General features: G+C 35.4%; 13 protein-coding genes, 1 long non-coding RNA gene, 1 other non-coding gene and 2 pseudogenes across 36 annotated transcripts in view; 6 read left to right on the top strand and 11 right to left on the bottom strand.

Annotated features, from left to right (window-relative positions):
- LOC130728020 (thioredoxin-like protein YLS8) overlaps window positions 1-1,530 on the bottom strand; it is a 3,570-nt gene extending 2,040 nt beyond the window's left edge. The window contains exons 1-2 of one of the 8 annotated variants that reach the window (XM_057579350.1): window positions 1,376-1,528; window positions 1,124-1,209 (exon numbers count right to left, since the gene is read on the bottom strand). The gene's annotated coding sequence lies outside the window, so the exon portion shown is untranslated. Of the gene's footprint in view, window positions 610-1,123; window positions 1,210-1,375 lie in introns of all 8 variants that reach the window. The other 7 variants (XM_057579347.1, XM_057579349.1, XM_057579351.1 and 4 more) reach the window with 7 other exon arrangements.
- Window positions 1,531-1,994: 464 nt separating this feature from the next.
- Window positions 1,995-5,168, top strand: LOC130732263 (uncharacterized; annotated as a pseudogene).
- Window positions 5,169-7,763: 2,595 nt separating this feature from the next.
- Window positions 7,764-12,252, bottom strand: LOC130728019 (F-box/FBD/LRR-repeat protein At4g00160-like). 2 transcript variants are annotated; one of them, XM_057579343.1, is made up of 5 exons: window positions 12,028-12,252; window positions 11,014-11,845; window positions 10,773-10,898; window positions 10,400-10,692; window positions 7,764-8,137 (listed from the first exon to the last, which is right to left on the bottom strand). In XM_057579343.1, the coding sequence occupies exons 2-4, from the start codon at window positions 11,752-11,754 to the stop codon at window positions 10,405-10,407; spliced, it is 1,155 nt and encodes a 384-aa protein (XP_057435326.1). In that variant the 5' UTR covers window positions 11,755-11,845; window positions 12,028-12,252; the 3' UTR covers window positions 7,764-8,137; window positions 10,400-10,404. The 2 variants fall into 2 exon arrangements, with proteins under 2 accessions (XP_057435326.1, XP_057435325.1); XM_057579342.1 differs by lacking the exon at window positions 7,764-8,137 and having other exon boundaries at window positions 10,259-10,692; window positions 12,028-12,251.
- Window positions 12,253-16,169: 3,917 nt separating this feature from the next.
- On the top strand, window positions 16,170-32,206 carry LOC130728018 (uncharacterized). Of its 2 annotated transcripts, XM_057579340.1 has the most exons (24): window positions 16,170-16,570; window positions 17,272-17,343; window positions 18,276-18,319; window positions 18,636-18,747; window positions 18,834-18,905; window positions 19,326-19,388; window positions 19,645-19,722; window positions 19,821-19,913; window positions 20,123-20,242; window positions 23,802-23,888; window positions 24,066-24,275; window positions 24,378-24,425; window positions 24,869-25,123; window positions 25,544-25,650; window positions 26,278-26,522; window positions 26,980-27,048; window positions 27,169-27,233; window positions 27,349-27,518; window positions 27,629-27,707; window positions 28,753-29,005; window positions 29,589-29,634; window positions 30,469-30,577; window positions 31,496-31,558; window positions 31,934-32,206. In XM_057579340.1, the coding sequence occupies exons 1-24, from the start codon at window positions 16,238-16,240 to the stop codon at window positions 32,012-32,014; spliced, it is 2,874 nt and encodes a 957-aa protein (XP_057435323.1). In that variant the 5' UTR covers window positions 16,170-16,237; the 3' UTR covers window positions 32,015-32,206. The 2 variants fall into 2 exon arrangements, with proteins under 2 accessions (XP_057435323.1, XP_057435324.1); XM_057579341.1 differs by lacking the exon at window positions 18,276-18,319 and having other exon boundaries at window positions 16,521-16,570.
- A 1,487-nt stretch (window positions 32,207-33,693) lies between these two features.
- On the bottom strand, window positions 33,694-34,775 carry LOC130728017 (senescence associated gene 20). The gene has a single exon (XM_057579339.1). The coding sequence runs from the start codon at window positions 34,665-34,667 to the stop codon at window positions 34,194-34,196; it is 474 nt and encodes a 157-aa protein (XP_057435322.1). The 5' UTR covers window positions 34,668-34,775; the 3' UTR covers window positions 33,694-34,193.
- A 17,647-nt stretch (window positions 34,776-52,422) lies between these two features.
- On the top strand, window positions 52,423-52,839 carry LOC130713011 (S-protein homolog 29-like). The gene has a single exon (XM_057562822.1). It carries the CDS (start codon window positions 52,423-52,425, stop codon window positions 52,837-52,839), a length of 417 nt encoding a protein of 138 aa, XP_057418805.1.
- Window positions 52,840-60,632: 7,793 nt separating this feature from the next.
- LOC130728016 (uncharacterized) lies at window positions 60,633-63,505 on the bottom strand. 8 transcript variants are annotated; one of them, XR_009015515.1, is made up of 4 exons: window positions 62,991-63,505; window positions 62,781-62,856; window positions 62,429-62,680; window positions 60,633-62,079 (listed from the first exon to the last, which is right to left on the bottom strand). It is a non-coding gene; the product is annotated as an uncharacterized LOC130728016 (long non-coding RNA). The 8 variants fall into 8 exon arrangements; XR_009015517.1 differs by having other exon boundaries at window positions 60,633-62,517; window positions 62,613-62,680; XR_009015516.1 differs by having other exon boundaries at window positions 60,633-62,517; window positions 62,618-62,680.
- A 1,773-nt stretch (window positions 63,506-65,278) lies between these two features.
- LOC130728015 (protein SCAR2-like) lies at window positions 65,279-73,774 on the top strand. Of its 3 annotated transcripts, none has more exons than XM_057579336.1 (9): window positions 65,279-65,628; window positions 68,292-68,455; window positions 68,565-68,688; window positions 68,776-68,908; window positions 69,010-69,068; window positions 69,179-72,683; window positions 72,769-72,855; window positions 73,001-73,105; window positions 73,222-73,774. In XM_057579336.1, the coding sequence occupies exons 1-9, from the start codon at window positions 65,474-65,476 to the stop codon at window positions 73,273-73,275; spliced, it is 4,386 nt and encodes a 1,461-aa protein (XP_057435319.1). In that variant the 5' UTR covers window positions 65,279-65,473; the 3' UTR covers window positions 73,276-73,774. The 3 variants fall into 3 exon arrangements, with proteins under 3 accessions (XP_057435319.1, XP_057435321.1, XP_057435320.1); XM_057579338.1 differs by lacking the exon at window positions 65,279-65,628 and adding an exon at window positions 67,117-68,072; XM_057579337.1 differs by lacking the exon at window positions 65,279-65,628 and adding an exon at window positions 67,117-68,169.
- A 7,066-nt stretch (window positions 73,775-80,840) lies between these two features.
- LOC130728014 (putative GDP-L-fucose synthase 2) lies at window positions 80,841-82,789 on the bottom strand. 3 transcript variants are annotated; one of them, XM_057579334.1, is made up of 3 exons: window positions 82,543-82,789; window positions 82,322-82,396; window positions 80,841-82,033 (listed from the first exon to the last, which is right to left on the bottom strand). In XM_057579334.1, the coding sequence occupies exons 2-3, from the start codon at window positions 82,341-82,343 to the stop codon at window positions 81,072-81,074; spliced, it is 984 nt and encodes a 327-aa protein (XP_057435317.1). In that variant the 5' UTR covers window positions 82,344-82,396; window positions 82,543-82,789; the 3' UTR covers window positions 80,841-81,071. The 3 variants fall into 3 exon arrangements, with proteins under 3 accessions (XP_057435317.1, XP_057435318.1, XP_057435316.1); XM_057579335.1 differs by having other exon boundaries at window positions 82,479-82,775; XM_057579333.1 differs by having other exon boundaries at window positions 82,521-82,775.
- A 4,115-nt stretch (window positions 82,790-86,904) lies between these two features.
- Window positions 86,905-87,528, bottom strand: LOC130713006 (uncharacterized). The gene has a single exon (XM_057562814.1). The coding sequence runs from the start codon at window positions 87,526-87,528 to the stop codon at window positions 86,905-86,907; it is 624 nt and encodes a 207-aa protein (XP_057418797.1).
- Window positions 87,529-92,871: 5,343 nt separating this feature from the next.
- Window positions 92,872-92,943, bottom strand: TRNAQ-UUG (transfer RNA glutamine (anticodon UUG)). The gene has a single exon. It is a non-coding gene; the product is annotated as a tRNA-Gln (tRNA).
- A 2,539-nt stretch (window positions 92,944-95,482) lies between these two features.
- On the top strand, window positions 95,483-98,943 carry LOC130728013 (probable WRKY transcription factor 33). Its single transcript, XM_057579332.1, has 5 exons — window positions 95,483-95,809; window positions 95,909-96,040; window positions 96,994-97,583; window positions 98,049-98,210; window positions 98,333-98,943. The coding sequence occupies exons 1-5, from the start codon at window positions 95,606-95,608 to the stop codon at window positions 98,697-98,699; spliced, it is 1,455 nt and encodes a 484-aa protein (XP_057435315.1). The 5' UTR covers window positions 95,483-95,605; the 3' UTR covers window positions 98,700-98,943.
- Window positions 98,944-99,352: 409 nt separating this feature from the next.
- Window positions 99,353-101,715, bottom strand: LOC130732261 (CASP-like protein 4B1). Its single transcript, XM_057584350.1, has 3 exons — window positions 101,233-101,715; window positions 100,975-101,110; window positions 99,353-99,722 (listed from the first exon to the last, which is right to left on the bottom strand). Exons 1-3 carry the CDS (start codon window positions 101,502-101,504, stop codon window positions 99,531-99,533), a joined length of 600 nt encoding a protein of 199 aa, XP_057440333.1. The 5' UTR covers window positions 101,505-101,715; the 3' UTR covers window positions 99,353-99,530.
- Window positions 101,716-109,351: 7,636 nt separating this feature from the next.
- Window positions 109,352-110,842, bottom strand: LOC130712973 (soyasapogenol B glucuronide galactosyltransferase-like). The gene has a single exon (XM_057562785.1). It carries the CDS (start codon window positions 110,840-110,842, stop codon window positions 109,352-109,354), a length of 1,491 nt encoding a protein of 496 aa, XP_057418768.1.
- A 1,973-nt stretch (window positions 110,843-112,815) lies between these two features.
- LOC130728012 (soyasapogenol B glucuronide galactosyltransferase-like) lies at window positions 112,816-114,312 on the bottom strand. Its single transcript, XM_057579331.1, has one exon. The coding sequence runs from the start codon at window positions 114,310-114,312 to the stop codon at window positions 112,816-112,818; it is 1,497 nt and encodes a 498-aa protein (XP_057435314.1).
- Window positions 114,313-116,446: 2,134 nt separating this feature from the next.
- On the bottom strand, window positions 116,447-123,335 carry LOC130712964 (soyasapogenol B glucuronide galactosyltransferase-like; annotated as a pseudogene).
- A 4,506-nt stretch (window positions 123,336-127,841) lies between these two features.
- LOC130728011 (cytosolic Fe-S cluster assembly factor NBP35-like) lies at window positions 127,842-132,430 on the top strand. Of its 2 annotated transcripts, none has more exons than XM_057579330.1 (4): window positions 127,842-129,177; window positions 130,230-130,273; window positions 130,377-130,478; window positions 131,360-132,430. In XM_057579330.1, the coding sequence occupies exons 2-4, from the start codon at window positions 130,237-130,239 to the stop codon at window positions 132,286-132,288; spliced, it is 1,068 nt and encodes a 355-aa protein (XP_057435313.1). In that variant the 5' UTR covers window positions 127,842-129,177; window positions 130,230-130,236; the 3' UTR covers window positions 132,289-132,430. The 2 variants fall into 2 exon arrangements, with proteins under 2 accessions (XP_057435313.1, XP_057435312.1); XM_057579329.1 differs by having other exon boundaries at window positions 127,844-129,177; window positions 130,227-130,273.
- The last annotated feature ends 10,799 nt before the right edge of the window (window positions 132,431-143,229 follow it).

The following is a 143,229-nucleotide window of genomic DNA, read 5'->3' as shown; positions in this document are numbered from 1 at the left end:
GCATTAAGGAACTGAACTAGCTTTAATCAACTGTGCATGCTTAACTTTAAGTACTCATTAGGATTGAAATCAATATGGTGAAATTTGCTAGTGATAAGCTGTGGCAGCAGTATAAACACGCTTCATTGAGCGAGATACATCGAAAAGCAAAGCCAACTAACACAAATTAAGAACTGTCACAGATCAACTATATCAAAAGCTTAAGTTGATGAGGTTCAATTTTTTTACTAGAATACTGCGGCAACATAGATCAAACTCCGTAGCACCAGGTCCTACGATACCCATATTAGAATTTAGACCGGACCTAACTCAAGCCCAAGTCTTTTATAAGTTCTACTTTGGCCACAAGAAGTGCAAGACATATTATAGTAGTCTCTGGACAATACGTCCAATGAGCTTGAAGGAGCAGATGAGTCTGTCATTATAGCAGATTCATTATGTTGAAAGTGGCATCCCAGATTTTCAAAACTGACAGAAAAAAGTGCTCTCTAGCTGCTGATCGAGTAAAGAAGAAGTCAGTCATGCTCAAAGTTATCGATAGCATTGAAAGATAAGGAAAGTAGTTGTTTCAAGTTGGTAACATCCTTCAAGCCTTCAAGAGAAAAGAACCTAGAGATTGAACATTTGAAGATGAAGAATCAATAGAATGATAATTATCAAGCTGACCAAGTTGACAAATGACAAGACCAGTATGGAGAATAAATGAAGCTTAGAAACAGACTAGAGATCCTTGCAACTAAAAAATAACTAGAAGAAATTTGATCCAAAAGAAACCGGATTCGCTATCAACATTACCATAAAATAAAGAATCCATGTATAAATTAGTGGTAAAGATAGCACAATTGAGCAAGACTAAACCCCCAAGAGAACAAACCCAGAAAAATATGAACCTAAAGCTAGAAATCAGCAAATGAATTGATACAAGAGATGAAGATTAAATTCCCAGTTCAAAAAGGCATATATATGAGTTTTAATAGTGGCAGTGAGCATGTTGCTCACATATCATTATCAGCGAAACCCTCGTCTTTCGAAAATCAAACAAATTACCAAGTGGAACTGTAAATTGAGATTTGTTGGACAGATTTCAACAAAATAAAACAGAAAAAGTTGCCAAATCTCCAACCTAATGATGAACTGAACTGAATTCCGTTAACAAAAATTCCCAACCGTGATGGATTAAGTTTTCTAGATACCCAAAATTCAAAAGACCTGAAATTCAATAGTAAGGAATTGATTCAATCAGGTTCAGTAGTAAAGTTACGTAAACCTATGGTATTAGAGACCTTAATGTAAGATCTAAATTTTTTCTGCTTGCAAATGGAAGATTCGCTAAGTATTGTTGAAAACCGAAAGAGAAAGGTTCAAGTAGAATTACCTGCGTTGCGATGCGAACTCGGTTAAGATTGAAGAGGGGACTAGGCTCAAAACTCAAAAGAAATGCTTAATAGGTTCTTATTCTAATCATTTAATTTACTTTCTCCATCCAAGACAGATAAAGATTGATATCTTTCACTTATTAGAATGCTTGAATTGATTGTTTAATGTTGTTGAATTTTGTTGAGGGGGTTTAGTGGTTGTTGAAGTTGGTTGAAAGGGAAGAGAGAGAATAAAATTATTGAAGATTTTCAACAAAAATAAAGAGCTTGCGGTGTGCCACGTGGCGCGAGGCCAGTGGCCACCGCAGGCGCGTGTAGAACATGCGCAGACAAGGCGCGTCTGCAGGAAAGAGAAATTTTTTTTTATTCTCCTGCCACGTGGCTTTCTCTAATTGGTTGCTCCAGATTTCGTTTTTTCTTATCCTTTGAACTCAATTATTTCATAAAAAAAAATTTTCTGAAAAAAAAATTATACCAAAATTCATGATTTTTTTTCTCTCTATAAATAGAGACTTGGTTCGTTTGATTTGGACACAGAAAAAAAAAAACCAAGTTTTTTCACTCTCTTATTATCTCTCTCACCATCTTATTTATCTATCTATTAGCATTTGTATTGAAATGGATCCCAACAATCACCATTTCAACACCCAGAATTCTTCAAACAACCCATTTTACAACCAAAATCACAACAACTATGAAGATTCAAATCAAATTTCTTACCAACGTCCTTAAAATCCAAACTATTATCAAGTCCCACATCAAATCTCCAACCAACGTCCTCGAAATCCAAACTATTATCCAGATCCAAATCAATATTCGTACCAACCTCCTCAAAACATACAAAATTTTAACCAGTCATCAATTGTTCCAAACTCTCATCCATCTTATGGATCTGTGAGATATTCATCTCAAACACCCCAATCTAGTGGTTATATGCCAGTGGTTCCTGAAAATTTTCCGAGTGTTGATGTACCGGAATTTCCGGAATTTTCAACACAAGTCAATCTTGGTGGCGGGTCAGCTGATAATGAAGTCAATGAAATCACTCCTAAGAGCAAAAAAGCTCATTCACCCGCATGGAACACTGCACAAAATCTAGTGCTAATTAGTGGGTGGATTAATTGTGGAACAAACAGTGTTGTCGGAAGAAACCAGAAAGGAGAAACATTTTGGAGAGATATTGCTGAGTATTGTAATGAGCATTGCTCATTCGATCCTCCGCGCGATTGGGTTGCCTGCCGAAACCGTTGGAATTATATGAACACAAGACTGGGTAAATGGATTGGCGCTTATGATAGCGCTAAGCGTGAGCACCGAAGCGGTTGGTCGGAGGATGATGTTATCGCAAGAGCGCAGGAATTATACGCAAGTGGGAAGATTGGTCAATTTACTTTGATGGAAGAATGGCGCGTTCTCTGTGATCAACCACGTTTTTGTAGTCAGGTAGGAGGAAATAGTGGCTCGAGAAGTAGTTGATCTAAAAGATCACACGACAGTGATGCAAGTGGCTCAAACTCTATAGGATCAATTCCTCGTCCAATGGGTATGGAGGCAGCTAAAAAAAGAGTAAAAAGAAAATTAGAGAAGATGCCGACGAGGTGGTGGACAAAGAGTGAGATTCTTATATCCAATTCAAGGAGAAAGAGCTTGAACGATTGGACAAGATAGCATCGGTGCAAGCAGAGACTAACGAATTGATTAAAGAGAAGACTAATGCGATGAAAGAGAAGACTAATGCTAAGAAAATTAGTAAGTATCTAAAGCTAACTTCGGAAGAGCATCTCAATGACCGTAAGAAAGAGTTGTTATAGCAGTTGTCCAAAGAGCTATTTGGAAATTAATTTCAATGGAGTCTTTGTCTGTATTCGGTCAAACTTGTCAGTGGTGTGAAGTCTGTAGTGTTTGCTTTAATGTTTGCTTTAATAATTTTCAAGTGGTGACAGCTATGTAATGTTTGCTTTAATGTATGGGTAACTGTGTTTGAATATGTACCACTCAATTCGAATCTTGTCCTTTTCTGATAATTAACTCTGGTTGATAACTTATTTCAAATCCACCAGTGGTGTCAAGTCTGTAGTGTTTGCTTTAATAATTTGCCCGTGGTGTCAAGTCAGTAGTGTTTGACTTTAATAATTCTCGGGTAACTGTGTTTGAATATGTACCACTCAATTCGAATCTTGTCCTTTTCCGATAATTAACTCTGGTTGATAACTTATTTTAAATCCACCAGTGGTGTCTAGTCTGTAGTGTTTGCTTTAATAATTTGCCCGTGGTGTCAAGTCAGTAGTGTTTGGCTTTAATAATTCTCGGGTAACTGTGTTTGAATATGTACCACTCAATTCGAATCTTGTCCTTTTCTGATAATTAACTCTGGTTGATAACTTATTTCAGATCCGGCACTCAACCACCATTCAATGTACCTACTTATATGGACTCATAGATCCATTGATGTACCAATATCCCAAATCTCTTCCAATCTACTTCAAATTTCACAAAAAATGGATCCATCTGATTGTCCTTTTGATCTTGCAGCATACATTCAAAATAGTCAAATTGAAGAAGCTTATGTACTCAACCGATTTAGAGAGCTTCGAAGAAAAATTCGAGAAGATACTGCACCTCGTAGTAGAAAATATCTCGGTAGAGATCATACAGCGGCAAACCAGAGGCTAATTGGCGACTACTTTGCCAATGAGCCTACATATGACGATGCAATGTTTCGTCGTCAGTACCGGATGCAAAAACATCTTTTCCTTCGAATCATTGATGACCTTTTAAGTAGTGATAAATACTTCACCCAACGCGTTGATGCAGCCAATAATTAAGGTATATCACCCTTAACAAAATGTAACACAGCAATGCGAATGTTAGCATATGGTGTGGCAGCAGATGCGGTCGATGAGTACATCAAAATTGGAGGTACTACAACATTGGAGTGTTCACGTAGATTCTGTAAAGGAATCATACGATTGTATGAGCAACAGTACCTGAGAGCACCAATCCAAGAAGACCTGCAAAGAATACTACATGCTAATGACATGCGGGGGTTCCCAGGCATGATCGGGAGTATTGACTGCATGCACTGAGAGTGGAAAAATTGTCCTAAAGCATGAGAAGGTCAATTTACTAGAGGGGATAAGGGAACCACAACAGTTATTCTTGAAGCAGTTGCAACTTATGACCTATGGATCTGGCATGCCTTTTTTGGATGTCCTGGAACGTTGAACGACATAAACGTTCTAGATCGGTCACCAGTGTTTGATGACGTGGAACAGGGAAAGGCTCCAGCTGTGAATTTCTTTGTGAATCAACGTCCCTATAATATGGCATACTATCTAGCCGATGGTATCTATCCTTCTTATCCAACTTTCGTCAAAACGATTAGACTTCCTCAAAGTGAACCCGATAAGTTATTTGCAAAAGTTCAGGAGGGATGTCGGAAGGACATCGAACGTGCATTTGGAGTTCTTCAAGCTCGTTTTAAAATCATCTGTGAACCAGCTCGCTTGTGTCGACCTAGATGACTTGAGTATCATTATGAGGTCATGCATCATATTACATAATATGATTGTCGAGGATGAACGAGATTCATATGCTCAACGTTGGACCGATTTTGAGCAATCTGGGGAAGGTGGATCTAGTACACAGCAACCATACTCGACCGAAGTTTTACCCGCTTTTGCAAATCATGTGCGTGCTAGATCTGAGTTGCGTGATTCAAATGTTCATCATGAACTGCAAGCAGATCTAGTGAAGCACATCTGGGCAAAGTTTGAAATGTCTCAGGATTGAAGCTGATTTGTATCGTACTAATTACGTTATTTGTGTGTTGTGTACTTAGTTTTTCCTTGTCTTGCATTTTAAGATATTGTGTGCTTAGTTTGTTGTCTTGCATTTTATTTTAAGAAAATAAAATAAATTCTTGTATGCTTAGTTTGTTGTCTTGCATTTTAAGTTAAGAAAAAAAAATTATAGTCTATATTTAAAAAAAAATAAATTGTTAAATGTTTATTATTTTAATTTAATTTAAATCGATAATTGTAATTTTATGTAATTATAAAAACAAAAATATAAAATTAAATAAAAATGTGAAATAAAAAAGTGGTGGGGTAGGGTGAGTGGTGAGTGGTGAGTGGTGGGGTAGGGTGTTGAGAGTTAAGTAAAACCATTGGAGTGGGTAATTGTTGAGAGTTTGTTGAATTGGAGAGAGAAGATGATGTGGAGTGTTGGGAAGAGAAAAAGTGGGGTAGGAAAGAGTTAAACAAAACATTTTTTGTTTAACCATTGTATATGGTCTTATCTAAATGACTCATGAAAAAATTTGAGTTAAATAACTAATCATTTAATCACATTGAAGATAAATGAGTTTCAATTTCTTATAAATGAATTAAAGAAATTGCAACTCATTTATCTTCAATGTAATTGGATGACTTTCTCATGTGTCATTTAGACAACCCCTTCAAAATATTTATTGTTTTAGAAAGTTGATGTTTCTCCAAATAATAGCTCAGTGGTAAGAGTTATGAGACATATAGGTTGGGGTGGGGAGGTACCTTAGTTTGAGAAGAAAGTTGATACATTTTTTTTCTTAATTTTTTCCACATATACTCTCATTTAATATATTTTCTCCCACTTATCATATTTCATATTAACCAATCATAACTCTTCTCCATTAACTATATTCTTCTTAGACTAAATATAATTTAACTGCACATAGTACTAGTAAAATTTAATAAAGACACTTTAATAATATTATACTGTTAATAATTGTCATCTTATTCTTTGTACTATTCTTTGTGCGTTACTCTTTGTGGAACGGTAGAAGTAGGGAAGTATATTTTGTTCCATTATATGTAAAACTTTTTAATTTTTTTGAAAGTATATGTAATACTTTTTGTTTTGAAGTCATTATATATGTAAAACTTATTCTAAAAGAAAATTGAGTTAGAACTTAGCCGGAAAGGATAAAGATTTTTCATGCTTATTCTAAATTTAATTTTTTTGAATATTTTTATTTTTATAAATTATAGCTTTCAAAAAAAAATTATAAATTGTAATGTATTACTTTATAAATGTAATTTATAATTTATAAATTATAATATTAGTTTTAATACTCCCTCCGTTTCTATTTATAAGTCACAAATAACTAATTCTCTTAGATTAAGAAAAGTAGTTAGTAACAATAAATTTATAAAGGAAATGATTAGCTTTCCTAGACTACCCTTATTTACTTTCCTATGATTTTCTCTCTCCAAGTTAATATTCAAAAAGTTCATAATCTCTTTCATATTAAATATGATGGTGAATTTGGAAAAAAATTATTTAATGTTTCCTAGGTATTAGAAAGTGACTTATATTTAGGAACAAATTTTTTTCCAAAAATATGACTTATATTAAGGAACGGAGGGAGTAATATATTAACTTATTATTTATTAATTGCTAGTTTTTTTCTATGTTAAAATTATTGTTTTTTGTTACACAAGGAAAAGTGAAAGCATAACAGAAAAACTAGCTGACAACATTCAAGTACAACGACGCCAGGACAAAAGAAGGTGGTCCCTCCAGGCATGCTGTTGAGTATTATTCTTCTCCGCTTAACGAGCTAAATAATTCAAAGTGTTATTTTTCTCACGTGGATGTAGACGAACTTCATACTCAAGAATATGGGTATAAGTTGTCGTATTCGGGTAATCACGTCCCTCCTAGTATGTAATGTCATTCTCATATTGCTGAAACGCATTCACTACAATCAAGCAATCATAGGCACAAAAACAATCTTGAATTGATAAACTTTTCCTTATTACTTATTTCAACCAAGTTAACACTATTTTATTCCTTATGTAATAATCATAATAATAACAATTATTATTATTATTATTCATTAACAATATAATAGTCTACTCACTTAAAAGTACTCATCTATTAATAGTAAATATGACTAATTTTCTCTTTTAACTATTACTTACTTAAAGTTATTTCTCTACTAGCACCTTTTTTATAATTTAAATATAGTCTAATTTTTTTATAATAATAATTTCTCTGTTCCATAAAGATTGTTATTTAAGGTTGTGGCACAAAAAGTAAGATTAACAAATATTGATAATATAATGTTACTAAAGTGTTCTTATTTAATTTTACTGGTACCATGTGCAACTATTAAATTATACTTAGTTTGAGAAGAATGTAGTTAATAGAGATGAGTTGTGGTTGGTTAATATGAAAGGTGATAAATGAAAGAAAGTGTATTTAATGATGATATAGGTGTGAAAAAATTAGCAAAAAATACATTGACTTTCTAAAACAACAAACGTTTTGGGATATTAAAAGAGTGTTAAAAACAACAATCTTTCTAGAACCGAAGGGGTAATTGATAAAGAAAAAACTTAGTACGGGCAACTGAATTTTTACTCATGCCTCAAGAAATACGGACAAAAAAACAAAGCATTCAAAATAGCTTTTACTTATACTACTTCATAAGCCCATAATTCTCATAGCTTTAAAAAAAATAACCACTTCTTGCTTGTAATTCCTCAACACGCCACCTATCCCACTTAGACCCGAACTACCTTTCGAAGAACCATCCACATTGAACTTCAAAACATCCTCTGATGGTAGACTCCATATACACAACCGCTCCTTTTGGAAAAAAATGTTTCACTCGGATCTCCTCAAACTCAAAGTGTTGAGAGAGCTCATAACTAGAATACGGGCAAACTTCCACCAAGCTTGAATCCATAATTAAATCTCAAAATATGTGATACCTGGACAAAAACATAACCAAAGCCTCCACTGGTCACGTCTTTTTGTCACACAATGATGATATTATCAAAGAACATAGCTTTCCATCCAAACTATGACTATCTTCTATCATACAAGTCAGTATCTTAATCACATAATCCACCACCTTAGTTCTACACAAGTCCTTGATGAAAACCCAAAAAGTCAATATACCTAAATGCAAATTTTCATATGCTGACTCTTTCACAAAGATCAGAGGAACCATTTTAGGCACTCCCTCTTCCTACAAACTAATGAGAACAAACCATTTTTACCACTGTCATTTGATTTGATGAATTAAAACATGCATTCTAATTGTTGTCATTTAATATGCCAGCAAACTAGTGGAGTATATAACCTGGTTGCATATCCAGTTCTAAAACTATTGAAATAGCTCTCAAGTTTCTTTTCGTATTGGTTGTAGGACATTATTTATACTAGTTCTTCAATTTAATGTTAAGTAAACATGTTATTTAACTTAATGAACCTGTTCTGATACTGGTTTTACAAACCCATTTTGAGGCTGAACAAGTTCTAAAAAAGCAAATCTAAACAAGTTCAAACCCAATTCACAGCATAGAAACTTGTTCATACTCAGTTCATTGAGCCAAGCCAATTCATGAAACCATAGAATCAGCTGATAGAACCGTTTCAATTCAGTTAGATCAAATTGTATTTCCAGTTTGGTGTGGTTTAGTTCAGTTTTTCTTGTTGAGTCAACTTCATTTTCTATTCGGGAAAATTGTGGAAGTTCACAAAATAGAACCTATGACTTTGTACCTCTAAAAGAGAAACTTCGTCTTAACATAACATCACAACTTTCCAGTTGCTTTCAATCTATATCTTTCCCTCACTATTTCAAATTCTTAATTTTCTTTCACCCTCTATCTTTTTCTGTTCGTTTCTTTAATAAAACATGACTTTGAATTTCTACAAAAAGGTTATAAAGAATAGTAAGATCAAAATTACCATTAGTTTGAATCACAATAAGATCCAAATTATCTAATTAAGGTATGAATCAGGTCCAGTTTTTAACCCAACCTTTTTCTTTTGCATTTTACTTAGTTGTAGCAGGTTGGTTGTTTTTACTTAGCCAACATTGACTTAATATTCTAGCAATACATGACTCTAGAATTAGAGAAAATAGTATTATATCTTCGCAAAAACAGTAATCTTCAACAAAATATAACAAGTAAACACAAGCAATTTTAAAATTTAAGAATAATAGAACCCACAACCAACAACAATACTGCTATTAGTATAAAAAAATATAGAACTATGGAAGGAGAGGAAGGAACTGAAACCCAAATGTAGCAACGATTTTTTTTTAACAGTGTAGTTATATGTCAAACAGTAATAATATAAATAAGAAGAAACAATACAAATTCATTATTCAAATAATAAACTACTGCAAATAACAAAATTTGCATGATCCCAGCCCAAATTATCAGTGTGCCTGTCTTCCCATTAAAATCATGCAATATGCTACTTTGTCTACATAATTGCACATTATCAACAACCAATACTCTTTCCCAGAAGTCTATGAAGCACATGCTGGTATCCAAATATCTTACAACTTACAAGATGCTTCTGCTAGAACTAATTGCAGTGCTGTATAAACTGTTATAATCAGCCTTACACCGAAACTCACGTTTTGTAATGTTAATCCTTTAAGAATTGAAGAGAGTTATTTACTGATCAAACTTGATTAATACACAGATACATGATAATCAGATCATTTGAATGAAACTACAAAAGCCTTTTCATATTAAGTGGGGTCAAGTACATCGATCAATTAACATCATTATATTATGTGCAATGTAACAACCAACTTTTCACAAAGGCCATTTAAATCGAAGTCATTTTAATGGGAAAATGAAAAGAAAAAAAAAACTATATTATCAAAAGACAGAAAAAAACTGTTCAGTAACAACCACTTGTTTAATCTTTAATCCATGCTTCTTTGTCATGGATCTAAGTCAGCTTGTGAGAAACAATAATATATGAAAACCCTTCTATTCCAGTGGTTAAGTAATAAATCAGAATTTTGCATACAACTGCTAGAAACTGGATAAACACGAATCTAATATAGTCAAAAGCAAGGGGAAATAGAACATGTTGGCGTGCTCAATCATATAACAATCATTTATCTTGCCCTTCAACGTCCATAGTTCAAACAACCAAATACAACAGTTGTATGTAGAAATTAATGAATAGACAGTCAGGATATAGGAACTACTACTTACATGGCCTACATGATCAAAGCTGTAATTTGACATCTTGAAGGGCTCCTCAGGGCGGCTGAGTATAACTTTTTTATTTGTCTTTGGCTGATACTCTGTTGGTTACAGATTGTCATGGTTTCTAAAACTCTTGCATTCTTCAAAACATAACTTGCTAACTGAAACTCAACTTTTAAGCCTTTAAAATCTCGGAAAGTACAAGATTTAAGATTTAATGCAAGGCATTCGGGAACAAAGTCTGGGTCCACCCAATTTCCTAGGTCACAATTTTCTAGGTCACGGCTCTCCTCCGGTCTCTACAGGTAGATTAATAGTGGACATTAAATTAAAACATAAAGATACATTAAGAAAATAAAACAGGAAATACTTTACAAACCTCAAGGACAAGACTTTGAAGCTTAGGGCAGTGCTTGAGAATTTTTGCTAGCAAGTATGATTGATCCGGTTCCATGAGAAGATCCAAGTGGGTCAAATTATCAAAGAAAGGAAAGTCATGATCCACCTAAACAATTTAGAGAGACAATAAGAAATCAAGTGAAACTCATGAAGAAACTAATACATATATGAATTCAATTAATCAATCTTTTCCATTCCATGAATGACAATCATAACCATACCAGATCTATTTCTACGCGCAGAGACTTCACATTATAAAATGGTTTGAACGGAAAATCACTCTGAGAGTCAACAATATTTGCTCTGGTCAACTTGGTCAAGCCTACATTTTTAAGCTCTTCAAAGTAAAAAGGGAAATCACCGTCGACACTTACAGAACGCACGTGAAAATCCTCAAGAATTGGACATCCAACTAGAAACTCCTTGAGGAGTGAAGCACTTGCGAATAAAACATCATCAAAATGCAAGATTTTGAGCGATGGAAGTGTAATGGGAAAATCACCTTTCAAAATGAATCCAAGCAATTTGAGAACCACCAACGTTCTGCTGCATCGGAAAACGCTAATGGGCAATTCAGGTTTTCCCATTACAGTGATGACACAGAGAAGAAGTTGCTCAACTCCAAATCTGCATTGTGTGACAAAGTTGACCCATTTGCTAACATTGGCAATGTCTAGACGAGTGGCAACATCATTATCAAGCTCAAGGGTGAACGATTTGATGGGTGAAGCGGCGTCGCGAAGGAGAAGAACAGAGTAGACACGATCGCTGAAGAAGAAACTGTTGTCATCAACGTCTCTTGGAACCATTCTGATGGTTGACAAGTCGAGAACGGGAACTGAGCGCCAGAGATGGGTCCATCTCTTTGAAAGAACTCCGGTGGCGACGGCGTTTTCCGTTGGGAGAAATGACAGAATGTGGTGGAGCATTTCGTCTGGCAAAGCGCTGATCCTATCAACCATTGAAACCCTAATGCAGCTGGCCCAATTCAATGGTTGTAACAAGACAATTCAATTTTCTGACCTCGGAAACCCTAATGCAATGAAACGAAATCTGTGGCAACATTTCAACAGCATAAATCATCCAAAAGAACACAATGAGAAAACACAAATGAAACCAACACAGCAACAGAATCCTAAAGAGTAGAAAAATCAGATAAATCTTGGTAGAAACCCCAACCTATTTTCCAGAATCAGATAAATCACATACAACTGTGAGGGAGAGAAAGCAATTACCTTGTTATGCTACCTTGCCGCTGTCCGCTTGGTGTACTAGAGCGAATGTCGAGCTGCCGCTTTCCTTCCCGCTGGCGAGAGAGAGGGCGGAGCTGCTGTCACTTGCCGTGCCGCCGCCGCTGTTCCTTCTTGCCTTTCTCGCAAAAAGCTGTAGCCGCGCTAAAAGAAAAATTAGAGTGGCGGTTGGAAGTGGGAAAAATTATGAGATCACTGTATTTTTTTTTAATTGAGTTAGAGTTCTGTTAAGAATAGGTTGTATTTACTCACGAGTCATTACTTCAAGTGATACGTGATCGGTTCCCCTTAAAAAATGTATAGAGTTCGAGTTTTGTAGATAAAAAAAATCTCTAATGAAAATTTTGAAATAACATTTATAACCGAACCATCTTTGATCTCAATGTTCCCTGACCCTCATTGTCTTCTACTCCTACGTTAAAGGACTAAACTATAGTGAACAAGTCAACATGAACACCTCTTCATTTAACTAAGGGCTTGTTTGACATGTCGTGTAAGACATGATAGTATAAGCTTATACAATACATTATGAACTTATTGTTTGATGCTACAATTATATTGTATAAGCTTATACATTAATCCCCTCTTATACATTAAAATGATGGATTATTTAATTCATCATATAGATGATGTCATGATGGATAAGGCTTGATAATAGTGTGATATATACGCCACCACCACAACCCTCCACTATCGCTACTAGGGGTGTACAAGGGACGGGTTGGGACGGGTTTTGTTTAACCCTAACCCGGCCCTAAATATTGATCGGGCCAATTCTTAGACCCTAACCCGTCCTTAGATCCGAAGAAACCCGACAATATGCGGTTCCAATTTAGGACGGGTCTATGTAGGACGGGACCGGGTTGACCCGAGGGACAATAAATCTAAGACTATTTAATACTAATTATAAAATTTAAAGACAATAACATACTAAAAGGGTTATAAGTGAGAACTATTTTTTAGAAGAAAGAGCTTGAAATGATCCAATTCTTGCATAATCTATTGCACTTGAGAGGTTTACATTTTATTTGATCTATATGCACGTGTCACTCATTTTGTTTGATCTCTCTTCACTTGTCTCACATGTGCATTACATGATTTTATCTTGTTAAAGCATGAAAGTGTTCATCTTTTAACCAACGTTTATTTAATTAGTAAGATAGATGTTAAACATTTTCATATCATCCACATGGTAAGATAAACTTGAGCACCATCTATCACATTTTGACCATTATAACAAATTAAAATTTTATAAAATATATATGTGGGACGGGCCAGGTGGCCCGAATGTCAACCCGAACCTGACCCGACCCGAAGCCAGATAACTCAATGATCAACCCTAACCCGACATCTTTTAATGATCGGGCCGGATTGAACCCGGCCCGAAAGGCTTGGGTCGGAACGGGTTGGCGGGTAGGGCCGAGTCTTGTACACCCCTAATCGCTACGACACCACCCTTCACCATTGCTATGCTACCCACCACTCTCCATGACTGCCCTCCACCACCACCACCATCGCCACCGTCGCCGTCGCTACTACCACCATTGTCGCTGTTGTCATCGCTATCACCACTGCCACCACCACCACTGTCACCTTCCACCACCACCACCCCCCCCACCACCATCTCAACTGTCATTGTCATCGCCACCATGACCCACCACCACCACCACCACGACAACCACTTTCCTCCACCGCCGCCACGACCACCAATGCCACCGCCATCCATCATCACCATCATTTCCAACATCACCACCGCCGCTGCCACCACCTAAATCACCACTGCCACTACCGCTGTTAGGGATGGCAATGGGTCGGGTAGGGTGCGGGTTTTGCCAAACCCAAACCCAAACCCGAAATCAAAAACCCACACCCGCACCCGCACCCGAACCCGAAATGGGTGGTGAACTTAAACCCACACCCGAACCCATTGGGTTTCGGGTTCACCCGACCCGTACCCACACCCGCACACAACCTCAAACAAACAGTTGAACTCGGAAACCCGACCTGAAAAAGACTGTGAAGAGAGCTATATTATGTAATGTAACATTGTAATTGCCATGTTACTGTTAAATTAATATGCAAGATGCTGCACATATTGTATTGCACAAGCAGAATACTTAGGTTTCACTTATACAGATCCGGGTTCGGGTAGGGTTCGGGTGCGGGTTTGGCCAAACCCAAACCCGAACCCGAAAGTGATCGGGTAAAACCCGAACCCGAACCCGAACCCATTTAACTCGGGTTTTCACCCAAGAAATCGGGTCGGGTCGGGTCGGGTGCCCATGGGTTCGGGCTTCTCTGCCATCCCTAACCGCTGTCACAACCCTCGACCATCGCCACCATCACCTCCCTCCACCGCCGCCACTGCCACTACCATCATCATTATCACTTCCAACACCACTGCTGTCGCTGCCACCCTAACCAACACTCAACATAATTGCTGCCACCACCACAACCACCACCCTCCATCACCACCATGACCATTATCACAGCCACATCAGCCGCCACCGTCATCTTTAGCACCCATTAACATCATCTTTATTTCTATAATATATATTATTTTTAAATATTTTGAAAACTTTAACCCAATCATCAGCCTACGTAGTGGGGTTCATTAATTTTATTAGGGCTCGTTTGATATGTATAATATAAGGTAATGCCTGATAGTATGAGGTTTGATTGTATGAGGCCTGGTAAAATTTTAATGCTATATGACGTTTAGTCATACACTATACACTGCATAACTTATCATTTTGTTTAAAACCAAACTATCATCTACAAATGTGAAATAGCCGGGGCAAGTGAGGCTAACCATGGATAGAAGATGTAATGATAGCCAAACCAAACAAACTGCAAATAATAGCCAGTTTAATGTGTATCACACAAATTTAGTTAAATATTCGAACAATTCAAGACATAAATATTTATCAAGTGTTTCCAAACCTAACCAACTTCCTCATGCAGGGTTCTAATTTATCTTTTGTTCTTTGTGCCGTCTGAAAACTATATACTATACCTTAAACACCTCGAAACAAAAAAACTCTTGTCAGCAATGTCGTCCCACTTGAAATGACTCTTCTCCTTGGCTTCTAGTTCGCATCAGTGAGGCTTTCTTAATATTTTCGAGATTAAATTTTAATTTTTTAAATTAACGAATTTTAATTTTAGTTAATCATTAGAGTAAAGTTACAAAAGTTACAAAAATACACGTATGCTTAAAAATATACTCGATTTTAATTCTCACCTAAAATGGAGCTCTGCTAACTTTTTTTTGTCATGACCAAGGTATCTTCACAACTGACAGCAATGAGACTAATCCCTCGCCTCATGATCAGTGCACTAAGCGGTAGGGGACTGACCAATGAGTTTTTTCTATTCGCAAGAGTTGATATTCGAACCCCCAACAACTTTGCGTAAAGATGAAGTGCTGAACTACTAGACCAACCCACTTGGTTAGCTCTGCTAACTTTACTGTCTGTTTTTTTTTCCACATCAGAAAGATAAATTATACCCATTAGAAATTGATCCCTGAACCTTTCCCTATCCAACTCATATGTTCCCAACTCTTACCACTTGAGCTATCATTCAGAAACAATTTTACTATGTGTTTGATAAAGTCTAATGTGACATACTACATGTACATGTATGTTCTAGTTAATATTTAATTCACACATGTATTATTAATAATTAAATTAAACTAATTCATTAACTTTTTTATTAATAAAAAATGCCTTTTTTCTACACTACTAATTACTTCCCTCTTTTCTCTTTTTTTCACTCTTGTGTTTCGGTGTTCAGTTTTATTAGATGTATTTTCCTTGAGTAATTGGTAAAACTAGTGTAAGATGAAAATAAAAGATGATAAACCTGAAACATTTTTTTGGTTAAGAGGAAAAGAATAAACATGAAATATAATTATATTATTAGTTGAGTAATCATTAAATGAGAGCAACTTTCAAAAAAATGATTAAATGTGAGCATGGTTTAATAAAATAAAAATATTCTTCAATTTCTAAAACAACAAAAAAGGAAAATAATAAATTAAAACTACAAAATATTATGAACGTAACGGAGCAGGGTGAGGTCCACCGTTAACAGCACATATATAAAACCATCTCAGTGCTCTCTCACTCTAACTGCACTTGTCAGTCAACCTTTGTTCTTCTCAACGACAACACCTTTCTTCCCTTTCATCATGGCCACGTCATCAATTGCCGGCATTTCCTCCATCTCCGTCCTTCTCCGCCGCAGCGACGCCGTGCACGGTGGCGCTACTGCTGCTACTCGCGCTCTGTCATCAGCCCCCATCTTCCTCAGACGCTTCGGACTGAAGCACGAGCTGCGCACGTGCCGTGCCACTCCTTCCATTGCACGTGCTTCCGCACGTGAGGTGGTGGTCGTTGACGGTGGCGTTGAGAAAACGAAGGAAGAAGGGAGGGTGCTGAAGGTTGGTCTCATCTGCGGTGGTCCTTCTGCTGAACGAGGGATTTCTCTCAATTCTGCTAGATCAGTTCTTGATCACTTGCAGGTATATATTTTCTGTTTTTTATTTTATTTTTAAATATTAGATTGTAGGAACTCTTACAAGTTTGTACCAAAAGAAAGCTTAATTACACTTTTGATCCTCATTGTTTCATAAATGTGTGATTTTGGTCCCTGTAGTTTGTAAGTCCCTTTACTTTCAAAATTGAACAATATTAGTCTAAATGTTGATTAGTCATCCAAAACTAACAAGAAGGTTGATGTTGATCATAATATTTTATGTGAATGACAAGCTTAGACGATATATATTACACATCAAAAAATGTGATATATGTCCATTTATTTTGTAAGTTATTGAATGACAAATAAACACTTGGACAATTTTAAATGTATGTGGACTTAAATTGAGCAATTGAAACTATAGGGACCAAAATCACGTATTTCCATAACTATAGGGACCAAAAATGTATTTCAGTCAAAATGAAAATAGGAAACTCTTAGGATTTAATTTTGTTCTTTCTTTAATTACTAGTTTCTTGTCAATTCAGAAGGAAATTATTAGTTAGGTTACCCCTTTTTGTTTTGTCTCTTGTACTTGCAAAACAAGGAAGTAAAGAAAGTAGTTTTTAGTTTTTATGAAGTAACACAAAGAGGCTATTGTTATTTTAGAACTAACTCTGGGGTGTTTTCTGTTTCATTTGGTCATTTCTTATTTATTGATCTCAATTTTTTTGTATTATATGACAGGGAGATGATATACATGTGAGCTGCTATTATATTGATATCAATCTCAACGCATTTGCAATTTCTTCTGCTCAGGTTAGTATGATATATGTTTCCAAAATTGTGCTGCATGGGCTCTTTTTTTAGGTTGATTTAACTATAGTTTTTCACTAAGGGCTTGTTTGGTTTCTATTTTCAGTTTTTATTCCAAAAATGCCACCTTATGATTACTTTATATTCTGTTTCCAAACAGGAAAATATGAAAACAACTATTCTTTCATTGTTTTCCATACAAAACTTTGAAACATGAAACGAATTGAAAATAAGAACAGTTTTTGTAATTTAAAGCGAAAACTGGAAATGAAAGAAATAAAAATATTTTCTAACAGTAAACAGACCCTAAGAAGATGGACATATATAGCAATGAGAAGTTCTGATCTGAATGATGCTCAATCTGTGTATATATGATTCCAGATGTTGGAAAACTTGAATCAATACAAGGCTAGACAAGTCTCACTTAGACTGACAATATATAGGTTCAACTTTCAAGTTTCAACACTATACATGGCAAAATATTAGTTGAATTAGATTCAATATCGGCATACTTGTACTTCTTTGTTCTTCAGAAATATCACTAGAAATACGCATTCCCAACTTAATAAAATTTTCTTATATATAATTCCTGGTCAATCCCAGTGATGTTACAAAATTTGAATATCACTTTTGGCTTGGTTATGTCTTGTATTCTTATAAATGGTGAGTTTTTTTCCTTTCTCTAGTTCTACCAATCAAGTTTTGGGTGCATGAATTACTTTTTTGCTCAAGGTGTTGTTTCAACGATCTATTACTGAATTGATCACATTTATCTGTTAAAACTCTAAGGCCATGGCTTCTACAGTTCTACTGTTATGTTTTCAATTTCCTGGTCAAAAGTGAAATGGGAAAAGCGAAAAGCAAATTAAAATGGAAAAAGAAAAGTTGTTTCTCCTATCCAAGTCGTTTTTCTTATTTAAATATCTTGTTGACAGGTATATTCCAACACCCCTGCTGATTTTGATTTTAAACTAGAAAGGTCAGTAAACCCTTCCAAATTAGGTAAAACTACTAAAGGAAGTCTTGGTAAAAATATCTCCAATTCAACAATAACTAGCCACACAACTGGTTAGTGACTTTCTAGAAGTGGTTAATAATGATCATTCAATGATTCAATCAATCATTTGTGTTGTGTTTCACTGTTCCTCAAATGAAAATACTTTTACTAGTACTTCCTTTTATGTAATTTAATAATTTTCTCTTCAGAGCATGAAATAGATACTCATAAGATATACTATGGTATAATTTGCATCTTAAATTGAAAGAGTAAAACTGGTCATTTGTTAAATTTTCAGCCTTGCCCAAAGTTTCTCGACTTTGGATGACATGGCAGAGCATCTAGCTACATCTGTGGACATAGTCTTTCCAGTTATACATGGTCAATTTGGTGAAGATGGCCGGATTCAGGTGCTGTATATATATAAGGTTCTGTTGGAGGTTATCATGAGAATTTGTGATCATGAATGACATTTCTAATGTTTATATATCTCTAGGAATTGCTAGAAAAGTATAATGTTCCATATGTTGGCACAGGATCGAAAGAGTGCTGCCAAGCATTTGACAAGGTACAGGGAATACATTTTTTCTCTCTCTTGTTTGTTCTTGTTCATGTATTTTGGTCTCTTTATCATAACTGGAATGCACCTACATATTTGAGCTCCAAAAATGGTTTACATTTTCATTCCCATCATAGTTAGATTAGGTTATAGAATTTAATAATCATCATTTAATAAGAATTACACGATTTGAAATTTCCTGAAATATGCTTAAAAGCCTCATTGAGCATTGAGATGATACAAAATTTAGTTTTGGATGCTGACTGTGGTATGTGAGAAAGTTATGGGGAAAAACTATATGGAAACTCTTAAAACTGAGACATCCTCAATTTACTTTACACTGCCTTTATCTTCTCTATTATACTTTTGTGACCTACTAGTTTGACTATACCTCTGGTACTAAGTTTTTTCCCTTAAAATTATTGCCAGTATAAAGCATCATTGGAGCTCAGGAAGCATGGCTTCGTAACAGTGCCCAGTTTCTTGGTTCAGGTGAAAATTGTGTTTTGACAAGGTTAATGGTCACCTTGTAATTATGACCAATTCTTTGTTACATAAGTGCGTATCTTCTAATGTTTTTAAACGTACAATTGGGTGCTGCAATCTTAATGTTACAAAGTTTTTTTTTTGTATTAGATTTATCCACATTTAATTGTTTGTGGAAGTGTTTTCTGTCTTTAAACATCAATTCATCTCTTTTTTCTTATTTATGTACTATAAGACTTCATAACATTATGATGTCAAATAGGGGCATAAAACAGACGAATCAGAACTATCAGAGTGGTTTAGGAAACACCAGCTGGACCCTGACTTGGGGAAAGTAGTGGTATGGCACGTGATGTGGTTCAGTCATTTGAGATTCCTTGTTCCTAATAGTGAAGCATGTTATTATGCTTATTGATGTTTTTAAATTTGATGTCTCAGGTAAAACCAACAAGAGGAGGGTCAAGCATTGGTGTTGGAGTTGCATACGGTGTGAACGATTCTCTTGTAAAAGCCAATGAAATTATGACTGAGGTATTTTCATTAAATTTTCCCCTTGAATAGGAGTGGACACTTTGTAATACTGTAAACAAATATACAGACAAATCAAGTAGAATGGTTGTAAAGAAAAATACAGAGGGAATACATATTGACTAGAAGTATGTTAACTGTTAAGTAGAAAATATTACCTCTCTTAATATATGTTAACTTTTGGTAATGGTCATTGATTTTGAATGTGATAGGGGATTGACAATAAAGTGTTAATAGAAATATTTCTTGAAGGCGGGAGTGAGTTTACAGCCATTGTCCTTGATGTAGGATCTGGTTCAGATTGTTGTCCTGTTGTCCTACTACCTACTGAGGTATGTTCTCTATTTTTTCCCATGAGTTTTCTTGTTCATTCACTGCAAATCTGCACTTCTAAATTTTTTATACAAACTGCAGAAAGTATCAGTTCCTGTTTGGTTCAATGTAATGAGGGTTTGAAAAACTTTGGAATGTGAATGGGCATTTATTAGGGGATGCAGATTTCACCATTCCCTCTAAAGTTGAATGGAATGGTTCCCACTAGATAGATTGGAATTACCTTTTGACACTGTTTTCTCTAAAATTGACATAATATCCTCTCCCACCACCCTGTGCACACTTCCACCACAACCACCATATTTAATTTTGTCATAAAACAATTTATTTTTCCTATTCCGATCTAATTTGGTATACCAATAACGAAATATAGGTTTGGGATGGAGTACTTATTCTATTCTTTACTGAGTGAAACATCCTAATAATAATGATTGTCAATGTGATGGAAACCTGATTTTTATTGATAGAAAACCTAATTCCCAATTGGAAACTAGGGGAAAGATACAAGAGAAAGGGATACCAAACACCCTCTCTAACCCTAGAAAGAGAACCACTTCTCTCTCTAAACCCAATTCCTAACTGAATACAAAGATACCCCTAACTCTCTAATGTCTGTTATTTATAGGCTAAATGCCTCAACAACATTCTAACTAACTCACTAAGTATAACTAACTAACTAACTAACCCCAAACCTTGAGTTCCTATCAATACTCCCCCCCCCTGAAAATTCACCTTGTCCTCAAGGTGAGGAACAAAAAGCAAACTAAAACAGTGAACAAGTAGGCCTACTATACAAAAGTGACAAATTCCTGAACTGCTATTCCAAACTCCCAAGAGTGGTAATCACATCTTCCACCCAGGGCCCATAGCCGAAAGCAAAAAGTCCAAAACATGTATGACTTGGGGGAAATCTTCACTGTCCTGCTGAAACTAATGTGGCATAAGTACCATTGCTGGAAAAACAAGTAGCAGAAATTCCCGTTGATGCAAAGAGGTTGAAATAGCACTGTTGCAGCATTTTTAAAAGCAAATCCCAACATGAAAGAAGTGGCAGGTATCTTCCCAAAACTAGCCAACAAATGCTGATTGGATGTCTTCTCAAATGACATTAATTCAGAAGGTTGCAACTGTATGGGTTGAATACAAATAGCACAATCCTCCCCTTCCCTTGCAATTGTGGCTGTAACAAAATACAAGCTACAACAATGAACAATCTCAAATACAGCTATGCCAAAGATCCAAAAGTGACAATTCATGTTTCCTCCTGGATCCCAGTGCATGAAGCAGATAATCACAACCATGGATGAATTGGTGACCACCACCAATTGGAATAGCAAGCCATAGAAATCATCAAAAGAAAACCCCTCCAAACTAATATTTTCCAAATCAATTTGATACCCAATGGAGTCCAAACACAATTCAGTTTTTCTACTTTGATTTCCAAAATCCATGTCAAGCTGGTCTTGGCCCCATGAGCCCAAGTAGTGATAATTCTCTCCTGCTGTCAAATTTTCAACATTGACCTGGGTTGCTACCAAACCATTTTGACACATCAGAAGGAACTCACATAGCTCACCCATCTCCTTCAAGCTTGCTTTGATACACCAGATACAGAATCCCATTACATTCAGAACAGCACCCTGACACACTGAAAAATCTGGAACTTTGGTAAGACTCCCAGCTATTAGGAACAAACAGTAATTGGGAAAACAATTCCAGGTTTGAATAAACCCTCTTTGTAGCTTTCTCTTGATTTCCCAATTGAAACATGCAAGGCCTATTATTCTCAGAAATTTGTCTTCCACAATGTTCCCCAATCCAGTAAGAAGTTGGATAGCAACCCATTTAACAATACAATCAACAGACCCTCTTTTTATCCTAAGTTGTGCTTGGCCCAATCTACCAAAAACATGTGCATACCTTTTTCCCATTTCATAAACGTTGCTGCTGTTGTAGAAAATCACTCCAGTGGGACACTTGTCTTTGCTTGTGTCATGTGTTGCCAGCACCACTTTTTCTTCCTGCCTCGTGTCTACCTTCAGTGGCCACCGCATAAGGTTTTTGGCACTTGGGAGCCAATGCAATGTCACTATCACACCACCTCCTTCACAGCACGACTGAGCCAGCAGCGCCAAGTCGGAACTGTCACCTCCCAATAAACCCGGCGGACCAAACAAATCCGGTGGTTTCGCCAGTGACCATTTTGCCTCCTCCTGCCTGCAAGGATGTCGATTCAACGATCCTCCTGCATGCAACACTCTCACCCCGACGTGCGGCGGTTTCGGTGGCGGCCGTCGAAGCGATTGCATCTTCTGTGGTTGTCGGGTCTCCGCCACTGGCGACACCTTGGCCTTTCCTCCTTTCAGCGTCGGTGGCCGGAGATGGATGTGTTTCTCCATCATCGGTTGCTGATGGATCTTCCATCCAAACTTCTCCCAACCATCTCTTCCTTCAACCTCTGTATCAAAGGTCAGGTTTTTCTCCGCCATTGATGTCGACCCCAATTCCTTCTCCCTCTCCTCCTCTGTTACCCGATTGTCTTCCGCTACTTCAAGATTGAGTTGCTTCATCTCAGAGGTGAAAACCCCCTCTGTTTCATACGCTTGCTCATCCACCGTAGCGTCTTCTTCCGCCGCCGTTTCTGATTCTCTATCTGTTTCAAGAATGGATTTCTGAGTCGCCTTCACCACTGCTGAAACTGTCTCCGTCGCGGTTTCCAAATTCGCTGGCGATACCGCCGCCGCTACACGCTCTGTCTCTGCCGCTTCATGATCAACGGGTGTCGATTGGTTAGCCATCACTGCAACCTCTGGTTTCTCCAGAATCTCCTTTGCTGCCGCTAACTTTTCCTCCGACCTGACATCAGATTCCATCTGCGATGCCTCTGCTTCTCTTCTTTCTTGTTCCCTCTGTTTTCTCCTCTCTTCAAGTTCTCGCAATTTGTTCTCCAATCTTGAGATTTCTTTCTCAAGATCAGGATTTGCAACAAGTCGCACCCCCATTTTCTTCGCCACCGCCGCTAGTACGAACTCGTTCTTCCCGGTGATAGCCTCCACTGACTCCATCCTCGCTCTCAATTCTTGGTTTTCCTGAACAACTTCTGAACTTGCCATTCTTCTCCTTTCCTCTTGTGCAGCCCAGGATTGTCGTGGTTCAGGCACCAGGATGGTGCTCTGATACCAATGATGGAAACCTGATTTTTATTGATAGAAAACCTAATTCCCAATTGGAAACTAGGGGAAAGATACAAGAGAAAGGGATACCAAACACCCTCTCTAACCCTAGAAAGAGAACCACTTCTCTCTCTAAACCCAATTCCTAACTGAATACAAAGATACCCCTAACTCTCTAATGTCTGTTATTTATAGGCTAAATGCCTCAACAACATTCTAACTAACTCACTAAGTATAACTAACTAACTAACTAACCCCAAACCCTTGAGTTCCTATCACAATGTTGACATGAAATTACTTAAATATTTTGTACATGTCAATTGTAATTGGCATTGCTTACTGAATATTTCTACTTAGCAGTTAATAGTGTACTTTAGATGAACAGGTGGAGCTTCAATTCCTTGGTGCAAATGATGTGAAAGAAAATGATGCAATATTTAATTATCGCAGGAAGTACCTTCCAACCCAACAGGTCAGTAGTAATTTCTGTGTTATACATTCACACAATATGCACTGCACGTGCTTGATGATCTTGATCTTATAAATAGTGCATGAAATGTCTTTTTGTTTTTTCTTATCTCAGTAATGAATATTTTATTTCAGAATATACCGACTTGTGACTTTCTAATTAGATGAAATATATTCACAGGTTGCTTACCACACTCCACCCCGATTTCCTTTAGATGTAATTGACAATATTCGCAAAGGGGCATCTCTGATATTTCAACGGCTTTGCCTGCAAGATTTTGCACGAATTGATGGATGGTTTTTGCCTAATTCAGATTCTAAGTTATCATGTTCAGAAAATGAGTTTGGAAGGACTGAAGCTGGTACCATATTATTCACTGACATTAACCTGGTGAGATGATTTTCTTTCCTGGGTGGAATATGGATAATATCATTTTATCATTAATGTTTGTCATAAAGTAGTGCTAAATATTATATTCATTGCATGATTCAGATCAGTGGTATGGAACAAACCAGTTTTCTATTTCAGCAAGCTTCTAAGGTACTTCTTGATCTGTCTGCATCACACTTCTTGTATTAAATATCGCAGTCTCTTATATTTTCATAAGGTATTTTACTGTCGTACTTACATATGTCTGTAATTGGTCTGTATGCGTATGTTTTCCATTTCTCTTTTCTTTTAAAATGACCTTCTCATCTTAGCATGTGGGTTATTTATTTTAACGGCGATTGTACCGGAGCTGCCTCATTTTTGAAATACATATCTAACAACTAAAGTTCAGCAGTGTACTACTGATTTCTCTGCTTCTAGTGACTAAATATTCTGTTTATTGTCATGCTATCTTATACATTGCTAGCAGGATTTTCTTTGAACATGACATTCACAATATAAGCACTTCTAGAACTTAATATTTTTGTTTCGCTTTTTTATGCATGGATAATTCATATTATTCACTGCCGGAAAACTCTATTTATAATATACAGGTTGGTTTTTCTCATAAAAACATCCTTAGGAGCGTTGTTCGCCATGCTTGCTTGAGATTTCCAAATCTTGCATCAGATAGTGGAATATCAGGTCAGGTTCCAACTAGGTCAAAATCTTTCGAGCTCAACAAGTCATTTCCTTTTCCTGAAGGAGCTAGAAAAGTTTTTGTCATTTTTGGAGGAGACACATCAGAACGTCAAGTATCTCTCATGAGTGGTACAAATGTCTGGCTCAATTTGTTAGCCTTCCATGATGTAAGTTTCCACAATCAAGAAGGCCTTCGAGTTACTGCTCAGTTTATATAATACTTTTGTAGTCGATCTGCTGAAATTAATCATGCTCTCCTAGTTAATTTTTATTTAATTACTTATTTTTATAAGTTTTAAGGAAATCGATGTATAAGCATTTATTTCACATTTTCGTACATATTTTGTTGAGTTTTTGCATGTTTTCATGCCTTCAGAATCATCATATAACATGATGTCCCAAAGATAAGAAACTTATTCGAGCCCTCTTAGTTTTCGAAGGAAGTGGTGCAGTGGTTATTTTAGAGTAGAAGTGTTTTCATAAATGTGATACTTTGGTTTATATTTGAGCTGTTGATAAAATTTCTCATTTCTAAATAACATGGAATCTATATACTATGCCAGAGACTAAAATCATTGTTCTTACAGCTTGAGGTAACTCCATTTTTGCTTGCCTCAACAAGTGAGTATGAGTCTAATGTCGATATGGTAAAGAAGGCTGATGATGTAAGGGATAGAACAATTTGGTCATTACCGTAAGTATTGTTCCTTTTCTTCTCTTCCTCGGAATTTGTCCTTGATTTCTGAACTTACATATGGTAACTTGTTTATTTTTTAGTTGTTTAGAGAAATATCAAAGTCTCAGTGGCTACATTGTCAAGTTTGATCTTCTTTGCCACCCTCATTTTTCATATTTAAATTAAATTTCGACATCAGTAAAAGTGATCTTGTACACTTCAAACCAAAGGAAGTTTTCCTGAGGAGGTGTGTCAGAGATCATAAACCATTCTTGGAGATTCATTTAATAGCTTGCCATATTCTGCTTGCAATTTTCTACCCTGAAGTAGTGATGATAGGTGTTGGATTTTCCTTTTATTTTTTATTGCATGCATGGATCTCTTAAACCATTTTGTGCTCAATAAAGTAACATTTTCATTTTTCAGAATAGGAATAAGAATTTGTACTTGTAACTTGTAATCCAGAGATGCATCCAATCATGTGTACATTCCAGATTAAAATCAACAATGTATCTTATGTAGCGTGACATATGCCCTCAATCTATGATCAGCAATACATGAGTTGATTCTGTGATCATGCACGTGACCTTTTCATAAAGTTGCTACTAGCTAGGATTAATAACAATGCTCATTATTTTTGTATAGATATTCTCTTGTGCTACGACATACTACGGAAGAGGTTCTTGCTGCATGCAAAGAAGCAATTGAACCAGATCGGGCTGCACTAACATCTAACCTACGAAAGAAAGTCGTGAATGAACTCATGGAGGGTTTGAAGGATCACAATTGGTTTACAGGATTTGATATTGCTGATGAACTGCCTATGAAGTTTTCTTTGAGGCAGTGGATCAAGTCAGCCAAGGAAGTCCAGGCAACAGTTTTTATTGCAGGTATTAAAAGCAAAAGTGTTTCCTTGTGATTAAACTTCAATTTCTTTGTTGAAACATGATAAGAGCTTTTCCTATTCACTATTTATATTCATTGGAGATGCATTTCTTGTACTTCATACATTACCTTGACCAATATCTAATCTGAATTCTGATGTAATGTTTCAAGTTGATAATGTGTTTTATTTATTTATTTGTTTATTTATTTTTTAAGTCGGGCCCATAAAGGTTATAGGGGAAAACAGTTTTGGGTATGGCCATGAGGTAAAGTCAATAATAGTCAAATGGATAATCTATTTAAAAGGCTCTCATTGTTTGTTTAAATAGTGATAACTGACCTGAATAGGACACAATGTTTTAACTGTTCTCTAACATCTTAATTGTATAGAGTGAATTTCAAGCAACGCAGGTTATGAAATGCTTATGTATGCCTTTATGATTTTCATTCTTGCCTTTATAGTACATGGAGGCATTGGAGAAGATGGTACAATTCAATCTTTGTTGGATACTGAAGGAGTTCCTTACACAGGTTTGTTTGTAATGTACACTTAATATACTAGACTATTAGGTGTAATGGTATCCACTACTTAGTTTTTATTTAATTTTTAAATTTGTAATATCCTTTTTCTCCTCTTATCTTCTGTTGAAGGTCCTGGTGCAATGGCATCAAAGATTTGTATGGACAAAGTTGCAACATCTGTTGCTTTAAAGCATGTACGTTTCACTAATTCAAATTTGTTTTCCATTAAAGATAAACACTCCTCTTACATTAGTTTCTTAATTTGACATTTTTCTCTGACTGTGCCTTCCAATATTCTGTTACTGAAAGCTTGCAAATTTTGGAGTTCTTACCATAAATAAGGATGTCAGGAGAAAAGATGATCTGTTTGATAAGCCCATAACTGATATATGGCATGACCTCACCCAAAAGCTACAGTGTGAAACATTATGTGTCAAGCCAACAAGAGATGGATGCTCAACTGGGGTTGCAAGGCTATGGTAGATTCATACTTTTTTTTTCATGTTATCAGTGGTTTACAGGTCATCAAATGTTGCATGTGCTTATAAGGGATTAATGGTTAATACTTGCTCATTCTATTTTTTTGCAGCTGTTCCGACGACCTTGCAATATATGTCAAAGCTCTGGAGGATTGTCTACTAAGGATTCCTCCAAATAGCTTTTCAAAGGTATAGGAACAGCAATAACATCATGTAGTCATCAATATCTCATTTTTGAGGAATTAGGGTTATCAGTTTAGACTTTAGAGTGGAGTGAATATTCTATCTCTTATGCCATATATGAGGGAGGTCAGAAGGGATGGGAGAGGATGGAAGAAGAAAAAGGATTTGCTGAATGCTGATGACTAATTAATGGTGTGGCTTTCATATGTATTTTCTGTCATAACTATCTATCTCAAAAGTTTAAGTTGTTATGTTAAGTCACATGATTTATTATATTTCTAACATGTCCCCTCTTGCAAGAGCTCTTTAGTGTTGAGTCGTAGACATTGCGCATACCTACCTACCTGGTGCTAGAATTTAACTTCTTATTAGAAGAATGAGGGGGGTAAGGATCAAACGGTACACCACATGATCATAGAGACTCTGATACCATGTCATAAACTAACTCTTAACACTTTTCCATTTGTTGTACCCATCCAAAGTATATTTTATTGCTAACAACTTAGCAAATAGTGCATTATGATCAACCTATTGGCCCCATATCCCATAGATAAAGGACCAAAAGAGGAGATACTTAGGGTCCTAGGAGAGAAAAATATGAATCATGAGGATGTTGAGTCGGTCAGTTGGAAGAAAGAGAAAAGTCAAGAATCCTAACAGAACAGATGTGGAGTGATAAAAGAGGACCAGTGTACTGGAGAGTAAGGGCAGGCAATAAAACTATTTTAGTGGGGTGGGCCCTTCCTAAGCTGTGGAATCTTTGTAGAGTTTCTTGGTTTGTTTTTTTCACACATTTCTTCTTTGGTTGCTGTTTTCCATTCCGGTGCTTCTACGACATTTTCTGGTAGTAAGGAGTTCTGGCTCTGCTTTCCTTTCTGGTGCTGAACTATTGAATATCATGAATTCTTCTGCATTCTTGTTCTCTATAGCCTGAAAACTCAGATAAACTTACATTCATGTGTTGTAATTGTTATTTAATTGGCACTATGGATGGGCTCTTGAACTTTTGATTTAGTGATATTTGGTCTCTTGCTTTTTGATTGACGTACAGGCGCATAGTATAATTGAGATGCCAAACCCTCCTCCGGAGCTCTTGATCTTTGAACCTTTCGTAGAGACAGATGAAATAGTTGTGACATCCAAATTTAAGGAGACTGGGCATGACCTCATGTGGAAAGGGCACAGTAGATGGGTGGAAATAACAGTTGGTGTCATAGGAAAACGTGGATCAATGCACTCGCTAAGTCCTAGTGTAACCGTCAAAGAAACTGGCGATATTTTGTCATTGGAGGAGAAATTCCAAGGTTGGTCTCCACCGAATTATGTAGATTTAACTGTAACCTGGTTTATAAAAAGATAATTGCAATTAGCATGGCCTTTTCAGGTTTCCTTAGGTTACTTATATTAGTTAAAATCAATCACACTTGTAGTATTTCCATATTGAGTTGAAGCGAGCAAAAGTTGGAAATAAAGGATAATGCTAGCAATTAGCAATTGTGCTTGTGTAGTGTTAGGTTTCTAAGAAGATAATTTAAAGCTCTGGAATCAAATGGTCTTTTGGTTAAGATGTAGTATATAGAATACAAGTTGAATTAGACAACAGATGAGTGTTAGCAATTTATGGAGTTGAAAATTGGGAATCACACCATAGCACATGGTCTGCGCTTTCCTCGATCCATCTTTCAAAATGGAGACATTGATGGGAATGTCTGACTCACACTAATGATTTTCAAGCTGGGCAAATTAGATGGAGAAATGCTCCGTGCAAACTTTATTATAGCAAATGGGACTGGCATCTATATCCTTTACAATGGATCATCTAGTCATAATTGTAGTTGTTTATAATGGCTCATCTATATCCTTTACCTGTTGTATATTGCTTGGCAGGTGGGACTGGCATCAATCTGACTCCACCTCCGTTGTCGATCATGAGGTATGTTATAGAGATTTCGAATTCAGGGGGTGAAATTTTGTGTGGCTCATGATTGCTGTCTGGTACTTTTGAGATTTATCAGTATATTCTAAATGGTATTGGAATTTAATATTTAACAAGTGTGTGGCCTATTTTGATGATAACTATGTCATGAAGAGTTGATTCTATCAACACTTTGCTGATGATTAAGTCCTGTACAACTTCTGAAAGGTTGATACTTTCTAACATGGTATCAATTATAGTACCGCATAGGTTGGTCAAGATTGTAAGCATATATCTGATTTTCAGTCTCATAATCAGGATATCTAATAAATATTTTATCTGTAGGGGAAAATAAGACATGGATTAACTGGTTACGGACTTCTAAATGTTACAAACAAAATAAAACTCTTTAGTTTATATTCTGGATGCTTGAAACACACTTGTGTTTGGTTTTTCAAAATTTTCAAAGAGTCTATCAGTTGTTCTTTTGAATATTGATCACTATAGGTTTTTTGAAATACAATGCTTAGAATTATAAATCCTTCATCAGTTGTTCTTAAGGATGGTCCTATTGGCATTCCTATGCTTGACACTATTTCAAGAATCAGTGTCAGAATTTCATAAGGAGTGCAGATTTCCTAATTTGTATTAAGCTGGAATGCTGGATGTATGTCGTGTTCCATCATGTAATTATTATTTACAGAAAGCTTATACAGTTATACTGTTCGATAACTGTTGTTTCTTTTCTACTCAATGATGTTGTGTACTCGGCCTACTTATTTCTCAGTAAATTATTTGGTAAGTTTCTTTGAGAAATTCTGAATGGTATTTGTGTTTTTCTTCTCTTTATAGTGAGAAAGCTTTGCAGAGATGTAAAAAGCATATTGAACAGATTGCAAACACCCTACAATTAGAAGGATTTTCACGTATTGATGCATTTGTCAATGTTGACAACGGAGAGGTTGGTTGAATTCCTTGTTTGGAAATGTTTTCTCCCTTCCCTTTCACCTAATTGTTTAGAGTTGTATATTTGAAGTTGGTGTATGAATTTTTCTATTGATTCGACCTGAAACTGAAGCTATTCTTATCTGAGTAGCTGGAGAATGGCAACGTAGAAAATTTGTGATGAAAAATACTTCATCCTGCTTTGATACAAGAATAAAATTGGTAAAGGTTGGAAGTTGAGTGCAACCCCATTCTATGAAAGTAAGATTGAACTGATTTTTCCCCCTCCACCAAACAGCAGTGAGTGAAAATGAAAGCATTAACAGAATGTCTGGCTCGATACCACTAAAAGCATTAGCAGAAAAATACTTCATCCTTCTTTCTCACCTGTCTATTTACCATCTACTCGAACAAGCACAGCCTTATTGGAAAACATGCATCATGTGACTCAATGTATTTCAAGGTTCTGAAAATCCTTTGAAAACTGTTGATATAATATCCTCAACTATCACATGCTTCATCTATAGAGATGATTTCAATATTCCATTAACAGAATTCATTTATCAACAGTTTCCTTTCTTTCTGCTGATCTATTTTAAGTGGAAATGGAGTGGAGAGAAGAGAGAGATTGGAAGAAAAGAAAGAGAAAGTAAGAGATGTGATGTGTGATGGGATTGAAAGAGAAGAGCGAGGTAGATAGAAAGTGAAGTGGAAATGGAGTGAAAAATGTTGAGTGTGAATGAATCATAATTCATAGCTGATGTTGAAAACTCATCCTTGTTTAAGTGCATTACAATTCGTTGTGTCTGTTCTTAAGATAATGTCGTCATCAACTCATTGAAATGAAACCCCATCACTTTGTCTTCTCCTACAGTAATTGTGTTTCAATGACTTTATCATCATCTTATTCCTATACAACTTTCAATATTTGTAGGTTTTGATTATAGAGGTAAATACTGTGCCCGGAATGACACCTTCCACTGTTCTGATTCATCAGGTAAATTCTTGCCATGGTATAATTACTTTTCTTTCATAATCACGTTTTGTCTATTTTTTATCCAACTAGGCACTCAAGAAGTACGCGTTTTATTCGCGTAAAGCTTGAATTAGTACACTATTCTACACTGAATACAAAAGCTGTTGGCATATTGCAAAGGCTAATGACATGAATGGAAACCTTACTTTGATTACTATTTAAATTTTAAGTGGATGAGGAAAGACGAGCCTGTCTACCAAACTGAGAAATAAAAGTAAAATAAAAAAGATCCAATTAAGGATCTTTATTCCAGTAATGAGACACAACATCATCAGAACAACCATTTTTGTTCCAGTCTTATGATTCTAACTCTGTAACATTCTATGCATATGTCAGGCACTGGTGGAACAACCACCATTGTATCCTCATCAGTTCTTCCGTACGCTTCTTGATTTGGGATCTGTAAGGTCTATGTAAAAGAATGCTCACACTGCTTTCATCAATCTGTTATTACTGGGAGTTGTTGTGTAGCAGCAGATGACATTCATATTCTAATGTGGAAGTTCCTGCCCTTTATAATTGTAATTTTTTTTTCATTATTTTCTTGTTCCTTCAATTTGTGCCAACTTAAAAACTCATTTATGAAAATAGTCTTACATGTTTTCAACATTTCAAGGGTCGGATAACAACAAATTGTGAGGTCATATCACTAAAACTGTACGTCCACTGCAAGGGTTTCAACAAGTAATAAGAAAGGGTATTGTTCCCATGAGAATAATCCCAAAAGATATCCTTTGCAATAAGTCCCTAAAAATTATTTTAAATCGATTATTTTAATATAAAATATTTTTAAAAAATTAAATATGAAGTTGATAATGATAATGAAGAATGAAGAAGATAAATTATATAAATAAAATTATGTTGCTAAATATATCAATTTTGTATGTAGCTCAACCGATTAAGAGTTTGTTTTGTGACTTACGAAGACCTGAGTTCGAATCTCCCCCACCCTTTTTCTAATTTCTGAATGATGTGTCACGCCACGCGGCCTGTTTCGTCACTAAACTATTAGTGTCAGGTAAGCCCCTTCCGTTAGTTTTTAGAATTTTTTTTTTCATACACAAACAAAATGTTGCAATACAATGTTCCTTAATGATAACATGAAATTTATTCAAACATACAATGTTCCTTAATTATAACAATAAAATGTATTCAAACGAAAAATGGTTCATAATAGAATATTAACTAATAATTCTCATGTAAACCATTAGTGCAAAAAAAAAAAAAAAACTCCACAAACTTCGTATTCTCCTATCTTTGAGAAGGGACCACTTCTCCATTACATGCTAAGTCACGACATGAGGTGCTAATACTCAATTCTTTATTCATAGTTTTAACCATATACGTACAGTTTTTGGTAGGAATATCCAAAAGGATATCCCAAAAGGAATTTGTAGCAAAACTACACAGATCTTTGTTTTTGGTGTGTACACAGTATTCCCATACATATAGAAGGAATTTGAAAAAAACATACACGCACATACGCTAAATGAGCTACACACACCTCAAAAGATACCTAGAAGGAATTTGTAAAACACACATACACACACACATGCAGATATCAATATTTAATTTGCTTTTTAGAGTGGTACGATATCAACTTACTTTCACGTTTAGGATTCAATTTCCTCACATTCTCAGCTTATTCATCAGAAAGGCCTTTCAAATAACCATACCCTTAGAACTCATGGTTTGATATCTTGTTTATATTTAATTTCTAACGTAGAGGAAGGAAGAGAAAAGGCAACAAACTGAAGGAAATTAAGAAATAGCTAGGGATTTACAGTACATGAACAAGAACAAATTTAATTTTAATTTAATATCACAGGTATGCCGTTAAAGCTTTCTATATTCAATTCTAGGTTTTTAATTCCATGGTCCTTTTAATCATTCTTTGGCCTTTCGACAATCACTTTGTTCAACAATTAATAACATGCTCCAAAGGCCAAAATAATATAAAACTTCATTCACATTCAAATTCTACTCACACCTCCAAAAAATAAGAAGAAAAGAGAAAGAAAAATGACACATGATGTGATAGAAAATGAAGTGAAATACAGTATAAAAAGAAAAGGGGGTGATAGAAGAGAAAATGATTGTGCCAAATACATATATGCATTAATTATTGAGTTGAACATGTTTAATAAGTAGGACCACTTAATTTATGGTACATTGTAGTATTACAGTACATGTAAACCGGCAATTGACCTCAACTATGACAGGTTCAAGTTGATCCTCTCAATTCAACTTGTCTCTATTCCAACTGCCGACTGAAAAAACTTGAAACTAGAATCATGAACATGGAATACCATTTGGAGCATTGGTTTTTTCACTGGTACATAAAAATTAATTACTCAAATATGGGATAGAGATCAAGATGTTCTGTATCCAACTAACTTCTCATATTTGAGTAATTGATTTTTATGTACTAGTAGAAAAAACTCATGCTCCAAACTTAATTAACATGGCAGTCCATGTTCATGATTCAAGTTTCAAGTTTTTTTAGACCGTTAAATTTATAAAACCAGTGACTCAAATTTGAGAAGGAAAGATGATGAAGACAAATTGAATAAAAAGGATCCAAATAAGCCAAAAGCTAAATGGCTAAGACAAGTCCAGGCAGTGACCGGCGATATAGGTCACGAGGCTGGCTCTGCCACAATGTGAAGCTATCTTGTTTATCTTCCCAGGTTCTTGGGCTTGGAGGCCTCAAATCCTTCACCACAAGCCATGTATTGAAATACTCTCTGAACTGAGTGATGAGGCCATTTTTCAGTGTCCAAACGTGGACCCAATAGGCCTGCCCCTCCCACCCTTCGGTGATCACGGAGTCACCGATGGTTGTCACGCTGCGAGGCTCGAACTTGAAACCTTTGTTAAGGGCTGTTTCACCTGTGAGAACCCTCATCATGTGTTGGCACTGAGGCGGACCGTGGAACCACCACTCAAGGTCGCTTGCTAGCAATTTGGCCACCGTGTCCATTGTTAATCCTTCTTGTCCCAAAAGGGCCTTGTAGAGCATTTCAACTGTTGCCTTGTTTTGGATTTCAACCTTTGCATTGATTTCCATGTTGCCTGCTGCAAACTTTATGAGTTATTCAGCTAGGCTTGTGGTTGTAGGAAATAAATAGTGACTGGAACTTGCACTGCTTGTCCAATGGAATGGAGGGCTTGGTGCTATCACATTTTATAGGCCTGGATATTGGGATGATTGGTGCAATAATTATTGGTTCAGGAAAGCATAGACGGTTCAGATTGATTGATTTGTGAGGTTGGAAATTATTGGAAGGTGGGGATAGTCTCCTAGAAGTTGTGATAAATACTTGACGTTTGAAACGATGCCCATACCATAGGCTTAATTTGTCGGTCCACTATTTATCATTTTTGATAGAAGTGTGTTTTATTGGTGCACAAAACTTTATTTGTGTATCACTATATATGATTTATAATTATGTGGAACAATATTTCTAACTTGAAATATGGCGAGAAAATAACTGCTTGAAAGTTAGCTGTCAATTAGCTATCAATTTACATTCTCATAGCTCGCTTATAAAATAAAAAACATTCTGATAGCTCGTTCGCAGTGAACCGGCAAGCAATATTTAGTTATTTATAGATAGCGTAGCCACGCTTGAAAGTCCCGTACCAAATTGCACATGTCTGTTATACTTTTCCGTCCCCTATTATAAGTCATTTTTACTTAATTCTCTAAGATTAAGAAAATTAGTTAAAAGTAATAAATTTATACTCCCTCCGTTCCCTATTATAAGTCACATTTTTTGAAAAAAATTTGTTACAAAATATAAGTCACTTTCTAATATCTAGGAAGCATTAAATAATTTTTTCCATGTTCACCCTCATATTTAATATGAAAGAGATGATAAACTTTAGAAGTATTAACTTGGAGAGAGAAAATCATATGAAAGTAAATAAGGGTAATCTAGGAAAGTAAATCATTTTTTTTACAAATTTATTACTAGTAACTACTTTTCTTATTCTAAGAGAATTAGTTATTTGTGACTTATATATAGGAACGGAGGGAGTAATTTTTTAAAAAAACTTTTCAAAATCACCTTCATATGAAATTCTCTCTCTGTATTAACATTCCACTATCTTTAAACTATAAGGGGTCTTGGAAATCAAGCAAAATTTTGGGAAACATGAAAGTTCTTTGAATATGGAGTATTAAATATGAGGGTAAACATGAAAAATATAATTAATGCTTTATATATAATGTAAAGTGACTTATATATGAGACAATAAAAACTAAAAAAATGTGACTTATAATAGGGAACAGATGAGTTTTTTTTTTTTGATAGGCAAGGGAACAGAGGAGTAATAATTACGCAATTTGTTTTTATTTTCAATGAAAAAAATTAGAGTGAGGGATGGTGTTCAAGGTAGAAAAATTTTAAAGACTAAAAAAATAAAATACTCACAGAAAATTATATTTACCTCACTCTAAGAGAAAGTTGACTCGAACCTGCAAGTTCTCATATATAAGAGGTGTTTCAATTTTATCTATTATATATGTTGGCTTATAAAAAAAATCTATTATATATTTTATCTCTCATCATTTATTATTTTCATAAGAGAATCATTTAAAAAACATCATTAATACTTTTTTGAAATTTTAAGTAGATCTCTAAGTAGAGAATTAATAACCAACGAAAAAATAGTACTACCTTTAGTCCTATTTATAAAAATAAAAAATATAGTTCACATAATTTAAGAAATGTAGTTAAATTAGATAAAATGCATATATTAAATTTGTCTTAAATCAATATAAACTTCCAAAATTACCCTTAGTTCTAGTGTTGGAGAGTGGGAAGGAGAAAGAATAGTTAATGAGACACATTTTACTATAGTTAGAATTAATAAGGGCATTATAAAAAAGATTACAATTTTTCTTCTCTTTACTTCTTATAAATAGGACCGGAGGTATTACTATCTAAGAAGATGCTAAAATGGTGAAAACTAGTTAAATAATAATTTAAAATTTTAAAATATATAAATCTTAAGTTATTAATAAATTTAGTGTACTTTTCAATAAATTTTTGGCTTAATTGCACTTTTGGTCCCCCAACTATTGCCTTCCTGCGAAAATCGTCCCCAAACTTCAAAATTAGCAAAAAACGTCCTCCAACCATACATGTCATTGCACTTTTAGTCTGTCGTTTGCCTTCCGTGAGAAAACTAACGTGAGAAGCTGATGTGGCTCTCTCACGCGTGTCTTACATGACTTTCTTCAGAGAGTTTGATGAGTGGACAAGTCACATGTTTCTCACGTGACTCTAAAATGGGGTAATCAGGTCTAATTAGGGTTTGCAATTTCATAACTGTTGGAGCCTTTTAGAGTCACGTGAGAAATATGTAACTTGTCCAGTCATCAAGCTCTCTGAAGAAAGTCACGTGAGACACACGTGAGGGAGTCACATCAACTTCTCACGTTAGTTTTCTCAAGGAAGGCAAACGGCAGACCAAAAGTGCAACGACATGTATAGTTGGAGGACGTTTTTTGCTAATTTAGAAGTTTGGGGACGATTTTCACAGGAAGGCAATAGTTGGGGGACCAAAAGTGCAATTAAGCCTAAATTTTTATAAAATTAGGAGTCGGATCTATATGATTAGTGATCAATCAAAGAGTATACTGAAAAAATGCGTTAGAAAGTTTTTCACTTAAAAGCACTTTTAGTTCATCACGAATTTCTACTGTGCAAATGGAGTCCTTAAAGTTTAAGAATGGCACTTGTAGTCCCCGATGTTACCCCTCCGTCTACATTCTTGGTCATTTCGTCAATTTCTACCGTTTTTGTTTGATGTAACACATTTTAAATGACGCAGACGTTATTAGAAGAGAGACGAAGCCGACTTAAAAACACTTTTTGTCCCCCACGAATTCCTATTATGAAAACAGTCTTTAAACTTGAAAAACACTAGGAAACTTCATCATCTTGATCTCTTTCTTCAAGCTCTCTAATTGATGGGTTCAGGAGATAAATCATCAATCCAAAATCATCATCAAGAAAATAAAATCCATGTATCCTCGTGCCTAAATACCAAAATAAAGTTAGAAAAAAGAAGAGGATGGGAGCAACAACAACACAATAATTCAAAAGAAGAAGAGAGAGGGAAGAGAAGGACAAGGAAAGAGGGATGGTTCGATCTCAATTATGAAAATTGAAACCCTAACCCCGAATCATGAGTCCAAAATTCAAATTGTGATACTCAAGTCTTCAATAATGATTTTGGCTATGTGAAGGAGGGATAGGGTAATGATTTGGGTTGTTTTGATTTTTTGAGTTTGAGTATGAACATTTGTTGCATTTCTAGAATTTTTTATGTAGATGAACGAAGGAAGATGAAGAACTTGATGAAGATGAAGAACAATTCTGGATTTTTTTTTAATTAACTTTTTGACTTAATTGCATTTTTTATCCCAATCCGTTAGTTTTTCGACGGAAAACAGAAGGAGGACCAGGAATGTTGACGGAGAGTAACGTCGAGGTCTAAGAGTTATATTTCTAAAGTTTAAGAACTCTGTTTGCAAAGGTTCCTCTCAATATGATTTTCTCAAAGTTTGAGCATCTCTTCCTTTTTTCTTATGTGGAGAATGAGCCCTTTAAGGGCCCAGGTGTTTGTGTTAGTAGGAAAAGAGGTTGATTAAGAAAGTCATTTAGAGTGGCAGGGAAAATAGGGTTTTAGGTTGTTGTTTCTGATGACTTGGTGGCATTGGATGTGTTAGGCACTGCGTCTACCAGGGTGGACCCTTTGGCCAATATTCATGCTTCCCAATCCCAAGATTATGTTCATGCGTCAGCTTTGTATGATGTGGATGGTTGGTAAAGAGTTTGGGTTTATTTTAGGATGGAACTAACAAGGAGCCATTGAGGGTTTGTGAATCATCTGAAATGTACCAATACTAATAAGTATGGGGTCCTTGCGGTGTCAGTTTTTTGTGGTTTGGGCTTTTTTTTTAATTGTTCGTTTGTCGTTGCTTTTCCTTCGATAGGAATGGGTATATGCGTTTTTGGTTTGCCTCTTTTAATTTATTTTGGTATGGTTTGGGTCGTGCATGTTTTACTGTACAAATTACACATATATATATATATGAGAGGGTTGGCCTCATACCTATTATTTTCATGAAATAAAGTTGTGCTTTAAAAAAGGTAAATAGGATAAAATTTCCATGTAAATAAAGTGATACGGTTGTGTATTGTCAGTGTATAATATTTTTATACATTCTTCAAATAACTAAATGTCATGTATTTAAAAGTATTTTTTTTTTTAATTAAATTTAAATGATTTAGCTACTCATCACTGGATGTTTGTGTAAAAAATGTTTACTTACCATTAAATCATGTTTACTTAAAAATGTCATGTGGTTTTTTGAAAAACTCACATGACTTCATGTTTTAATCTTAACCATTAATGGTTAGATCTAACGGTCGTGATTTATTCTCATTTTCTCGCATAAGATTACCTTTCTCATATGATACATCTCATATGCAAAACTGCAAAGTTTTAATTAAAAAGGAATGTTTTTATTATTGTGTTAAACAATTATATTTTCTATGTAGCTTTTTGTTTGGTACAGTATATTTTCTATGTAGCTAATACTTTCTCTCTTAAGAACTTTTGTATCATTATCATGCGCGATGTTGCTAATTAAGTTTGATAAATTCCACTTTTGGGCCTCTAGCCGTCCTTGTATAAAACAAAAAAAAAATCACTTTTTATCTATTGTCATTATTCTAAATGATATATGAAAAGCAAGAAAAGAAGTAATAAGTTGGCATGCAATAATGAGATGTGAACTTGTAAACATATATGCATTATTGTAGAGCCAAAACCAAATTTGAGGATGGTTCAGTAGAATGACTAATGAACCCTTGGCCTTCTTTGGCCTGTCATGTTGAGGGATTCGTCATTTTCTTTGAATTTTCTTTCACAGTCTGAAAGTGCTATGAACTTGAAATATTGAATTGATGTTTTTGGAATGTAGCCCGAGATCCCCCTTTTTTGTCCAGCATCCACAATCAACTTGCTCCCAAAAGCTTCTAGAGTTGTGTTCCTTAGCGACAAATAAATTGCCTCTTTTTTTCCAAAGTTACTTATTATAATTAGGGACACAAACGGAGATTTTCATTAAATTAATATGGTAACTTGGCTATCATATACTACTATAAACCATTTCTTATTAACCGGTTACTTCTTTGAAGTAAAAAAAAATTATTCACACACACATAAATGATGTTTTTTTCTAATAGTATCTGTAAGAACAATAAATGAGGAAAAATAAAACACATTCTAGAGGGTGAAATAGAAAAATAACTAATATTTTTTTTAAAATAAACAAAATAAATTACACTCCTTATTATGTGCGTTTCTTCTCTCTCCGGATGATTAAATAGGAATCGGGGTAGCACATAGTACTAGAATTGAACCCATGTCATGTGCACAATCGGTATATGAAAGACACAAATTTATAATGAAAAGATAAATTGAACATCTACATCATAAAAATTATCAAGTTTAATTAAATCATAGTAAACACATCCTTATATATTACATTCATTGATGTTGAACATGTATTTCAATTCCTTCATCATCAATGGTAAGAATTTACAACCTCTGTTTGCTTGTAACTATTGAAAGTGCAACATACAGTTAGGTTTCCTATAAATCCGAATCGCCCAAAGTCTAATGATCCGGGTTATCAGCTTCACAGTCTTCCCAAGAATGATGTTTTTATATTTTCATAAAGATAAGCCATAAGGCTAGAGTTTGGAATACAACGATACAAATAATAATAGAAAAAAAAAACACGAAGAGCGGATAGGAACTTGGATGTACAACCTAAGCGATGTATTTATAATCAAAATCGAAGACTTTTTCAAAATTTCAAAATCAAAACCGAAGACTTTTTCTAAAATTTTGAAATATTGTAAGACAAGAAATTAAGTAGTTGTTTACAAAAATTATAAGCAAAAAAATAATATTGACATTAATCTCATACTGTTCAATTTTGAATAACTGATTTATCACGATCGTTCTCAAACAATTTCAATATTGTTCACAAACAAGAAAACTACTAATATTAGTTGTAGTTTGTGACAACGAAACCAAAAACTTGATAATGCTCCTAGTGCAGTGGTAAAAATATCAAGCCCACGACGTCTGCCTAACTACTAGCTCATAGACCTTATTAATTAACTTTTAATTTAAATATGTTTGAGGTCCCTGACTTTGTGAGAAGAATTAAATTGGGTCCCTAAAAAATCTTTAAAATGTTACCGTTGAGATTTTTTTAATCAAACATGTCATCATCTTTGACTAGTGAATTGTTCAGTGGCGAGCATAGTCAGCTGAGGGTGGTCACTTGGACTTTCTTACATAAGTTTTAATCCTTGTAAATATTTTAAATCATATTTCAGCCTTTCCTCTTCCACCTTCATTCACTTTCTTACATAAGGCATGTGTCCTAGGAAAAATAAGAGAAATAACCCGACCCAACAAAACACCCATAGTGAAATGAAACCAAACAACCCTATGAAGAAACCAACCACACCAAAGACACAGCTAGAGAACACAATAATTACCAAATAACACTGTCTCACCACACAAAATAACCACAAGCCAACAACTTAAAAAAGAAGGAAGGATCAGAAAGCAAAAATCCCCTACAGGAAGGAACAAGATCAATGACAAACAAAGAAGAAGACTACAACCCCATCTAAAACAATCATATGTGAAACTCATATACTTCCCTATCAGAAGGTCACTCCTCGTCCTAGTCATGACACCATACGACTCAGAAAACTCCGTCGATAACACCATCAATTGATTCCCTCCATTTGTTTCTAACATACCTGAGTCCTCAACTTATGGAGAATTAGTGACAACACATTCAACATATTCTTCCTAAAACCATTCATAACTCTCATCTCACACTTTTTAGGTGTTCCCCTGGGCCTAAGAAGAATAGTCTGACTCGCACCATGGCCAACACATTCTTCGAGATAATTAATATTGTCATTATTAGTTAAAATTAATAATAAATAATTAATATAAAATTAATCATAGTAAAGTTTATCATAAATAATTAATATTGGAATTAATATGAAGTTTGAGACAATTTTACTTATTTATTAACTAACTTTAATAACTAAAATATTTTTATATATAAAAAAATTGTTCCTAGTTTTATTTTTTTTATTTTTTTTGAAATTTATTTCACAATATGTGATTAATAGTTTATATTTTACTTCTTTTAGGAGAAGTTAAGATATTTTTTAATTAATAAATTAATAGTAATAATTGTGTCAGTAATGCAAAGGTCAAACCACTTTTATATTTTATATTTATTACTTTTTTATACATGGGAATTTGATATATTTTACAAATAATAGTAAATATAATTGGTAATATAAAATATTATAAATATTTTTTAATAAGCATATTATTAATGACTAATTAATGTAATGGTGAACGTAATTTCACCTTTATATACAGAGATTACAACTTCTAGTAAGACCGTGAAAATTGAATAGGTGAGTTTATTAGTATCTCAGAAACATGTTGAAGGTGTTAGTGGTACTTTCTCTACTGGCCATCATTGCAACACACATGTTGTCGGTACCTGTGCAGGGTCAACAAGGTGAAATTGACCGCGCTCCTTGGAAGAAAACTGTGCGTGTTGAAAACGATTTGGTTGGTAGTAATTTTACACAGCTCTTAGTCCATTGTCGTTCAAGGGATGATGATCTTGGGGTACATTATCTTACGGTTGGACAATTCGTAGAGTGGACCTTTAATGATAATTTTTGGGGAAGGACTCTATTTTGGTGCAACCTTGCATGGAATGATGTGCAAAAGAGTATTGAAGTTTATAAGTCCAAAGATGATTATATTTACTGCGGAGCGCAATGTTGGAGAAGTATTAGGCCAGATGGAGCCTATTTTTATGAAGGACTACTTAAAAGCCATTGGAAGAAGAGATATTCATGGTGAAACTCTAAGCCATTATTAGTTTGCTTGTTGAAGGGGAAATAAAAACAAAAACTAATAAGCATTTATATCCTTGTTATACAAATGTAGTACTTTATCTATTTTACAAATAAAATGAAAATTTTCCTTTATTTATTCACATTTATTTCTCCTTCCTTCATGTCCGACGACATCCATCTTTCCTGGCGGCGTGGCTTCGACCTTGGCTATGTTCGAACGCTCTACGCTACTTCGGCGTCTTTCTTTCCTGAGCCTTGGTTCTCTTGATTTGAGGACCTCTACGCTACCTCTTCTAGGTTTACGCGAGTTTTGCTTCTTATACGATGAAGTTCCTCTTTTCTCGGTGGCGAGGCTTCGATCTATCTTTCCACAGCCGAATAATTGTGTTTCTGTCCATCAATATTCTCCCTGTATCCTTCATCATTTTTTGTCGTGTCTCAATGTTAGGTTCCACGACGACAAGTCGTAGTTCTCCTCGTTCAGCCGCATCGGGTGGCCATGGGTATCCTCTAGACGGGATGAGGCGGATGAAAGGGATCTGGTGGATGAATCTGATGGTTAAGTTCAGGGCCTGGGTTTTTGATTCTCCAAGGGTGCGTTGGGTGTTACGAAGATGACTAACAGGTTTCCCTGGGTCTCTACTCTCTTCGCTGATGGTATAACAGAGGCGATAGGCTACCACTAGGTATGAAGGTTGTTTGCTTAATTTGGGAGGCTTTTGAATGTCGTCATCCAACTTAATCGCAAACTTGGGAGGCATTTCTGTTTTTGTTTTCTTCGTTTTATTTCAAGTGATCATGCTTCTACTACAGTCAAGGATCTTGATGGTCTCTTCGTCGATGGTATAGTAGAGGAGGTAGGCTACCACCAGCGTGCAGGTTGTTATGCTTAGTTTGGGAATCTTTTGAAAGTTTTCATCCAACATAATCACAAAATCGGGAGGCTTTTCCATTTTTGTTTTCTTTGTTTTATTTCAGGTGATCATGCTTCTCCTACAATCAAGGATCTTGATGGTGTGAGATTGGGAGGGGCAACTTTATCGGTGTCAAAAGTCAGATTTCATAAGGATGAAGAAAATTTGAAAACGGCCGGAGTGTCCATGGCCAGTACTACAAAATTTGTATAGCGTTGTCATACATGTCACATCAAGCAATTGCTACCAGCTCCAAAATTTCACTCAAAGAGTAAAGATCCACTGCACAAAGCTTCTACCTACTTTGCGAATCACCTTTGTGAAAATATCTCTAACCAAGTACATCATGTGGGAAAGAGCATTAAATGCACAATTGAGAGTCGTGTGGTTCTTAGACGGTCAAATAATGGCAGAGTACAGACGCTTAAACATTACTTAACCTAGAAGTAGCAATATAAAAAGGAGATTTGAAGATCTTAAGAAACTAGTGAACTTAATCAGATTTTGAAAGAACCCATCAAGTGTGAAAAAGCCCCAAAGTAAAAAACAATCTCATCTTCTCCAACAGAGATCTTACGTGTTCAACCATGTTTCTCTTGTTAAGCTCTTAGTATTCTTTTAATGTCAAATATTTGTATCACAAGTTGCTAGATCTTACACTTTCTACACCACTCTTTCTGAAGAGAATCCAAGTAGAAAAAATCTATTTATCTTATTTAGGTTTAGGAAAAGTCCTAAAAATTAAATGACATTTTTAGGAGGATTTATGGAGAATACTTGTTAAGGAGAAGTCCTATAGAATACTTGTGAAGGAAAAGTCTTTGATACTTGGTTAAGTAGTGGAAAATTGGTGAATACCAAGGCCTGGACATATCCCATTGACACAGGGAGAACTAGGATAAATCTCATGAGTTATTTATTTGCTTTAGTTTTTATATGCTTATATCTTATCTGCTGCACAAATACGCTTTTGAAAAAGTTTTTCAAAAACCTATTATTTGTTTATTAAAAAAGATTGTTTTAAAAAGACATAACTCAACCCCTTTTATTGTGTCTTTGCATTATTTCTTACAAAAGTGATTTATTAGTAATCAAAAGAAGAGTACAACCCCTCAAAGAGGAGACAAGACTAAAGAAACCGCAACACTCCGCAAAAGAAAAATAACACCTCGTCGGAAAAAAAAAAGCAAACAAAACCGAGAGACAAAATCAAAGCACCAACAAAGCCCCAAATACCAACACAGACAAGAACTGCTCAAGGCCCTATGTGCCAACAAGCCAACTTTCTCTAAGATCCTCCATCAGACCACAAATGGTCTCTTCATCTCTGCCAGGGTAGACCAGATCCACAAATTTTCCTAAAAATCAAACTTTCTAAGCACGCGCGTGTAAAATAAGGGCTAGAAGAAGAGGAAGAACTAGCTAGCCGGCAACAGGATGCACAAATTTTCCTCACACTTTGATTTCTTTGGTCGACCCCTAGGCCTACGAGGAACCCTCTCGGAGTCACACTTCACCTCTTGTTTTTTTATTTGGCCGAACACAGGGCCTGGGCCTTGGTGGAGAAAGCTCTAGAGCAGGATCCCCAAAACATACATCCTCATTCATCCCAGGTAAAGATCATTGAGATATTTTCAAGAAAAAAGATCATTGAGATAGAGCAAAAACCTGCTCCCTATCTCTTGATCAATCAGGTCCTAAAGCATAGAGCTATAACATTCAGCAAACATCAGACCTCCAAACGCCAAATCCCCTTGAGGTCAAGATGAAACAACAACACCTGCCAAGCATGGTGGAGTGAGAAGGCAGCAACAGCATGGTGTGGAGTGAGATCTTTGGAAATTTTGATGGCAATAGACAGGAGATCGAAGAAGATCGATGCACTTGACATTATTATAAGGCATGTTAATCTGTATTCATTTTGGTCTAAAGGTTAAAATTGTTCCATCTCATGCGCATTCTTAGGAATTTCTCACTTAATTAACATGTACATTTTATGCGTGTGTTATCGTCAACGATAAAGAATATAATTAAAAAAAAAATTATGCGATGCCTATGTTTCAAACATTATACATTTTTGTAATCATTAATTAAAAGCAAACTAAGGGTGCATGAATTCAAACTGCATCTTATAGGACCCATCGATCGATATCGATCTCATGATTGAGGAGAACACTTTGGCTTGGTACTTTCTTCTATATATAAAATGACAAACAATTAAAAAAAAACAATTCTGATTCTAAATAGATACATCCAACCCCACAATATTAATTACAAGTAAGTCAAGTTACAGTTGGAGCCTCAGCCAACTATGCATGGAAGCCACTCGTGTACTACACATATATTGAGCTTGGACATTCCCCTAATCATTGATCAGCATAGACATGACCCACTATACAATACAATAAAGTTCAATTGACAGAACAACGATGCTTGCAAGAGGTAGTGGTTATGAATTGAGAACCAGTACACTTTCGGAGACTACATTAATTTTATTTGGGATCGAACTAGATATATATCCCTTTGCATCTGTCATACATTAATTGCAGGGCCATGGCAACTGGCTCCTAGCTCCATTAATGTTAAGTCACTGTTTGAGATGACATTTGTTAGGAGAAGGATCGCTTTCAATCCACAAATAATTCTTGACGGTACAAAAGAATGATGCATGCCATCCTGCTCAATACATACCAAGTTCTTGTTACATGCCTAATTCAAATACTATAACACTCTGTTTGTTTCTAGGGAATTTGGCAGGAAGGAAGTTGGAGGGAGGGAAGTTGAGTGGAAAACAGTGTTTTCCATCCGTTTGGATCACACATGAAAGGAAGTGGAAGGGAGAAAAGACACGTGGGGCCCACTAAAAAGTTTTCCGCTCAAAGTTGCGATGAAAACTGACACAAGCTCTATTTCCATCTTTTATCCTACCAGTTTTTTTTCCCATGGTTATTAATCCTCATAACGTCAACTTTATTTAACCAATGCATTTCATGAACTCCTTTTGTCACAATTACTCACGTATTGATTTTTGCACTATTAAATAATAATTTATTATTTTAGGTTTTTATTTTTCACAACTGTAATAGTAAATTAAAGATAAAAAACATATTATGCTAATATAATTTCGAAGATAAATATTAATTATAATATTATTGAAATTTAAATTGATAATTTAAAAATATTTAAAACACTTTAAATCTAAATATATAGTTAAAAATGAAAGTATTTTTAAATACTGTAACTTTAAATAATATATATAGTATAAGTTTATAATATTTAAAAAATTTATTAATTTAATATGCATTTAAAAGTCGGATGTGTTTTTTAAAGAAAAATTATATAAAGAAGGGTAATAGAGTAATTATGTAAACCTCACTCTCACTTTTCCTTTCATATTCCATTCTTTTTTCTTTTAATCCAAACAACTCAAAAATCATCTCATTTTCCTCTTATATTTCTTCCACCCATATTTCTTCCTCTTGTTTTCAGCTCTGCATCCAAACATAGCATAAGTGTATATATATATATATATATATATATATATATATATATATATATATGCTTAGAATTACATTAAATTTGACTACTTACTCCTAAATGTAAAACGACTCTAGCTAAAATCATTTTCCTTTTTAATATGTGATCATTTGACCAGTTTAATATAAAACATTTTAAATTATACTAACTCCAACGTTTTGTCAAAAAATAATGAAACTTTTCCCGCTGTAAAAAAATAAAAATAATGAAACTTATCTTCATTCTGGCATACAATATGTACTCAATCTCGCCCCTTTTAAATTTTACGACCAAATATCAGAAATATGTATTAAAATCCTCTGATAATGAATAATATGTACAAAATTAGCAATGGCCAAAATAGATGAGTTTAAATTAGTGATGACTTTTGAGACGGAAATCGTCCCTTTTTCCCTCTTTCAAGACATTCTCAACCATCATCCAAGAAGCATCCCACAGTGTAATGATATCCCTGGCAGTTCCTTCGGCTGGCACAAACTCACAGAAAAAGTTTAAAGAATTGGCAAAATTCACAATATCCTTTTCTCCGGCAGCGCCCAATTTAGATTCATGTAGAAGCACTAGCATCGCGCGGGTTCACTTTTTTATAGCCGGCCTCCTTGACCGCTCTCCGCTTCTCAGCACCTCATAACCCTCTGATGTTCCACGATACCATCCTCCCACCCTGCATCGTGAATCAAGAGAAAGAAGAAGGGCAGATTTGGTTGAGTTCCTCCACCAACCCCACCTCAACTTGGTTGTCTGAACTTTGAACCTTCGAATTGTAGCCCCAAAAATTTACCTAGCGCCCAAGCTTTCCTAGCCCTGGTGGGATAACCTTCAGGTCGCAAGCTAGGGGAAGGGGACACAAAGGTTTCGATGCCAGTAGCAGACCCGTGTGAGGGAACAACGACCTGAATCTACAGTGTTGAGTTACTGGGACACGATGGGAAGAAGAAGTTGATTTTCGCGGCCTCTGTTTGTTTTTTTTTTTTGGTCAAAGGTTTCATATTGCAAAAAAGAGAAAGGCCCAAAGGCCAAAGCCCGCTATTGGGGAGGATACAAGGCAAACTATAACAGCCCAAACAAGCTGGGGAGAAAAAGAAATAATGCCAGTACAAGACATCAGTTCTTTTCAAATACAACACAACCGAAAATGATAGTCACAAGTGGCCAACTTTGCATAAAAAAGACCAAGCTTTTAAGATTCCCACGTGGTGGGGTTCTCCCAGTCAATTGTTCCACCTACCGTGAATAAAGAAAGGTTGAGAATTCCACTAAAATAACATTAGCTCCAAAGCCAATACTATTGCTCATCAGCACATATGTCCAGAAGCTTCAGTCATTTCAAAACTTTGCTTCTCAATCTCATCTCTCTCACAGAACAGCTACACAGGAGGATCCATACTCCTCCTACCACCTAAACAAGAAAACCATGAATGAAAGAGTCTCTGAGTTGTCTTGAACGTTGGAGCTGCTGGGCAAAATTGTTGTTATTGTTGTTATGTCATCAGAATTATTAATTGACCTCTCACCTAAGTCAATAAGGGCCTGGCCCATACGGTTAAGTGGCCCAACTTGACCAACCAAAGGAAAAAAGGCCTCAAATGCTTGATAAAAACCAGCACTCGAGCGGCTTGAGGGAGGAACCACACTAGACAAAATAATAGCCTTAGGCCCAGTTTGGAAGAGCTTATTTGAGCTTATCTGACAGCATAAGCTCTTATGTCAGTGTTTGGGAGAGCTTATGCAAACAGCTTATGGCAGGCCATAAGCTATTTCCAGCTTATTCTCATAAGCTACTCAGAATAGCTTATGAAAAGCAGCTTATGCTTCTATACAGCTTATTTTTAATTTATTTCAATAAATTTTTAAAAATAACTTATGAATAAGCGCTTATGTCATAAACGCTTATGACCATAAGCGCTTAATTAAGCTGTTTTTCCAAACGGGGCCTTAGTCATTGACTTCCATAGATTAATGTTCAGGTCATTCTCACGTGGCTGCCACAACCCTCTAGAAACGTGCACATTACTAACATCAAACCAAACCTTTATCAAAGTCTCTTTGTCCAAAGTCCAAACAAAAACTAACAGAGAAACTGTCCCTTGGTCTATCTTCCAACACCACAACGTCTGACAAGGTTTTGAATAGAGTACTAGAATTGGACACACTGTGCCTTTGACTTGAAAAGAAGGTGGGCTTATCTTGCTCAAAAACCGCAACCGCCGGCGTGCGTGGCTATGGCAGGGCAGAGCCACTGTGAACCCCCAATGTGCGTTCTTCATCGGAGAACAAATTTCCACCACACACATCACGCGACCGCTCTGGTGAAGACTCTTCCTCAGATTCCCATGATTTGGCCACTACGGTTGAGCCAGTGGCGAAAACCGCATCAGGCTCTTCATTCACGTACAGGGTATGTGGGGGAGAAATACCAAGTTCAGGAAGTTGGTCACCAGGAAATAGAAAGTCCTTACATGGTTTGGCTTCCACCTCTAAAGTCACCAATTCACCCTCAATAGTGGTAATCACATATCACCCTTGGGCATCCGACACGGAAGATGCAATCAAAATCCTTGCTAAATCATACTGATTCCTCTCCTTGGTATCCTGGTCCAAACGCACAAACTCTCCAAACAAACCAGCTAGAGACATGAAAAAGCTTTCATCCCAGGCTCCCATGGGAGTATTTCATACAGTTAGCCAAACATGATGTTTACATGGTGAAGATGTGATTTTTACTGGTCGAGTGGATGCAAACATGTAACTTGGTGATGCATGTTCATTGTTGAGAAAACCTGCCAGTTCTGCTTTACTCTGAAATTCCAGCGCCACTTCATATGGTCCCAAGGTGATTTCTTTGATCGTGCTTGGTCCTCTAGCCTTCAAGAAATCACTAATATCCTTAGTGCTAAAATAATCGTTGAGGTATGTAATAGTCGTTCTCTCTACTCGATCACTAATCTCATCAGTGATAGACACATTCAATTCAGGGCACCTTGCAACTTCCACCTTCTTCTTTGTTGACCACACGAGCTTGCTTAATTTATTCACCTGAAAGTTACTTTCATTCCACATGAAACAAACAAAAATCTATATGAAAATTACCAAAATGCACATCAAATTTACCTCAATGTTACTTTTTTATAAGCAAATGTTAATTATTAGCAATGTTAATAAATTAGTCTCTCCACAGGGTTCGAACCCTGGACCCTTCACCCTTCATCTCACCTTTCTTATGTCCCCTATCTCTTACCACTTGAGTTAACCCTCGGGGACAAATTTATCTTAGAAAATTTGCCTAGTTTAAAATTCTCATGTATTTTCAATTTTTTCTCTTTTCTCTTTTTTTCACTCCCTTTTATTTCTTTGATTATTTTTATATGTCTATTAATTAACATAAATAAGGATGAAAAGACATATACATAAAATAATTTCCTTTCAACAAAACAAACACATTTATCATGAAAAAAAACTTACAAACTAATATTTTCTAAAATTAATTTTATCCTTTATTAATTTGTAAATTATCTTTGACTATTGCTAAAATTACCACACACACCCTTATTTATAACAATCACTCTTATGTGCAGTGGTAGTGAAAATGTAACACATTTTAAAGAGTTGTACACATTGAGAGATGATAATGATAGGTAAGGGTGATATTAATATAAATGTCCATTATCTTTTAATACATATAACAACAACAACACATATTTTAAAAATTTACGCAATAAAAAAAATGAATATCCTGTGCATCGCACAGGTAAAAAACACTAGTTGAAAATATAAAAGATAATAAATAACTAATCAACGTTTTTATTAATGTCAAGATTAAAGTAATTTTACTTATAATATATATTACGTAACTTTAATACTGATTATATTTGTAAAAAATAAATAAAAAATTACTTAGTTTTTTTTTGAATTTTTTTCTCGATATAAAATTAAAATTTTTTTTAGAGCAAAAGAAAGTTATTCAAGGACCACACCACTTCTGTTTTTGCGGCTAGCAGCTGCTTGCATGCAAGGGAGGTTGTTGGGGATCCGGTTCCCGCTATATAAGATGTTGGTTCTTTGAGTTGTGATGGGCAAGGCACTTTTCATCCTTCGCATTCTTGTTTTGAGGTTGACACGTGCTCTGGAAGGGGTTCCATTCCTATTAGGGGCAATCAAGATTGTTTGGAAGTTTATTCAGATTTTGGGTGGGAGGAGGATGCCCTTGAGGTGGTTGCTGCTGCATTTGGTGATGATTGTGCTCTTGATTTTTTTTCTCCTAGGCCCCGTCCTCGTGGTCGACCTAAGAAATCTAAAGTGGCGAGGGTGGCGAGTCCTCAGCAGCCTAGGGGTCGGCCTCGTAAATCTGAGAGTGTGACTATCGCAAATGTGCCGGCCCCGCCCAGTCCTCCTTCTCCTTCGGGTCCTTATTTCACGTGAGCAAAGAAGGCTTGGTGTCTTGCTCAGTTTGCAGGCATGTCTTTCTCTGGTAGTGATGATGATGTCATTCGAGGGTTGGTCGAAGATATTAAAGAAATTTTTTTAGGAATTAGGGTGGTTGTGCTCTTATCTTTTGGGTTGTTGTGTTTGTTCCTTGGGTGGCTTGGTGGTTTTTTCCTTCTTTGTAGTTTGTTTTCCTTTTTTGATTATAAAATTAATTGTTAACAGTCAAATAATTCAAATTTTTAGTAATTGAATTTTTTATATGAGAAATTTAGATATTTTATAAGTTTTTAAATATAATTAGTAGTATAATAATTTATTAGTAACATATTAATAGAGTAATTAATGAAATTGATGTATTTTGTAATTAATAGTTAAAATAATTAAATATATAAGTTATTTATAAATAAAAATTATTTATATTTTGGAAACAAAATACTGTAGTTAATATGAAGGTCATGAAAGTTTATATATTGACTAACTTTAATACTTATACTTACTAGATTTTTTATATAAAAATATGAAAAGAAACAATTTTTAGTTTTGTTTTTTTTAACTTATTTATCAAAATGTTACAAATAGTGAATATTTAACAATTTGATAATATTTGAATTTTCTATTTGAGAAATTAAGATATTTGAAATTATTAGTTAATAAAATTAATAATATAAAAACTATTAATGACTAATTAATCATGTCAATAATGCAAAGGTCAAACAAATTTTATACTTTATATTTTATACTTTTATATAAATTAGAAATCCATATATTTTTATAATCAATAGGTTTTCTAATTATTAATATAAAATATTTTTAATAACTACTTAATATTTTCCTTGATGTAAAGGTCAATGAGATTTTACTTATATATAGGTAGACAAATAGCGAATTTCTATTGGGTCGGAAAAATTATAAGAGGTGAGTTTATTAGTATCTCAGAAAAATGTCGAAGGTTACAGTATTTTGTGTGTTGGTGATCATTGCATCATACATGTTGACAATACCTGTGCAGGGTCAACAAGGTGAAGATGGTCACTCGCTTTGGCAGTATAACCTTGTACGTGTTGAAAATGATTTGGATACCACGCTCTATGTTCATTGTAAGTCAAAGGATGATGATCTTGGCGAACATTATCTTAAACCAGGACAATACACACAATGGCAATTCAGAGATAACTTTTGGGGAACTACTTTGTTTTGGTGCAACTTTTCATGGAACAATGTGCAAAAGCGTTTTGATGTTTATGACTTCCATGAGGATGAATGTGATTTGCAATGCTATCGAAAAATTAAATTAGATGGAGCCTATTTTTACGGAGGAGCTGATAAACCAATATGGGAGAAAAGGCAATCATGGTGATGTTTTAAGCCATTATTGGTTTGCTAGCCGAAGAAAAATAAAATAAAACTAATAAGCACTATGAGCCATGTTATATGAATAAATGAAATACTTTATCCATTTTACTAAGAAATTGAAATTCCTATATATTTAATCACATTTGTTTTCTATAATTATTACTTTCACAAACTACTTTCTTCTAACTCTATATAATATGTATCTTACTCTCATGTTGATCATGGTGACCGAAGGATTCATTAACACCTAATTTGAAAAATATCAAAATAGCTTATTAGTAGTTCCTTAGCGTCGCGCGATATGGACTTTGACATTCACGACACGTGAGTGACATTTTCTTTTTTGTGGATTTTACTTTGAAAACTTCCTTAAGATTTACATATAAAAGTACTGGCGAATTTACATGGAAATTAGGAATATTATAAAATTAAAATAAATAGCAGGAAAATGAAATAAAAAAAATACAAGGGTTTGAATTGTGTTTAAAATATTTTGCAAACCATATTAATAAACTTGAACTCTTTTATGAAAAGAATTTTTAAAACAAAAATGTTTGTTTGTAGTAGTAGAAAAATATTTCAATTGTAAATAACTAAGAGATAATATTTAATTAGATTAATAAGATAAATTGTCATTAAAAATTAATTATTATTGTCATTAATGCAAGGTTCAAGTAAATATATCAATAACTAATATATTACTTTTTAATATTATTTTTCTTTACATATACTTTCCCAAAATTGTACACATAAAATAACATTTACACATATGACACTCTTCTTATATTGAGCATGCACAACTTAATTGTTGTTATTCTCTCTTAAACTAATATTTGACCAAACATATATTGTCAATATCTACACACTATTGGAGCTGATAAAAGTACATAAATATAAATTATAAATACACAAATGATACAAAAACAAGTTTCAGTTTCCCCTATCAAAATATACAAATCCTGATAGAGAAACTCAATCCAGACATTAGCATAAGGAGATTAGGAGATCACACAGTACACCTGCACTCAAATTAAGGTGGATAGAAAGAAGGGAAAAACTTTCATATAGTACCATAGGTGTGGTTCTTACTGTTCTCCAACCAAAACTTGCCACCTGTTCTATTTTTTTCATAACAAAAATAAATCTAGCAAACAATGATTAATTTGTAGAGCTTTCTGTAACAAAAAAAAAACATTGTCGAGCTTTCACGATCCAAGAGGATGGCAACCACTACTAGGTAAAAGTTTTTTCGCAGCGACAAATGTTGTTAGGATAATTTGAAAGTTGTTGGCAAAAATACATTTTGCAGCAAAAAAAAGTCGTTGCATGTCGTCACGAAAAGTGCCGATGCGAAAAGTTTTACAACGACATTTGAAGTCGCTGCCATTGGTGACGTTTTCACAACGACTATTTTTGCCGTTATTGTTGATGTTTTCACAACCACAATTGTCGTTGTCATTATTGATGTTTTCACAACAACTATTATCGCTGCCATTATACACTACATGTCTCAGCGACTGCATGCCATCGTTGCAATAAGATGTTTTTCTCAACAAATCACATTGTCACCATAAGTATTTTTCTCAACAATTCCTTTTATAAGACACCCTTTAATTATGGTCCAAAAGTGGCTTCTTTATTTGTTAGGGTGTTAATTTTTATTATTGCATTTGACTTTTATGATGCCCTTTAATTTTGTTCCACTAGTGGTCTCTTTATTTGTTAGGGTGTTATTTTTTTTTTATTATTGCATTTAACACCTTGAAGGCCCTTTTCTTTTGAATCTCCGGACGACGGAAGTACCACTCCACTCTTAAAATTGACATCCAAGGCTGCAATTCCAGCAAAACAAATAACTCAGATCTAAAACCATTTTAAATAGAAGATTAAAAGCCATAAACTCTACACTCACCTTGTTGTCTCCAACACTCTAAAACCACCAAACAGTCCTTCACAGTCATAATATGGCCTAACGTTGATGAAGTTTGCCAAGAAAATGCTTTAATTTCTTCATGAGGAACAATTGGAGAAAATTGACAAAGCATGTACTTTGTTGCTACGGCACATCAAAGAGCTAACAAGTGCATAATTGTATATGTCTTCCCCCTCCACCATGAACCCTTTTGGGTGGCTAAGAAGCTTCGTGTCAGATTGGGGCAGAGTCTCTGAACTAACAAAATTAAACAAGAACCAAAAAGTAATGTGTATTCAAAATTGGAAAAGATATAGAGATAGATAATATAATTCACGAAAATTAGAAAAAGTTTCCTCAAAGACACATACAACATAAAAAATTTGTCTCGTGTTTTTAAAAACCATAAGACAAATCTAAAAGACACTTGAAAAATGGAGGAATACACAAGATATTGATACATAACCTGATGGTGTATCTGGATGAGACAAGGATGGAACAGAGAGGTTGAGTGCGGCAGCGGGCAGCAAGACCAAAATAATTGTGAGTCGCAAAGAAATTGGAAATGATTAAAAGAAGAGCAGCATAGCTTTGCTTATGAGTGATCCAGTATTGGAGCGGTTATTGTTAGTGGGGTTAGCAATTTTCGGAAAAGCTTTAAAAAATAGCGCTAGAATAATGCGCCAAAATTTTAGCTTATTTTTAAATGAAAAAATAACAAGATTTTAAAATATATTTTAAATAACCATGATTGTTGTGCTTCGAGTCCGTTAACAATCAAGAATAACTTCAATTATCTATTAAATTTGAGATAAAGAATTTGAGATAAAGAAGATAAGCAACGGTTCTTTCAAAAAAAAAAGATAAGTAATGGAAATAATTAAGTTGATAGCCTAACTTTTAACAGTGTTTTATACTTTTTTTATTTAAGAGTTTAATAGATATACATTTCCGGTAAAACAATTTTACACTAACATTCAATTACACTATGTCAGTTGAATAAACATTCAAATTCATTTTTAATTTTAATTAAAATGAAATTATATTTTATGATTTAGCAAAAATTTATAAGAAATATGTAAACAAATTTTACATCGCCAGTGTATGATCGGGGGAAATCTGACCAAACCTACCCAGAAAAGGGTAGGAGAAGAAGGGAGCGAAAGACATTAGGAGAGGGTGACTGGAAGAGGTAGGAGCCCGAGCATGTGATGAAGAGGCAGTAGTCTCGAACGATGAAGGTGAGCCCAGAAGGGGGTTGTGTAAGTCACTTCGATGCTTAAGTTAGTTTTGGTGAGTTATGGTTATGGAGGAAAAGCATAAGTGTAGATGGGTTAGGAAAAATATCAAGTTATTACCTTGGCCCCCTGAAGAAAGGGGCCTTTTATATAAAGCACAAGAGCTAGGACAGCCCTCAGGAGAGGTCATAAGAGCCTAAGATCTAGGGTCTCTTCCAGCCGTTGGATCTGTCTACAACCTCTGCAAGCCGCAAGGATCCAACAGCCCAGGGTTCCTAGTGATCAAGTGGCTAGGCCTCGAGCCTTGGTCCTAGCTTTTTGTACTAGGGGTGTAGGGCCAGCGATGTGATGGTTGAGTTGATTCAAACCTCACCTCCCGTTGTGGCGTACTGCTAGCGTTGTCTTCGGTTCCTTTGTGTCCGACTTTGTCGTCGGGTCGGTACCGTAGTCGAGTGAAGGTTGTGTACTTGTTCTGGTATAGTGGTCGGGTGGTGGGTACCTTAAGTAAGGTATACTATTGGCTTGGTCGTACCCAAGTGGTTCTCAGGCCCTATCTTACTGAGGTGATGAAGTCAGGTGTGACGGAACGTTCGTCCCTTTAGGCACAAGGGGATGGTCGGTTGTTCCACCGACTCCCAAAACAGTAGTCCCCTAGTTCTGGTCCACTAAGGCAGTGGAGCGAGAACTAATGAGGTGATCTTCCTCTCCGTGTCGGGAGGGGGTCAATCATTTTACCGACTCTCAGAACAGTAGTCCCCTAGTTCTGGTCTACTAAACATATTTTTACCAACAACTTTTTCATTGTTGGGAAAAAGTCTACTTTTTGCGTCAATCCTTAAATGTTGTTGGCATACAATAGGCTATTTTCCAACGACAATTAAAGTTGTTGGGAAAAGTTCATTTTTCGCAACAATATTAGTGTTGTTGGTAAAAGAATAAATTTGTGGCAACGAGTTGAAAATGTTGTTGCGATAAACATATTTTTACCAACAACTTTTTCATTGTTGGGAAAAAGTCTATACATTTTGCGTCAATCCTTAAATTTTGTTGGCATACAATAGGCTATTTCCCAACGACAGTTAAAGCTAATGGGAAAAGTTCATTTTTCGCAACAATATTAGTGTTGTTGGAAAAAAATTAACTTTGTGGCAACAAGTTAAAAATGTTGTTGTGATAAACATATTTTTACCAACAACTTTTTTATTGTTGGGAAAAAGACTATACATTTTGCGTCAATCCTTAAATGTTGTTGGTATACAATAGACTATTTCCCAACGACAATGAAAGTTGTTGGAAAAAGTTCATTTTTCGCAACAATATTAGTGGTGTCGGGAAAAAATAAATTTGTGGCAACAAGTTGAAAATGTTGTTGCGATAAACATATTTTTACCAACAACTTTTTCATTGTTGGGAAAAAGTCGCTGCCAATTAACTTATTTCTTGTAGTTAACGTTTGACTTGAATGATTAGCAAGGCGTAGAAAATGAGAATAAACGGGGAAAGAAAAAGCCATGATTTTTTTTTGTCATTTATAATGCCATGAATTTTTCTTTTCTACTTCTCCAGCGGCACATACCTCAGATTTTCAATTTACTGAACAAAGAAGATAAAGCCATTTTACACAAGCTCTATTTTTTATTTCACTTATGGATTACATAACTCAGAAGATAACTCACTAAAGTAGGGTACCAAAGAAAGAACCACACATAAGAATTCTCAATATGAGAATATTATAAAACCATGTTTCAAAGTTCATAGGACAATCAAACACACAAGCGGAAATAAGAATTACCTCTTGAAGACAGTTTGAGCGAGCAAAGCAATCGTAGCCTCGTCTCCTCAACAGTCCACATGAATTCTCCCATTTGGATTTACTTGAGGCTCCCTATACTTGCAGAGGTAAGAGTATGCAATATTTGACGATAGGGTTTGAGGATCTTATGCTATAAGTCCCTAAAAGGAGGCTAACCCTAATCCTTTTATTAGAGCTTAACTAGCTGAAAAACCCGTGCAATGCACGGGTGACTGGATTATATTATATTTAATGTATAATATTATATTTTTGTACCTTTTTATAATTTTTTCGATGGGTTACTTTTTTTAAATTTATTTAATCTACAATCTACGTATTAATATGCATGATTTTGAAAAAAAAAAGTGCATGATTTCATTAAAATTTAATCTACAATCTACGTATCAATATGCATAATTTTTACCATTATTGTGTCTTTTTTTACTATCCTCTCATCGATAAATTTCTACAAAATATCCATTATTGTTTTTTATTTTATTTTACAGATATTTAAAAACTAAAACTAATTTCAAAGCTTATATTGTAATACATGTATAAATGAACCTAGGCACTTAAATTAGGCTATGAGCACAAAAAATCACTTCTTTCTAATTCTTCATTCTTTATTTAATATTTTTATATTTTTTCCACCTTGAAATCAAATGTAATATAGAAAAATCAAAACAAATTTATATTATTTCGTTAAAAAAATAACGTGTTGACCTGTTATAACCGATCAGAGTAAGTGGTGTAAAATTGCATCACTCTAAAAGTGGTGCATATTAGAGGTCACCTGAAAATATAAGTAAAAAAAAAAGTGTAATCAATTAATTATATTATTATTTGCTGTCTGATTTAATTATTTTTAAGAATTCATGTGTTATTGGTTTTTTGTTTTGGACGGAATTGGGATGATATCCGGGTGCATAGTTCAATAGAGTACTGGATTAAAACCAACATAAAACAAAACAAACCAAACGTAAATTAAATATGCCTTTGAACTATCCAATCACGTAATCATTTTTTTAAAAACAAATGGTAAAAAGTAGAAGAAGAGTACACGTTGGGTTCACCTTGTGAAAGTTGGGTAAGAGACAAAGAACATGAGAAGCATGGTAATTTTTTTTTATGCCCTTTAAAATATAAACCATAGTTGTAGCATGATAGTTTTAGTTTCCTAAATGCCAGACATTGTAACACACAGATAGCCAAGAGACACACAAAAAGCAAAAGGAAATGAGCGATATCCACCGTGTAACCCAATTAATTATTTTCCTCCACCATTCAGCAAAAAAGAATAAGTAAACCCAAATGAGGAGGATCATTTCTTCTATAAACCTATTACAGAAAGATAAATTTTTCCTCATGTGGGTCATTTGTTAAAGAGTCGATTAGATCCTCAGAACTCGACATACATGCTGCCAAGTGTAAGGGTGTGATGCCCCCTGGGCTCTCAAGATATATATACTAACTAGTACTTTTGACCCGTGCGATGCACGGGGGAGATTCATTTTTGGGGTTTTTTTGTGTTTTTTTGTTAAATATGTTTTTATTTAAATATATTTTATTGATTAAAAGATTATAAAAAAATTATACTATGAATTCTTATGTTTTCTTTTTATTAATTTTTTTTGTGTTGTTAATCTTGGTACAGGCACCCTTTTCCGGCATTTGTTCCTGATATAACCTTGCCTTCCAAAACATATTTTTCCATTTCAGTGATAATCAGGCCCGTACCACTGCACAATCCAGCTGATTGGTCGATGTTTCTCAAAAGCATCACTGGAGCTCTTTTTTTAGCTTTAACATATGATTAGGCAAGCCTGAAGAGTTTATTGTGTTTAAAAACTCTGGTGTATGGATATCATCTGGACTGTCATAATTGTTGTCTGATGAACATGTGTTATCGGCACTCAAATAAGTGTTCTCATCTCCGAGCAACAATGACATCATGTATTCATTCAAACTATCAACAATCTCATTTGTAGGAGCTAAAATAGCACGATCTTGGAAATTTTTTGAATTTTCGTAGTTCTGAACGAAAGATGGATAGGTAGAGTTGACAATAGAAGCCATTGCATCTCCTGAATGTGGGATCAAAAATTAGTTAATATCCATCAAAAGTCCTCCCGAGGGATGTCTAGGATTGTTTCATCTTCTATCTACTTACCTGCATTTCCATCTCCTATGCTTAATATCCATTCTGAAATATTTTTAGCTCATCAACCTCTGCAGCTGATCTTCCAGTTTGTAGCCTCATATTTTTTGTTAATGAAAGTACCTGCTCATGATTCAAAAGATAAGAACCATTGTTATAGTTCAAGTTGTTGGTTAATTTCTATTTTTGGGATTATTTGATCAATTTAAAAGCAACCATTATTGGGAGAAATGGTAATGTACCTGACAGTGATCCTAAAGATAAGAAGCATTGATGGTGGCATGGACAATATCCTCCCTTCTATCTTTAGGCATCACTGATTTTGCTAACTTCCCTATGTTCTAATTTAATGAAATCATTTGCACAATAATTTATATCAGTTACAATTTTCTGTAATATGAGTTGTTTTGGAGCCAGCATGTAATTAATCAGTGAGTTTTTTATTTATTTCCCGAGACAGTAATTAATCAGTTATCAGCTGCATACATGTTTGATCTGTAAATGTAGAAGGCTATTTATAAGTTGTAAGTTAGGAGATGCCAAGAAAGCATAAAGGAAAAAATGGTAGATTTAGTAGACATTGTTGGCAAATGAGTGTCTTATGCAATCACTATTCCGCAAAGAAACTCCAGGATATGTGATGATTATATAAGTAAAAAAAAGATATTTATTGAAGCACTAAGTGAACAAAAATAGGTAATTAGGAACAAATAATTAAATAAGGATGGGTATTACATATATGTAAGAGGAAATGAATTATTACATATAAAATAAGCCTGATAAAAAATAGTATGTGATAATGTAACATATGGCATTCACCAATGTCAAATCATCTCTATAGCATAACATGTGGCCATGAAACTTGATAGATGAAACGTATTCAGAAGGGAGATACTCCATTTGTGCAAAGGGCTTGTTCTTATTCTCAATTTTTAACACCACCCCACCATGTATAATCACAATCCTTATAAGCCATCAAATTCAAGTAATTCATATCATAAACATGGATCACTTTTTTATGATAAATAAACATGGATCACTTTAAAACTAATGCTAGCTTGATTTCACATTCTCATGTCACAAAGAGGATTGTTTGAGACCCTTCATCATCTCAGCTTGTAATTTGAATCTGAGAAATTTGGCAAGAATAGGACTGTGGCAAGAAGATGAAGATGAGCTTGAGGATGGAGCTTCACTGAACACATGCAGTTGCACATTGTCTAGGCTCTTGACTTGGTACTGTATTTGATGTTCCCATGAGTGAGCTTCATGATCCTCTTGTGTGTGCTCCACCATTGACTTCTTCTTGGCACAACCTGCATTTTGCTTCTTCTTGGTAACATATTGAATTCATTTGGTTCCCAGTGCCTGGGAGGCCACTAAGTGTGAAAGCAATGAATACAAAAGCATGAGTTTGTTTCCTGAATTTTTTTCAGCAAGCCAACAAATAAATAGGGAGTGAGTAACCGGATAGACAAAAGAATCTAGAAAGAGTCATGAAAAGAAACTTTTCAGAAACTATATACTCATTGGCATGCATTGCAATTGTTACATCAGAATTTCAAACCATCAAAATAATATAAATTTGAAAATAGACTCAGTCAAACAATTTAACTGGTAGAATCCTACCACCCTTTTCTTTTATCCAGTTTCCTCTTTTAAGCGATTTGATATTTTAGAGTCCAAGTCTTATGTAAAGTCAAGTGCTATTCAATGTCTAAAACTATCCATTTAAAGCTTCCTAATCTATTACTCAAGGGCAAATGCACACAAATATAAAATTCAGCACTGTAGTATCAAGAAACAACTAATAAAAGCAGAACAGACCTCAGGTTATGCTCATTGAAACTCGCAATAACAGAGGTATTTGATGAATTATATGTCAAACCTTCTCATTTCCATCTTGGTGAAACTCATCTTTGAGAGTCACAATACTGAGGGAATTCATATTCGCATAAACCTGCCCTGACCCGGTCCGACACATAAAGTTATTTCAACATGAGAAATGTTACACAACAAAGAAAATTCTTCGAACAAACAATTCTTTACTTTTCAAAGTTCTGGAAAATACTCTTTTCCTTATTTTCAGGCACTTAGCTTGCCATACATGGGGAGTGGATCAGGGAACATGAGGCATCAACAATCTGTAAGAAATAATATATCAACCAATTTCTGGTTAACTACCACATAAAGATGTTTTTCACTTCCCAAAGCAACAAAGAATAATCACTCTTTCTTCTTCCTGCATGTGCACGACCAGCACAACTACTAATTGAGTAATTATGTGATACTAATTGAATTATTATTTTAATGTTAGGTTCAAGGAAATCAGAGGTATTGTATATTCCCTGAAGACCCTGGTCAGGTATCCTTTTTCCATACGGGAAAAATTCACTCAATCAGGATAAAAATTAGATGACAATGCAAATTCCACCTTCAAGCCCTTCCCTCTCACGAAAAGAAAAATGGAAATGAAGAGGATATGGCTTTGACCTGGTTCGTATCACATCTGGATTCACCGCTTCAGTTTCGGAGGATAAAGCTTCTTTCTTCTGTGAGAATAACACCTTGACTACATGAGCCTTCAATGGTTTTACCAATTGAAGGCAAAAGTTGTCTATCAGCAAGAGTGCAAATTATAACAGGATATCAATATGTACAAAAAGGTTGAATAAACCTCACTGAAAGGTGATGTTGCTTGAGGTAGGGTGTGTTATCATCTCTATGCCATCCAATGCTTCTCCTCTGGTCCAGAAAATCCATAATCATACAAAAGAGTATCAAAGAGATGGTAAAAAATGCTAGTCACAGAAGCCAAACATTGGATTAGAGTGAGGCAACCAACCTGATTAAACTGGTCAATTCATCAAACAGCTCATACTCACATTTTGAAAACTCCGCTAGCCTGTCTTTCAACCTTTCTGTCACCCAATTTGTAAAATAAATAGATAAAGCAAACAAATCATAGTTTAGAGGGGTAGCTGACAGATTCAGAACAGAGAAAAAAAAACAAACAAAGAATCTAAGGACAGTAAATTCGAGAAGAAACCCTTACCACAGATTAGTGAAGCCGCAAATCATCCAAGAAGAAAATAATGTTAAGCCAACCCAGAGCATAGTAAGAAGAGCGGATTCACAAATAGGGATAAAATGGAGGAGAAGAAGATTTTTATCACCTGCTGTGCGAATCTCGCAGTCGATTCCTCAGTTCCTAATGGACGGGACCGATTCCTCAGTTCGCCATCCACCTATCTCCCCTACCTCGCACGTCGCCGGAGCCCTCAGGGTCTTCACCTCGTCGCCGATGCCGATGCCGATGCCGCTGCGGAAAAAAACGTCAGCCACAACTTTGGTGGTTTAAGAGAGGGCCTTGCGATGTAATGGGGAGAGGAATCCTTGGCCTCAACATCGCAAACAAAGAAACATAAGAGACAGAGAGGCAAAGAGAGTGAAGATGGAACGGAAGACATGAAAGGGAGAACGTGCACTCGATTAAAAGCCCTGGAAGAATGAAAACGGCTGAAAAAGGAGAAACCAAAACATCAGTGAAATAAAGAAGGAGATTGCTGGAGGATTTCGATGGCCAAGATTTGATCCATAAATAATAACTAATTGTTGAATCAATGGCTGAGATTCAATCCAAGTGAAATAAAAGAGATTTTTACCAAAATATCCATGGTCAAGCTTCATTGTCTTTAAAATTATTTGTTGATTGACAGATTTACCCCCAAAGCTGCTAAAACTCTCCCTTTATATAGTTTATAGATAGATAGATAGATAGATAGATAGATAGATAGATTAGTCAAGAATTATAATAGCCCATTTCATGCTATTATAAAATGAAATCAAATGCCCGGAGAAATTATTTAAACTTCAAATTTTTTTTTTGAAACTAACTTCATGAGCTAGTCCAATAAGACAATATATTCTAGTAGGTTAATTTTATGCGACCCCATAGGTTGATAATATAAAATATAGAAAACTGTACCCATATTAATGTAAATTTATTTAGTTAAATCTTACATCTAATATGATGGATATTGCTTAAGGGGAGGTAATGTTTTATAAACACTTCTGTCACTATCATTTGGAATGATAAAAAGAATGAAATAGAGAAGTAAAAAATATATTTTGCATGGTGCAATAAAAAATATAAAACGAGGGGAGCTTGAGAAGTTTACGAGCTCCTTTCTATAGGTAGAGACCAGGCCAAAGAATCCACTGGATAGCGTGGGAGCAAAGTTTGCAAGAGTGATAAATTAGGAGGGCTTGGACTGTGCTTCTTGGAGTGGCAAAACAAATCTCTTCTCATCAAATGGGCTTGGATATTTGGTCGTGAGCGGGAAGCTCTTTGGAGGAGTGTTGTTGGATGTTAAATTTGGCACCCCATCAACCAATTTAAAACCTCACTTTAAAGTGGGGATTGCCCAAAATACGACTGAAAATAGTACTTTTCGGGTTTACAAATCCCAGAATCTCTATCGTGTTTCATTATGGTAATTTAAATCCCAGAACCATGCATGTAATCTTCTGGAATTTTAAATCTTGAAAGACTCCGGAAATTGTAATCCAGGAAACGCCTTAAACGTTGATTTCAGGTTCTAAACCCTGGAAACCTCAAAAATTACAATATTTTAAAAGCTTCCGGGAACTAATTCTCGTAACCTATTTTATGTCTTCCGGGTTCTAAAACTCGAAAATCTCAAAATTACAACATTAGAAGTTTTTGAGAACTAATTCCCGAAACCGATTTTATGGCTTACAGGTTTTAAAACCCGGAAAAACTAAATCCCGAAAAACCTGTTTTTTTAAGAGAGGGGTATTTTGGGGTTTAAAAATTTTAGGTGGGCTGGAAAATTTATTGATTGAGGTGTTAAATGATGTGACAATATTAAGAGTTGTAAAAAGTAAAATGTAAATACCTTAGTGAATATCATGGTTAAAGATACTCTAATAAACTTGATCACAAAGGTGTAAGTTAATTAGAAAAATGACTATTAATATTTCAATAAATAATAAATAACTATTAGCAACATTCACTTTAGCATCTCAACCGTCTCTCATTAATTAATTGAAATCCATGTAAGATATTTTTATAGGAAATCCATTTAAGGTTCAAAGTCTCATTCTCCATTTGATATTTACCCATATGAATTTGCAGTCATTAATAAAAGAATATTGAATAATATAATTTTTTTTCTCTTAATAAAAGTGAATATTGCTAAAACTCCTCATTTTAAAAAGTAAACCATTTTTATTTGGTATGACAATTGTTAACGCTCCTTGGTAAATATAATAATGAACACTCACTGATTCTCACGCACGCGGCACTATATATTCACATTCAATTATTAATTATTCACAAGAAAACAGAAACAAAACAAAGAAACTGAAAAGTCATTCTCTCTCTTCTTCCATTTTCCACGCCGTGACGAGCGGCAACAGCCGCGTCGCCGGAACTGCGATCAAAGAAAGCAACCGGAACACTGAAATTGGAGCCAAATTAGGGCTCTGCGCGCGGTTGCCACAATTTGAAGAATGCCGGTCTGCAGGTACCACATTCGGAACGCGCAATGCCTGGCGGATCCGGAGCTCCGCCGTGCCGCCGGAAAAGATGACTCTGAGGCTCTTCTTGAAGCCGTGGCTGTGGCTGGACTCGTCGGATTCTTGCGTCAGCTCGGCGATCTTGCTCAGTCAGTTCTCACATTCTCTCTCTAAAACTGTTTTTGGTAGTTGCGTGACATTTCCGGTGAAGTAGTAATGGTGGCGGTGGTTGCATTCACTGCTTTAGTGGTTGCATTCACTGTTAGTTTAATTGAAATAGAAAGGTTACACTTTTAACAAAACAAAAAAAAAACACTTTATTTTCATAAATGTTTTTTTTTTTGAACCATTATTTTCATAAATGTAAAACTGATAGATTTTGACTTTCCTTCAAAAAGTAGTATCTATTTTAATTTTTAGAAAATATAAAAGAAACTTGCGTTTATTCCAGCCAGCTAACAACATACCAGCAGTACTATTTTTTATTATTAAATATCATAACTAAAAATTATCAATTTTACCCCCCCAAAACAAAAGGATAGAAATAAGAGTTTAATGTATATGCTCGTGATATTCATTTATTCTATGTCACATAGAATAAATTATTACGTTCTTCTTTTATTTAAATTAAATTAAAATGGTATTTTATGATGTAACGGAAAATAATTGGATGTCTGTGAAAAATTAAAAATAGTTTAGACGGTGTGTATCTACAATTATCTCTAGAAATAATAAGCTATCATTTAATGCAATATTGGAACTTTTCATTAGGATTTAGGAAGAAAACGTTAGTCCTTGATTCCTGGAAAAAAGAGTTGAAAACGTAATGTGTTCATAGGGAGTAGGGACCAAAATACTAAAACGTAATGGTTCTTGCCCTTGGTTTAATTTTTATTTTTTTATGAATATCAGGATCAAATTGGTAGATAGTAGAATTTCTCAATGATTTTCCTTTAACTAGTGCCTTTACTCTTTGATTAATGTTGTTGCTGTTGCCTGTTGGAGCTGTTAGTGGAGTGAGCTTTGGTTCACCGATGCCATTTTTTTATTCTTCACTTTGTTAGTTTGATCGGTTGGTAAATGGATGAAAATGTTTGATTGAGTTGAAACTTTTAAGGAAAATGACTTTTGTATTTTGGAGGTTGGATTAGGTGGCTGAATTTGAGTTCTTTTTTTTCTTCTTGCACTTTCCTTAATTGTGCTGAGTGAAACAAGCCTGGAGTAGGGATGGCAACGGGTAGGATCGGACACGGGTTTTACAATTACCAAACCCAAACCCAAATCCCAGAACCCAAACCCAAACCCAAACACAAACCTTATGGGCGATAAAATGAAATCCATGCCCAAATCCATTGGGTTTCGGATTTGCCCGAAACCCAAACTCAAACTCATTAGTTACGTAGCAACTCAATCCAGAACTTACTTTCATATAAAAAAAAAGTGAAATTCATAGAAAGAAAAAAAAAACAAATACTATTCATCATCCCCATCCATCACTAAAGTGAGACAACAATAGTTTAGAGTTTACTTTCACAAACATATAAAAGTACAATTAATCATCAAACACTAAGAACAAAGTTTATAAATATATATATGTACGAGGTTTTTTTTTGTAATTTTATGTTTAGGTATCTTTGGGTTCGGGTTTGGGCGGGTATGGGCACGGATTTAACTAATACCAAACCCAAACCCATAAATGGCTACAGTAACGGGCAAAACCCAAACCCAAACCCAAATCCAGTCAACTCGGATTTTGCCCGTCAAATCGGATCGGGTTCGGGCGGGTACCCATGGGTTTGGGCAAAATTGCCATCCCTAGCCTGGAGTTTGAAAAACTGAAAAATAAAGTTCTCATTTAGTGCAATATTTAGTTTTTGCTTATTAGTGTTATTTCTGTTGGTGTTGTTTGTTAGTGAGTGGCGTGAGCTTTGGTTCAGCCATTTTGTCTTTTCCATATGTTAGGCACTTTATTAGTTCGGTTGGTAGTTAATGGAGTTTGGAGGAATATGGTTTTCTATGTTGGTGGTTAGATTAGGTGGTTGTACTTGAGGTGTGATAGGTTCTCTTTTTCTTTTCTTATTAGATTACTGTTCACTAACATGTACTAGTAGATTTGAATATTTGAAACTGATTTGAGGATTGGTTTTTGACCCTTATTTTCGTTTTGATTTTAATTTAAGAATTTAATGTCTTGTCTTTGTGTCTGCTTCCCTAATCCTTTATAGGATTTTGGTTCTCCCTTTTTTGTCTGTATGTATAGTGACTTTTGGGAGGATAAGAAAAAAAGGATGGAAAATGGGCAATTGTTTATATTCATGGGATTCAAGGAATTTATAGCGACTATGCGTGTTTGTTTTTCGGTTGAAAAAGATAAAAGCATATTCCTTCAAATCGACTCTTTGGTTCCGCTGGCTTTTATGCCTTAAAATTCAGGCGAATGTACATTAGAGACGTTCCTAACTAAAAAACAAACACAACCAGCATATCGACAAACACAGCCTAACATATCAGATCATGTAAATATTAAGGATTCAAGGGCATCTTAGGATCTGATATCCACTACCTCCTCCTGGACCCCCTAGATTAAGCCAAGGTGTTAAACTCATAAACTTAATTTCAGGACTGCTTTTTGTAGGAAAATTTGTGGACTTTGCCAGAGTTCTGCTAATCCAAGCATTTTGTTCCCTGCAGTTAATTATATAAAAATTTGTTCCATTTTGTAGGCTTTTCAGCATCAACATTTAACTTTCTAAATTATTTATATTACAGCCATTAGTAACCTCTCTGAGTTGAACTGTATCAATTTGGTTAGGTTTGCTGCTGAGTTATTCCATGACTTGCATGATGAAGTAATGGCTACTGCTGCTAGAGGCCACAACCTTATTTCTCGTGTTCAACAGCTTGAGGCTGAAGTTCCTGCAATTGAGACAACTTTTTTGTCGCAAACTCATAATTTCTCATTTTTAACAAATGGAGGTTAAACTAATCAATCTAGTGTCCTTTTTATTACTATTATTTATGTTTGTAATATGACCTGTAGGTGGTAATAGTCCCTTGATGAATCTACATGCTTGTTGCATTGCAGGGATTGACTGGCACCCTAATCTTCAGTCTGAACAGAAACTTGTTACACGTGGAGACTTACCTAGATTCATAATGGATTCATATGGAGAATGCCGTGGTCCCCCTAGACTCTTCCTTCTGGACAAGTATGGGGACCTGATTCATTGAACATAAACAATTTAAATTAATTATCATGTTGTAAGTATCTTTGATTTTTCTTTTTGGTCTACAAGGTATGATGTGGCTGGTGCTGGGGCTTGTTTGAAGCGTTATACTGATCCATCATTCTTTACAGAAGACTATGCTTCCTCTGTAACAAAAACTACTGAAGTAGTTCACAGGGAAAAAAGAATTCGTAAAGTCAGGGTACTAGCACAGATTCTACCACTTAATGACAACTCTATGCAATAAAAAAATTATAAATGCAAATTGGAATATATAATGTGTATATTTTTAATTTTGAGCAGATGCAAGGAGTGGGATCAAGGAATGGTGAAACCCCTGAAGTTTTACCATCACATACAAAGTGAGCTCCAATAATTTTATTATGGTGGATAATTTGTTCTTCTGGTTTGTTAAATGCACAAACTTCTTCAAATGGCTAATGGGTGACTGAATGTACTTATATTGTTGCAGACTACATCAGTTGTTTCTTGAGGAGCGTATTGAGGATACTTGTAGTGATCCTGCTCGTCTTGTGAAGTTGAGAAAAAAACAATTGGATGGATATGCTGTGGAAGCAAAAAGTGGGAGAAGTTACATGGAGAAAATTCTGAAAATGCCCTCACCAGACTATAAAATGGTTTATGAAACTTCGATTGTTCCACAGCCTGTGAAATTGATGTCAGATGATACTAGTGAAACTAGGATTAAAATACTAGAAATCAGTAGCAATGCTCCTCGGAAAAGGTCTTTGGGAAATGATAACACACATTCTTCATGGATTGAGCAGGAATCAGAACTGAATCCATACTCAGAAATGGATAGGGAGACAAATAGATATCTTGGGAAGGAGCATGATCAAATCTCTGCCAGTGTCACAAATGAAATGTCTTCTAATAATCTCAAATTACATGATGAGAAAGAATTGGTTGCTGATGAACAAGAGAAAAGAGAATGTATCCTAGATGGCTACCGGTCTGATGATGCTATAAGTGAGGTTGATGATTACATGGATGCATTAGCTACTGTGGAGTCAGAATGTGAATCAGACAATGAGTGTAGACTTCAGAACAGCGTATTGAATGCTCAAAATGTGACCGATTCAAATACATATCAAATGGATACTCAATTTTCAGACTCTCAATCATTTGGAGACTCTTTCACTTCTGAAGAAATTAGTTCGACTGAGCAAGACAGAAATGAAGAGCAAGTGCAAGCTCGGTTTCCAGATTCTCAATCTGTTGGAAACTCCACACGAGAGATTGAAAATAGGCCATCCAATTTTCTTCTACAAACTGTTGAGTTGCAAAAGACGTGTGGTCAGTTTGTCATGCAAGTTGATACACTTGATCAGGGGGGAGCAATATCTCATTCTAGACCAGTTTCTTCTTCTGGTTCATCTCTGATGGAGCAAGGATGTTTATTGTTTCCTTCAGATCTTGGAGCCCCCTCACTGGTTTCCCCACTTAGAGGGACTCAATTGGATGAAACACCATCTAGCCCTCTTGAACTACATTTAAGGTTAGAAGATGATGAAGACAGGAAGTGTCTTGCTGAATCTATAGCTTCCGTATCCAGTACCTTCACCCCAATAAAGGATGACGCTTGCATAGTGGTTTCATATGATAACAATTCTTTGAACAACTTACATGTTTGTGATCCACATATTCATTCTAATGCTCTATTACAAGATTCAAATGATATAAATTTTTCTAATGAAGATGAAAGTGGTGATCCTTCTGATATCAAAGTGTTGCAGTCCAAATCTCTTAATGGATACTCTAGTGAAATTTTGGTTGGTGGAGGTATTGGTTCACAAGGAGGGGATCCCGTTTGCCTGTCCATGGAAGCACACCCGAATTCAGGCACTAAGGTGCTGCTTGATGACCGAGATTTAAAATCTGAGGATGATAAAATAGCTACCCAACTTAACTCAGACGATTTATTTCCTGTTGCGGATACTACACTAGAGAGTAGCTTTACAGAGGAACCATGCTCTAGCCATACACTTGGAAATCCACATAATGGACCAAATTCAGCAGAAATTGAAGTTCTGTACCGTGATCAGCAATCAAATTTTGAAGTGATGCCAAGCATAATGCCTGACGATGAAATAAGTGGATCCACCTGCAGTTCGGATCCAATTGAAGATGAGGATCATATTAAACGTCCACCTTGTGATGACACAAGTAAGGATAATCATGTCATGGTAAATGATAATTTCAGTGTAAAAGTTCAATCAGAAGATCAGCCTGTATCTGCTCTTTCTTCTGTCAATATTGCTGAAAATGATGCAAGTATTGTTGATTGTCTAGCGTCAAATTCTGTTTCTTCTCCATCAAGAGATCTATCAGATTTGCATGAACCTTTCCTCTGTTCTTCAGATTCACATCTGATTGAAATGGAATCCCATGATGTAGATTTAACTAAAATATCTGTTGACTTGAACGCTGATAAGATTGAAAGCAAAGTGGAACCTTCTCCAGATATCATATTTTCTCCAATATGTAGTCTTACAACGTTGGAAGAATCTCTTTCTACTTTTGCTGATCCTCATGAGAAAGAGATTGAAGTCAATGAAGCAGTTCCTGGAGAGTCTTTGGCAGAGTTGACAGCACATGAGAAAGAGATGGAAGTCAATGAAGCAGTTCCTGGAGAGTCTTTGGCAGAGTTGACAGCACATGAAGTAGAGGATCAACCAGAAATTGCATTTACTGATGTACAGTTGAACCTGAACAGACCAGTTCCCTGTGATCCTGTATTTAGAATATTTAATAATTTTCAACATTCATCTCTTAAGGAGAAATTCCAATATGGTTCTTCGATCAATGACATGGAAATGGTGACTTTATGTTCAGAGCAAGACTCTCAGAGATCAGGATCTATATTAGCATGCCAGAATGATATACAGAACAGTAAAGATAGTTTGTCACCACCTTTGAATGATCAACTAGAGCCTGAACAACAGGATGCAAAATTTCTGCTCAGAAATGAAGAAAGTTATACCTCTGAGAAGTTTCAAGCTCAACAGATGCAGTTATCTAATCAGTTGGAGCAGGAAAGAGTCTCTGATGCTGCTTCCAAGTTTACTGCTGAAGTTCATCCAGATGAACCTTCACATGATTCCTCACCAAAGTCTTCTGGGGAGACTAACCCAACAAAACATGTCATGGATCCATTGAAACCTCTTCTTTCCGATCTCTTTCCAAAGGAAACTAAAACCAATGTTGAGGAGACGCCACCTATGCCCCCTCTACCACCAATGCAATGGAGAACGAGCAAGGTTCAAGTTGCTTCCCTAGTTTCACAAAGAGAAGAAAAAGAAGCAAGTCAAGCGTCATTCCAACCATTACAGCCAGTTAATCATGATGATAAGGCTCAATTTGGTTTAGCAACTCCTGAAAGAGAGACCTTGCTGAGTCATAATCCATTTTTTCCTGTCATAGCTCTGGAAAGCCGTGACCACCGACACTCAGCTGGATTATCAGCGGGTGTTTCAGAGCGCGCTTCTGCTATTCCTTCGCAATTTCCTGTCATGTTAAATGAAACATCTATGGTGGAATCTCTGGACAGGCCTCCACATGGATATGCAGTTGCTTCTGAGGAACAAAGGGTATTGAATTCAAGTCCATGCCCACCAACACTGCCTGAAGAATGTGCTATTTCTGGGACTGATCCCATCTTTCAGCAAGAAAAACCAACTCAATCTCTAAGTAAATTAATGGAAGAGACTAGCTTAGAAGTTCAAACACTTGAGCAATCTTCCATTAATTTGAAAAGGGAACAAGGAGATCCTTCAGTCTTGCCTGTGTCACCATCCGGTTTTGTGCAGCCCAATCACAGTCCGGCATTGTCATTTGACGCATCTACTCAAATATCAAAGTTTCATAGTGAAATGCAAAATGGAAAACCAAAGAATAAGCTTACTCCTCCTCAGGCCCCTTCAAATGATGTTGTTGCTGCTCTTGACAAAAGCAGGGTACTGATAATTTTTTTTACTTGTAGTATGTGCTCTATATTTAGTTTTAATTCTTGCATTACACACTGCCTTTGAACCATTGCAGCTGAGGAAAGTCAGTGAACGTGTTAGGCCTCAGATAGCACCAAAGGAGGATGAAAAGGATTCACTGTTAGAACAGATAAGAATGAAGGTTAGTGCTTGCAACTTTTATCTTGTTCTCCATGCTATATTTACCCTCTTGTATCAAAACAATCTTGTATTTATAAATGATATTTTTATCAGTCTTCAGCTTGACCTCACTTAGTAAAATAATGTTTTTGTTGTTGTTGTTGTAGTCTTTCAACTTGAAGCCTGCTGTGCCTAAACGTCCCAGCATTCTTGGCCCAAAAACGAACTTGAGGGTTGCTGCAATCTTGGAGAAAGCAAATTCTATTCGTCAGGTCTGCCATTCTCTGTCAACTTTATTACAATAGTCTAAGCTCCTCTCTCTCTCTCTCAGCACCATAGTACCACTTCACTTCAGGCTAAACTAAACTAATGTCAATTAATGAAACAGGCATTGGCTGGAAGTGATGAAGATGATGATGCTGATAGTTGGAGTGATTCTTGAATTTACTACAGAATGAAAAATAGTCATCAGTGTTGGTGGATGTTAATTTTTCTATTCTGGTTCTTTCCTTGAATTTGGGGTTAAAAGTCATTCACCTGTGTAACGAACAGGAAATGTACTCTGTTCACACATGAAGTTCTGGACAAGATATGTCCGTCTCGATTCCTCCGAATTAAGAAGGCGTAAATGTGTGAAACTCATTTCAGTGTGGGACTCAGGCTTAGCACCTGAGCACTGTATCAATTCATATATCAGCTAATGTGCATATTTGTATATTGTGTTGAGGTTGAGGTTGTCATAATCATAATTTTTTTTTTGATATAGTCATGACTCATGAGTACCCATTTTTGTAATTCTGTAATGTAGAGGCGTACCGATGATAGTTCGTCTCATGTATCATGGAGCTCATCTATTCGTGTCCAATACAATAGTATATATATACATATACACAACACGTGAGTAAAAATACTTTCAATGTGCAGTTTTCATCATTTATTCATTGCCTTTGTTCATTGATAAGCTTCTCAGTTTTTCATTTTCCTTCTGTAGATACTAAATATTCCCATACCCATTTCCGTATGGACTCTGGAGTCTATTCGTTGCGTGCATTAGCTACCTGTTACCACCTTACCAGCTACGACAACTTCCACCATATCATTACAACATGTAGGGTGCTGTCTAACATGGGCCATTAAATAGTGTGTCCCACGGTATACTCCCAAACAGTTGGGAGTATTTTGGTTTTTCGCATCCTTTTATAGACTATAAACAAGTTCCTTTACTCACATGATACAGTCACTCTCCCCCTTCATCTTTGGCTACCGTCTTGCACCTTCCTCATTCTAATAGATTAGGTTTTGGAGAGCAAATTCACATGCAAAAATATCATGCAAAACATAGGTTTAAGCAAGTCAAATAAGTTTTAAGCTAATAGAAATATTATGTGAAACATATTTTTTTTTAGCTTCTTTATCAATATGTGATTAATTATTAATATTTAAATATTTTTATAATATTTTACTTTTCTTATCACTTCAGTGTGGGACTCAGGCTTAGCACCTGAGCACTGTATCAATATGTGAGAAATTAAGAATTTTATAATCATTAGTTAATATAATTTATAATATAAAATGTTAATAATAACTAATTAATAATTTCAATAATGCAAAGGTCAAACCCCTTTTATATTTTTTACTTTTATACGTATGAGAAATTGAGATATTTTATAATTAAGGGTTAATGTATTAACATATATAAGATATTCATAATAACTAATTAATATTTTCTTTATTCTGTTGACAATAATTGTCAATGGTTGATGAAATTTTACACACACAAATAAATATATATGTGTGTGACTTTTTATAGGGCAGAGAAAATAGAAGAGGTAAGTTTATAGACATCTCAGAAACATGCTTAGGGTGTTGGTTACAGTGTTTTCTTTGTTTATAATCATTGCAGCAAACATGTTGATAGTACCAGTGCAGGGTCGACAAAGTGGAGTTGATGGCTTCACCTGGAGTAAAACTTTGATTATTCAAGATGATTTGGTGGGTAATAATTATACTCAGCTCTTAATCCATTGTCATTCAAAGGATGATGATCTTGGCCCACATTATCTTTCAAGTGGACAAAACATAAATTGGTCCTTCAAAGATAATATTTGGGGCACTACTCTATTTTGGTGCAACTTTCAGTGGAACAGTGTTCAAAAGACCGTTGATATTTATAAGTCCAAAGATGATTTTTACTGTGCACGACAATGTTGGCGAAGTATAAGACCAGATGGAATCTATTTTTACGAGGGAGAATATAATAAAGGAAGATGGATAAAGAGATATTCATGGTGAAGCTCTAAACCATTAGTTAGTTTTCTACCTCAAGGGAAAATGAAAATAAAAACTAATTAGCATTATGAACTATGTTATATGAATGAATACAATACTTTATTCTTATTAATAAAACTTGACTCGTGCCTTGCACGGGGAATTGAATTTTGAATGAAAGTTTAAAATTTGTTGATTAAATATTGATTAATTTTATTGGTTAATCAAAGTGATGTGGTTTGGTTTTATTTTATTTCAGTATTTCTGCACATTTGTTATTGTTTCTTTTTTATTGAAGCATAAAGTTTTTTGAGAAAATAAATAGACCATTGTTGACGTAGTTGTTGCTGCAAAGCACAGTGTTTTAGGGGCAAATTTATGAGATCGATATGTGAAAATAGAACAAAACTTTTGAATAATGGTAAATGTTCGATTGTGGTGTAAATGTAATGTAGCCGAAAAAAACGTGAGGTTACACTTTAAAACTGCCAAAACTCAATATTGTTAAATGACATCATTTGGGCATCATTCTCGAGCTCCCAACTAATTAGCATTATGAACTATGTTATATGAATGAATACAATACTTTATTCTTATTAATAAAATGACATTTTCCTATATTTATTCTCATTTATTGTTCCTACGACTATTACTTTCAAAAAATTATTTCTTCCAACTCTCTAAATAATATGTGTTCCTCCCATGTAAATCACAGTGACGAGAAGAATCATGAACTCTTATTTATGAAACACACAAAATAATTTCACCGTCAGTTCTATTCTTCCTTATATTTCACCGTCACTCAAATAAGTAGGTTTGCGCGATATGGAACGTCACGTCTGCAACATACAGTTGACATTAGCTTTTTTACAGATTTTTTTTCACAAAATTTGTTTAATGTACTTACAATTTATTGCGAATCTACGTGCGTATTCGAAATATTAAAAACTTATAACAAGAAAGTTGTAGAATAATTCAAAGAAAATTCACAGAAATATTTATAGGAAAATTTGCAAAATTATTTTCGTGATCTAATTGTAGCAATTTAAACCGCCACAAATAGCGAAACAATTTGTAATCCATGTGAAAACTCACATTAATTATAGTTTTGCAAATTTCCGATTGGATTGGGTTTAAGAATTATTTTTGAAATTAAATATAGCTAAATTGTGTTGATGTGTAATAACTTGTAGTATTTTCTATTGTTTGATCTTATTATTAATATTAAAAATACTAAACTTCAGCCAACATATAGAACAAGTGAAAAACAAGTAAGACGAGGCTTCAATTTTCTCTACCTAGTGTTGGATTTGAGATACACACACTAACACACGCAAGTAAGAGCAAGTGCACCCTAACGCAAAAGTAATATAGGAATAAAGTCTCAGTTATTGACCCCAAGAGACCAAATGATGACTAATTCCGGATGTGAATCATTGTCTAGGAAAATAAGAATTGTGTTTGTTGTGATCATACAAGTGAAATAAGAAGGAAAGTAAAGCAGAAAAGAATCAGATAAAAAGTCATCTACTGACACAAATCCAATGGTCGCAACATGCCTAACATCCAAGTCCTACGACTTTGATGACAAGGCTTGTCCTTTTTTTAATCAAAGGTTTTGGAATAAATATGTAAAGGGTTGTCAAACGACACATGAGAATAAATCTCAAAGAGCGATATCATAATGCAAATACATAAGTAAAATGAGGACAAGCATTGCTCACTCAAGCTAAGAGCCTTACACGCCCAGCTAAACCATCATGTAAAAACCCTCAAGCTCGTAAAAAAAACCCTCCAAAAACCTCAAAATTAATAGAGAAACCAATTGACTTCTGAGCGAAAATAAGTTTTATCGTCCTTTCTACACAACGCTCTGATCAACACAACTAAAAAATGGTCAAATCAAAAGCTCTAATAATATGGAGAGAAGAGGAAGACTCTTGAAGACCCCAAACAAATAGTAGCATAAGCTAAAGCAGATGAGCAATTGATGGAACCATTGAGGGATGGTGGTGGAAGCAGACCCAAGAGGAGCAAACCATCGGTGGGAGGTGTAAACCGTGATAGGACCTAAAGTTGATGCTTGTAGGAGGTGACTGGTGCCTGGCATCACGAACGATAGAGCCAAGGTGAGGGAGGATTGGACTGGGCGAGCCCCCTCGTCATAATAGCACAATGAAGTCTCGTTTTCTCAGTAAAGTAGAATTTTTTTCTCTCAGTTAATGAAAGACATAAGACTTGTCCTTTTTTTTTTGGTCAATAGAAACATAAGGCTTGTCCTGAAGCAGTGGTTATTGATAGTGAATCTGGCCTAATCAATCAAGCTTCTAGAAAGCCCAAAAGAAAAATACCAAAAGCCAAATAGATGCATAATTTTGTTTAAAATGTAGTGTGGTATAGAGTTTAGATAATAACTTTTGGTTATAGAATACTCTCTATTTTTAGAATGGTGTCACTTGTATGGTCATTCATACTTTATGGATAGTAGTTACCTCAATAAATCGTAATTAATTATCAAGAAAAATCAATAAATTGTAATCAATATCAATCAATCATCATCAATATATATTAGAAAAGAAGAACTTCTATCAAGACTGATTTAGTGACGTGTCATTCTCACGTTAATTCGTCGTGACGTGTCATTCTCACGTTAATTCTCATAAAAAAATACATTTTTAAATTTTAGATTTGATTAGGATTTATATTGTTTATTTCTTGATTTATCTTATGAGTTTTTTATTGTGATTTGCTAGATTTTGATAGTTTTTATCTATATTTATTTAGTACCTTTTTTAAATTTTAGATTTGATTAGGATTTAGGTTGTTTATTTCATGATTTTATCTTAATTTATCTTATTATTTATTTTTAGAGTATTAATTAATTTTTATGGTATTTTTATTGAATTTTCGAATTTTTAATTAATTCAGGATTTTATGAGTTTTTACTGTGATTTGCTAGATTTTTGTAGTTTTTATCTATCTTTATTAATTACCTTTTCAAATTTTAGATTTGATTTGGATTCCAAAACAGATATTGAAACCGAATTTTAAAATATTTGCCCTAATTATCTAAGATTTAAACAAACACGCATAATCACATTCATGATTAATTGATATATCAAATACAATAGACATATTTGCCGGGAAAAAAAACACTAGTTAACCTATAATTTAAAATATGCAGAAAGTTGAGCTTCCTGATCACCATTCTTTTCTTGTCAATTTTACTTTCCTAGATGATTATCACCTTGAATTCGGTACAATCATTGGTGGGATGCCAATAAACCTTCATAGTTCAACTCAACCAAAATTTTAACTGCATGGCTTTTCAATAATCAAGTAAATATATCTTTATAGGTTTTATTTCTCTCTAAACTCTCTTTTACTGCAACTCTGTTTGGGTGGTTGTCGCGCCTCCTCCTTTCCGGCACGGCAGCAACCCCTTGTTTCCTCGTCTTTCCTTGTTATGCTTCTTCTCGGGTTCGTTCTCCTCTGATTCTCGTCCCCTCGGTTCGATCTTTTCGCATACCTCTCTGCATCTTCTTCCCTCCCTAGTGCGCCACCACCTTTGCTCTTGTTGATCCATATCTACTTACTCCCGCTCAGTGGGTATCATATCTCACTCTGTATGTTGGTGACGGCGGTAGATCTCTAGTGCCCCTTTGTTTCTAGCTCGCGGGGTTGATGGATGGTGTGGCTTTTTGTGTGGTGCAGCGGGTATCTCGGTTCGATTTTTGATGCTCAGTTCCGGGGTTTTGGTGTGTCGTCTAAGGTCGTTGGTAGTGGTTCTAGGCTGGCTGTAGATCCGAGAATTCAACTGCGGACCCGGGTTCCTTGGGACTCTTCTAGCTTCTGATGGTGTTTGTTTTACCTCTTCTCCTCTTTGAGCTGGCGTTCGTGTCGTCGTGCTCTGCTGTTTGAGGTGTGGTTTTGGAACTGCAACAGAGGGGGCGTTCCCTCTTTCAGCATTGATCAGCATGCTCTCTGTGACGCCAAGTTATGGAGAGAGCTTCGGCTGTGTTGGTAGGTTTCTTCCTAAGGGTCTATGTGTGTTGCGGATGCAGACGCGGAGTTGGTGTGGCCGCCAGATGCTGGTTGATGTTTGTTTTATGTTTTGTTATTTTGTTTCTTGTCAGTTGTGGTTTCCCTTACGTTATTCTCAACCCTATGGCGCATTGGTTGGTTTTTGTTGTTGGGGTTTTAGTTTGCTCGGCCAGTTTGGGTTTTTGTTTTGCAGGTGTCGAGCGGCATGATAGGATCTTTGATTCGTCGTTGTTTTTTCAACTTTAATGTGAACTTTTTTAGTGAGTAGACGCTTGGGGGTTTATAGCACACTTGTGTGCTTGTGGTTTTATCGAGGTTTTTGGGAGGTTATTGTTGTAGTGGTTGTGATTTTACCAACTTTATGTAGTTAGGTGATTGTAACAATGTTGAGAGGGGTTGTTTCTCAACAATTTATATGTATTATCATATTTTTTTTTCCAAAAAAAAAAATCAAGTAAATTGCAGCATCTCCACAATGTCCAAAATGTGTTTCATAGTAATGTCAAAGGAGGAAGATACTCAAACGAAAATGAAAGAAAACAAGCATCAGGAGGACAAAGGTGAAGGTAGAAGAGTGGTTCAATTCTGACATTTACGATGGTGGCCAGCTTAACTCAGTCACCATCGGAGGATGACCAAATTTCAGTTAATTGATGCTAAGGATGGTGACTTGTGGTTGTTGAGGGTGAATGCTAACAATGGCATGGCGATGCTTCGTTGATGACTGTGGTGACGATACAAGGGTAAGTGTTTTGGACATCTTACACTACCAAACGGAGAAAGTATAAGCATGTCATAGGAATTTACCAAAAGCCTTATTCCATAACAACAACAAAAGTCTTATCCCATCAAGTTGTTATAACTTATAACCATCATATTTTAAAAAGAAATTTAGAGGTATGATATATATTAGAATTAGGAAGACCTAACTCAACTCAAAAGCTAGCTCAAGAGTTGATGTTGCTCTACCATTTATAAACACTTGTTTAGCCATATCTCTAGCCAATGTGAGACTCTTCTAACACACTCCCTCACGCCCAGGGCTGGACGTCTGGAGCGTGGAATTAACATCAACGGGTGATCCAAATATGGGAGGTCTCCACAACAAATGGATATAGGATAGACTCGGATACCATATTAGAATTAGGAACACCTAACTCAACCCAAAAGCTAGCTCAATTGAGGGTTGCTCTACCTTTTATAAACACTTGATTGACCATATCTCTAGCCTAGGTAGGACTTCTAACAATATACATCTCCCAGTTAAGGTCATATTTCACAATCTTCAAGAAACATGTGTGGAGGCATGATTATGAACGGTTGAAACAGCAGATAGTTACCTAAGAGCTCAAAGGAAAACAAAAAATTCTAAAATTTAGACTGTCTGCCGTAACTTTATTTGGATTGCATTGCTGAATATGCTCATTTCAGGAATTCAACTGATAATCTACCTAGATTTAAATAGAAATTTTATTGAAATGAAACTTTCCAAAAAATACTCTCAGAAATGAAGAAACTGTTGAAAGTTTTCCTTGAAAGGGCAGTACCATTTGCGCTGAATAATCATCATGCACTGATTGTAAAAGTTACTTCATAGCTAACATTATAACTAAGTGGGGGAGAGAGAGAGAGAGAGAGATATGCCACTGAAGAAAACTGCTAATGGAAACACACTGGAAAGGAAACAAAAAACCGTTTGAACATGAAATAAACAAGTTCTATTCATGGTTTTCAACCGTGGCTCTTGATTCTCATGATCTCTAGAAAAAACAAAGATAGCACTTAAGTATTCATTCAACATAATTGGTACAGAAAAACTGGTCACATAGTGTTCTGGATAATTATTTTATAAAAGAAATATTTCTTCACTGTGAAATGTCAAGTACCTATAAATTTGATATGGCACATTCTGCTGAACCAGCTGATTTATACATTGACGACGTTTTCTTCATACCATTTGTATGTATCAACAAGCCCATCCTTGAGTGAGACTTTTGCTGTCCAACCAAGGCCAGCAAGTTTGGAGCTATCCATCAGCTTTCTTGGAGTCCCATCAGGCTTAGTAGTATCCCAAACAAGATCCCCCTCAAAACCCACCACTTCCTTCATCAATTCAGCTAATTCCTTAATAGTAACCTCCTTTCCACTCCCTACATTCAAGTGCTCAAGTCCACTGTACTTCTCCATCATAAAGACAACCGCATCTGCCAAATCATCAACATGCAGAAACTCCCTTAATGGACTCCCTGTCCCCCACACCACCACCTCCTTGGCACCTTTGACCTTTGCCTCATGAAACCTTCTCATCAAAGCAGGTAAAACATGTGAATTCTCAGGATGAAAATTATCATTCCATCCGTATAAGTTGGTGGGCATTCCTGAAATTGCATCCCACTTGTACTGAATTCTGTAAGCCTGACACATTTTGATCCCGGCAATCTTGGCAATCGCATACCATTCATTTGTGGGCTCTAAGGGGCCAGTAAGCAAAGCATCTTCAGGGATAGGTTGGGGTGCAAATTTGGGGTAAATGCAAGAGGAACCCAAAAACAGTAGCTTCTTAGCACCGTTGCGATGAGCGGAATCAATGATATTGGTCTGGATTTGGAGGTTGATGGAAATGAAATCAGCAGGGTATGTGTTGTTAGCATGGATGCCGCCAACTTTGGCAGCAGCTACAATGACAAACTCAGGCTTCGTAGCTGCAAAGAAGGCTTCAACATCAGCCTGGCGAGTCAGATCAAGCTCAGAATGAGATCTCAAGATTACATTAGTGAACCCAAGCTGGGTAAGCCTACGAACAATGGCCGAGCCAACAAGACCCCGGTGGCCAGCCACGAAAACCTTAGCCGATTTGTCAGCTAGAAATGAATTTGATGACAATGCCGCTGCAAATACACAAAAAGAAGAACTCACAAACTCAGATATTCAAAATCTAAGAAAGAAATTACTCTCATTTTGGCTATTTTGCCAGAATGAGTTACCACTTAGCACTGTTTTTTCTTTGTTGACTCTAGGACCACTAAGACTGATCTAAAAACCACCTTTGAATCTGGTCAAATTGCGGTCGACTTCTGTCAAATTTTTCAGTGTATAACTTTACAAATTAAGAGATTCAAATTCAAGTTTCAAATTTCAATGCATAACTTTACACATGAATGAAGAGAAGAAAGTACCATTGTTGTCTTGGCTTCCCATGTCTAGTGTTTGTAGCAAGGTTAGTATTGAGCTTCCAATCCCAAATCAAAACCCTGAAACGAATCAACAACAGGAACTATAAAATCAACAAGTTACCATAAAGAACAAAGCAGAACAAGCTACGAATCGACGAACGGCACATTCCGATGACCGATTCAAACGTGAAGAGAAACCCACTTCCAAAACGACGAAACGAAACCTGGGCGAAGAAATTGAAAGCTGTTGTTGAGAGGAACGAATGGGTTTGGTGGTCAAGGAGGATCCGATTCCGAGCCAATGGCGGAGACGCCGGCCTGAAGTTCACACCGGTGAATTGAGGTCCGGTAATGAAGCTCAGATCTGATGGATTCCGGCGAGATCGAATCAGGATCCCTTGTGTTTTCGCTTTGCTCTCACTTTTATTGCTATTTTTTTCTCTTGCACATGGAACCTTATAATTAATGTTTTTCTTATAATGTAGAACAAAAAATGAGTGATAAATATGTAATCTAAGGAAGAAAATTGGAAAATAAATAATATATTTTAAACCAATATTATTTACATTTCTTAATATACCTATTTTTTCTCTTCTTTAAAAATTATTTTGAAAGAGATGAGGTACTTTAATTGTAATTCCAATCATTTATTGTAGCATATTTGAAAAGTACAAAGCTTATTTCAAGATCTTTCTTTCCACTTTGTCAAATTCTCCAGTAATGTAGTACCATGTGCTTAATTTTTAAAATTTAACAATTAAATTTTAATAAATATTATTTATTTTTAGAAATAAAGTCCACTTGTCATTTTTTCAATGTAGAGCATGACAAAATGGGGCATAAGGAATGTTTTTTCCATTTAAAAATAGGCATATAATTCTTGATGTGTGCTTACCAAACACACATGACAAAGTTATTGGAATTCCGGCTCAAGTGAGGACTAAAAAGCTTGTTGTTATGTTATTTTCTTTAATACACTTCAATGAGGGATTAAAATAAATTTTCACTCATTTACGGGAGAAATCTAGCATGGACCAGTTTAAAGAGTGGTTCATAGATGGACCATGTAGTAAAAAGTTTAAAATCAAAAGTACCATCAATGGATAAAATTATATCAAAAATTATCCATAATCTCATTTTTTCATCTTCTTCGACGATGGCAGTGGAGTAACTAGATGGGGTGCCCGGTTCAACGAAGAAAGACGGTGGTGGAAGCTTCTAGTGACAGGGACGACGGTGAAGACAAAGCAATGGTTGAGCTCGTTGATACTAAGATAAGGAGCACAATTTTAGGGGAGGAAACTCATATTCGAAGATAAGGAACCCATATCTGAAGATAGGATACCCGGATTTAAGGAGAAGAACTCAGATATGAGGAGAAGAAACTCATATCAACCCATCAATAATCATGCGCATGGAAACAATTCATTTTCTACTTTTGGTGCAATCTTCCTCTATAAATCGCATTTCTCTTCCCCTTTGTTCATTATGTTCTCCTTATTGCGACTCCTCGAAAAAAGAATCGTAGGCTTGCGCGACCGTGGAGAGAGAAGGTGCAGCCTTGCGCCGCCGCGAAACATACGAGGTGGAAGACAACCTTGCACCGACGTGGGGGAAGAAATCACGAGCTTAACGTCGTCGTTGGGGATAAAACCTGGCTTCGTGCTGCCGCAAGAAGGGGATAATCCTCCATGATCATTGACTTCATCGTCGGTACAAGAAGGAAAAGAAGAGGTGGAGTTGCACTGGTACTGGTTCGGATTCAACATTGTCCTCATGGTTTGAAGGAGGTTGGAGTGGATCCTAAATGGGTGAGTGTCGATCTGTAGAAGTGGATGAAAATGTAGTGGTGCTCAATCACGACGCTCCTCACCATTCTCACTAGTTCTCAATTGTCTCACATTCAAACCCTAATTTCATCCATTTCCCAATGCTTCTTAAGTTGCTCATGTTCATTTGATTTTGATAAATTTTGTGTGGTAAGGAATCCTAACTACCTTCTCGCAAAGTAATGGAAAGTATGACTATGATTGTGCTATTATCCCATTTCTCGCTAAGGTTTTTAAGGTATCGAGTTCCATATACAAGTTTCCATTTTTGAACATCACAGGTTGGTGTGTCTCTCATTGATAACGGAGTGGACAACAATGGTGTTGGTTTTGATTTGGTTGGCGGAGGTGAGGGGACCAGCTCTGGTGGTTTGGCGTTTGGCTATGGGTGAGGAAAAGTGAAGGAGAAAGGTTGGAAAGTGATGTGTGTATGGCTCACTAGGATTATCAAACGAAGATTCATCTTCTTGTTGCTTACATATTTTATTGGGTTAAATTTGCATATAACGACTGAGGAGACATGGTGCGGGCGATGGAGGAATTGAATGAAGTTTTCTAGCGACAGTGAGGGTGATTGAAGGGAGAGATTATAGAAAAACACAGAGTTATTTTATAATCTTGACTTTTAATTATAGATTATGTCAGGACCATACTCACTAACATATTTTATGTTTTCCCAAATTGTTTAATATTATTCTTATTTTCTACGTCAATTAATTATTTCTTTTGACACATGTCACACATTGACATACCTTTCACTTATTTTCTCAACAATTAAATAATTCAAAAAGAAAAACTTATTTCTACTTATGGAAACTTTAAAGTGGCACTTTTGATAATTTGAATTAAATTGGGGGTAGGCAGGTAATAAGCCATCTTATTTATTTATATTTTGAATTATTTTAATCAGTTTAATGTCTCCTATTAATGACCACCTAAAATTTGTTTCCCACTTTCTATTTATTGGCCAATCAATTTTTTTTTTGAAAACCAATTTAAACCATTATTTTGACTAAAAAAACCACCTCAATGATGCCCAATCAAATTTAAAGGTGATTAAGTCCCATTTGAATGTTTCAAAAAATAAGTCTCATTAGAATTCTATTCACATGTTCTACTCAATTCAATGTACCAGATTGAAATGAAATTAAACTTAACTAGCCAATAAACAAGTGGGTTATCACAAATTTTAAATAAATATTTAAAGTCCACTTTGAAAAATCCCAAGCTCACTAACTGCACACATATATCGTGGCTATCTTTTTCTTTGTCTTTGCATTTAATAAATAATTTTTTTTTACTTCCCCTTGGAAGAACAAAAGTTTTCTGCAACTAATCATAAATCATTTTCAATACACCAAATTCAAATCCATTCTACCACATCGTTTTCTGGTTCACAAAGATACTTTGCATCGGTACAACACAAATATTTATGGAGCTTCAATCTTTTCTTCTCCTCCCTAACCCCATTGCCCAGGTATAAATAGTCATTCTCATGGACCTTTATTTCCATCTTCGTTCATGCTTTGTTTTCGGTATATCCTAGCTTTTTTTATGTTTTGGTTTCATTTGATCGTTCCTGTGATTATTTTTTGTATATCCTACTCATTGTTATATTCAATCTTCCCATGTTGTTTTTCCTATTTTGTTCTACCTTTGAGTGAGATGGTTTTGGTTTCTTTTAGCATGTCCTTTGTGTTTCTAGCATCCTCATCTCTCTCTCTTTTCATGTGATTATTATTTCCAGGAAGACTTCACTACTCCGTCGATGAACTACTCACAAACTGGACTAGAGTTCAAATGCTCATAACTAATGAACTTATTACTACGTAGAGACTGCAAGGCAGAAGAACTGGGATGACCAAGACGACTGTGCCAGAGACTCTGAGCTAGACCAGCAAACGGAAAAGACGGAGTGACTGGGTATAGGTCGCCAGGACTATTACATCTCATGAGTGGAATCCCCGTCTGAAAATCAATAACCGAAAAACCATATGGGTCAAAACAAACAGAAACATTGTTATCAGTAGTGAGTTGTCGCACAAAAATTAAGTTTTTAACAATTTGTGGTGTGTGCAAGACATGGGAAAGGGACAAAGGCTTGGTTTTATAAGAGGTAGGTAGGGTGGTGTGGCCAGAACCCTGAATTGGAATACCCTGTCCGCTACCAACATACAGTTTCTGATTAAGATGACTCAAATTAGAATAAGACGTGAGATTACCTGGTGATGCTGCTACATGAGATGATGCTCCAGTGTCCATGTACCAGGTGCTATCTGGAGGAGCAAGCGTCATGGTGTGCATGGCAGTGGCAAGATCAGTGGGCACGGAGGAGGTCGAAGCAGCATAAGCCTGAGGACGCGGGCCCAGAATGCCAGGTTGCCGAGGAGGAGCAGAAGGACGAGTCCACTGAGAAGTAGGATATGGGCACGGAGGCATGGCCCATGGAGGTGGAGCCCATCCCCAATGCTGGTAGGGGAAGTACTGGTGCTGAGGAGGCATCGGAGGATAGGAGCCCTAAGAGGTGCCACTGCGGGATCCTCCACCGTTTCCACGACTCCCACCACGACCCTTAGAGTTGTGGGATCGTGAACAGTTGGAGGTCCGGCGATCAGAACTCTGAGAAGAGGCATCAGAAGAACGCGGCTGAGTAGCAACATAAGCAGCATGAGACTCAGTGGGTTTCATCTTAGCTATACTGGCTTCCTCTAAGGTGAGCATGGAGCGAGCCTGATGAAAGGAGGGGAGCGGATTGCTCTAACGGATCAAAGTAGCAATACCCCTGTATGCATCGGTGAGGCCGGAGATGAGCTGCAGAACCAGACGATGATTGTTCACAGGAGCACCGACATCACGAAGCTGGTCAGAAAGCGTCTTCAGACGCTGGCAGTAGGCAGCGACGGTCGGGAATGCCTCCATGCGAACAGTAGAGAACTCCTGCTCGAGGGTGACTGCACGAGCGTTCTGATTGTCCTGAAACAGATCCGCTAGATGCGTCCAAGCAGTGAAGGCAGTGGAGCCAGGCTCCATGATAGTAGTCCTCAGGTCAACAGAGATGGTGGAATAAATCCACTGAAGGACCGTAGCATCCAAAGTGGCCCACTGCTCATAGGCAGGATCAGTCACTGGTGGAGGTGGTTTGTCCGCAGTAGGGACAATGTGATGCAAAACTCGGTGAGAACGAGCATGAATGCGGAACAGCTCCGCCCAGGTGCCATAGCGGTCAGTCTCCACGTCAAGAATAATAGGAATGTTATTCCTAATATTCGAAACGGCTAGGGCCGGGTGAAAATCTGATTTGGCCGGCGGGGCCGAAGGAGGAGCTGCGGAGGTAACCACCGGAGGAGTGGAGGAAGCATTGATGGAAGTGGAATCAGCCATGAGAATCAGCAGAAAAAATTAATAAGAATTTTTTTTTTTTTTACTGCTGAAGATGAACCGGGCGGTCTGGCCGGTTCAGGGCGAACCGGGCGGTCTGGGGCGCTGGGGCACGGATCCGGGGTGGAGGTGACCCACTAACACGCGGGTCGGGTTGCTGTGTTTGGCTGCTACACAGCAAGAGGAAGGACAGGGCCGTGCGTGGAGGAGGCGCGGCTTGGAGGGAGGCGGTGGCCGGCGGGGAGGCGGCGGCGCGGGCTGCACTGGTGGAGCGACGGCGCGGTTGGGGCGGCGGAGATTTGGAGATCTGCATAGGGAGAGAGGAGGACGCGATTGCACAGGGAGAGAGAGAGAGAAGCAGTGAGGGTGAGAGGGAGAGGAAGGCCAGTGGCGGCGGCGGTGCTGAAGGGAAGAGCACAAGCGGCGGCGGCTGGGCGGGGAAGGAGAGGGCGCGAACAGCGGCGGCGGTGCTAGAGTTGTGCACGGCGGCGGCGGCTGGCGTGGGAGGCAGCGGTGGCGGTGCAAGGAAGGTATGCACGGCGACGACTGATGCAGAAGAATTAGGTTAGGATCTTGATAAATCTGATACCATGTAAGATAGGAAGAGTATGGAAATAATTTTGGTGTCCTTCTCATTGATAGTAATTCAATATATATACAAAAATGAATAGGTTAAAGTCAAACTAATGCCTAATATGACTAGCATGATTACAGCATAATTACAGGAAGAATAGTCATGACATTCCTATTTTATCAAGTTCAAATTCTTTAGCATACGACCTCTACAACTGTAAAATGAGACTTATAGAAGCCTTCTAATGGTGACATGATTTCTTCTATAAGGACTGGTTTTGCTGCAAAGTGCCAGATTATTTGTTAAATCATTCTAAAAATTTACAGTGGATGATATAGTCTTCTTGGGTGGCTTTGTGTTGTTCGGTCATTCAATTTTGTTCGAAATCCAGTTTAAGGATTTGGACTAAATGAGGCTGCAATGAAATTATCATTATTCTTTTTAAAAAAAATCTATGTTCTCTAATGTTGAAATATGATTGAAGCTTGAATTTGAAGAAGGATTCTAAAAAGCTACCACCTTCAAGTTCTTATTTCCCTATTTTCAAAGGGTGGGTTTTGTTAAATCTGTTGGTTTTTTTTAGGATTTAAAACTGTGAAGTCTAAGTGTTTCATTTTTCATGCCTTTTTTTACAGGATCCATTGACATTGATCTTATCACTGGACTTTTGTGGTTTTATCCGGTAACTCACATCATAATCAATGAAGAAGTCATATAACAAAGTGAATAGGTGAGTAGCCGAGCAAGTAACACACATCATAACACCGTGCATATGCAATTTTTTTGTTCAAACAAAAAGCTATTCGTAATACTTCTTGATTGGGGAATTTGAATATAGTTGTTTTCCATTTTTAGCTAATCTTCACTATTTAATATTCATCATGGCAATGTGTTACACTTGATTCAGGTTTTGATTAGAAAACATTTTGTATTGGCTCTCTTAAGCCGTGTGCTCTATATTATTTGGAGTATTAATTTATTGTGTGAATTAAAGTTTGTCTTTAATTTGCTAAACCATTAAGGAATATATGTTTTTAGCCATGGACGTCTTACTGATAATTGTCTCATGTGACTCGAATGTAGAGACTTGCCTTTCTAAATGCAGATGGTTTGTACATCTACCTACTTGAAGATCTTAATATCCATCCTCACCTTAGTAAAGACCATTCTATTGATTAATATCACTGTTTTCCTTTGTTTTTCTATGCTAATTTCCTCTATTTTGATGACTCTCAGATAATTTCCAAGCATATGAAAAATTGGAACGGCGGAATGCAGTAAGAGCTTTCTACGAATGACTGTCCAACCCCTCTTATTTCCTATCAATCCTATGATTATCCTTCATTTCTTTCTTTTCTTTTCCAGTTGCCTGATCTATGGATTTTTCTGCTGCTTGGTGCGTTCCCAAGGGGTGTTCAGGTCTAACTATGAAACCAGAATTTAAAAGAGAATCCTTTTATTTTGGCACAAATTCTGATTCTGGAATTATGGTGGAGGGTCCTTTGTGTTTCTACTATGAAGGGTTGATTGCTGTTAAGAGTGTACAAAGGAAGTGCCTGAAAACAAGAGGCGTATTTCAATTATTAAAGGTATTGTTATTTCTAGGCGTAATGCTGGCCTCAATTGAACATTCAGAATTAGAAGGATGGTGGCTGGGGTTGGCATCCAGAATCTATTTCCACTGTATTCACCAAACATAAAGGAGATAAAGGTGATTGACTAGAAGAAAGTGAGAAGGGCCAAACTCTACTACATGAGGGATAGATTGAACTTTAACAAGTAACCCCGATCTCCATCCTATATTATTTATGATTCACCTGCTCAAGTCTTTAGGGAAAATGCAAGTTTATTAGAAGTATGTAATCCAGACTTGAAAATGCAAGTTTATTATGTAATTATTAATAAATTTTTGAGAATGTGTAAAGGCACACATTGCACGCACACAACCGATTGTTTTTAATTTGACTTTCCAGTTTCCACATCTTTCTAATTCAATGGAGTGATTTAATTTTTACCAAAGAAAAAGGATTAATTTAATTTTTACCAAAGAAAAAGGAGTGAATTAAGAACATTTATAAAACTTAATTAGTGATTGCTTGGACTATATTAAATGCTTAATTTCAAAAGGAGTATTTTTTTTTATAAGCCAAGTTGTATTAGAAATTAGAGGTACAAGGGGTACCCCAACCCATAATACAACAAGATAGAGTAAATCAAACAACAAAAAGCAAAAGAAGATAAAAACTAGCAGCACAGGTGCATTTAAGTTTAAGTTACATATTAAAAAGCTTATATTTCTTCTTATGTTTAAGTTACATATTAACAAAGTCATGCGAGGAGCAACATTTTTCATGAAAATACTTTCAAGTTGATACTAATAGAATTTTTTTTATGATTTTAGTACTTTTTTTTCCAGACTTTTAAAATTAATTTTTCCAGACTTAGGCGCGGCCCAATTTTAGTACTCTAATTAAATGATTTACATTCAATGCAATCCCTCTATCGTTTAATTAAAGTTATATATATATATATATATATATAAATATGAAATGTTGACTGAAATTGGAATAAATAAACATATATAAGTTTTATTTATTTATGTTGGAGTTACAAATTATAAAGCTTATATGGGTAGGAAAATGTTATGTCAAAATACTTTCAAGTTGGAATTAATATAAAATATATTTTAACTTAATTTTAGTACTCTTCCCAACCTGTGTAAATAATTTAAGGGTATATATATAGAAGCATTATAATTTGATTGTGAATATAGGGCTCCCACAGGGGATTAGAGAAGAATTAACATGTTTAGTCTATATTTATTTATTGTATAGTACAAAGCTCCTACATGATGAAATATTTTGCATGAAATACTTTAAATCGAAACTAATAGAAAAAGTTTTAATAAAAATGTAGTATTTTTTCCATACTTTTAAATAATTTTAAGAGTAGATATGCAAAACCATACGACGGGGTTGAGAGAGAGAGAGAGAGAGAGAGAGAGAGAGAGAGAGAGAGAGAGAGAGAGAGAGAGAGAGAGAGAGAGAGAGAGAGAGAGAGAGAGAGAGAGAGAGAGAGAGAGAGAGAGAGAGAGAGAGAGAGAGAGAGAGAGAGAGAGCAATTGCCACACGGGGTTGAAAATATATAGTCTATATTTGTTGATTTTTAGGTTACATATTAAAAAGCCGATACAACGGGGGACATTTAACATGAAAATACCTCCAAGGTGAAACTAATAGAAAATGTTTTAATATAATTTTTAAACTTTTTTTAGACTTTTTAAATATTTTTAGGAGTAGATATACATATGCATTACAATTTGATTGTGAATATAGAATCTGATGGTGAAGAATGTTTATATTAAAATATTTTCAATTAAAAATAAGAAAAGAGCAAATTCTATTATTATTTTATGGGTGAGGGGGGAGGTCCGAAAATCAATTCCTGGATGGTGCAATTTATGAGTCTGATGTACAAAAAAATATCACATTTTCTATATGTTGTAAATTATGTAAAATTATTTAGATATGGGAAAAACGAACTTAAAAAATAAAATCATGCAATTTATTATATATTCAATTTTTATATCATAATCATATTTTTTTTGGTACATCGAAAAGATATCATAATCATATTAATTAAACATTAAATTAAATTGTATTTATTTATTTATTATTTATATAAAAAATCATTATATTAAGAACAAATTTAAAGGGAATAATCCATATATTTAAACTAATATATTTCTTAAATATTTTAAGTTGTGTTTTTCATAAATTTTAATAGGAAATATATATATAAAAGGGAATAAAAGTATGATAGTAAAGATCTTTTAATATAACTTATACTTTTATATAGACTTTTTAAATATTTTTAGGAGTAGATCTACAGAAACATTATAATTTGATTGTGAAAATAGGACCTGACGGGGAAGAACGTTCCCATTAAAATATTTTCAATTAAAAATAACAAAAGTTGAATCATTGGCTTGGAGCTTAAGGCGAGAGTCTGAATGCACTTTGAAGAAGGGGTGAAAGAAATTCATAAAGGCGAATAACCTTACAGAGAATCATTATGTTTGGTTCGGGATTCATAAAGCTGATCCACATGTTATTCATGTTGGAGTCATGAACGAGTTAAATTTGTGAAAAATTAAACCAACCAGAAGTCAGTTATGGAAAAAAAAAATTATTGTGTTTTTTATTTATCTTGGTGGTGAACAATTAGATTGATTGAATTTTATATCCAAAAAAATTGTATGCTTTACGGAATGTGGTGTTTTTCCACCAGAGATATGCTTTGCGATTTTTAATTAAATGTTCTTGCTTTTTCATAAATATATCATAGTATTTTATATAAGAGAATATTATTATTGCATTCTTTAAATTTTGAATACACATCCGTATTTATTTAGAGTTTAGGAAATCACAATGATATAGTGTAAAAAAATGTAATTTAATATGTAATCCATATTTTCTATCATCTTATTTGAAGATATGAAAAACGAAAATAAAAGGATAAAAAACAAATCATACAAATATTGTATTATTATATCATAAACAAATTAAAAACACAATAAATTATATTTAGATTTTTTGTTCATTCATACAAAATAAATAATTCTATATATTAAAAAAAAATTATTAAATTCTTGGAAATATGTCCCGCGTGCATCGGCACGGGTATACATACTAGTATTATTCTTATTTTCTACGTCAATTAATTATTTATTTCACTCTCAACTATAAAATAATAAATGATAAAAAAAACACAGGTCCTACCGGGAGTCGAACCCAGGTCGCTGGATTCAAAGTCCAGAGTGCTAACCACTACACCATAGAACCCGATTTGATGTTACCCTTTATATAATAATTCATATATAAAACATTACAATCCATAGAACCTGATTTGATATTTTCCTTTACGCATTAATTTATATATTAAAAACTACAAGGTTTTCGGTAATATAAAATGTTTTATACACACACTTTCTACAAAGACAAAGTGTCAAATTTCTGAAAATGAAAATAAAATACAATCTTATTATATTAAAAATTAACTAATTTGCATAGGACATTTATATAGTAACTATTTGATTATTTTATGGAATTTTATAAATATATTCATATTTATTTTATGTAGCTCATTCCTTGTACCGCCAACATATTCACATTTTTTTCCATTATCTTTTTCAGAAACTCAACCCAGCAAGAAAACTTTATTTTTTATAGGAAAAAAAAAAAGAAATGTCTCAAATTATTGAACCAATTCCCAAATGAACAAGGAACTGAAACTACCCTCATAAAACGGTCCAATTATTGATTGATGGTAGAATTTGAGACAATTGCGCCACATAATCAGACAGACAGGGAATACATTCCAATAACACATCCCTCCTCAAGCCGCCCCGAGCCGCTTCACTCTCTCTTATCTTTTCATCTGAGATTTATACAAAATAAATTGAGATTAATTACTTTTTTAGTTTAGTTTTCCATAATGTTTTGCGCACATTTCATTTATATACACTTTTTTTTTTGAAAGTACTCATTTATATACTCTTACACACACTATAAGAGGATGTAAAAAAGAGATAAATAAGTTTTTCATAATGTTTTACGCACATTTCATTTATATACACTAACACTATAAGAGGATGTAAAAAAAGTGATAAATAAGTTTTTCATAATGTTTTGCGCACATTTCATTTACATACACTTACATTATAGTAAGAGGGATGTAAAAGGAGAGATAAATAAAAAATATGATGAATAATGTGATAGTAAAAGAAGAGTGGTTGAGAGAATATGAAAAATAAGTAGAAATAAAATGAAGCATAAAATAAAGTGTAAATGAATGGGTCTTTAGCAACATTATACAAGTGGAATTTTAGGTTCTTTAGCCATATTTGGAGAAGAGTTGTAAAATCATCATAAACCAACCATGAGATAAACTTTGGTATTTGTGTCATACCAAAGCATGGTGTATTTAAGAATTTTTTATTGCAGAAGTCAAAATGAAAGACTATAAAATTCACTGAATATTGCATCAACTAATACAAAAATTTATTTGAATTCTTCATTCTTTAAAAATAATAAATTAAATTTATTTATTATTGCATCAACTATGATTTTTGAACAATTTCTCACTTATTATATACATCTAATACATTTCTAAGAAGATCATCTTTAATCTTGCGAACTCGAGTTTTAACAACTTTCGTTGTAGAGAAAGATCACTATATATAGATACTATTGAAATAGGAAGTTCCAAAACAAGACATATCAATCTAGCTTAAACACAAAAACATTGTTATAAAGTACACATTTTTCCTAAATTAAGATATCGGGAAACATCTGAATGATAATAACTTAGCTGAAAAATAACAATTTTCTTTCATAGCTTTTCATAGCTGTAAGGACTGACAAAGGGTATCATTGATTCCCAATATTTCTCTCATCACATTTAACATAAAATATTACTTTTACGTATAACTTCTATACACATATTCAATATTTTATCCTTCATTTTATCAGGTTTCATTATATCAAACATATGTTTGTCCAACAAAAATCTAAGCGACTCCACATGTGTTTTTCAATTCATATAATTGACTTTTTTTTTAAAAGAAGAATAAATATATAATTAGTTTGAGTATAAGAGATACTAACCAACTCATAAGTATGTTAAATTAAAAAATGTGTTTGTCTCTCTATGATATTACTTATATGTATAAATAAAATAAATCGTCAAATACAACAATGTATTTGGGCCTAGCTTAGTGGTAAGTCTTATCATATAAACCTTCACAATTTGATACCTGTTTAGAGCACTTTTCATTTTTTTAGCTGTTTTTGTCCAATTAAATTAAATGGTGTAAACATGATTCTAGCCCAGGATGAGTGGAGTAATTATTTATGTGAGTACTGTTGCGCTAAAGTGTTCTAAAGTATATAAGTTACCTAATAATATATATTACGTTTATCACTGGGCTATAAGAAAAATATGCATAATAACCAATTAAAAATTGAAAAGATGAAGGGCACAACGACACCAATAAACCACCCCGGTTCTTCCGCCCCTAATTTCATGCTTCATAAATATATTAGTAATATATATTTTTATTCCATATACTAGTAATATATATGATGAGTAAAGTGTTAAAAAAAGTGAAAACTAAAAGAGAAAATAAGTGAAAATAAAATGGAAAATAATATATAAATGTAGTTTTATATCAAAGGTGATGGTGGTATAGGCAATTATGGAGCTGAGTCAAACCCACAACTCTTGACCCAATATGGTTTTCCACGGTCAAACATATCTTTAGCTTCTGAGAAGCAACATCCAAGACTTTTGCTTGTGACTGCAACCCTTTTACCATATAATCATGCATCATTTCTCTCTCTCTCTCCAATATCACTCACTTTGGACTCTCTGTCTCCTCCTACCCAGCCCCCAATATAAATTCATTCAAACCCTTTCTTTTCATCTTCATTCCTAACCCAATTCATGAGGACACCATCTTCTTTCACTAACATGCTATCAAACAACAGTAACATGACCATGGATGATCTTAATAACTGGGGTACTTCTGAAACTAATCATCAAGTTCCCAAATTCAACTCTGTTCAACCTCCCTCACCAACTTCTCCTTCTTCTTACTTGGCTTTTAGCCCAACTGAGTTCTTCAATTCACCTCTGTTTTCTCCAAATGTGAGTTACAAAAGATGAACCCTTTGTTAATTAACAAGTGTAGTTTAATGTTTTGGGCCATCACTGATTGTGGGTTTTTTCTCTTTTCTATGGTTTTAGATTTTTGCATCTGCTGCTACTGAGAGTTTTACTGGTGAAAAGGAGGATGGGAAAAACTACTCTGACTTCTCTTTCCACACGCAAACAGAGCCTTCATCTGGCTTCCAATCTCCCTCAAGCATGTTTCAAGAGGTAAGCACTATTGTTATATTTTTTTTTATGCATCGGAAAATAGTAGTTATTTTTTTTAAAAGAAATTTGACCAATTGGCTTAAACAAGTATTATTTTGTGTGTCTTTGTTATTTGTTTGATCACTAAGGACACTAGGAGACCGGTCCTTGATCTCTCTGCAATTTTTAAAATATAGTGCAATTGGATAAACTGATTAATGAAGCGTTTTATTGTCATAAGCGCTTATCATATAACGAGTTTGGATACATAATTATTGGAGCTTATCAACTAGAAAAATTATTAGATAAGCTACAATAAATGATCTTTGGTATGCATCCAAACTGGTTCAAAGTCTTAGCTAACCTCATAAAGTTATTGAAACAAGCTCAAAATAGCATACAAGTGGACATAAGGGTGTACTCATGAGTTAATCCGAGCAGTTTATGAAGATAAGCTCAGAATAATTTATAAGTGGTTTATAAGAAGTTCATAAGCTATTTTCATAAGATTAATCAAATACTTGCATAAGCATGTGTGTGAGAAGATAAATTCAAATAAACTCTTCCAAACACGGAAATAAGCATTTATGTTTCTTTAATTAGCTTATGCTTTGTATGGCTTGTGGGGTCAGTTTATTGTTTACTTGTTTTGTATGGCCCTTTGAATTGTCGTTGCCTTCTTCTTTGTTCTTCTCTTCTTGTTTTACTTTTGTTGCTATAAACTAAGTTTGAATAGTTAAAACATGGTTCAAAACTTGACTAGCATATTCTAAGTTGAAAATGCCTTACTTAAAAGTATGTCAGTTTATGTTTCTATGTTTTGACAAACTAAAATCTTCATTATAATGATTATCAAAGCAGCATATTCACAGAAAAACAAGGTCTAGTTTCTTGATGCCTTGGAAGTTGGAACTCGTTATTCATGTCATATATTTGGATTTTTATTCTAAATATTTGTTCTATATGAACAACAGGAACCCCCAAAGAAACAAGACTTATGGAAATTCAATGAACCTATAAAGCAAACTGGTTTTTCAAGTGAATGTATAGCAACAAAAGCAGAATACCATTTACAAACTCAGAGCTTTTCCTCAGAAATGTTACCATGCAAACCAGAAATGCATAGCAATTCAATTCCTGGGTCTCATTATTCCAACTCCACGAATGCACCTCAGTCTGTTAGAGAACAACGGAGATCAGAAGACGGGTTCAATTGGAGAAAATATGGGCAAAAACAAGTAAAAGGTAGCGAAAATCCACGCAGTTATTACAAATGCACGCATCCAAGTTGCTCAATGAGGAAGAAAGTTGAGAGGTCTTTGGATGGAGAAATTACTGAAATAGTCTATAAGGGAAGTCATAACCACCCCAAGCCCCAGTCTACGAGAAGAACAAGCTCTCAACAATTTCATCAACCCTCTTCTTCATGCACCAACTCAGTTATTTCTGATATACAAGAAGATTCTTCAGCATCTGTAGGAGAGGAAGACTTTGCGGCGCAAACATCACAAACTAGTTATTCTGGAGGAAATGATGATGATTTTGGACCAGAGGCCAAAAGATGGTATGATCTCTAATGACCTAATTCATAATTTTTCATAATTTTAGAATGAAATGTCATGAACCAACTATCTCACAAGCTTAAGCTGTTGGATGAAGACACATGAATGGTTTTATAATAGAGCTTGAACATGCCGCCTCACATAAGAGCCCATCAGGCTTGTAGCGCGGACACTGCACAGACCATCTACCTTGTGCTGAAAATCAACTTTTTTACTAGAATAATTTAAGGCAACAAGGATTGAATTCTAGCGAACTTGATTATTAAAGCTCTGATACCATGTTCCAAAAGCTTAAGCTGTTACTTGAAGATACATGAATGATTTTATATTATAGCTTTTACTCTAAGAGCCAGTTTGGAGACTGGCTTATTGGAGCTTAACTACAAGAAAATGCACTAAATAAGCTCCAATAAGTGCTATTTGTTTTGCATCCAAATGGGTACTAACTATGATTCTCTTTGTTGCAGGAAGGGAGATAATGAAAATGATAGCTATTCTGCCTCAGAGAGTAGAACTGTTAAGGAACCTAGAGTTGTTGTTCAAACTAGAAGTGAAATTGATATACTTGATGATGGCTATAGGTGGAGGAAATATGGACAGAAAGTAGTTAAGGGAAACCCAAATGCAAGGTAATTAACTGATGGCAACAAAGACTCTCTAGTTAATGGTTCTAACTTATAAGTATTGCAATTCATGTTGTTACCAACATCAAAATTAACTTTATCTCTTGTTCAAAATATTGCATCTGCAGGAGCTATTACAAATGCACAGCCCAAGGTTGTTCAGTGAGAAAACACGTTGAGAGAGCCGCACATGATATCAAATCTGTTATCACAACTTATGAAGGGAAGCACAACCATGATGTACCTGCTGCACGCGGTAGTGCAGGTTATAACATGAACAGAAATTCTCTGAACAGCACCGTATCAGCACCTATAAAGCCCTCAGTGGTGAGCTGTTATAATAATAGTGCATCTAGCTTCACAAATTCAGTTTATAAGACTAAGCTTCCAGAAAATGGAAATCAAGAATCATATCCACAGAACATATTGCAGAGTCCTGGAAGCTTTGGGAGGGATAGCTCATTCCTTCAGTCATTTCTATCAAAGGGTTTCTAAATTTGGGACCACAACTTTATAGTTTGTTTGTATTGGATATGTTTCTGTATAGAATGTAGGATTTTAGTTATGCATAGCAGAATAGAACCAAAGAATCATGAATGGTTACTTGGCACTACAGCCATAGTGATAGAAAATATAGCTGCAATGAATGTTGTCAAGCAGATACTAAGAATGAGTTGACTGATGAATACTGTTATTCTTTTGTTGTATTTAATTTAATGGAAGAAAAGGTTTCTTTGGACTTTGAAAGTCTTTACAATTGTCAAGTACCTGGTAACAGATGTTCTTGTGCAGCAATTTCTACAATGATCTTTCTATTTTTAGTTTCATTAGATGATTTATGATGAATTTGCACCAACTTCATCACTGAGATTATGATCATTTTTCAGTTGATAGACCTTGATAGCCCTAAAAAAAATCCTTAACATAACTTTGAAGACAACAAGAAAAGAAACACAATTTACAAAGTTTACACGATTAAGAAATTTTTAAGAAAATTCTCAGGTCCAAGGTTGAAAGTTGAATTGAACAAAGTCAAGATGTTATACATATAGTAATCACTAGACAGAGTGTGGAAAAAAATAAAGCTGACTTCTTGAATAATGCATCCACCACGTACTGCATAATGGTCAACAAACAGATTTAAGAAGAAAAAAATAAATATTATTTGTTTTCATAGATGAAATCAATATCATATCTTACTGTAACATACACAATCAGGGAGAGATTGCCTTACCCCCTTTTTCTTAACATTGATATACAGATAAATGTTATTTACTGAGAAGTAAATTAAAGTATGAAACAATAATAGGTAGATTTTGTGGAAGTTCAGATATAAGGTTGTGTTGATAGTTTGTAGCCAGAAATGAGAGCTGACAATGCAAGACACAAGAAGGCGAAAATGGACATGCTAATAGCTGAAGCTGAAGAGTCCGTGAATATATTATCTGCTCCTTCCCTCATTCTATTTGTTATTGGAATTGCTGAAGAAGCTGACGATATCAAAAGATATGCAATGATCTGCAACACAAAACATTGCCAATCAAACTAAACTCAAGTTCCTAGCATTTCATAATCTTGCAGAATCACACATAACATGATTGAGAGCCAATCATAATGGTTTTGAATATAAAGTTTTGTCTAAAGCCTTGAATTTTTATCCGAGCGCAATGACGCCATGTGATCCAGATAGCCAACTTTACTTAATGTGATAAGGCTTTTGTTGCTGTTGTTATTATCTAACACTTTGAATTATTCAAAATGAAGCCTCTCCTCCACCCACCCACAGGTCATCTACATTATATGGTGGTCCCATCAATGGACTCAAACTTCTCCAAAATAATAAATTAAGGTCAATCAACGTTGCCCCCTTGTAATTGTATTATTGAAGCACTAAAAACGTCACTGAAAGTTGTTTGTCCTTAGAAAACTCTAGTTCTTACAATTGATTAATCGAAGACTGGAAGTTAAATAAGCTTTCATTTTAACTTCCTCTGAAGAGGTAACTTCTGAGAGAAGTGTCTGGTTTCCAATCCAACCTGTTCAACGTTGGTTATGACTTATAACTCAAAGCCTCAACCACTAAGGCTAAAGTTGAGTCTTCCATAACTAAAAGGGACAACAAATTAATACAATATATTGCAATGCATCATGTCGACACCATTAATTAATTTTAGGATCTTCCAAAAATAAATCAACAAAAAAAGAACTAGTATAAAAATGAAAGGCTCCGGGGAGTGTGACCACATGCTTAAGGGATCTAACTCCTTAAAGGGTAAACCTGATGCTATAAAGCTCCCGCCATTCGCGAGGTCCGGGGAGGGGCCGAACCCACTTTGTGGATCTAATGTAGACAGTTTTACTTTGAATTTTTGCAAGAAGCTGATTTCACAGCTCTAACTTGTGACCACTAAGTTGCAAGGTAGCAACCTTACCGTTGCGCTGAGACTTGCTCTCAATTTAAACTCCTTACACTCAAAAAATACATGGTAGTTTTTTGGAACTGAATTCAACCTCAACACCCTGAATTTAGTTAATGACTCCCTCACTAGGTACTTCTGTAGTGTGTACTACACCCTTTTCAATATAGCAGCAGTTATTTAATGTGAAGTTTTTTTTTCCTCTTCTTAAATTTTTGAAATGTAAAAAAAGATAACTCTTAGAGGATGCAGTCCTAATGAACTACTGAAAATTCACTCCAGATTTAGGTTAAAAAATATAGCATCATTAAAATCAATGTGATTAGAAGAAAGGAATTAATGCAATGCCAAACCTGATCTCCAATAAAATCAATCATAGCTGCCATTCTGGGCTGAATCAGTTGTTTTCCTGTAGAAAGTTCATGAACTTGACGGAACACTTGAGCTCCAGTGTACAGACAGGACAAAATCGCAATAGCCAGCAAATACCTACAATTATCATATCAAAATATCATTACCACCCCACATGAACACCAAACATAAAAATCAAATTTTGATCAAAACCCATTAATCTCCATCCAAAATCATGAAAAGGGTCGCAATTTTCCTACCTGTACTCTTCATATTTGTCGAATTCCCTCCAATCACCGTGCTGGTTGCTAGCCATGGCAATGAACGAGATCAGAGAGAAAAGCAGGGCGATCCCTCGCAAACCCAATGACCCTCTCTTCAACAAGTCCTCCCTCCTCCACCGCCTCAGGATTCCACCAACTCCGCCGGTGGAAGCCGCCGGAGCCTGGCGGTCCCCGGCGGGGGCCATTGGCGGAGTCTGTACATGTATCTTTGGCGTTGAATTCTCCTCCTCCTCCATAGTCGACGACATCTCTCAAGCGATTCCTCGTAGCCTTCGAGTTCGTAGATTTCGGAGTGATTCAGATAAGAACAAAGTGAATTGAAGGGAAAAGAATGAATGTGAATTGAGAAGAAGAAACCAAAGTTTGTTGAGTCTTTTTTTTTTCCGTGTGAATTGGTTTTTTTTGTTTGTTTTAGTGTCGATGTCTGTAAATTCGTTATGGAAGTTAATGATGACGTGGCGTGAATACATTGATTGCCAGCTACTCTCGTGCTTTGTTGCATTGTATGCTCCATAGTTGATAAGCGATGAAAAGCTGCATAATTGTTTTATAGTCATGAAAAACAAATGCTGCATAATTGTTTTATAGTCATGAAAAACAAATGGGGCGATATGAAAACTCACACGCTAAGAGAGACGGAGAAAGAGAAGAGAGATATGAAGTGAATTAATAGAAAACTATATAACATAATGAAATATGAATGAATTAAAACTCAAGTAATATACATAGTATAAAATAATATGTTAGTATCATCATAATATTACATTTAACTTTGCATAAAAGGTATCAAATGATTTGACTTGTTTTTCGTCGCAACTAGAGCTGAGCAAGATTACATGTCCTGACCTAAAATTGAGCTATTAGACAATATAAAAACATTAACGCGTTGATTGGGCCGGGTCACTAGCTAAGATAAAAACACAACTGCAAATAGAGACAATTTGTCATGGTCGAATTCGGGTATCGACATCCAGTTTGAAAACCAATACATATATGGCCTTAAGTTTTTTTTATTTTTCTTATTGAACTCAGGTACCGGTCAATATAATACTTGAAAACCTAAAAAAATTGTCTTCTCCAACCCTAGTAGGCGCCGCAGCCAGCCACTCTCACCTCACCTCTCTCCATAACCTATGAAGTGATTTCTTTGTGGCTTTGTCCATTCTCCACATCTTTTCTCTCAATTTTCTACTGCGGTTCGTTTCTTGAAAGCTTTGACCTTTGAAGTGATCTTCCTCTCTTGCACTATTTCTCCTATAGTCATGCTGAAGGGATCATATACTTTAAAATTTTGAGTTTGACCTTTGAAGTTTGATGGAATCTATTTGGCATGGCCCTTAGAGAGATTGATTGATCGATGCCCTCAGATCCGATTCAAGGAGGAAGCCGATGAAGAAGCTTGCTGGGAACCAGGGAAAGGCTGGAGAGATAGATCTTTCTTTATATTTGGTAAGCACTTCAGTGATTGTGAGCAATTGGTTCTATCTTTGTATTTTTGGTTGATGTCTTTCTGTGTGTTTTTCTTCATGTATTCTTCTTTGATTTTAGTTGATCTTCATTTATGTATTTATTTTTGTTCAATAATTTTTAGCATCTTCTTTTGTGGTTATTTTTTGTTTGATCTTCTCTTTGTTTATTGGTGGCCAAACCTGCCCCAAACCGCCCGCATAACCTGCCATCTGACATTGCCCAAATTCATAGAACCGAAACCAATCCATGATCGATCACAGATTAAGATATGCACATTTCAATTTTGGTCGAGTAAATTGAAATTGGCTCAAACACGCCCAAACTTGTTCGATGCTCATCATCCCAACTCCCAACAGTGTGGGTGGTGAAAATAAATGTGTTGTATGTTAGAGAGATTAATCTTACGACTACCGGCTGTGAGCCTGTGATGATACATTCATTAACACAAAAAAAGATTAGATTAGATTTGGAAATTTTTAAAACACACTAGTATAAAAAAATACAAAAGCCTGGTGATTCATATATTGGGGGTTATACACCTCTATAATTTTATCTCCATGCTGTCTTTGGTTACTTGTGGAGCAAGCAAGTTGGATTGAACCCCTCTTATCACCTTCCTTCCCTTCCTCAATTAACCAAGCTCTCTCTCTCTCTCTCTGTTACTTCTTTAGTTAACAGGCTGTTAATTCATTGAAAACCATGAAACCAACGCCCAAACGAGGACTTGGCCTCAACCCTACACAAGCCAAACTTCCTCACCAAAGCAGAGCGCCAACAATTGGCCCTTAAACGCCGCCAGGAAGTAATCGCCGACCAGAACCGCCGCCATGAACTGCTCCTCTCCGGCAACCTCCCATCCTCCGACTATATCTCTGGTACATGAACCCTCTGTACCAGAACCCTAACGAGGCTCAGCCGCGGCTTACGCGCCGCCGCGAGCAGAAGCTATCCCCTTGGTCTTCAGCAGCGCGGAGTTGCTGAAACTGGTTCCAGGAAAACCGCTGCATTCGTTCTTCCAATGTTGAGCTACATTGCCATGCTTCCCCCAATTAGTGAAGAGAATGAAGCTCAGGGCCCCTATGCTGTTGTCCTGGCTCCTATTCGCGAGCTCGTGCAGCAGATTGAGGATGAGACTGTTAAGTTTGCGCGATATCTCTCGGGTTAATGTGGTGTCCATTGTTGGTGGGCAGTCAATTGAGGAGCAAGGGTTTAAGATGAGTAAGGGCTGTGAGATTTTGATTGCCAACTATATATGCCTGAGAAAATTGAAATATACACCCATCATATGGGGTGTACTGGTCGTGCAGGAAAGATGGGTGTGGCCACAACATTCCTGACTCTTTGTGACACTGAAGTCGTTTATGACCTCAAACAGATTCTCATTCAAAGTAATAGTCCTGTTCGACCTGAATTGGCAAGGCATGAAGCTTCAAAATTCAAGCCAGGATCTATTCCCGATAGACCACCTAGGCGAAATGACAAGGTATTTTCTCATTAGGCATCTTCTTTGGAGGTTGACTCTTACTTTGAGTGAGTATTCAGTTTTCTAGGGTAGAACATCTTGACTGTGATGTATAGTAGCCTGATTTGCTTTTTGTGGGTATATTTATAATCTTGTATAAAGCTCTATCGAAACACTCCTTTTCCGGTACCATTGTTGTTGTTCGTGTGCTCTGCTTAATTGGAGCAGCTATCCGGCATATATTTCTAACAGGAATTGATAGTTTTCATGGGAATCTCTTATCATTTGGCTATAATATTTGTCATCTTATGCAATGGCTGGTGATTATGCTCATTGCTTTCTCCAGGCTGCGCTAAAACTGTTACCACTTGTTTGAGTATGATTATGTTTGAAATTTTAAGCTTGAAATTTTACTTCATATGCAATGTTAAATTAGTAGTTAGGAATTGGGATAACAGGATTGGAAAATCTTAGAGACAATGGCCCTAGAACTTTGGTAGATAGAAGTCTTGAAAATTAATTTATTAAGCTAAATTGGACAATAGTAATTGGGATAAAATGGTTCTTAACGTGTTATATAAACACTTCTGTTAGTATTACGGTCACAAATGCAAATGTGAGGATTGATTTGACCAATGGATAAATCTTGTCTGGACTAATTTCATAATTTCCAACTTCTAGGGTCTAATTTGGCTGGCTCCTATTCTTTTGGGGACCAAAATGATGGTTCACTAAACACCTACCTAGACCTTTGCACCAAAATAGTGCAGTTGATGTCCTAAGAAAATCTTGAGAAAATAAAAGGATCTTGTCAACCAGTGTGTATAAGGGACTTCAATCCAATAATAAATTTATCTGCTGCATCTGTCCATCAAGTTTACATTGTATAATTGCAACTCTGAGGATTTGTTTCTGTAATGTGGAGTGATAACCTTTGTTCATTTCTTCCCTACAGGTAGTTTTGATCTAGGGTCTTTGAGAACAATTGTAAGCTCCCGATCCTTTGTGGTCCTGCAATGAGAGCATGATGAACTCAAGTTGGTATCAGAGCTCCCGATCATGGGGGCTCTGCTTCCGCACTCAAACCCTAGCTCTTTACAGCATCAGTTTCCGTTTCTGCTGAGAAAATTCCCGCAGCTTGAGTTCTGCCTAAGTCACTTTGCCTTTTATTGGAACCATAGTCCTCTTCTACATACAGGAAGCCACACACCTGCAGCCGTCGGTCACTGGAAAGTGATTGGTTTAGGACCAAACCACCATCACGGAACTGCACCACTCAGATTGGCAGTTCCTCTCCGCTCCGCCGCCGGAGAAGCCAGCCACGCGCCACTCCTCTCGCAGGGCACGTGGGACAAACTCAAGGTACACTTTTCAATTTTGTCACCCTCCTTGAGTTTGCAGGGGGCTACTAGAGATAGCTAGTATTCTGTTGTTAGTCAGTTAGTTTGCACAGCTGTTAACAGTTTGTTAGTCAATTAGTTTATACTGCAGCTGCTATCAAACAGGTTAAAGTGAGTTGCTTCTATTCTGTTAGTGTCTCAAGTCATTGTATATAAAGCATCTTGTACTGAAGAGATTAATCAATGATTCATAACATTCTATTAGGTTCAAAGTTAAAAACCAGCAAATACATCCAATTATGCATTCTTTTTAAAGTATGCATCTATATTGAGAATTGGTTGAACTCTCTTTACAACATTTGTGCATATTCTATTTGTTTTTATATATATTACTGTAAATTTTCAACCTGGAAACTTTGGGTGGTTATGCAATTTAGAATCCAGGGGATACATCCAATTATGCATTCTTTTTAAAGTATGCATCTATATTGAGAATTGATTGAACTTTCTTTACATTTGTGCATATTCTGTTTGTTTTTATATATATTACTGTAAATTTTCAACCTGGAAATTTTGGGTGGTTATGCAATTTAGAATGCAGGGGATACTCACTGAAATCCTGAATTTTCCCTCTTATGTCACCTGTTGAAATTTAGTGGTAGAGTTTGTCATATTATTTACTTAGAAATTGCTAGCTAAAATTTTCTTGCTCGGACATGTGTAGGTAAATAGGTTACTTTGCGAAAGCTGCATGCTGCTCATCTTTAGCTAAATTTTACAAGATTTGTGCAGGCCTATAAACTCATTTCTATAAATGATTGCAGGCCTGAACATAGTATGAACCTTCTCTCAATTAAGTATTAACCCTTCGTTCATCTAGTTACTAAGATAATGTACAAAAAAAAGTGATTTTGTTAGGATCGGTAAAATCCTAACAGAGAAATCGGTAGAGAAAAGAGGATAAAGAATATTTTTTTGGTATTTTTATTATAAAAACTGGAAAATAAAATAAATAACCCTCTCCAAAAGGGCGATTCTCTTACAACTTAATAATTCAATTCATGAATCTAACCTAGGGGTTCTCCTATTTATAATACATTAATCTTAATAAGATAAACTTCACCCCTAAGAAATTAAGTATATTTATTAATCAAAATAAAAGATAACTTCCTAATATAAAAATACTCTAAATTTAAAAGAAAACTCTACCCAAAATAAAAGATTTCCTAAAATAGACTAAAAAACTGAAAAGAAAAAAATAAAATAATTCTAAATCCCTAATAATTAGATCCTAACAATACTCTCTAAAAAGGAACCTTGTCCTAATGGTACTCCTATTTGGAGGCATGTATTGTTAGGATATAGTTATTAGGGATTTAGATTTATTTTATATTTACCTTTTTAGTTTTAAAGTCTATCTTAGTAGATAATTTATTTTGCGGTTGAGTTATATTTTAGATTTCAAGTATTTTTTATATTATGATGTTATCTTTTATTTTGGTTAGTATATTTCTTTATTTCTTAGGTGTTAAGTTTATCTTATCGGGATTAGTTTATTATAAATAGAAATACCCTCCTTAGGTTAGAATTAAGTCTTTTAATTATTGATTGTAAGGGAATTGCCCTTTTGAAGAAGGTTAAGCTTCTTGTGTCTTTTATTTTCCATTTAATATAATAAAAATACCAAAAAATATCCTTTATCCTATTTTCTCTACCGTTTCGTTGTTAGGATTTTACTGATCCAATTAGATTTAAGATTTATTCCTTCACTTTATCTTTAATATAGTAAAAATACCAAAAAATTATCCTTTATCCTATTTTCTCTACCGTTTCGTTGTTAGGATTTTACCTGTTACGGGAACCCCGACAACCCCCTCCCGGCTACGCCGCCCTTAAGCTCATGCTTCACGGAAACAGTGAACCTGAGCTGGGGGGCTACAGTTATGGGAAACCTTAGTTACAGACGGACACGACAATCAGGAGACGACCACCTAACCGGACGGGCACGACCCCTCTCGACTGACTTAGGGCCGACAGGTGGGCCCCCCTTCAGTACGGGACAACCACCAGTCCCACCACATAGGGGTTGACCTAGCCCAACCACCCTACGACACTAGCGGTTGGAGCAGGGATCCCAAGGAACCTTGGACCGTTGGATCGCTGCTTTACGGCAGGGAGTAACAGGGGATCCAACGGCCGCAGATGAACCAGGTACGAGCCATGCATGACGTTGCATGGCTCCAACCCTAATCCTTCTACTGGTATATAAAGGGGACTTCCCCCCTTTTGCAAAGGTAACTCATCTATCCATCTCTTCACTCACTCACTCTCATTCCTCTACTTACTTTAGCATTGGAGTCCCTTGCAGGAGCCCCTCTCGGCACCTTCTCCAGCCGTCGCAGTTTCACGCGTCCCTCCTTCCTACCCCCGACTTCTAGGGTAGTTTGGTCGCTCCCCGATCATTAGCGATCCAATTAGATTTAAGATTTATTCCTTCACTTTATCTTTAAGTTAGAGGGCAGAAATTTTATTGACAGCAGTATACCTTAATAGCCTTTTTATTTACTAAGGAGTTATATAAAATTTCATGCTTTCAACACATAACTAAAATTCTCGATCTCAAAAGTAATAAAGTTTCTCCAGGTTTAAAGAAGTAATGTTGGCAAAATCTATAGCAAAATCGCAAAATCCTAAGATTTTACGATTTTGCAGCACTGTTCCGATTCAAAACGCATGCAAAATCTTTTTTTGGTGGAATCCCGTAGAATCTTATATTTTAATCGTAAAATCGTAAAATCCTATTGAATCTTACGATTCTAGTATTTTTTTTAATTTTTGAAGCTGATTCCTAAAATTGGGGAAACTAGAGAGTTTTTTGACTTTGTGGAAAAAACAACCCACCACCCAGCATTTAGGGGATTTCAAAATTGAAGCTCTAATTGATTGTAGTTGCCAAATTTGAATGGTTAATTGACAAGAATTAATAACTGATTGTATATTTTGAAAAATCAACCCATCTGACCGTTTTCATACCTCTAATTGCCTATTTAATTCACTCATAGTAGAGTGAATTGAATCACGCATTCATGCTCTGTTTTCCTTCATTCTTCAACGTCTCTGTTTCATCTTTTAATTTCATGTTCTAGTACTCTTATGATTTTGGATTGAGATTATGACTTATATGGATGTTAATCTGATGAATTTTTATTCCAATTTTTGTTAAATGATGTGACTTACAAGATATCAATGCTATTTTTTTTGTTTTTCTATTTATGGTAGAATCTTACGATTCAATTTACGATTATACGATTATCCGATTTTGAACCCCTCTCCGATTCTACGTAGAATCTAGTTTCAAATAAAGTTGCCTTCGATAGTGTTTGTATCTTGCACCACTCCTCCAACTTGTAACTCTGCAAATAGCTTGGCAAATGCTGAAATCACCATAACATACCGCAAGTTTGATGAACTCCAGATCCCCATAGAGGTTAGCTTTAAAAGACAATAGTAGGATGTTGTTATTCCATCCTTTTTAAAACATTCATCAGCCACACCTCCTGAAGCACCGTGACCAGTTTTCTACACCAATCAGCTAGTTTGTAAGAGGAGCTAACCTCCTGTATCGTCTTCTTGGCAACAGCACCAAGTTTTCTTGTTATTCATACTATGGATTCATACAACACATTTTACAAAAAGTTTGACTCTTTCTTCCTTCATTTCTCTCTCTTAAATTGTGCAAGTACAATTTCTCAAAAGAAAATACTTGGATGTTGTTCCATCTTATTTGAGACCTTCATTAGTTACACCTCCAGAAGCACTAGGACTAGTCTTCATTTTCATTTATCTCGTTTTTCTCAAGTACTCTTGATGCCTTCAATGACTTTAGCTCATCTATCAACTGCATCAAGTTTTTGTAAGAGGATCCTCCCTCCTCTATAGTCTTCTTGGAAGCATCACCAAGTTTTCTTGCTTTCCTCCTCATTTCCCTGCTCTCTTCATCACTTCCCATCAACAGCGCAACAGCCTTTGCAATGTCTTCCCTTCTCACCTCCGCATCCTCACCGGCGGTTGTCCAAAGTTTGTTCTTTTTCGATCCAACTGGGACTCCAATTTCCAGGACTTCAGCTAGAAACTTCTCATTGTAAAATTGCTCTGCAAACATAGGCCATGTGACCATCGGCAAACCAGCATTCAAGCTTTCAAGAATTGAGTTCCAACCACAGTGAGTCACAACTCCTCCTATTGCAGGGTTGTCCAATATGAGAAGCTGTGGTGCCCAGTTCCATATGATATAGCCCTTGTTGCTTTCGTTCATCCTTTGCTCAAAATCTAGCAGGAAGCTCTCTCCTTCATCATCTTCACCCTTTTTCCTAACAACCCATATGAAATCATGACCTGAATTTTCAAGCCCATGAGCAATTTCAACAATCTGAGCTTGAGTGAGCCTGGTTAGGCTTCCAAAACTAACATACAACACAGAACTATCTTGCTTTGAGTTAAGCCAATTCAGCCATCCTGACTCTACTGCAAGGTCTCCATTTTGTCCCCTTTCCTTGTTAACCCATGCTGAAACTGGTCCTATGCTCCAGGCTTTGATCCCCATTGTGCTCTTGTAAAGTTGCTCATAATCACTTTCAAGTTCATGAAAGCTATTGTACAATGTTCCATAGCTTCTGCTCTCTGTTTCATATATTGCATTCAAATAATCTGTGAATTCATCCTCAGTTCTTACCCATTCTTCTAGCTGCAGAGCGGTAATCTCTATGTTATGTGGAAGGCCAGGAATTGAAAACTTCTGGGCATCAGAAACTAGCCCCTCATGAGGCTTATGCTTCCTGATAGAATGAGCAGCACAGCTTGAGAAGTAGCTTGAGGAGTAATAGTACAGCCTTGGGATTCCTAGCCTTGCAGCGGATTCCACCGTCCAAGGATAAAACATGTCTGTGACTATACAATCCGGTTGCAGATCCTGGAACAAGAGCTCTATTTGATCTTTAAGCATTATTATTCCATGACTGATTTTACCCAGCATTTCTAAGGAAGTTCCAGCTTTGATGTTTTCAACCCCTTCAGGGAGACCAACTTGGGCTGCAGGGAATTGAACCAAACTAGTTCTGATGGGATATCCAGAGGAGAAGTCACTGTCTATAACTTTCTGGAATGTCAAAGCATTAGCTGGGGTAGTGATGATGGTAGCACTAACTCCATGTTTGGCAAATATCCTTGCTGTATCTACCATGGGGTTCATATGGCCAGGGGTTAAATGTGGCAGAAAAATGACATGGAGTTGGTGCGGTTGAGACTCTATCTTCATGATAATTTGATATTAGTAGTTAGAACTACTCACTTTTCTTTCCAAACACAATCAGAGACTGAGCCTCTCTTGCAACTTTTCTCATGCATGTTTCAAGTGGTATGTAATATTCTTTTTATATGACTTGAACAGGAATCCTTCTTTGCTTGTCATTGCAATTAATTTTATCACTAAGCCGGTTCTTGTTCTCAATTGGATTTGTTTGTTTCATTTGCCTCTGCTTGGTCTGGTCTGCAGAATCATTTTATATTGGTGATTTGTTTTTTAACAGTCCTGGCATTTGTCTCCTCTTTTTGTTCTTGTATTTGCTGGTATAAGAACGGTTAGAATATTAAATAGAAGGTTCAAAACTTGGCTAGCATATTTTATGTTGAGAGAGTCAAAAGCATGTCAGTGTCTGCTTCTGTTTCTTGACAGACAACAGAATTGTTTGAAATATCAAACTTTAAAATCAAAACAGAAAAAAGATTATTGATGCCTTGCAGGCTTTGGATAACTTCTTGTTCTGTTGTTCATGTCACCTAGTTTCATTTGTACTATAAATAAATATTTGTTTTCTACTTGAACAGCTGGAAGCATAAAAGAAACAAGCCATGGATATTCAATGTTGCTACAAGGGAAACTAAATTTTCATAGAGGTCGACATCAGAAAACTTCGAATACCATCAACACAGGGATTCTAAAGTTGTGTTTTAAAGGGCGGCTCATGCTCGAGGGTAAGCCAAAGTGATTCCTTCTATCCGGCCTCCACTATTCTATAGGCCTATAATTTATATTTTTTTGTTTAGAAGTATAATATAAAGAAGAAACTTAGATGCAGTAACTTATTTTGCTGTTGTCCAATGCAAATTTAAGACATACTTTCTTAATATTTTATCTGTTTTAAGCTCAACCTCTCTTTTTTTAGCTCATGTGTTATATTTTAATTGGACAACAGTAAAAACATATATGAAACTGTACTTAAGTTTTGTCCTTATTTAAAACCATTCATTTATCTTCACCCAACAACATAAGATTTTGGGATAGTAAAGTGTTGATTGAAATCAACGGTTGAGATTGAGATCATATACTAAAAAGAGTATAATAAACTTCAATGCTTAATTGCTTATTAAATATCAACTACTCATTTCTAAATCTATTGATGTGATGACTTTGTCATCCAAAGTGACTATCACATTGTGAATCACAATCAAATATACATTTCACATGAATAGATCTCACATGACTAGATAATCTGGTAAATGTTTCGCATGATGGACTTAGGCCCAGTTTGGAAGAGCTTATTTGAGCTTATCTGACAGCATAAACTCTTATGTCGGTGTTTGGGAGGGCTTATGCAAACAGCTTATGGTCTGCCATAAGCTATTTTCAGCTTATTTTCATAAGCTACTCAGGATAGCTTATGAAAAACAGCTTATGCTTATATACAACTTATTTTTAATTTATTTCAATAAAATTTAAAATATAGCTTATGACTAAGCGCTTATGTCATAAGCGCTTATGAGCATAAGCGCTTAATTAAGCTGTTTTTTCAAACGGGGCCTTAATTTAACTCCAATAAAATATTGTCATTTCCTTCTAAATATTGGAAAAGAATGCATTGACAAACTATGTTGGGTAGGGATAGTTTCACACAACTAAAATTACTTATAAAATAGTAGAATCTGACACAACATTTTACGAGGAAAATCCTCGAAGAAAACCCAAGGGCAAAAGTAGAAAAGTGTTGATACTAGGTCGAACAAATTACAACACCTCTATCTAAATATATGGAGAACAAATTACTATTTCTCAAAATCTTATATCAAATAGTGACACATCCACAAGTAATAGCTGCTTAGCTGAATTCTAGATCCCTGTAAAATTATTATTAGCTTCAAAACTACATCCATTTTGTTCATCATGATAGAAAACCAAACAACATCATTGATCACCAGCTGCACCTAATAGAACCACAAGATGAATGCTCTTTTTCAATCATCTAGTTTACTTTTGGCAAGTGCACTAGATATCTTCAGTGATTTTAGCTCATCTATCAACTGAATCAAGTTGTTGTATGAGTGTCCACCCTCCTCTATAGTCCTCTTGGCAGCATCACCAAGTTCTCTTGCTCTCCTCCTTATTTCTTTGCTCTCTTGGCCACTTCCCATCAAAAGAACCACAGCCTTCAAGATCTCTTCCCTTCTCACTATTTCCTCTTCACCCATGCTGGTCCAAAACTTGTTTTCCTTCACTCCCACTGGGACCCCAATCTTCAAAACATCAGCTAGCAACCTCTCATTGTAAAATTGCTCTGCAAACATGGGCCATGTGATCATCGGCAAACCAGCATTCAAGCTTTCAAGAACTGAGTTCCAACCACAGTGAGTCACAACTCCTCCAATGGCAGGGTGGTCCAATATGAGAAGCTGTGGTGCCCAGTTCCATATGATGTAGCCCATTTTGCTTTCTTTCATCCTTTGTTCAAATTCTAGCAGGAAACTCTCTCCATCTCCATCTTCATCTTTTTTCCTAATGACCCACATGAAATCATGTCCTGAATTTTCAAGTCCATGAGCAATTTCAACAATCTGAGCTTGAGGGAGCCTGGTTAGGCTTCCAAAACTGACATATAACACAGACTCATTTTTCTTAGAATCAAGCCAATTTAACCACTCTGGCTCTTTCTCAAGGTCCCTAATGGTTCCCCCATTGGCCTTTCTTTCATCATTTCTGTTAGCCCAAGCTGCAACTGGTCCTATACTCCAAGATTTGGTCCCTATTGCACTATTACTGAGTTTCTCATAATCATTTTCAAGTTCATGAAAGCTATTGTATATTGTCCCATAGCTTCTGCTCTCTGATTCAAACATTGCTTCAAAATAGCTTGAGTAAGCACTCTTAGCCCTTATCCATTCAGCTAGCTGCAGAGGACTCATCTCTATGCTTTCAGGCAAACCAGGAATTGTAAACTTCTGGGTACCAGAGTCCAATTTCTCATGAGGTCTATACTTCCTGATAAAATAACTGGCACAGTTGGAGAAGCAGCTTGAGCTGTAGAAGTAAAGCCTTGGAATTCCTAGTTTTTCAGCTGACTCGACAGTCCAAGGAGAAGTCATATCGGTCACTATACAATCCGGTTTCAGATCATGAAATAGAAGCTCAATTTGATCCTGGAGCATAATTATTCCACTACTGATTTTACCCAACATTTCAAGGGAAGTGCCATCCTTGAGGTTTTCAACCCCTTCAGGGAGTCCAACTTGGGCTGCAGGGAACTGGATCACTTGAGTTCTGATGGGGTATCCATAACTGAAGTCACTGTCTATGGCCTCTTGGAATGTTAAGGCATTTGCATGGGTTGTGATAATGGTAACACTAACACCATGTTTTGCAAATAGCCTTGCTGTGTCCACCATGGGGATCATATGTCCAGGAGTTGGATATGGAACAAAAATGACATTCAGTTGGTGGGGGGATTCAGACTCCATCTCTTTTGCAATATATGAGAAGGATATATATGCTATATATCTGTTCTGTTCTGATCCTTGAGGAGGTATTGTGCGTTGTTTAATCTTGATGAGAGAAGTTTCTGTTTATGAAATACAGAATGGTTTCTTTCAATCCTAGTTTTAAAAAACAAACAAACAAATAAATAAAACATCAAAGGTAAATTACTCTAGAACCTTTCATTCATAAGATAGGACCTAAATCAAAAGAAGAAATTTCCATTTATGCATGGCAATTAAACTCGAACCCGCATGTAACCTCGACCCCAGCCCCGATTTGACCAGGTTTTTTGAAAAAACGAACCCAAACTCGAAGAGACGGGGACGGGAACAGGTTTAGGATAGCTAATACCCACCCTGAACCCGCCCCAGTATACTAGCTACATAATTTAAATATAATAGTAGTCAAATAAAATAGTTAGGGTTAAATATGTTTTTAGTTCTTGAAAATAGAAGTAAATTGGATTTCATTCCACTAAAAAAATTCATAGCTTTTAATCTCAAGAAATTAGTCCCTTGGTTCATTTTGCAGCGGCCTAAACTGCCACTAAACCAAGAATGAATAGCAGCGGTTAAAAATCGCCGCTAATACTAAAAACTGCTACAAAAAGTACGACACCGGCTAACTTCCCTGAAGAACTTCCCTCGGGTCTCTAGAAATCTATAAAAATGAAAAGCCCAAATAGAAGAACAAGCAAAAGGAGAGAGCAAAAGTAGAAAAATGTCAATAATGTTTAGGACTAAAAGCTATGAAATTTTTTTGAGAGACCAGATTTTAATTCACCCCTAAATACATATTGCACCCTAATATTTAACTCATATTTTAGTAAAAATATGATTTAATTCTTAAACTTTTTATATTTTAATTTTTTTTAAACTATTTTCGTAAATTATTTATATACATTAAAATGTCTTTGCTTTATGAAATAAAATATTTAAAATTCAGGAGGGTACGAGTTCCCGCGTGTTCTCCGAACACGACATGTTTAGGTTTGGGTTTCATATTGTCCTCCCTACATCTCTAAACCTGTTATGAGCGAGGCTTGGGAAGAGCTTAACCCGACCCGTCCTGCATGCCCCGAAGTAGAAAAGAGATTGTAAAAACATACCTCGTTTTGGAAACTCCTCATAAACTCTTTTCTCACCAAAAACGCTTTATGTAGGTACTGTTTGCTTGAAAGTATAAAGCCTTCAAACTTCATTAAGCATCATGTAAGTGGGAAGTGCTACTCTTTTTTATATGAACATTTTTAACTTGGAACCAGTAGCGTTATTGGGAACTTGGAACATTTTTAACATAGTTGTCTTTGGTATTTGTTACATAATACTTGGCTTCTAGCTTTCTCCGTCGCTGTTGTCTAGTACTTTCTTTTAGTTTCTGCTCTGTCCGGCCTTTGTGAGGTATCATTTTCATTTCTTCTTTCTCTTTACATCGACCAATCATTGTCAAGTCTTTCTTTTACATATTTGAGTTTTCTATACTTCAATTCTTTTAGCCGTCCAATTTTTTTGTCCTTTGCATTAAGCATGTTTTCTGGACTTCTCAATCAAGCAACACTAAGTTTTTTTTCGCAGTGGTGATAATTGAATTCGATTCACTCCAAACAAATGCAATTCTAATATTGCTTGAAAGGCCAGCTTTTACTGTTTTTCTTGAGTTATTTTGTAAGTGTTTGAAAGTCTATTGTATTTGCTATCCTGCTTTATAGTGGAAGGTTCACATGACAATAATATGATTTAAACATCAAGATTATTGTTATTCAACAACAAATTAGGTAGTTCTGGTGGAGATTTTTTCTCCTTTAAAATCTGCAAAATGTGCAAACAATAGTAAAAACTAAAATCTTATATCAAAACAGTCCACAAGTAATTGTTAGAATATAATAGAATATTATGTTAGAATATTCTTTATTTATAACAGTAATAACTGCTTAGCTGTACTTGCATTTTGTTCATCATGTTAGAGGGCCAAACAGCTTCATTAATCACCAGAAGCACCTCCTAGAACAACTAGATTAGTTCTCCATTTCAGTAATCTAATGCTCTTGATAGAAAACCAAACAGCTTCATTGATCACCAGCTGCACCTCCTAGAACCACAAGATTAATGCTCTTTTTCAATCATCTAGTTTACTTTTGGCAAGTGCACTAGATATCTTCAATGATTTTAGCTCATCTATCAACTGAATCAAGTTGTTGTAAGAGTGTCCACCCTCCTCTATAGTCTTCTTGGCAGCATCACCAAGTTCCCTTGCTCTCCTCCTCATTTCATTTCTCTCTTGGCCACTTCCCATCAAAAGCACCACAGCCTTTGCAATCTCTTTCCTTTTTACCACTGAATCATCCTCACCCATGCTCATCCAAAACTTGTTTTCTTTAGATCCCACTGGGACCCCGATCTTCAAAACATCAGCTAGCAACCTCTCATTGTAAAACTGCTCTGCAAACATGGGCCATGTGATCATTGGCAAACCAACATTCACGCTTTCGAGAATGGAATTCCAACCACAATGAGTCACAATTCCTCCAATGGCAGGGTGGTCCAATATCAGAAGCTGTGGTGCCCAGTTCCATATGATGTAGCCTTTCCTGCTTTCTTTCATCCTCTGTTCGAAATCTTGCAAGAAACTTTCTCCACCCTCAGCTGCATCCTTTTTTCGAATTACCCAGATGAAATTATGACCAGAATTTTCAAGCCCATAAGTGAGTTCAACAAGCTGAGCACGAGGGAGCCTGGTTAGGCTTCCAAAACTTACATACAACACAGACTCATTTTGCTTAGAATTAAGCCATTTTAACCACTCTGGCTCATTTTCAAGGTCCCCCATGTGTCCTCTATTGGCCTTTATTTCATCATTCTTGTTGGCCCAAGTTGAAACTGGTCCTATACTCCAAGATTTGATCCCCATTGTACTCTTACTGAGTTGCTCATAATCACTTTCAAGTTCATGAAAGCTATTGTAAAGTGTCCCATAGCTTCTGCCCTCTGATTCAAACCATAGTTACCAAATTCGTCATTTAGCCCAAGAACCGCATTCCAATTCATGTGAACCGGTTCGCGGTACATTTACGTACCGGTTCACAATGGTTCACGTACTGGTACTCCAACAGTTGTGTTCCGGAAAATGTATTACAATAACTTGTTTAGAGTTCAAATTTTAGAATCTTGTACCACTTATATGGGAAACATAAAGTATTTATTGTTGCAGATGAAGTTATACTCTATAATATAATAGCTATAATGACTTTTCAATTATCGATAAAAGAAAATTCTTAAACAACTATTGGAAAATGAAGATTTGATTACATAGAAAATTTTGCAATTCAATGTGTCGTCCAATTTAATAAGGTGAAACGGCTATAAAGTATAAACTCCTTTTACTTACTAATGTGCCATTCCAATACAATCATCTGCTTACATAGAAAATATTTAATATTTTTTAATTTTTTGTGAAAAAATTTACACTAAACGTACTAATTAATAAATTAGAATGTACCGCAAACCCAAATGGCGAACCAACTCTGTATACCCCCTTCGTACCGAATACTTTACAGGTCGCGTTCCACGTTCCCGTACCCGTACCTCGTACCAGAGCGTACCGCGAACCGGGTAACTATGATTCAAACATTGCATCATAGTCGCCTGAGGCCGGATTCTTAACCCTTATCCATTCAGCTAGCTGCAGAGGGGTCATCTCTATGGTTTCAGGCAAACCAGGAATTGTAAACTTGTGGGTATGAGAATCCAAGCTATCATGAGGTCTATATTTCCTTACAAAATAGCTAGCACAGCTGGAAAAGCAGCTTGAGCTGTAGAAGTAAAGCCTTGGAATGCCTAGTTCCATAGCTGAACAATCTGAAATAGAAGCTTAATTTGATCTCTTAGCATCAACATTCCATGACTGATTTTACCCATCATTTCAAGGGAAGTGCTATCCTTGAAGTTTTCAACCCCATCAGGGAGACCAATTTGAGCAGTAGGGAACTGGAGCACTTGAGTTCTGATGGGAGTAGGGAACTGGAGCACCTGAATTGAAGTCACTGTCTATGGCTTTTTGGAATGTTAAGGCATTGGCTTGGGTAGTGATAATGGTAACACTAACACCATGCTTTGCAAATAGCCTTGTTGTGTCTACCATGGGGATCATATGCCCTGGAGTTGGAAATGGAAGAATGAAACGCACCGTTTATAATGAAAAAGGGAAATAAGTCCCTAGAGAAAACAAAAGGAAAAAAAAATGATATTATATATATAGCATTGGAAAGAGAGAGAAAAAAAAAAACAAAGCTAGCCTAAAAAAAAAGTTAGAAACACGGCAGCCCCCACCCAATTATTTCCCCAAATTGACCCATTTTCTTTCTTCTCTCTCTCGTAAACCCATTTTCGTTCTCTTTCAACACAGCAACTTCTTCTTCTAACCTCTTCTTCATCAATTTCTTATCTTCACCAAAGAACCACACCAGATACTCACCATAAAATGCTATATTTGAAGAAGATGCTGAATTGTTTAACGTGGGAGGCTTTTGATTAGTTTTGGGTGCTAGGGATTATGCTTTAAGAGAGGAAAAGGGTATCCACCCAGTGAAGAGTACTCACTTGAGCTCATTGAGGTATATTCATAATCCAAAAAATTCTAAAGATTGGTATTCTAGTCTATGTTAGTTTTGAGTAAATTAATTTTAGGGATTTGAGCTCACAATTAGGGATTTCATGGTTGCTTTTGGATAATAGGTAGCTAAATTAAGTTCCCAAAGAGTTGAAATTTGTTGTTGATGTTCAGACTTGCCGATCACGGACTCATCCGGGCATCTTGAAGTTGTTGGGAGCACTCCTCTTGATTCTTCATAGTTGTGAGTGGTTTATGACCATTGTGGCATATTTTTAATTACTCTATGTTTATGGTTTTGACTATTTTATTATAACTTGAAGTATCTATTTATTTAAAATTGGGGGAACATCCTTTCATTCACAATACTATCTTTTATTGAGTTATTTAAGGATATGCAATAAAAAATGAATAATGAATTCGAGAATGATTTTAGTTTGTTTTAAGTTATGAAGTTACAAACTTTATGTATTGAATCATGTTGGGTTGAGAATGACATCTTGATGAGCTTTGATAATTATTGAGAACATTCATATTTGAAACTTTGATATGAGATTGCTTATGATTTTGAAAAGATAATTGTGGGAATACATGTTAGAACCCCGTAGCCGTTAACGGAGGTAACGGCCTAGGTGCACCTAGTTATTTGATTCCGGGTGGAGAGGGCTATCCGTTAGATGGAGCCGCCAATGCACGGAAAGGGCTATCAACGAGATGTAGCTTCCCCCGATGAGATTGATGAGATATGACATGATTCCGGGTGGAGAGGGTTATCCGTTAGATGGAGCCGCCTCTTGGATACGATAATCCTTAAGAGGAAAGGGCTATCAACGAGATGTAGCTTCCCCCGATAACACGATGTGACTTGAGAAAGGAAAGGGCTATCCGTTGGATGGAGCCGCCCCTAGGGGAAAGGCCACCCCGTAGGAGGAAAGGGCTATCAACGAGATGGAGCCGCCTTATGATTATGGTTCTCTCATGCGTGTTCCCTATTGTATTTGGATTATCAGATTTTGAGTGATTTTATAAATTGAAAATGCTTTAACCGCATTATGACTCTTTAAGTTTTCTCTATGTCAAAGTGACAGTGATTTGAGTTAGTAAAGCATGAAGCTTTTACCATGCCATATATGTTTATGAAAGTGATTTGAGTTACTTGACTTGATCAAATGTCATATTTATCCTGAGTTTTAAAGAGGAAATCGTGCCTATGATGTTCCCCTTCTAGTTCATGGTGGTTTATAGGCCCTCACTAAGTCTTTGTGACTTACCCCCTCCTTATTTCCATTTCAGATTCACAAGTAGCTGAGTAGGAGGTTGCTTCAGTTGCAGTTTGCACAGTTACTTCTTTTTGGTAGGCCTCCTACTGTTGGTGGCCATGTTGATGTCTTTTGTTGATCTTTTTGGTATTCTGCAGCTATAGGAAATATGCAATAGTTATATTTTGTAAAGTGTAAAAGTTCTACGATGTATTTGATGATGTCACTTCTTGGATAATGGATATGTGTAGATTTGGATCTCTGGCTGAATGATATACCTCTCTAGCAGGTCTTGTTATTTTGTAAAAATGTAGAAATACAAAGGAAACTTTGTCCAATTATCGTTTGAGCTTCGTAAGCATGTTTCTTTCTTTATAAGAGGTATTGCGGAAACGAATCATGTGAAAGCAGGCTTGCTAGGCTATGGTAATAGCTTATGCGCCGGTTACGGCTTAGGTTTGGATCGTGACAAAGAAAAATGACATTCAATTGGTGGTGGGGTTGAGATTCCATTGCTTTTCAAATCTATGAGAAGGATGTATAGTATGTGGTTCTGTTCCTTGGGGAGATATCGTGTGTTGTTTAAATCTTGATGAGAAAAGTTCCTGAATGATTTTCAAGCCTAGTTTTGGAAAACAAACAAATAAATAATCATGAAAGGCTACTAATTGCAATAAAATCTGTGTCTGAATGATAGTTCAAGTGGTAAGAGCTAGAGGACGTATGGGTTGGGTGAGAGAGGTCCAGGGTTCAATTCCTGAAGGGCGCAATTTATCTTTTCGCTGTACTAAAAAAAATTACAATAAAAACCTTCATTCTGCCCAATCATAGGATGGATGGAACCTAAATAGCTGAAGAAGTTCCCATATAGGAAAAATATTTCGTAAATTCTATTGTTACATCTCTTTTTAAGTCAGAATCTAGTGGTGGAAGTGGAAATGTATGCGATGTAAGAACAAGAGTTATTGACTACAATAAGGGTGAGATATGAAAATTGGTGTTTGGCGAGCGACAAGATAATGAGATAATCTACTAAAATGCTTATGAATGATGGTGTTAGAGGCTTTTAGAAGTTAAAAAAATTTGGAGATAAAAAAGTTTTACATCATTTAAGGTACCGTACCCTCATTTAAATTAAGGTACCACAATAACCACCAAAAGATTTTAGAAACATAGCTGGTTATGGAAACTGCTCGGAAGCACTTCCTTATCTCACCAAAGACGGTGTGTGTGGGTGGGTGGGTCTGTGTGCTTGGAAGCGGAAAGATGATGATAATATAATGAGTGCAGTGCCTCATGAAACATTTTTTTTTTTGGAGATGTGTGTTGTTTATAATCGTAGCAGGTGCTGTGTGATTGAAAGTTGAATGATGACAAATTGATAGTGTTGAGTGCAGTGCTTCGTGAAACATGCTGCTTGACCAAGTAAAATGTGAGAGAGTTCTGTAATGTTTAATTAACCATATGCTGGCCTGTGGAATATTAAAATATCACCATTTTAACAACTTTTTATACCCTTAATACATACCAACTTTGAACTTATTCAAAGGAGGTTAGTGTTTCATTGCCGTCGTTAATTGTTTAATCATGGAGTCGATTTTTACTTTAGCCGTCCCTAGCTATTAACTAGTAATTTCTTTTATGCTCTATTTAAATGAAGAGGGAAGATGAATAGAGAGAAAAAATTATTAAAAAAGTATATTTTCATAGATTGTTTAGTATGATAGAAATATAAGTGAATAAAGTTGATAATAATTTAATATTATCGTTGGCCAAAAGTAGACATTTGTCTGCTTTGCGTCAAATGTGACCAAGTGCAACTTGTTGGAAGCTAGGTAATCAGTGTACACTAAAGGCCTCAACAAACACAATTTCCACTAAAGGCTAACACTAATTTTAGCATCGGCTCAAACGGCCATCGACTTGGTGGACATTAGATCTAGCATTCGACAAGCCAACGCAAAATATTGACAAATTAGCGTGTTTTTACATATGCACATAACCAAAAAAATTCCTCATGTAGGTTATGACAAAATTATTATAGGACATTAATTTGTTGCATTATCCTGATTTCATAGTCAATTTGTTTTGTTTTTTCTTAACATGAATTGGCCTCACACATACATTATATATACGGACTTCAAATGCAGTGGTTCACGGTGGTGTGCATAGCTGGGAGCATGATGGAACAGTTAGGATGCACAATGGGTGAGGTAATCCGCAAAAGGCACTCAAACGCTCAATAAGTTCAAGATAAGAGAGAGAAATCTCAAGGAGAGATTTATTATGGTCCTCTAAAAACTTGTGCAAGATTACACATTTGCTTTTTGACCTGCAGTAATAGGTTTAGCAGGTTTTAAAAAAAATTAAAAAACATATATATATATTAGTAAATTAATTAATAAAGGATTAGGTTAATTAGTGAATAAATTATTCTGCTCCTTCCTGATCTGGGATTAATTTCTAATCCCTACCCTTCATCTTATATTCACGGTAATCAACTTATCTTCAACCTCATCCATCATTCTTCATCTTTCAACCACAACCTAAACCCAGATTTTTCAAAACTCATTTGAAAATGACAATAGAAACCAAAATCTGAGAACAAAAAATAGCAACAAAGCTCTCTATGTCCATAATCTGAGTTTTGTGCGGTTGAAAGAGGTGGTGGTTGTGATTGATTTGGGATCAAAAAAAATATTTATTCAATCAAAGCCAAGTGTTACAGAAGAATCATCACCATGGGATGCAACAGAAAAGACAATATTAGCAATTAAAAGCAATCATCATCGTATATCCATGAAGTTTGAATCTGTACGCCTCACTTGATAAAAATTAGAACCAGTTAGAGATAATAATCTTCATGGAGAAAACTGCCATTCAAGAGTAAGGAGATCTCTTTCTCATCAACCCACGAAGCAAAAAACCCAGATCTAACCCCAGCAATCCATCCCCACCTGCAACCGAAACCGAGAACCCAGATCCACAACTTCAACTTCAACTCCAGAAAACTTCAAATGCAAAAAATCCAGAAACATGGCTTTGAGTTTCTCCTCTTCTGCTATAGCCGCCACCTCCTCCTCCTCTCCCATGGCTACGCCGCCGCCACCATCTCCTTCTCTTCCTTGAACCCGCACCATCTCCTTTCCTCACCCAGAATCACGCACCACCAACTCCTCTCTCTCTCTCCCTGATCACGCAGGAGGTTGTCAACGAGACATGGAAGTTTCGCGAAGGTGGTAGATGGGTCGATCTGTGGTGAGGGTTCGGCGACGGTGGCTGGTGACGGTGAAGGAGGCAGATCACGAGTTCCGATCCGCTGCTCCTCTCTCGCGCCGCCACAAGCTCTAGATCTGAAGAAGAATTCCCATATCTGGTTCGATCTGGCTAGGTTGAAGTGTAGTGCGGTGGAGTTCGAAGAAACGGCTCTGGAATTGGTTGAGGATGGTGATGGAGGTCCGTGATTTTGAACGGAGGAGAGGAGTGGTGGTCGGCGGTGCACCACCATCACCATACCCAGATCTGAAAACTCATTTTTTTGTTTCATTCTTCAATATTCCTGTGTGATGAGGAGGGGAGGAAGATGGAAAAGATTTGGGGTTGAGTTTCAGATCTGGGGTGAGGTTCTGAAATATGGGTTGAAGAAAATGATGTGAAGAAGATGAGTGATGAAGATGATAAGATTAAGAATAAGTGTTTTTTGTCGTCGGTATTGTCGTCGGGTTGAGTTTCAGATCTGGGGTGAGGTTCTGAAATATGGGTTGAAGAAAATGATGTGAAGAAGATGAGTGATGAAGATGATAAGATTAAGAATAAGTGTTTTTTGTCGTCGGTCCGTGAGTTCTCATCGGTATTGTCGTCTTGTGGTGTAGTTCCTGGAGCAGAGGTGGAAGGAATCTGGATCCTCTCCAGCAATGTTTTTTGTCCAGCCCCTCCTGCAGCACTCTTGACCATTAGATGTATCTTACGGTTCAGAAAATTAACTGCAATAAAACACTCAAAAAATAATTATACATTAAATGACAACCGTTTGTTGCATCTAACGGTGCAAAAATGAAAGCTGTATTCACGTTTCCTTCTCCCTCACATTTGTGCGCGCATCTTCTCCAAGGACTCCTCTGCTTTTCATTTTTTGGTGTGCCTCATGCAAGTATCAGTTCCAAATCAATTGACACAATTTGTCCAAATTTACCAATTCCAATTATTACAATTGCATTCATAAGCTTATGGTTCTCTGTCTGTCAAAATAGTGCAAGAAAAAAAGTAACGTTGCAGGAACCAGATCTTGGCTAAGAATACAAAGAAGATAATGGATAAATAATACACATGTACTTTGACAGAGGGGAATAAAAACTATCAGGTCTCGACCACCAATTCCAGCGTCAGAGGGTGGGCAAGGTTGGCAACAACGGAGGAGGGTCTCTAGCAGTGGTGGGTGTCGAGGTTGGGTTCTTCCCGACGACAGGGTAGGGTGAGGGAGAAAGAACTTGAGGCTTGGGATTTTTCATTAATTAAACCCTATTTGATTTCAACCCTTAGATTGATCTCACAATTGAGATTAATTTTCAAAATGTAATTAGCATATTTTCAGTACTAGAATTTTTTGAACCATGATTTTTTATTCACATTTTCTTTATTTATGGTGTGGTGTGGTTTTTGTTGTATCCCTTTTCTCCTCATTCCACTAATCCACCCTGTGTTTTGGGAAAACCATGTGATTTTTCCTCTTCTTGAACAGTTTTGGCGTCAGTACTGTTGTTGGCATTGTTGGCTATTAGAACAGAGTAAATTGAGGACAAAGTAAACCCTCCCCATTCCATTCCAGCTCATATGACCTTCTTTGATAAAGAGCAATAAAGAAGGCCAAAAAAACAAAAACAAAAACAAAGCCCAAAAATCCATATTACAATCTCCTGAGCGCATATGTCTTATGTCTTGCTTTCTATATTTAGTTTATAATCTAAATCTCCACTATTAATATTAAGAGTAAATTACACTTCACTACCTTGAGGTTTCTGTATATGACACTAAATTCCAAACTTACGCAAATATTACACTTCACCCCATCCACTATTTATTACTTGCGAATTTTGTTACCAATTTATTTCACCAATATTTTCCATCGAATTTCTCTTCAAAATTGAGTAAAATTCTTACAAAATTATATTTGTAGGTAGATTCCACAGATATTAAGTGCAATTTTCTCTAATTTTCCATTTATTTATTTTTTTGTAATCTTTCCTTTTTTTTCTTTTAACATGGTCCTTTTAAAATTTTTATGCAAGTGTTATAAGAATTAAAGTATAGTTTGTTTTAGATTAGTTTTGTGAAAATTAAAAATTTTAAATTGCTATGATTCCAGATCGATTTTTTATTCTCCAAACATTTTGGTTGTGTTTCAATGAATTTAAATGACTAATTTTAATTTAAAGGTAGGATTCGTTCAAGTTGCCACCTCGATCAAATAAACATCTGCAGATTTCACTCAAAGGCATCAACCATGTGAAGCGATTTCAAAATCTAAGCAATCAACCATGAGAATAATATTGTGCAACGATTCATATTTTTTTTTTGGTACATCGGAAAAGGCACAACGATTCATATTAATCATTCAATAAACACAATTGGAGAGTAACACAATAAAATTAATTTGAAATTTGGAATTATAGCAATTTAGAATTTGAGTCTTTACATTAGTAACCTAAAATAAACTAAACTTTAACTCTTAAAACACTTGCATAAAAATTTTATAAGGATCATATTAAAAGAATGTAAGAGGAATGAAAGACTAAAAAAATAAAAGGAAAAATTGGAATTGCACTAATTATCTGTGGAATTACTTGTAGACATAGTTTTGCAAAATTTTTACTTAAATTTGAAGAAACATTCGTAGGAAAATATTGGTGGAGTAAATTGGTAACAAAATTCGCAGGTAATAAATAGTAGGTGGGGTGGAGTGTAATATTTGAGTAAGTTTGGAGTTTAGTGTCATATAAGGAAACCTCAAGGTAGTGGAGTGTAATTTACTCTAATATTAATATGTAGTTATTTTTAGGGGTATTCGCAGTTTGGTTTGGACCAATTTTTGGTTTCCAATCAAAATTTATTGGTTCGGTTTCTATCGATTGTTAGAAAATAAATTCCAAAACCAAACCGAACTGAACCGGTGATGAACTTGGATCAGTTCGATTCATCGGTTTCACAACTTCTTTTTATTTGTCAATATCAATTCCACAACTTTAAATATATAGCAATCACATATAATTCACAACTTAACAATGCATAAAAATCGCAAATCAATAACTCAACCATAGTTTAATCACAAATCCATAATCCATAATCAACAACTTAAATACTTAACAATGTATAAATGCTTAAAGTAATGTTTAATATTATACCGTTACAAATTAATCAAAGTTTTCAATCAATAAGAGGTTGCTTTTGTTGTAAAAAAAAACCATTACAAATTAATAATAGAAAATAAAAAACATAATAAGTCTAACAAACATAAAAAGTCTAACATAAACAATATTTCTTCAAAACATTTCTTTAATAAATACACATATATATATATATATATTTTATAAATTACTAAATATCATATATCATCGGTTCGGTACATCGTTTATTGGTTTTAAATTTTTCAAACCATGAACTAAACCAATTTTTATTGGTTTTTAACGGTTTGGATCGGTTTTGAACCGAATAACAAAAAAAATTGATCAAATTTCTTTGGTTCGGTTCGGTTTGATCTAATCCGATGAACACCCCCTAATTATTTTATTTAAGTACATGTCACTCTGACGCTACGCTGTCTCTCCTATACTATTGTTGGATCAATAGAAAAATTAATTAATTTGTAAGTTCTTCACACTTAAAAGTATTTTTTTTACACTTCAAACTTAATTTTATAACTATATCTTTCAAAAAAAGTTTCTAATAGTTTTCAGAAGGAGAAAAAAAAAAGTTTCTAACTATATATGCAATAAAAACATTAATTAAGTTATATAAAAAAATAGGAATAGGGTTATATAACGTTTTGGTCCCCATATAATATGCTAAATTTGAAAAATTCCATTTTCAGAGCAAAGTTTGGTCAAACCCTACAATTTGAGAAACTACCTGGTTTTGGGTCCTGTCGGAGTGCAGTCCGGTGACATTTACCCTATGACTTCAGCGATCTTACGTGTAATTGCTACATTACTTCACCAATTTATGTTGATTAGTGAGTTAGTGACAAAGGTGATCGGGCAACCACCTCCAACAATCAGGTAGTTTATCAAACAATAGGAATCATTTTCCAACTTAGCCTATTGTTACAAGGACCAAAATCTTACTTAACCCTAAAAAATAATATGAAATAGGCTTAATTCCATTATTCGTCCCTGATCTATCAAGATTGTGCAATTTTAGTCCCACTATTTTAAAACGAGCAATTTGCGTCCCTCTTATTTGTGTCGTGAGCAATTTTAGTCCATCCGTTAATGTTCCGTCTAAAATGTGACGGAAAAGAGTGATGTGGCCATCATTAATTGAGTTGGCACCCAACAAAGCATCCACGTAATTATTTTAGAAAATTAATTTCATACTAACAAAACAAAAAAATAAAATAAAAAACAAACCCTCTCAATCTGCCTCACGCTTCCACCCTCTTTCTCCTCTTCTTTTTCTTCATCTCCCTCACGCTTTCATCTTCATTCCCAGTTAACACCCTGAAGCAAACCCAGAACCCAACCTTCTTCTTCTTCCTCTTCTCCTTCTCAACCCCATGACCCAGATGGAACTCCAAATCAGAAAAATAAACCCTCATCTCCCTTCCACACTGAGCAAACATAGACAAATTTCAGCCCGGTTATCTACCAGATCTGCTCCCTCTCCATGATTTCCCTCAAAGGAAAGACCTTTCCTCAGAGACGCTAGTGGCAAGGGAAAGAGTCGTTGTGCTCAACAACGCAGAGGCTGGAGCGGCGGCGGATTCGTTGGCCGAGAAGAGGCGTCGAGACTGGTGGTGGCCCTAATCCCTCAAGGCCTGTCCCGATCTGTTACGATTTCCCCATCATCTCGCTTTCTCTCTCTCTCTCTCTCTCACTCTTTCTCAATTTTGTGGTTTGTTGGAAGATGAGGTTGTGTAGGTGGAGGAAAAGGTTGGGTAACTGAACCCACACGGAGAAACCAATTCGCTAAGTTCATCCAATTTCATCTATTTTCGCAATCACGTTTCTCTTCACATTTATGTGTCTGTATGCGTTGGATAAAGTTTGCTTGTGATGTTGTAATTGCATGGTTGTAATAGTGGATGGTGATACTGCTATTTTTCTTCTTAGTAGTTTCTGGATCTCGGTTTAGTTTGCTCTTAGGTGGAGAGGGATTTTGGTGGCTTGGGTTAGAATCCGTGTGTATTTTTTTTTGGCTAGTAATTGCTTCTTTGATGGAGAGGGACCTGGTTGAATTATGAAAGTGAATTGATAGGACGCAACACGTTAATTAGGGAATTGGAAGAGAAGGAGAAGAAAGAATTGTTTATGGGAAGAAAAAGATGAAGAAGAGGGGGTGCAGAAGATGGTCGGGTTGCATTCTGAATTTTTTTTTGGTTTTAATGTATTAATTTAAATACATCAAATGGTTTGGATAATAATTATCTATGTGGATTTATTTTTTAGATGACATGTCAATTAATAAAGTCCACATCATCAAACATTAACAGATGGACTAAAATTGCTCACTACACAAACAAGAGGGACGCAAATTGCTCATTTTAAAATAGTGGGATTAAAATTGCACAATCGTAATAGATCAGGGATGAAAAGTGAAATTAAGCCTATGAAATATCTTCCCCTGCATCATCGTGGGCCATTCACAATTTTGATCTGACCTAAACCTTTAAAAGCCAAATCTTGCAGAAACGATAAGTCTACACGGGACACGACTCTTTCACCGCCTTCTCCTTTTGCATCAATCTCATACATACTGTTTCCTTTCGAGGTAATTTTCGAATCAATCTAATCTGTGCTGATTTAATGTGCAGTTCGTTCTTTCTCTGATTTTGTTTGTCAATTTTGCGCCATATTTAGGGTCTTCAGGTTCTGTTTTCTCATTTCTGAGATTGAAATTCATGTTAATCTCAACTTGTGGATGCCTATTGATTGCTGTGGTTGCTTCTACCTTATGATTGCTCTTGCTTATGTATTCCTCCAGTGAAACTGGTTCTCATTTTGATTTTATATTATTTTAGTCAAAGATTTTATATTCAAAGCTTCAGCAAGAACTGGCATGTAATTGATACAAAAATATTCCTTGGAAGCTTGTGAACATGCTTATTACGTTAGAAATTCTCTGTAGATGTTCTATATGTATTTCCTATAAACTTAAGATGGTTATCGCTGGTGCTGGGTCTCCTACCACATGCCTATACATTAGTTGTTTAGAAAATTTCTGTAGATGTTCTAGTTGGCTATTCTGTGAACTTAAGATGGTCAACCCAGAATATTATTTGGGTGTTTCATTGCATTTATACTACATTATTTTGCCAAGTCTTTCAAAGGGCTTACAAAGTTCTCTAATGACTATTTCTATAGCATCTACTGTACAATGTTTGGGTTTGTTTACACTATCTTCATTTGGTGTTGTAGGTCACGTTGAATCTTAAATTAACGGTTTCCATCAAATCCTTCGTGTGCAAGTGAAATTTTTTGAATCATGATAAGTTATTTTATGTCCTATGCATGTGAAATTATAGTTTTTTGTTTCTTGTATGTTTAAAATTCTCTTGTATAATGTTTTTAGCTAATAATTCATTGTATTATAAATTAAGAAAATTTAATTTTTTGTCAAGAAATTTTGTAAATTAAAGTAATCTAATTTACAAAGAGTCAAAGGCGCACGTATAGAAATATGTCTGTCTGTGCCTATCATTGCAAGGTTGATGTTTGCTCTTGAAAACCTGACACTGCCTATCTCATCTTTATTTGTCACATGTTCTTCCTTTCTTCCTTCAGATAATTAAACTTTTTTTTGTTCTTTCTACATATTAGAAGAGCTTCCATGGAGAACGGAGATATCCCTGAGGATGCCAATGAGCGTATGTACACATTTTATTTTTTGTTTATTTTTGGAATTTCTCTTTGCTTCTATATATGCCTATGAATCTGATTCTTGTGTTTTCTGTATTTCGGCATTTACAGATTGCCCAGGTCCTCAATCTGATTCTGCTGGGAAATCAGATGCCTGCGAAGGATGCCCAAATCAGCAAATTTGTGCCACTGCTCCTAAAGGACCTGACCCTGGTAACTGTTTCCTTATGTTTTTATGCCTCATTGCCTCCTTCCAATAAATATCAGCAGCTTTAAAATGATTTATTTTTATAAGGTTGTATAATTATCGTTGGAATTTGGGACTTTTTCACATTATGTTGTGAATCTAATTTGCCCTCCTAGTACTTAGTAGACATTGCTAATAGTGTGATTTCTCCCCAGCCTTGTTGTTATCACTACTTATATGGGTTGACTTGCTAGGAAAGGGAGTGAATCATCCCATTCATAGTTTCATACCCTTGTATATTATGGATTATGGGAATCCCATCGTCTTTTCAAGAAACCTAAAGTGAGGACTAAAGAAATATTTGATGTGGTGTTGTTTTGCCTTTGTCAATATTTAATCTAGTTCTGTTTAATTCCTTGGAAATTTGATAGTAGGTATTGCTTTGTGAAGGATTTATTATGTGATTGATGAATATTTTGGGTATTAGAATGAAAGCTTCAAATTAGATTCTTTTCTGACTGTCCTGTTTACCATCCAAGTGTTGAGAAATTAATAAAAATACCATTTAGTTAGATTGATTTGATCCTGATGTATAAGAAAATTTTAGAATTTTGTTTCTTGAAGTTTCTAGGCTTTTAATCAGTATGTGGATCCTTGGAACTGATTGTTTTATCCTAAAATTTTCTCTTATCATTTTTCTCCTTTATTTAATGGTTAATGGTGATAAAGCTTTTTTTTTCTTAATGGCAAAATGGTTACTTTCTTGCTGTAATTTTTCCTTTAGGATTCATAGCGTGAGTCTGGATGGGTATTCCATAATTTTAGATAAATTAAAATGACAGATAATTGTATTGCATCAATCAATTCAGAATTTTGACCACAATGTCTTTTACATTTGTTTCTGCAGATCTGGTTGCCATTGCAGAAAGGATGGCCACTGTGAAACATAAGATACTGGTCTTATCAGGGAAGGGAGGAGTTGGCAAGAGCACTTTTTCTGCCCAGCTCGCATTTGCTTTAGCTGCAAGGGATTTTCAAGTGGGTCTTCTTGACATTGATATTTGTGGTCCAAGCATTCCAAAGATGCTTGGCCTAGAAGGTCAAGAGATACACCAGAGCAACCTTGGGTGGTCTCCAGTTTATGTGGAATCCAACCTTGGTGTCATGTCAATAGGGTTTATGCTTCCGAATCCTGATGAAGCTGTTATCTGGAGAGGTCCGCGCAAAAACGGGCTCATCAAGCAGTTCTTAAAAGATGTCTATTGGGGTGAGCTTGACTTTCTAATTGTTGATGCTCCACCTGGAACCTCTGATGAACACATTTCGATTGTTCAATGCCTTGATGCCACTGGAGTAGATGGTGCAATCATAGTTACCACACCTCAACAAGTCTCGCTTACTGATGTGAGAAAAGAAGTGAATTTCTGCAAGAAAGTTGGAGTGAACGTTCTTGGAGTTGTAGAGAATATGAGTGGCCTATCTCAGCCCATTACAGATTTCAAGTTTCAGAAGTTGACAGATAGCGGTGAGGAGAAAGATGTTACAGAGTGGACTTTGGAATACATGAGAGAAAAAGCGCCAGAATTGCTGAATTTGATTGCTTGCACTGAAGTATTTGACAGTAGTGGCGGTGGAGCAGTGAAGATGTGCAAAGAAATGGAGGTACCATTTCTCGGTAAGGTTCCGTTAGATCCGAAGCTTTGTAAGGCTGCTGAAGAAGGTAGATCCTGCTTTGGTGATAAGGATTGTTTTGTGAGTGCTCCTGCGTTAAAGAATATTATAGAGAAGTTGTTGGAAACTAATGGGTTGTCCATGTCCATGGTAAATGAAGTTTAGGAGAGTTTGTTTAGTGTGATCTTTTAAGTTGAGTTTACTTTTGTCTCTAAACCTCTTTGCCTAGAAGAATTTGATATTTTGTCATAAGGCGTGTGACATTTATATGATATGGGATTAAGACAATTAGAGACTAAATTATATACTTTTATTGGGGGCTGGTTACTCTCTTATAAAAGAAAGTATAGTATGCTAAAAAAATATAGTAATTTAAATTTAAATTAATAAAAAGTTTAATTTCAAATTTCCTTCTTCAAATGCTATGTCTTATTTGATTAACTTTATACTTTTAAACCATTAAGAAAAGATTTATAATTCACTTAAATAAAGGTAAGCACAACAATATTTTATTTATAGAAAAATATGTGATTGACTATCAATTCTTGAGATTGAAAATAAAAGATGTAATTGATCAATTGTTTATTTACTTCAAACTCTGTTTTGATTTGATTCTTTTAAAAGCAATTAAGTTTCATGATAATTCAGGGGCTAGTTTAAGATTTAAAAAATTTTAGGGGGCCGAACTAGGAGTTATAATTAATAGTAATTCCACAAAATTTTAGGGGGCCTAACTAGGAGTTTTATGTGAAAGCTCATACGATGAGTACGTATTGGAAATTAAAATTTTTAGAGTTACCACGGCTCACGCCTGATATGGTCACGACGCATGATCATTAATGTAATAGCCAATTATACAGTTAAACTAGATATTATACCCGTGTGTTGCACGGGTTTACTTACAATACTTTTTAACATTATATAAAAATTATTATAGTTTAACTAAATAAAATTAAAATATATTTTAATTATAAATATAAAAAATGTGTTAAGACATGTCAAAAAATATTTTTATAGTTCTTTTTCATAAATAATTAATATTACTCAAATTTAATGATACGCATTGAAATATTTAAATTACGTAAAAATGTTAAGTAATAAGTGTTTAGTGTCATGAAATAAGTTTTAATATCATTTTTTATACTTTTTACATGGAAAGTCATTTGCTATGACATTTTAAGACCAAGAAGAATAAATTAATTTTAACTTTTTTTGAATTAAAATAAGTGATAACTTATTTGGTTTGCAAATTTTTTCTCATAGCCGTTACCCATGAGACTAATCCATTGGGACTCTACGATCACGTTAAGTAGATAGGCCAGACCTCTCACCACAAAATTAATTCAACTTTGACTATTATTATTTGTCTCTTTTATGCTGCCTCGAGTAATTTTTACTAATATATCATAGATCAAAAAATATTTTTAAATATTTTTTTCAATAATGCAAATATATGTTTTAGTTTATATTAAATACATTTTAGCGGCATTTTTCAATTTTAAAATATTTTATCCATATTATTTTTTATTAAATAATTTTAATTTTTAATATTTGTCGAATGCAAAACTTAAGATAATTCTAGTGTTTTTTTAAGTTAATTTTAAGTTGATGAATGTTCTTACTTAATGTAAGTAATTGAATATTTTTTGACAATACATTTTTTTTAATTTTAAATTTTTTTTTGATATATTATTACAAAGAAAATTTATTATTTCTTAATGCATTTTAATACAAAGGTATGAGAGTTTTATAGTTTAATGAAATTAATGTAAAAATCAAGTCTCCTTTACATATATAAACTAGATATTACACCCGTGCGTTGCACGGGTTTACTTACAATATTTTTAAAAATTATATATAAACTATTATAATTAAATTAAATTAAATTAAAATTAAAATTTTTTTTCATTAAAAATATAGAAAATTTGTGTTAAGAAATTTCAATAAATATAATTAAAGTTATTTGTGTGTAAATAATTAATAATACTCAAATCTAATTATTGATATTTTATTATTCGTATAAAAACAATTTATAAATTTATTTATAATTTTAATATGAAAAATTATTTAAATTAATTTGAAATATATAAATTTAGGAAAAAAGGTTAAGTAATAAATTTTTAATATCATAAAACAAGTTTTTTTTTTCATTTTCTTAGGCTTTGGGGATGGTTACTATATGGCTTTGCTAGTTTTTTGATCCCTTTGAGGAGAGTTGTGTATCTTGTTAATTCCCTCACTTATAATAAACATATTTCTACTTTCTAAAAAATCATGAAATAAGTTTTAATTTTATTTTTTATACTTTTAAACGGAAAATTCAATATTTGTTGGGACCGGGCAAGACCAAGAATAAAAACTAATTTAAATTTTTGGTATTGTAATAATTTATAACTTAAATAACGTAAAATCTTATCTAGTGAATTTAAATGTATTTAACTTATTTGGTTTCTAAATATTTCCTCACAAATGATAGCCATGAGACTCATCATTCGAGACTCTACGATCACGTTAAGTGGATAGCTCTTCCACAACAAAAATTTATACAACTTTGGATATTATTATTTTTCTCTATTATGCTTCCTCGAGTAATTTTGACTCATGATATATTTTAATACTTTTTTCGATAATTCACATATATGTTATAGTTAATATTAAATACCTTTTAGCGGCATTTTTTAATTTTTATTTTAAAACATTATTTGATTATTAACTAATTTAAACTTTTAATATTTGTCAAATGCAAAACTTAGGACAATTGTAGTCTTTTTTTAAGTCAATTTTAAGTTGGTGAATGTTGTTATTAATGTAAGAAGTTGAATAGTTTTTTACAATAATTTTTTTTCAGTTCTTAATAAATTTTTTAACAAAGAAAAATTATTGTTTCTTAATATATTTTAATACAAATGTATGAGAGTTTTATGGTCTAATGGATTTAATGTATACTGAAGTCTCATTTACATATAAATAGAAATATTTTAATTTTAAAACTATTTTACCTAAATTAAAATATAATTATTTGACAATATATAATCTTAATGTAAATATTTTAATAGTTTTTGACAATATAATTATTTTCAATTTTAATTTAAGTATTTTTTAATATATTTATTACAATTTTTTTTGTTTTGATGCTTTTAATATGCAACACTTGAGTTTTTCTCATGTATTTAATGCAAAAAAACTCAAGTGTGCTATATATATATATATATATATATATATATATAATATAATGGGACATAAGGGTTGGGTGGGGTGTAGGGTCCCGGGCTCGAACCTGGAAGAGAGATTAATTTACAAACATTTCTAATAACTAATATTTGCCTATAAAAAACATATAAATATAATTTTTTAATTTTAAAACTACTTTATCTAAACTATTTATTAGTAAGTATTATTTGATTATTAATTTTAATTTTAATATTCGTCAAATGCAAAACTCAAGTAAATTTTAAGTTTATGAATGTTGTTATTTAAAAAAACAGTTCTCCTTTTCAGTTTTTAAAACTAAAAACCAAAACAGCTATTAGATGTATTTAGTTTCTGTTTTTAGTTTATAGATTTCAGTTTTCAAAATGTTAGAAAACATGTCATTCAAACGATTTTCTTCATTTGAAAACTGTTTTTAAAAATTGTTTCTAAAAATTATTTTGAAATTAAAACTGCGATCAAATAGGCCCATAGTTTCTCTTTACCTGCAACATTTTTCTCTTCATTTTTCATACATCAATAAAAACCAACAATCTAAGATTTTGATTCCCATCTATGTAATCTATGTAAAGATTTGCGCACAGCATCGGCTAACTTCAAAACGTGACAACTGAGTACCGAAGAAAAAAAGTATAATTCAATGTTTTTTTACATAATTGTTTCTGGTTTATTTATTTACTAGAAATAACTATATAATAAAACCCGTCAGAGTCTACTGGCAATCAGTTGTCAAGTTGTTCATATTGTATGCAACGAATTTGACAGCAAACTTTTGTTTGGTTATCTTACTTTTATTTCTGCACAATGTTAGTTACATGTTTGCTTTGGAAAAGAAGCTATCACAAGGTACATTTCCCTTGCTCTTATTAAAAAATATATTATTATTATATTGATTTTTGCCCCTGAACTCTCAACATAAATAGTTTTTTGATAATTAATAATCCTCATGGTAATTTGATAGATGCTTAATCATATACCATGATCATGATGTCTTTTTGTTTAAAAATTAGGCCCTTATTCTGTAGCTGAAAAGTTTATAGGTTGAAAATTTTTCTGAGCCCTAATTATTACACATCTAAAATTCCCGGACTCTTCCCTTTCCCCTTGCAAAACTTCCACATCTAAGGAGTGACATCGATGGAGCTAGGCTGTGAACCCCGAGGCTACTCTCGTGCCGGAAATGATACAATTATATATATGGTATTGTGTTATTGCAGTAGGCCGGTCATGTTTGGAATTGAACAAAATACGTGAAGTATGTATTTTTGTCATTCTTTGATCATAATTCCCATAACATTTTGTTGAATGAAAATTATGTTCAAAGACAAAAATACATATTTCAAGGAGATTGAGACTTCACCCACATCCAGCACATCTACGGCTCAGCAACCAGCTGTCAAAGTGCCAGCTCAACATCCAAGCAAGTAGATGGTTATGGCGGTTATAACAGAAAAGAGAAGAGTATAGTGTGTTTGTGTTGTATGATAATTAGTATGCACCTTCATCTTTGTAGTATAAGTACAGGTTGTTGAACCTTCTGTAACTACCAATTTCATTTCTATCAAATAAAATTTTCCTATCTTCTTGTCTACGTTCTATTATGAAGCTCATATGATGAGTACGTAAATTAAATTTTTTGGACGAACTCTTATAATCGATAAAGAAATTAAAACTTTTAGAGTTACCATGCTCACGCCTCGGTCCATGTGGATATGCTCACAACGCATGATCATTAATGTAATAGTCAATTATACCGTTAAATTTGAGGTTATTGGATTGTTATGTCTATGGATTCCTTTATCAATACTAATACTTCTCATGTTTATGGATTTCTTCATGAGAATGTGTTTCTCATGCACTATATGTACTAAGCTTTATCATAATCAAATATTTTTCGCTTCAGATTTTTTTAATTTTTTGGGCATTCATCAAATATTTTAAAAAAAAATTCTACGCGAATTAAAATTTTAAAATCAGTTACCAATGCCTTGTGTTGATGTTTTTTATTTTCACTTTTAATATTTAGTGATTGAGTCAACGAGAAAAGAAATTTAGTTATACATTGAATCCCATAAGTGGGATTCTCTCAATTTTATTTTCTCTCAATTTTCTGTAGTGGATATTTGTGACTATTTCCAGCCGCCATAAAATATTGTCAGACTGCCACTAATGTCTTCTGCAGAAAAATTGGGAAAAAATAAAATTGAGAGGAATCGTTCCCAATCCGACTGGTTAGACCACTGCAATGTCTTGAAGAGACTTTTAACGAAATTGAACTTCGAATCGAAATTGATGCCGAAATTCTCTCTCTCTCTCTCTCTCTCTCTCTCTCTCTCTCTCTCTCTCTCTCATCTTAGCGAAATTCAACTTGAAATCAGCGAGACCGCGGAAAAAATAAAGAAAAGTACAATATGGCGGCTGAAACCGCCTCTTTGTAAAGAAAACCAACGTACCATTATATAATATTACGACGGGTCACACAACCGCCATAATACACACAACATTACAGCAGTAACTTTAAGCCACCACAAAAAAAGCCCCAATTTACAACTTTTTTTGTGGTGGTTTTTGAAGTTTTTTTTCGGAGGCACCAAAGCAATTGGATTTTAAGGTTCTCCTATATACTATTGGAGGAGATTATGCTCACTTTGTTAAGTAATGTTTGCACTTTTAACCAATTTATCAAATAAAAATTTTGCTTTAAAAAACGAAGCATTGCAATTATATAGGGTTTGTTTGTTTGCAGTTTTCAGTTTTTAAAAATTGAAAACCTGTTTGATACGACCCGTTTTCAAAACCTGTTTTCAACTAAAAACCAAAATAGCTAAAAGATGTTTTCAGTTTCTGTTTTTAATTTTTAGATATCAGTTTTCAAATGTTAGAAAACATGTCATTCAAACAGTTTTCTTCTTCTGAAAATGGTTTTTAAAAGTTGTTTCTAAAAATTGTTTTGAAAACTGAAACTGCAATCAAATAGTCACATATGGGCCTGTTTGATAGTAGTTTTAGTTTTCAGTTTTTAAAATAGTTTCAGAAACAATTCTTAAAAACAATTTTCAGAAGAAGAAAACAGTTTGAATGACATGTTTTCGAACACTTAGAAAACTGATATCTAAAAACTAAAAACTGAAACTGAGAACATCTTTTACCTGTTTTGGTTTTTTAGTTTTAAAAACTAAAAATGAGAACTGTTTTCAAAAACTGTTTTTGAAAACAGGTCTTACCAAACAAGTTTTCAGTTTTTAAAAACTGAAAACTGTTTTGGAAACAGTTATCAAACAGGCCCTATAGTTTCTCTTTTCCTGCAACCTTTTTCTCTTCATTTCTCATACATCAATAAAAACCAACAATCTATAGGAAATAACACAAGCTGAAGAAGTTAAATAAAGGCTTAATTGCACTTTTGGTCCCCCAACTATTGCCTTCCTGTGAAAATCGTCCTCAAACTTCAAAATTAGCAAAACACGTCCCTGAAGTTTACACCCGGTTGCAAAATTGGTTTTCCGTTAACTTCCGTCTAAAAACTAACAGAATATTCCGTTAAAAATAAATTAAAAAATAAAGAAAAATTAAAATTGAGAAAAAAAATAGTATTTTAATTGAAATCCAGAAATACCAACCTAACATCTCACCTTCATCGTTCTCTTCCCTTTCTCAGCCCCACTCTCTTCTTCTTCTTATTCTTCTTCTTCCCACTCAACCACCACACTACCACCACTCAACCACTGCACCACCACAACTTTCACGCCACCACACTCTGTTCTTCTTCATCCCTTCTCAACCCCACCGATCCCAACATTCAAATCAATTACGAAATCCAAATTTCTCCCAGCAAACACTCCCAAAAGAGAATTAAACCCAAAATTCACAAAGATCCCTTCCCCCTTCCATCTCCAAACCAACATTCACAGCAAAACCAGGAACTAAAATGACCAAGACTTCAAACCAGGAACCTCAAACACCAAACCCTAAACCATAGCCACAGGCCCCAAATTCCAGCTCCATGTTCTACTGCCGTGAGAAGCGGCGTCGATTTGGGTTTTGTGGGGGATGGGCGATTTGGGTTGATGATTTCATCAAATAGAGGTGGGGGTGAAGGAAGGAGTGGGTCTCGATGATGGTTCACGGCTTGGCAGAGGCTTCAATGATGGTTCACGGTGTGGGTTTGGTTGATGATACAGGAAGTGGGTCTCTTGCACAGAAACAACGATGGAGAAAGGAAAAAGCTTGGGAAGGATGAAGAAAATAGAAGCGGTGGTTGAAAACAAGTGAGGAATGAGGAAAGGTGAGGGAGCAAGAAGAGGATGTAGTGGAGAAGAGAGAAGGGGAAGAGGGATTTTTGAAGTGGGGGAACATGGATTTGTAGATTTTTTTATAAAAAAAAATTATGGGTTTTGTTTTATGAAGATGAAGATTCTGGGTTTTATAAGATTTAATGATGAAGAAGTTTGAAAAAGATGAAGAACCAATCAATACTTGGGTTTTTGAATTTTTTATTTTATTTTCCAGCAATTTGTTAAGTTTTGGACGGAAGTTGGACGGAAAACCAAAAGTGCAACGACAGGTATAGTTGGAGGACATGTTTTGCTAATTTTGAAGTTTGGGGACGATTTTCGCAGGAAGGCAATAGTTGGGGGACCAAAAGTGCAATTAAGCCGGGGAAAAAACCACGTCCGTTGTCAAAACCGACAACCAGAGAATAAACACTATGTGAACATTGTTACAATACATAGACTTCACTCTCAACCACCTCATGACCCCAGCACACTCACACTCTCCAAAGTGAATATTTGAACTACATCTCACAATACTCTAAAACAAGAGCATAAGAGAAAAAGAAAACACAAATATAAACTTAAAGTGTTTCTAAAGCTTTGATGTTTTAGTGTGTTGAAAGAAGGAGCTGGAGATCCCTATATATAGCCTTAGACTCCCTCATTCTTCACTATTCTAAGTAATGTGTGACTTCTCCAAGATTCATTAATCATTGATCTTTTTTCTCCTTCATTAGCAATGTGAGACTTACATTGCAATCAACTCCAACAATCTCTATGGTTTTCAGTCTTCATTGTATACACCGACAAACATAATTCTCATTGTCTATATACCGACAAATTAAAATATCATACTCCCCCATAAAGAGTACAATACACTTTGAACTAAACCATCTCAAGAATTTTCTTCACTTGGAACTAAACCATTCAAAGAATTTTCACATGCCAAAACCTTGCTGAAAATTTATGGTGCAACTTTCATGTTGGCTTTCTCTGGAAGTTCATCAGCCATCGACATAACCACATACCTTGCATCAACGTCAACCAATGCCCGCACCGCCGCACGGTATCACCACATACCTTGCATCTATATCAACCAATGCCCGTATGCCACCTAAACAATTATATGCCCATAACACCATGTGTAATCATGGTTGCATCAAATCCTCCATCACAACATCATTGCAGCTGCAGACCGACTATAAACCGTGCACCAGGTTGGTTCTGAGGAAAGAGAAATGGGTCACAAAGGTCACGCTTAAATAACAAGTCTTTCTTAGCCAGAACCCCCCAAAACAACACTTCACAATGTCACACTTCTTCCGCACCTTCGCAATACCATACAAAGTGATATCCATTGAATCGGAAACTCTGATACCACTGTTGGGGGAGATGGGAGCCCATGGGCCGATGAGCAAGACACCAAGAGACATCGACGCCACATGTTAACCCAAAACCTTAAGGCATTAGGTTTATGAGTCACATCTTTTATAAAGTCTTCTCATCATCCATACTTAACCAATGTGAGGCTTCAATTCCACACTTGAATTCTCAACACAATCTAAAATGTTGATTCCCTGCTATGTTAAGATTTGCGCACAGCATCGGCTAACTTCAAAACGTGAGAAATGAGTCCCAAAGAAAAAAGTATAATTCAATGTATTATTACTTAATAGTTTCCGGTTTAGTTATTTACTAGAAATAACTATATAATCAAACCTGGCCAATTTCTTGTTATTACGCATAACAAACTGTTTTTAACAAACTGAAAAGGAGTCTTCTGGCAATCAGTTGTCAAGTTGTTCATATCGTATGCAATGAATTTGACAGTAAACTTTTGTTTGGTTATCTTACTTTTATTTCTGCACAATGTTAGTTACTTGTTTGCTTTTGCCATTCAAATTTGTTTATTGTGTTTTCTTATGTTCACATTACATTTCCCTTGTTTGCTGACCGAAAGGTATTTGGATTTCTACTTCTAAAATTTTAGATGCCGAATTTTCTTTGGAAAAGAACCTTTCACATTTACAAGGTATTTCTTGCTCTTTTTAAAAAATATATTATTATTATATTGATTTTTGCAGTTTTTTCCCCCTGAACTCACAACATAAATAGTGTTATAATAATTAATAATCCCCTATGGTTGTGTTAAATGCTTATATACTAGGATCATGATGTCTTTTTGTTTGAAAAGTAGGCCCTTATTATATAGTTTAAAAGTTTATAGGCTGAAAATTTTTATGATCCCTAATTACACGGCTAAACTTTCCTGACCCTTCCTTTTCCTCTCTCCTTCCAGAACTTCCACAACTAAGGAGTGACATCGATGGAGCTAGGATGTGATCCTCGAGGCTACTATCGTGCTGGAAATGATAAAATTATTTGATTTTGTGTTATTGCAATAGGACGGTAATATTTGGAATTGAACAAACTGCGGGAAGTATGTATTTTTGTCTTCATTTTTGTCTTTATTTGAAGACAAAAATACATACTTCACGCATTTTGTTCAATTCCTCGTCCTACTGCAATAGGACAACACCTAATAATTGTATCATTTCCAGCACGCCAGTAGCCTTGGGGATCACAGTCTAACTCCATTGATGTCACTACTTAGTTGTGGAAGTTCCGCAAGGGGAAAGGGAAGAGTCAGGAAAGTTTAGATGTGTAATTATGGCTCAAAAAAAGTTTCAGCCTATAAATTTTTAAACTATCGAATAAGGACATAACTTTTAAACAAAAAGACATGATGATCATGGTATATGATTAAACATGTATCAAAGTGGAAAGTCATTTATATGTGTAAATACCACTTACAAACTCAATTATATTAATGGAATTTTCTAGTATTTTCCCCTATGGTTGTGTTAGATGCTTAATGGTATGCTAGGATCATGATGTCTTTTTGTTTGAAAATTAGGCCATTATTCTATAGTTTAAAAGTTTATAGGCTGAAAAAAAATTTGAGCCCTAATTACACGGCTAAACTTTCCTGACCCTTTCAATTCCCCTCCCCTTGCAGAACTTGCACAACTAAGGAGTGACATCGATGGAGCTAGGATGTGATCCTCGAGGCTACTCTCGTGCTGGAAATGATAAAATTATTTGGTTTTGTGTTATTGCAATAGGACGATAATGATTGGAATTGAACAAAATGCGTGAAGTATGTATTTTTGTCTTTCTTTGAATGACAAAAATACATACATCACGCATTTTGTTCAATTCCTCGTCCTACTGCAATAGGACAATACCTAATAATTGTATCATTTCCAGCACACGAGTAGCCTAGGGGATCACAGTCTAGCTCCATTGATGTCACTACTTAGTTGTGGAAGTTACGCAAGGGGAAGGGGAAGAGTCAGGAAAGTTTAGATGTGTAATTAGGGCTCAAAAAAAGTTTCAGCCTATAAACTTTTAAACTATCGAATAAGGACCTAATTTTTAAACAAAAAGACATGATGATCATGGTATATGATTAAACATGTATCAAAGTGGAAAGTCATTTGTATGTGTAAATGCCACTTACAAACACAATTATATTAATGGTATTTTCTATTATTTTCCCCTATGGTTAGATACTTAATGGTATACTAGGATCATGATGTCTTTTTGTTTGAAAATTAGG

This window comes from Lotus japonicus, chromosome 1, assembly GCF_012489685.1.
Source record: "Lotus japonicus ecotype B-129 chromosome 1, LjGifu_v1.2".
Classification (NCBI taxonomy): domain Eukaryota; kingdom Viridiplantae; phylum Streptophyta; class Magnoliopsida; order Fabales; family Fabaceae; genus Lotus; species Lotus japonicus.
The sequence above is the reverse complement of the archived record's forward strand: the minus strand, read 5'-3'. Positions and strand labels throughout refer to the sequence as shown.

Coding starts and splice junctions, on each gene's coding strand:
- LOC130728011 (XM_057579330.1), top strand. CDS start 130,237: ATGGAGAACGGAGATATCCCTGAGGATGCCAATGAGC. Junction 130,274..130,376: donor CCCTGAGGATGCCAATGAGC/GTATGTACACAT, acceptor CGGCATTTACAG/ATTGCCCAGGTCCTCAATCT. Junction 130,479..131,359: donor TCCTAAAGGACCTGACCCTG/GTAACTGTTTCC, acceptor TTGTTTCTGCAG/ATCTGGTTGCCATTGCAGAA.
- LOC130728019 (XM_057579343.1), bottom strand. CDS start 11,754: ATGGTTGATAGGATCAGCGCTTTGCCAGACGAAATGCTCCACCACATT. Junction 10,899..11,013: donor TGCGCGTAGAAATAGATCTG/GTATGGTTATGA, acceptor TAAATTGTTTAG/GTGGATCATGACTTTCCTTT. Junction 10,693..10,772: donor TTCAAAGTCTTGTCCTTGAG/GTTTGTAAAGTA, acceptor ATCTACCTGTAG/AGACCGGAGGAGAGCCGTGA.
- LOC130732261 (XM_057584350.1), bottom strand. CDS start 101,504: ATGTCGTCGACTATGGAGGAGGAGGAGAATTCAACGCCAAAGATACAT. Junction 101,111..101,232: donor GACAAATATGAAGAGTACAG/GTAGGAAAATTG, acceptor TGATAATTGTAG/GTATTTGCTGGCTATTGCGA. Junction 99,723..100,974: donor TTGATTTTATTGGAGATCAG/GTTTGGCATTGC, acceptor TTTGTGTTGCAG/ATCATTGCATATCTTTTGAT.
- LOC130713011 (XM_057562822.1), top strand. CDS start 52,423: ATGTCGAAGGTTACAGTATTTTGTGTGTTGGTGATCATTGCATCATAC.
- LOC130728015 (XM_057579336.1), top strand. CDS start 65,474: ATGCCGGTCTGCAGGTACCACATTCGGAACGCGCAATGCCTGGCGGAT. Junction 72,684..72,768: donor CTGCTCTTGACAAAAGCAGG/GTACTGATAATT, acceptor GAACCATTGCAG/CTGAGGAAAGTCAGTGAACG. Junction 73,106..73,221: donor AAGCAAATTCTATTCGTCAG/GTCTGCCATTCT, acceptor TTAATGAAACAG/GCATTGGCTGGAAGTGATGA.
- LOC130728017 (XM_057579339.1), bottom strand. CDS start 34,667: ATGGAAATCAATGCAAAGGTTGAAATCCAAAACAAGGCAACAGTTGAA.
- LOC130712973 (XM_057562785.1), bottom strand. CDS start 110,842: ATGAAGATAGAGTCTCAACCGCACCAACTCCATGTCATTTTTCTGCCA.
- LOC130713006 (XM_057562814.1), bottom strand. CDS start 87,528: ATGGCTGATTCCACTTCCATCAATGCTTCCTCCACTCCTCCGGTGGTT.
- LOC130728012 (XM_057579331.1), bottom strand. CDS start 114,312: ATGGAGTCTGAATCCCCCCACCAACTGAATGTCATTTTTGTTCCATAT.
- LOC130728018 (XM_057579340.1), top strand. CDS start 16,238: ATGGCCACGTCATCAATTGCCGGCATTTCCTCCATCTCCGTCCTTCTC. Junction 17,344..18,275: donor TTGCAATTTCTTCTGCTCAG/GTTAGTATGATA, acceptor TCTTGTTGACAG/GTATATTCCAACACCCCTGC. Junction 27,049..27,168: donor TGAAGGAGTTCCTTACACAG/GTTTGTTTGTAA, acceptor CTTCTGTTGAAG/GTCCTGGTGCAATGGCATCA.
- LOC130728013 (XM_057579332.1), top strand. CDS start 95,606: ATGAGGACACCATCTTCTTTCACTAACATGCTATCAAACAACAGTAAC. Junction 95,810..95,908: donor CACCTCTGTTTTCTCCAAAT/GTGAGTTACAAA, acceptor CTATGGTTTTAG/ATTTTTGCATCTGCTGCTAC. Junction 97,584..98,048: donor GGACCAGAGGCCAAAAGATG/GTATGATCTCTA, acceptor TCTTTGTTGCAG/GAAGGGAGATAATGAAAATG.
- LOC130728014 (XM_057579334.1), bottom strand. CDS start 82,343: ATGGGAAGCCAAGACAACAATG. Junction 82,034..82,321: donor GGGAAGCCAAGACAACAATG/GTACTTTCTTCT, acceptor GTGTATTTGCAG/CGGCATTGTCATCAAATTCA.